This window comes from Leptosomus discolor, chromosome 10 (assembly GCF_034619465.1).
Source record: "Leptosomus discolor isolate bLepDis1 chromosome 10, bLepDis1.hap2, whole genome shotgun sequence".
In the NCBI taxonomy this organism is placed as follows: Eukaryota; Metazoa; Chordata; class Aves; order Leptosomiformes; family Leptosomidae; genus Leptosomus; species Leptosomus discolor.
The window spans coordinates 14,752,117-14,892,092 of record NC_141400.1 but is presented as its reverse complement, the minus strand read 5'-3'; the positions used below and the strand labels follow the sequence as shown (position 1 = coordinate 14,892,092).

At 48.0% G+C, this 139,976-nt stretch overlaps 4 protein-coding genes across 8 annotated transcripts; 1 reads left to right on the top strand and 3 right to left on the bottom strand.

Annotated features, from left to right (window-relative positions):
- Window positions 1–24,970: 24,970 nt before the first annotated feature.
- On the bottom strand, window positions 24,971–28,174 carry SPARC (secreted protein acidic and cysteine rich). Of its 2 annotated transcripts, none has more exons than XM_009948103.2 (9): window positions 28,118–28,174; window positions 27,838–27,900; window positions 27,587–27,668; window positions 27,047–27,168; window positions 26,679–26,799; window positions 26,380–26,513; window positions 26,059–26,207; window positions 25,202–25,350; window positions 24,971–24,999 (listed from the first exon to the last, which is right to left on the bottom strand). In XM_009948103.2, exons 1-9 carry the CDS (start codon window positions 28,172–28,174, stop codon window positions 24,971–24,973), a joined length of 906 nt encoding a protein of 301 aa, XP_009946405.1. The 2 variants fall into 2 exon arrangements, with proteins under 2 accessions (XP_009946405.1, XP_009946406.1); XM_009948104.2 differs by having other exon boundaries at window positions 27,587–27,671; window positions 27,850–27,900.
- A 22,716-nt stretch (window positions 28,175–50,890) lies between these two features.
- Window positions 50,891–55,726, bottom strand: ATOX1 (antioxidant 1 copper chaperone). Of its 2 annotated transcripts, none has more exons than XM_086471039.1 (4): window positions 55,693–55,726; window positions 54,398–54,473; window positions 52,878–53,035; window positions 50,891–51,107 (listed from the first exon to the last, which is right to left on the bottom strand). In XM_086471039.1, the coding sequence occupies exons 1-3, from the start codon at window positions 55,696–55,698 to the stop codon at window positions 52,902–52,904; spliced, it is 216 nt and encodes a 71-aa protein (XP_086327165.1). In that variant the 5' UTR covers window positions 55,699–55,726; the 3' UTR covers window positions 50,891–51,107; window positions 52,878–52,901. The 2 variants fall into 2 exon arrangements, with proteins under 2 accessions (XP_086327165.1, XP_086327166.1); XM_086471040.1 differs by having other exon boundaries at window positions 52,891–53,035.
- A 3,317-nt stretch (window positions 55,727–59,043) lies between these two features.
- On the top strand, window positions 59,044–81,729 carry G3BP1 (G3BP stress granule assembly factor 1). Of its 2 annotated transcripts, none has more exons than XM_086470763.1 (12): window positions 59,044–59,123; window positions 72,108–72,221; window positions 73,453–73,534; window positions 73,998–74,171; window positions 74,982–75,072; window positions 75,576–75,669; window positions 76,050–76,254; window positions 77,062–77,163; window positions 77,796–77,907; window positions 78,325–78,450; window positions 78,559–78,668; window positions 80,693–81,729. In XM_086470763.1, the coding sequence occupies exons 2-12, from the start codon at window positions 72,127–72,129 to the stop codon at window positions 80,897–80,899; spliced, it is 1,398 nt and encodes a 465-aa protein (XP_086326889.1). In that variant the 5' UTR covers window positions 59,044–59,123; window positions 72,108–72,126; the 3' UTR covers window positions 80,900–81,729. The 2 variants fall into 2 exon arrangements, with proteins under 2 accessions (XP_086326889.1, XP_086326888.1); XM_086470762.1 differs by having other exon boundaries at window positions 78,538–78,668.
- Window positions 81,730–100,526: 18,797 nt separating this feature from the next.
- On the bottom strand, window positions 100,527–139,558 carry GLRA1 (glycine receptor alpha 1). 2 transcript variants are annotated; one of them, XM_009960005.2, is made up of 9 exons: window positions 139,503–139,558; window positions 123,716–123,846; window positions 119,630–119,697; window positions 110,801–111,024; window positions 107,731–107,813; window positions 106,947–107,084; window positions 106,216–106,430; window positions 105,406–105,552; window positions 100,527–100,841 (listed from the first exon to the last, which is right to left on the bottom strand). In XM_009960005.2, exons 1-9 carry the CDS (start codon window positions 139,556–139,558, stop codon window positions 100,527–100,529), a joined length of 1,377 nt encoding a protein of 458 aa, XP_009958307.2. The 2 variants fall into 2 exon arrangements, with proteins under 2 accessions (XP_009958307.2, XP_009958308.2); XM_009960006.2 differs by having other exon boundaries at window positions 100,527–100,817.
- Window positions 139,559–139,976: the final 418 nt, after the last annotated feature.

Below are 139,976 nucleotides of genomic sequence, written 5' to 3'. Positions count from 1 at the left end.
GTTTGCTTTGACTGAACTGGACAATCAAACAAGGGTCATCAGCTTTATCGACTGTTATATTTGGCCATGATCACTGCAGGGTTTGGAACTTATGCAGCACTCTTTCTGCCTTGGTATGGAGAAAGGTAGGGTCTCAGGCATGTTGTAAAGGGCAGTAGCCACCAGCAGACACATTATAAGCAGCTCAGATCTCCTTAAATTTGTACTACTGAACAAATCCACTGCTTAAACTCCCACTGATTTCTTACAGGGTATCAAAGGAGAAGAGACAAACTTCTCTCCCAACAGTGAAGCTACTTTTCTGGGGGGTATTATTACCTTCCTTCTGGGTTTACAAAACCATGTTCCTACAGGCAAAAAGCTGGTGGACTGCTCTGCAGAAACAGGGAAAGAGCCTCATTTCCAAGGCTTGTCCTGCTCTGGGATAAGGCAACAAACAACTGAGGGAGAAAATCAAAATGGCTGACTGCTATCCAGATGTGAGGAAGGGCTTGCCCACATCTGGCAGGGAGTGTTTCACAATGAGAACAGCTTTCTTCAGCTCTCGGCACACAGCTGGGGGTGGCTGTTGCGCCCACAAACAGGATGGTCCAGTTCCCCTAGAGCCAGAAGATCTGTTTGGCCAGTTCCATGAGTCAGAGAACATTTACCAAGACCTTTTTGTGTCAGGAAATGCATCTTGATGAAAACAGGAAGAGGTTTTTTTGGGGACAGTCCATTTGGTATTCACCATTGACCCACTTGTGTGCTTTCAAGCAAGCCACATTTGCCAACTGCCCGTGGAGATGGAGGTAAGACTTTGCCCATCTTTGAAACACTTTGCCCAGGCACTCAGAGAAATGTCCAATATTTTTCCCCCTGGACTTGTGTTGCTGGTTTTTATCAGTCCCAGGCTCCTTCCTGTCATTCTGGGGCAGGGGGATAAGGATGTCCGTAGGTCTGACAGGCTTCTTCGTAAAACACTTGTGATGAGAGCAGGAGGGGCAGGGCACCTCTAGGTGTTGACCTGGGCCCACAGCATCTCCCAGATGTCCATCATACCCCAGTACCTGCATCCTCCAAGGGAGGCAGGGGGATCTGTTAACCTTCTTTTCATTGGTGGGGAAACTGAGGCACAGAGATATTCAGCTATACTTAAAAATATTTTAAGCCAAACAGGGATTAGGGGGAGCAGAGGAATGGTGAAGGGGCCTGAGGACCAGGAGGTTCGCTGGGGCCAGAAGATATAGGCTACCAAAGGGCTGTCTTGGGAAGGTGAGCCTGCCCAACCTCCTTTGCAGGGCCAAAACCTCTGTTTTGCCAGGGTTGGCGAAGGTGCTTACTTTATCACCGCATCCATCAGATCCTTCGCCAGTGAGTTGGGCACGAGGAATGAACACAGCCGCTTGAGATGGGGGCTGGTTACATTACTGGATAGCAAGTACAGTGTCTCTTCAGCATCCAATCTAAACACAGCTTTCCTGGTTTGCCTTGAGTCTGTGAAAGGTCTGTGCAGTGAGGCCATGCATGGGAAGTGGGTGAAGGCAGCAGGCACCTCTTCTTTGCCTGTAACAGCGAGCAACACGGCCCTGAGAGGGCTGCAAAGCAGCACCGTGGTGCCAGGGCTTTGCTCATGATGCTGACTCTGCCCCGAAGTTGTGGTGCCCTCTGAATTCCCCCAGAAATGAAGTTTCTCCATTTTCTGCTATGACAGGTCTTTCCACCGTTAATGTTGGTTGGGGCTTTTGCTCTGAAGCAGCTTTGAGTCCCCACCCTTCCCTCCTCCCCCTGTCTCATGCAGTTCGGGCATAGCGAGCAAGTAAGGGTCGACCTTCATTAGAATAAATATGAGAGGCAGCCTGCCAGAAAGATAAACAGAAAAAGGGCTGGGTGAGAGGTGTGGAGAATCCTTAAAACTGAAGGGCTTTGCATTAATTATCATATTAAGTGTTTGAACAGCAAAAATACCCATCTCCATTTTCATGAGCATTCACTTTTAAAAAAAAAACCAAAAATCCTGCTTAATTGCTCCACTTAATTCATTAAAGGATTATAGCAAAGACTAAAGGAAAAAAAATGAAGAATGATGGGTGGTTCTGGCATCCTGCTCCAAACCATCCGCGAGTGTTTTGGAGGCAGCATAGGGCACAAACGTGACTCCTCCGCCTGGCGCTCCTGCTCTGTTCCCAGCAGAGCGGGGTGAACCCTGGTGCCCAGGAGCTTGAGCAACCTCGACCACTGGGACCGATGGGTATCAGGAGCGCAGCCCCAGGCACTCTTCCTTGCTCAGCAAATGCAAATCCTCTCCAGCACTTTGACAGCACTGAGTCCTTTGCAGGAGGCTTTGCTGAGACCTCAAGACACTCTCCAACCTCTTTACTTGGCTACCTATTTGACAGATGCTTCTGACCTGTTGACAGCACCCAGCACCAAGCTGCCCCATAAACCAGGGTGGGGTTGGTTTATAGCAGACCTGAAATGCTGCGGCAGTAGGCAATGTTGATTTTTGCAAAATGTCCTCTGTAGTCATTTGCATGGAGCTTTAAAAGTAAACCTGGGGGGCTGGTTTATCTCTCAGGCCCATTTTGATTTGAGTTCCCAAAGTTTAGAGGTCAGGTCGATCTATGCTAAGCTGATGTGGGTCTGCCTGCATCACCTCTGGGCAGGGATCGTGCTGGCAGAGGAAGAGTTAGGAGAAATGGTGCTGGTGGCTGATGCAGGTGGGGAGTTTGCTGCCTGATAAAGGGGAGGGGAGAGGCTGGCAGGAGGATAAGGTTAAGGGCAGGAGAGGAGATTGCCCATCATTCCTCTGAGAGTGCTTTGGTGTGACCAGATCTAGACTGGAGTAGTGTCTTTGTAGCAGAAGAAGGTAAGTCCACCTCGGTGGGACTAGCTGCCCTGAGGAGTGAAGGAAAGTGCTGTCATGGGCAAGAGGCATGGGGGATCTCACAGGGCAGAGAAACAGGAACAGAGCTCTGCAACTGGAGCATGCGTGTGAACCCAGCTTTAAGCTGTTACCTTGTCCTGGGGAAGGCTGGTGGCTCAACAGCCCTGAGGGTCTGTGTTTGGGAGTGAGGCATTTGGGATGCTGTTGTAGGGCTCCTGAAACCAGATCACACCCCACTGGGCAGTTTATTTGCCGAAAAAAGGTGGGGGCTGGCTTGGCAGAGGGAAGTGAGCCTGTGCCCGAGGAGGCCAGAACAGTGTGTCAGTCCTCAGTGTGGGCTTCCCGTGCTTTCCAGAGTACATTGCCTTCCCAAATTAAGCTCCTGCAGGGCCTGAGGTCACCATTTCAACACAGCCTCTTCCCAGCTGCCAGCATGCCCTGAGCCAAGATGGGCTGAGGAGGGGGAGTGAGGTAGTGCAACCTGTTCCCTCCAGCGATGACTGCATGCACTTCACTCCTGAGCAATAGCGGGGGGCTACTCAGAAGCCAGGGTTTGGCCTGAAAGAGGAACAGATCCCTTATTGATCCGGGGTGCCCCCAAATCACTGAGCAACACCTGGAGCAGCTGGCTGGGCTCAGGGAAGGCTGAGCACCTAGGCAGGGCTCAGCCCCTCTGCAGAGCATCCCGGGTTCAGCTGACCAGCCCAGCTTCCACTTCCCTTCTTCCCTTGATTGTCCCTCTCTGATCTTATCGCTGACCACAGGTGGTAGCAGGCGCCTCGCAAAAAAGCCAGGTTGGAGCTACAGGCTTGTGTGTGAGTGAGGGGGAAACGGCAAATCATCCTCGAAACAATGTCCCTTTTCAGAGCCTTGGCTACTGGCAGAAATAATCGGTCCTCCCAGGACAGTTCAGCCTGGCAGCAGCGCTGCCTAATCCTGCACAAGTCGGGGCAAATCTGTGGATTGCTCAGCTGTGGGGTGACACGAGATGCTTCTGCAGCCCATTGGGGATCTCCTGCAGCTTGTTGCAGCTCTGGAGGAGGCTGGGAGGAAAGGGCAGGTGATCTGTTTGCATGGACATGCACATCTGTACAGGCAGGCACATCTCTATGGGCAGGCAGGAGCGCTTGGGAGGGGTGGCTCGTGCTTTGCTCTTAGGACGGCCCCCGTGGGGAATGCTGAGGGTTGATCTAGGATGGGGATTAGGATGCAATAAGGAAGGAATCAACCTCAATGGTCATCCATTGCTGGGTGGGAAGAGGGCTGACTATTTGTTCGTGGGTCAGACTTGGTTCCCCAGAGCTGGAATCAAGGCAGCGACCCCAACCCTGGTGTGCTGCAGTGGCTGGTTCCAAGCAGCCCCATGCCCTGGATATAGCTATTGCCTGCAGAACTGCTGCCCTCATCTGCGGGTGAAAAATAAGCGCTGTTCAAAGATTCTCAGGGTCTGAATAACCCTGTTTCCTCCAAGCTGAGGAAGAGACAGTGTGTTCGTGCTGTCTAGAGCTGTTTGCAATAGTGCTGCTCAGATTACAGGTGTTTGTGTGTGTGCGTGCAGATATTTTATTTCAGGAGTTGTCAGTAGTGCATGTTCATTGGGGACTTCTTTTTGCAAGTGAATCTTGTGCTGTTTTAGATGTAATATTCGTTGCTTGAAATGCCCTCCTGGTGTTTTTCCCCTACCAACTTTTATCTGTCTCCGCCATCATAAATATCTTCTCATTTTCCCTTTCACATGGGTCCTGGAATGAACACTGTGGGCTGTCTTGTACCCTTGACTGGGGAATTCAGATTTTATTTGCAACATGCCAGGGAATTTTATTTTCCAGTAACAACTTGTGCTGTAATTGTGAACTTCCTCTGACAGCAGAGATCTACCTCCCCACTTCCCTGGTGAACACTCGCTTTGGGAATGGAGGCTAGAGCAGTGCTGGTGTTTTTCAGTGGGGTTTCTACAGTCCCCTTGAAATTCCCGAAGTTTTAGCAAAGCTGCTGCAGGAGGACAGAGACTTGGACACCTTTTGCTGCACATCTGAAGGGGGAGATGCAGGAAGGGCCATTACAGCTGGCCAGCCCTGCAGGGAGGATGGAGGGAAGGAGAGTCCCCTCTTACCTCCTCTACCTTCTGCCTTCCCTTCCCAGCTCCTGTTTTCTGCTTCCTTTGCCCCCTCTTGGCAAGATCTGCCCCACAGTCTGGCCCTGGGTCACCTCCTCCTAATTGGGGACCAAAGCCAAGCTCACACATACGATGCTGGCAGGGAGGGCAGCACTGTGTTGTTGCCTGCCCTGCACACTGCCTGCCCGACTTGTGCCTGCCAGTGTTGCCTGACGGCTCCAGTTAGGATGGGAGAGGAGAGTTTACTTACCCTGCTCCTGACAGACCCCAGGGTGGTGAAAGCTGAGTTTTAAAGGCAGCGAGATAGGGCTGGGGAGGGGATCAAAGGCACCCTGCCTGCCTACAGAAGCAATTGGAGATGCAAAGCACAGGGCTGCGCTCTCCGAGGCGATGCTCAGCCCTGCACACTGGGCACACCTCGCCCTCCCAGCTCTGCTCAAGATTCCCCCAACCGCAGTGCTGGCTCCAGACCTGCTCCCTGTGGGGAGAAAGCTCTGGGCTATGCTGAGGACAGACCTCCCTTTGCCACCAGCCCCTGCTCCTGCATCAGGGCCTGCAGAGAGGTGGCATTGGCCCTTGGCATCAGGGGGCTCTTTGGCCCTTCCTGGGGGGACGCAGCACCCTGGTGTGCTGCTTCCAGGGGCAGAGCTGCAGAAATTGCATTACCATTAAAATGCAGCTTGCGCTGCCTGGCAAGCGTGGAGCAGCCTCTGTTCCCACGGACTCATTTACCTGCTTGGAAGTGGAAAGTGTTCGGTACCTGGCGGGCTCTGCTGAGCTAATTAATTTATTTAATAATGATGCTTAGCTGCTCTCCAGGCCTAGCTGCTTTGCATCCCAAAGGGTGATGATTTTTAAGAAATTCCCAGTGGAGTTGCGCCTGGCTTATTTATATCAATAGATACTAATTTTTTTGTTGTTGTTGTCCTCCATTTTGCACAGCATCTTGCACAATAGGGCTCTGGCTCCCTACCCCTGCTCTGACATGGCGTTGTCATACACATGAGCACTCCCTCCAGTCTGGGGACACTCCTGCTCAATGGCTCCATGAATGCTGTGGGCTTTGCCCTCTGGAGTGTAAGTCCTAGGGCCCCATGAACCAGAGGAGCTGCAGCTTGAGCTAACAATCTAGCCTGATTAACCTGAAATCTTCCGGGACTGCCATCACTAGGGGGAGACAGGGGAGCCCCTGCTGCTAGCCTGGGTGTGAATGATTTGTGGGCACCCTGTTTCCCTTCCTCTGCAGTCCCTGGGAAGAAATCCAGCTGGCTTGGAGGAATGTGGGAGCCAGCTTTCCATCATGACTGTTGTCATCTCAGCATTGATGCTCCCAGACGACACTTTCTCCCTTGGCTTCAGCTGGCTGGAAGTAGTGACCAGGCTATGCCCCAGACTAGGGACATGCTTTTCCTAGAAGGGATTGGGAGAACCTTATTACCTTACCGGGAGCCTCTGCCCATTTTTCCTGCTGCCCTTGGCAAAGCTGTTGGGACGGTTGACTTCAGGGAGCTTGTGTCTTGTTGCAACACAAAATGGAAATGCTGATCAGCACTGCCTTGCCTTCAGGGACAAGCAAGAAAACATGGGTGTGGGAAAAAGTCTGTTACCCTGTAGGGCAGGTGCAGGGCATGCAACTGAAATTACCCAGTGCCCATGGGGGCATCCGGGCAATGGGGACATTGGCTTGCTGCTGGGGCATTGGTGCAGGTCTTGCCCTTGCTACCCCAGGGACCGGAGAGGGGAGGAAGAACTTGCCATGGGTTGGTTTGCCCAGAGCCCGGCCAGTGCTGCTGTCTGGCATGGGTGCATCTCTGCCAGAGCCTGTCTCTGCAGCAGGGTTGATCAAGATGCAACCTGACGTCATCCAGCCCAAATCTTAGGTGACCTTCCTGTTCATCTGGAGACTTCTGTGAGTAGACCTTGTCCTGAAAGAGAAGGAAAAGCTTCCAACACTGTGGCTGGATGGGGATCTTTTCCACTTGAGGTCAGCCAGGGCTAGGATGCACCAGCCTCATCAGCATAACAAGGTGCCTGTCAGTCCCAGGGTGGGCTCGCTTGCCTGATGCCATTCCCCATGCTTTCTCACCACTCTGCACAAGTTTGCTCTCCTCTTTGGCCTGAGACAGACCTGGGTGCTTCCGTGACTTGCATCCCCAATTTGTGACCCGGCGGGTTGGTCTCCTCCTCGCGTTCCCAATTCCTACCCCAAATTGCATTTTTCTCTGCCGGTGAGTCACACGTTGTACTGTTGCAATACTCACCTTGCTGCGACCTCTGTGGGAGCCATGTCCCTACATGCAGGAGCTCATTCGGGGTGCAGTGATTCAACTCGGATCAGAGACTTGCACCTCTTCCCTGTGCCCAGCTGTGTGTATCCAAGAAAGCATTTCTGCCTGGTGGAGAATGAATCACCCAGGAGTGGCTTACCCAGCCCTCCCCTGGGAGGGGAGGAGAAGGGGAATGTGGCTGGGAATTCACTGGCAGGGAAACCTTCCTCCTGCACTTGAGACCAGGGCCACTTTGCAATGCAACGCTTGGGTTTTGGGTTGCAGAGGAAGAGTCGTCAAGTGGAAATGTAGCAGTTGGTTGCTCTTGTACAGGCTTGCAGGCCACCCTGGTGCCTGTCCTCCTGGAGTAGGGAGCAGCTGGTGCCTGCCCCAGTCCGACTGCATGGGCTGCAGCTTGTCTCCAGCCTGGTGGCTTGTTCTTTGCTGATGCTTCAGGCGAGCTGGGACATGGCCACCGCAGAGAGGACGTCCGCTTTGTCATGCATTATGCTGATGCTGGGTTGATCTCTCTGCAGGTTCCCACAGCCGACCTCTGGAGCTAGAAGCTGGGGATTTTCCAAGCAGTGGAGCTGGTACGAGGCTATCCTGCCTGTTCAGGTGCCATCTCCAACAGGCAGTGGGTGGCATTTTGAGTGGAGGGAGTGAGCTGTCATTGTGTTCTTTCTGCTGTATTATTTCATTTGCTGTGGTCTGCATTTGCTGTACACTAGCCCAGAGCAGCTAAGGGCATCTAATTTAAGAACTACTACAATAAATATAAGTTGTGGCAATGACATCAGTTTTAAAAGAAAGCCACTTGATGAGTCCTTCTCTCTGACCTGTCTGGTTTGGTGCACTCTGTAGCATGGCAAGGGGCCTGGAAAACATGTCTCATGAGGAGCAGCTGAGGGAGCTGGAGTTGTTTAGCCTAGTGAAGAGGAGGCTGAGAGAAGACCTTATTGCTCTCTACAGCTACTCAAAAGGAAGTTGTAGTGAGACTGGTATCGATCGCTTCTCCCAAGCAACTAATGACAGGACAAGAGGTAACAAGCTGCGCCAGGGGAGATTTAGATGAGATATTAGGAAAAATTTCTTTACTGAAAGAGCAGTTACACATTGGAATAGGCTGCTCAGGGAGGTGGTGGAGTCACAACCCCCGGAGGTGTTCAAAAGATGTATAGATATGGTGCTTAGGGACATGGTTTAGTGGTGGGCTTGGTAAAGTTAGGATAATGGTTGGACCTGATGATCTTAAAGGTCTTTTCCAACCAAATTGATTCTATGATTCTATGGCGAGCATTACTTACTTGGAGTAAAATCATTTTTGCACTACCAGGTCCTGGTAGAAGGGAGCTGAGGTTAAGGCTGCTTTAGGCTCCCCAAAAGGCTGATGGATGAGTCCAGTGAGCATCTGTTTAGATGGGATTCAAAAAAAAACATGCCCCTATCAGGTCAGAGCAGCCTTCTGGCCAGTCACTGAACAGCCTCCTGCCCTGGGAAGCCATGGGTGCAGCCTGGGAGCACTCAGAGAACAGGCAGATGCCGGGGACTGCAGTCAGCCCATCTGTGTGTTGCCCCACGTGGACTGTGCTCTGAGGTGCCTCCCAGGCTCTGTGCTTGGCTGAGGGTCTGATTTGAGTTTTCCACTGGCAATATTGGCCAGGAACGTTGGGCCTCACTGCTGGCTGCATTCAGTCTGCCCGAGGAGTGATCTGGATGACAGCAAAGCTGCGTCTGATGTGGAAACAGGTCCCTAAAGGACAGAGTTGATGTGCTCTCCTCTCCGTCCCCACCCTGTGTCACATCAGATTCATCTCGTTGTCTTAATTTTCAAGATGCATTGTGGCAGCGTTCCTCACTTGATACCAAGCAACAGGCTGTTGCCTCCTGGGCTTGGGAAGAAGTCTCCCAGTCTCCTCCCAGGTGGTGTCACCATCCTTCAGGCGGCTTCTTTGTACTCTCACTGCTGGCAGACGTATGCACGTGCGTGCAGCTGGTGCTGAGGCATCCCAGGACAAGGGCTGTGAGGTGCTGTGGTAATACACATGGTCAATAACTGCAGGGGATGAATCTCAGATACGCATCTCTGGGGCAAGGGATCCACAGCTCATGTATTTCTGGCTCAGGAATCAAGTGTCCCAATAAAATCACAGCCCCTGAAACTTAAATGATAAATCTGACACTGGTAGGTGTGGGTAGGGAATTTCCTGCAAACTGCTGACTATAAACATGGCCATTTACGTTATTCTGAGAGGATCTTGTTCATAATTTATTAGACCTGTGTGGGACAGGCCCATAGAAGACACATGGAATAAATCAGGTGAAACCCTGAAATGCCCTTGAGCAGCGAGGGTGATGGGAGCACAGCAGCTGGCAGGTAGGTTTTCCACGCGCACACTGCAGGGCTGGCCAGGATGGGGTCTGTGATCTGCTGATGGGACTGGGATTAAGATAGGATGCGAGGGAGCGAGTTGCAAGGAGCTTGGTCCTTCCTGGGACCCAAAACGGCTGGTCTGTGGCAGAGTGCAGCTATGTGCCCCGTGCTGCTGATGGAGGATGGGGGGAGGGAAGGAGGCATGTTGCTACAGTTCTGCTGTTACCACATCCAAAATTATCGTTCATATAAACAAGGCGAGCAAGCAAACCTCAGGACAAACCAGGACTCGTCTGGGGGAAGCGGGAAAAAGCAGCAGCCACCAGGCAAGAGGGGGACTGCTCCTTCAGGCTCCTGTTCCTGGCACTGCAATTTAACCCATCTCGCCTGACTGTGTTCTGAGTCTGCTGGAGACTCTTGCAATGATCACATGGTGTGTCTGAATTTCCCCTGGTGCAGCTTGGAAGGGGAAGATGTGGATGTAAGGGAGCCAGGGGTATCTGGGGAGCAGCTCCATTGTGCTGATGTAGGAACTTCTCCTTAGTCCCAGGCAATTATCTGGCAGCAATTATCTCCTGTGGGTGCCACCCAGAGAGAAGCTCTCACTGGGTTTTATTTCCCGGACATCTAACAACTTGCCTGAAGAAAGCTCTGCTGTAAAGCCTGCATCACCCTGCTCTGCATTAGTACGAGGGTTTGTGCCTGGCTGGCTTGCACACGGATGGGTGCCAGCACATGGGCTCTGCAGAGGGCACTGAAGCAGAAAAGGGACCGTCTGCCTGGGCTTCAGAGCAACCTGGGCTGAGGTTTAAAGCCTAGGCCGGGATGTTGGCATAAATTATCTTCTTATTCAGCACCCCATCCTCCTCCAGACTGTGGTGGGCCTTTTCTGTCCATGGTTGTATAGGGAGGGTCTAGCTCCATGGAGCCCAGTGCTGCGCTAAATAATGGACGTTTCGTACCGTCATTGCCCCAGTTGGGCTGAAGGTGGAGATTTGGCACTGAGATTTAGCAGAGGTCATCAGGTATTAGGTGGCTTTTAACAGGGAATTAACCTAAGGGCTTACACATCAGGGCTCTGGAGGGGGTGACTGTGCTTCAGGTGGCTGAGCTGAACACTGGGGTCATTCTGCCTTCTGAGGGGCTTTCCCTGGTACCTGAAAAGCATCTCCTTTCAGTTGAATTTTCTTGCTGTTAGTTTCTTTTAATGAAAAAGAAGTAATTCTGGAGACATGCTGACATGGAAAGGAGGGCAAAATCTGGTGTTTGCTCTCATGGTAAATGAGGTACCCTGCTAGGGTCACGTGCCTCCTCAGAGCATGAGGTTATTCATCAACACCAGTGTCTGAACTTGTCCTTGATTTGGTAAGGAAGTAAATGACATCTTTATTGGACATGTATCTGTGTGTGCTGTGGGCAAACAGCTTGAATATCCTGGGTATCAAATCAGAGGGGTAAAGTCCTTAAAATGAGGAATTCCAAGCACCAGGAGAGTAGGAATTGAGAAATAACCAGTTCCTTGACTGACCATAGGCAAATGCAGCCATCTGGTTAGCTTCAGCACAAGCTTTGCAGCCATGTAGGCTGGCAGATGGATGGTTGAGATCTTGTAATACATATTGTCCAACAGTGACATGGTTTAGCCTATGTGTACATAGGATGTCTGTGAGTAGCCTAAATATGATTGTTGGGCAATAGTTTGCTGTTATACAAATCACACAGATGTTGCACAACCAGGGAAGGATAAATCTTCAGGTGCCCCAGTGCCTTGGTTGTGGCTCTGCTCAGCTGAGAGTCCCACCTGAGCAAAGCTGTGGGAGCACCACGCAGGGCACACAATGCTCCTTAATGTCATGTCTTGTTCTGGGCACAGGGGACAGATCCTGCACACTATCTCTTTTGCACTGTTGTTGCTAAGTGTTACACTGCTGCTGGAGGTGCCTGTCCCTCTGTCCATCAGCCACCCCTTGTCCCTTCATTTAGTGTCGGTCAGAGCTGGGCAAGGGCAGAGGAGCTGTGGCTGTTACACATAGACACCATCAGCAGACATAGGACTGCTCTTGGATAAGCTTGGGGCCAAGTTTTTCATCCAGTTTTAAGTCTGGAGAACTTCACGCTTACAGCCCCAGGGTGCAGGAACCCAGACTGGCTGCAGCTGGGAACACACCCCATCTTGTCGATGCACTTTGGCTCTGCTGCTCACTGCTGCTGGGTAGTCTGGCAGTGTGAGGTTCAGATGTGGATCAGCACTGTCTGATCTTTAAACAGGCCCCAGATTGCTATTATTGTTCTTTTAATACTTCATAAGCTGGTTACAGAGGAAATTCTACTTCAGACACTACCGTGAGCTCCCTGCCAGTCCTTAGCACAGCTCATCATAGTACGAGTTTCAGCAACATGCAGGACTCTCAAATGAATAGAAAATTACGGGGCACAACTTCATTAGGCACTTGGAAAGGATTTCCCTCTGCAGAAGCAGAACCCTGTGTGAATAGGAGAAATTATAAAGGGATTGGAGTGAATGCACCTCTGCAACAGAAAGGGCAGCAGAGTGGTATGTGAAAGTGCAGTGGAGTTGGACTCTGTGTCTGTGGGCACCTGTGCAAGCTCCCTGGGCTGGGGTACAGACAAATCCAGAGGAACCCAGAGCTGGAAGAGGGACAACCAAGCACCCTGGCTGTGTAAAGTTTCCTCTGTGCTCTTGGGAGCCTGTCCCAGGGCAGATCAGCCTTTGCAGCTCCTGGGACTGAGAAAAACTGGGACCCGTGAGGCATCGCTGACTGTGACTAAACCCTCAGGTGAGAGGAAGAGTCATCAGCCCACCACTTGTTTTGATGGAAGCCCTGAGGGGCCTGATTCAGCATTACTTTAAACCACTAAGTCCAAGGGTCTTAAGGTGGACAGAAACTACCTGCGGGGCTGTGCTCCCCTCCAGGTGTGTAGATGCGGTTTAGGGGTAAATCAGGTGCTTGGTGACGGTGCTGGGCAGGCACTGTGGATCTGGTTGTGAAACCTGGGAAGCAGGACAGGCCCTAGTTCCCAAAAACATGTGCATTGAGCCAAAGCTTGCAGTGCTACTGGAGACCAGGGCAGGCCAGGAGGCTTTCTGCAGCAGCCAGCACGCCTGCTGGCCAGGCTCAGCTCTGAAGCCCTGGCCAAATGTGGTCCAGCATATCCAGCATAATGTGCGTGCAAGGACATGAGCCCCACAGCACACAGGGGGGACATTTGCTTCTCAGCTGCAGGATTTGAAATTCTTCTGTTCTTTGTTTTCTGGCAGAACAGGGGAATACGAGATCCTCACGAGCTCTGGTATCTCTGATTTATCTTCTTGCTCTAAATGCCTGAAATCATTAAGGACAGGGAAAAGAAAGCCTCTTATCTGACTGCCAGCAGTGCTGAAAGGGCCTTCTATATTACCTTGTGGTTTATAATTCCCAAGTGTTCCTGTCCAAAATTACCAGAAGACAGAATGGCTGTAGGGAACATGGAAACAACAACAGCATGGACACAGCTTGCCCTTGCTTATACAGGAATGGACCAGCATTCACAAGGCAATTAGAGCATGGGTTTTCAGCGGGCACGTGAGCACCAGATGGACAACTACCCTGTAAACTCTTCACATGGATGTACCTGGCCAAAGTCTTTTTCTCCTGTGGATCTATGCATGCATGGGCTGTGTAAATAGAGTGTAAAGGCAAAGTGGCAGCAGGTGGTAGCATCACTCAGAACAGTTGACCTTTCTGATTGTGCTTTCATTCTTAGGGAGACATGTGGACCTGTGTGAGGCTCAGGAGACAGTACACTGAAGGTGGGGGAAAGTATGTTCTCTGCCAGGTCCTTTGATGAGAGCCAATTCTGAAGGCAGAGTTAATTCCAAGGGAAAGAACATAGATGTTTAGGTGGTTTCACGATCAAGGGATTGCCTTCAAAGCTGCTTGGGCATCTTGTACTAACCTAGGGTAGGTGGTGTAAATAAAACAAGTGACCTGGAAAATACATCAGGCCTCACACCTCTGCTTTTTCTTCTGCTAGGCAGCCGGCATGCAGAGGCTCAGGCATCTGCTGTCGGTTGGCAGGGGAACAGTACTGATGCAAGCATATGACACCAATGACAGAGAAAACAACACCAAAGTTATGCATGTACAGAAATGAGTGGTTCTAGGTACATAGAATAAACACATTAGCACACACATATGTCAAAACACCTTTGTAAGGTGCTAAAGCAGAAGTTTATGCAGAATGTGTTTATGTGGAAATACATCTTGAGTTAGTAAACATCAGTTTATGCTCTTCTACATGTATGTGCACAGATGCCTTTCATGGCATAGTATGAACATGACTAAGGGGGAGTACTCCTGCTGATCGAGATGAGAAAAGATATGGAAGCAGATAAAAGAGGGAGATTATACATTCTTGTAAAGCCTTCAAAGGTTAATTAATGCACTGGTATACAAATATGTGTGGGGTCGGGGGGGGGAAGAGGTATACCCAAATACATCAACAGGGAATTATACCCATGGAGAGATGAGCAGTCCCCCTCTCTTTTTCGATGTACGTTTAATACCTTTGTGATGATAATTAAAGCCCCGCTTGAGTGTTATGTCTTGCGATTTACTGCAGTCTTATAAATCTTTCAGCAATTTGAATTCTGCAGGGAACAAAAGTATTGCAAAGGTTTGGAACAGAAACAAAGAGAAGGAGCTGCACCGCATTTGGCAGAGGGTACAGTGGGCTCTCCGGAAAAAGCAGCTGATAGGCAGGGGGAGTAGGAGGTCCCACAGGGCTTTCCAGCCCAGGAGACAAAAAGCCATTGCCTGTGGACCCCAATTCCTCCCACTGAAGGGAGGCACCCATCTCAAGTACCTCGCCCCTCCAGCTGGCTCTTACAGTCATGGACGGGGATCTTGGGCAGGCTGATCTCTCTCTGGGGAGACCTTTTCCGGTGGCTCCACGCCTTCTTGGAGAGCTTGAAGACGGGAGGGATGAACGTGGGCTGGGAAAGCCACCTGTGAGGTAGGCAGTGTTGTCGGAAGCTGTGGGTGGAGGTGGGCAGAGAGTGCAGCTGAGAGCAGACAGAAGCGGGGTGGAGGTGTTTTTTGGGGTGGAACTGGAAAGAGAAATAGAGCTGGTGAGGGATATGCCTCTGAGTGACAGAAATGCAGCAAAAATAATTAGATGAGATGTGTGAAATAGATGGCTGTGTCAAGAGGCACTGGGATGGACAATTAAAACAGTGAATGTGGGACAGAGTCTGGAAGGAAGAGCCAGAGGTCTGGAGAATGGATGGAGACACGGAACAGAGGGGAAAAAAGAGGTCACAGGGATTCAGAGAGCAAAGATGAGATCTCTCTAGGAGGATGAACAAGTGCAAGAAGTAGGTGGGCCAGGGGCAGGAATGCTCCACTCCACCACAGAACATCCCTGCTGCAGACAGTGCACCTGGGTGGCTGATGGGGGAGGGACCTTGAGGAGAGATCTGTTCCCAACCAGTCTGAGCCTCTGACCTGCTGGTGGTGAGAGCGTTGCAATGGGTGTCTGTGGACCTGCACAAACCACATCTCTTCCCTACCCTCTCCGTGACCCTGCCAGGGTGCTCTCACTCCTTGCTTCCAGGAGGTCAGCAGGCTGAATCAGCAAGCAAAAGGTTGAGGGCTCAGTCTAAAGTAGAGTTGTGGCTGCAGCGTGACGGAGGCTGAGTGACCATTGTAAGACCTGGATAGCTGCCAAGCAGAACTTAAATCTCCTTTTTGGAAAACACAGCCAGGAGGCAGACAGGCATGGGCTTGGAGCGGGATGGGACGGGTGTGAGAAGTTAAGGCAGCACATGGTGAACCGAGAAGATCAGTCATTGCATTGCTGGCCTCCTCCCAACATCGTGACATCTTGAGGACAGCTGGCTTCACGAGAGACATGGTACCCCAACATGGTGCCATTGATATGCTACCGCCTGAGCAGGCAACGGGGAAGTCTTATTGATAGTCCCACAGCTAAGGAAAGAAGGGGTGACTGGGACAATACCTGGGGTGCAGAACAGCACCCAGCTCTGTGGATGATGGCCAGGCTGCCCTGCCACCATGAGGGCAGTGAAATGTGGAAAGGACAACACAGGCATGGGACTGTTGCAGAGATACATGATCTGCCTCTGGCCCAGCAGTATCTAACACAACACACATAACAGTCCAGCCTTCGTCAGTCAGACTGCTTGCTCAAGTGCTGTCCTCTTTGGGGTTTGTTTTGCTACTTCAACATTAGTTTTTTTTAGAACTAGTTTTCTTCTATTCTTTGGCCAGCTTGCCCGATGTCCAGTTGGAGTTTGGTGGTACAGTGACTCTGATAGTCACAGTGGTGACAGCAGTCCTGACTACTCCTGCCAAGAAATCAAAGCTCAAGAATGTGGAGGAGGTGTTGGTGGGACTGAGGCATGGAGAGGCACCATAGATCATCTGCAGGGAGCTTGGGGTTGTCTGTGCAGTCGACAGCGAACACCATGACTTGCCCGGTGAAGATGGTGATTTCTGGCTTCCTTTCTAGGATGAGATCATTCACTGGATTCCCACCAAGAAATCAGCACTCCCTCCCACAAATGGTTCAACCCTGCTGAGGGCATCTGTGCTGATTATCGTTCTGGATGAGTCTCCAAGAATGCTGAGGGGCTGATTCTTCAGAGAATTGAAGGCTGGCCACTGATGAGTGGATGAGAAAGTAAATAAAAAGATGAAGAACTTGGCCAATCAATGCCTCCCCATGCTGGAATTGCTCTTGTCTTCACCAGAGTCGGGAGAAATGGGAGGCACTGGAAATGAGCAACATGAGCAAAACTGGAAATGAGTAAAAGCCAGTGGGAGGTTTTGAATTGTTTGGTATTTTTGTTTTGTTTTTTCTTTTTTGCAAACAGTCACCTGTGTGATCATCACTTCACCACTTCCAAAGCAGCACATGGCTTAATTCTGAGTTCTGCAAGAAAGAAAATTTTTTGTTGCCAGGCTACTTCTGATCCCCTAAATAATCTACAAGAAATCCACCTATCTTTTCTGAGGTACATCAAGATCCAACTAGAAGTGCTTGGATAAGAGCTCCGAACCCTGCAACTAGTCCCATTCTTGGGGTGCCTGCATATAAATAGGCTCAGATGTGCTGCTGAGACCTTTCGGTTTGTGCTCATATTTTTCACTCTTGCTTCTCTGCAAGTCTCTAGGGAGAGGCAGGGAGAGATGATAGGCAGGTTCCTGGTAAGAGAAAGCCCTAAGAGATCAGTGCTTGCTCCTTCCCGGCACCTGTGGCTGAGGGAGGAAGGAGAGACTGATGGGGCCAGGAGAACAAAGGCTGATATTAGCCTGTGGGTGAGCAATGGGCTTGCCAAAGAGGTGGGGAGCAGAGCCTCCTGTTTAGCTCTGGGGGAAGGCTGACTTCACTCTAGAGAGTTGGGGGTAGATCTGGGGTGGCTACTGGCTGTGGCACGTCTCTGGTGATTTAGATCTGGAGGTATGGGGGAGGTTGCTCTGGCTCCTGGAAACTCCAGCAGAGAGAAGCAGAAAATCCCTTCCAGCACTTCCTGGGAAGCCTTGTGGGCTCTGGAGAAGACAGGCTTGGAAATGGGCAGGAGAGGTGGGTGTCCAACCCCACAGAGCCTGGGGCACTCGGAGAAGCTCTCCAGCCCTGCGCAGAGAGCAGTCCGGGGGCAGCTGCCTCCATGCAGCCGGCTCAGTGGGATAGAAGGGAGACAGGGAGGGGGTGTGCAGGAATGGGCATGGGTTTTGGTTGGCAGCAGGGTTTGAACAGATGACTCCCACACAGAGGCACCCACAGGGTTGTGGCTCAGCTTAACAAGCCCAGCTCCTGTTCTCTGTGGGGCTGGTGGGGAGGTGCCCGTGGGGCTGGCATGGAGCCGGGAAGAGTCACAACCGCCTGGACTCAGCTTCACTCTGGTGTAACTGTAACTGGGGTGGAAGGGGCTGTGCAAGAATGAGCTGAGCCCAGGGAGAGACAAGAGAGGGAGCAGAAGAAGGAAGGAAAAGAGGAAACTTGTCAGATAACCCAAGAAACCCTGTTTCTCTGTGTGTGGTGTGTGTGTGCACACATGTGTGTTAAGCACAGATCTGCCATGCAGTCTCCATTCTGTCTGCATGGAAGAGGAAGATCTTTGTTCTCCCACCTGGAAGGAAAGAGGAGACATTTACATAGAAGCAACTGCAGGGGTGCCAAAGTGAGTTCGTTCCCTCTTTTTGCAGAACTGTTGGCAGCCTCATGGAAGGAACCTTTCGCAGCAGGGGTCTTGTCTCATCCCTGCCTCATTCCCTCTGCCTGCCAGAGGGATCCCCAGCAGATCCCTTGCCGGTTCCTCCCTCGATCCGCTCACAAGCCTCCCCAGACGGGGCTGGATCGGGAAGCCAGGCCTCTCCCAGCTTTGGCAGCCCAAGGTTGGCTGTTCCCCAGCAATTCAACCATTCCTGCTCTCCTGAACGGAACGTGCCCCGACACCTTTGCCTTGAACCGAATTGCATTCAAGAGCTTGGGTTTGCCCACACATGTTAGAGGTACGGCTGGAGGCGAAAAGCAGGGGAAGCCAGCCACAGCTCCAGCATGGATGGAAAATGGGAGCAATCAACAGAGCCCAGAGCTCAGCACTTGCTCCCAGTGGTGACTGCGGAAGAGGGGCTGGCTGCTGGCACAGCTGGAGCAGCAATGCATACCCCAGCTTCCCATCACATCTCCTTTCCAGAAGAGTTCCTCCTCATCTAACATTTGGCTTTTCAAGCCAGAATTGAGCATCCTTGTGGAGATGAACTCTCCAGAGGAGGAGGGCTTGATCTGCCAGGGGTTCACTACCACGGCACTGCAGCTGCATGATGGTGATGGGGGTCTGGAGGCAGGGGTGGAGGCAGTGGGAGAAGGGACGGGCACAGCGACGTGGGAGTGCCAGGCTGAGCCCAGCAGCGCTGGGGGCTGCGGAGGCTGCCTGGCACTCGCTGGGGTGCTCCTCCCCATAGGGCTTGCCCGTGTGGGCAGCAGCACGGGCAGGGGTTTGCAGGTGTGAGCTGTATGTGGAGCATTTTCACCCTTGCCAGTTTTTAGGTAGAAGCAGCCAAGAAGAGGAGTATGGTCTTCTCCTCCCCTTCTGTTTTACCCTTTGCATATGGAGGGGGAATATTACCTTCATGCTCCTTCCAGTCTGTCAAGCATGCCAGGATCTCCAGGGGAAGTGAGGTTCCATGGCTGGGGTTGAAGTTTTCCAGTAGTGGCTTGAGAACATCTGTATGTGCAGGCCCTGTGTTATGGTTAACATGCAAAGGATATGGGCATCTGTCTCTGAGGAGGAGCGAACCAGAGCCCTCCAGATTTCCCCTCTGATTATTACAGCGTGTTTCTTCCTGCCACAGGTAGTTCATCAGATGCCAGCTGCCAGGCTAAGGAGAAGGATGCAAACAAGACATGTTAAGTAAAATACTCCAGCATCCAACCTGGATGAGCAAGCTGTAAAGGAAAAGGAAATTACTCCTGTGGAGCAGGATAAAGGCTCACCAACAGACTGCATGTGGGCAGTGCTCAGAATAGGGAACAGCTCTTTGAAGAGCATGAAAATCTGCACCAGAGCTAAAACCTGGAGCTGGCTCCTAAGTGATGGGGGAATCATCTGATGGTAGATAATGTAAGGATTTCATTAGGGACACCATGACCAAGAGGAAAGAACAGGAATCCTGCAGGATATATCCTGCTGCTCAAGCCCAAGCAGACAGAGCATAATTGCAGATGTGGTTAGTGCAGCAGAGCAGCAGGACTGGGTCAGACCAAAGGTCTGCCTTGATCCACCTCTGCACCCAACAGCAGATGCTTCAGGAAAAAGGGAGCATAGCAAACATGTGGTGATATTTGCCCCAGATATTAACCCAGCTTCCAGCCAGTGCCCAGCTCAGGCACTCCTGAGCCAAAGCAGCTCTTCTGGGGACATTAGTGTTAGGGAGAAAGAGCTTTCAGTTTCCAGGAGACCCCTCATTTCATAGGAGGGAAAGGCACCGTGAGGCTGGGTCACACTGGATGCTCGTTTTAGGAGTTCTGTGTTGTTTTTACACTCTTCTCTTTATTGTGAGGGTGGTGAGGCACTGGAGAGGTTGTGGCTGCCCCCTCCCTGGCAGTGTTCAAGGCCAGGCTGGGTGGGGCTTGAGGCAACCTGGTCTAGTGGAAGTTGTCCCTGTAGCTGAACATTAAGGTCCTTCAAACCCAAGCCATTCTGTGACCATTCTATGACTGCTCCTGCTTATGATATGTCCTACAAGTGGACGGTACAGCCCCAACCACCCAGGATTGTCCCTCTGGGCATGGCTGCGGTGCTGCGGCTGCCCTGGGCAGGCTGCGGATGGCTGCTGTCATGCTGCGGTCAGGCTTGGCTTTGCGCATGGGGAATTTTGGCCCTGTAGCTGACGGCAGCAAAGTCTCCAAAACCGAGGCAGTAAAGGTGATCAGCGAGGTGTTTGGACAAGAAGTAACAAGAGACTTCTATAGTCTCTCGGGTCCAACTGAAGCAGTGATCAAAAGGACTATAAAATTAAGAAGAACGTAGGGAATGCACATAAAAATGTGTCCTGGGGCAAGTCGTTTCCCAGGAATCGCAGAATCAGGGTTTCTGTGATTCTTAGGAGCATGATACCGAGGCTGACAAAAAAGTGGGCTTAATTGGGAAATGACCATGGTTTATGCGGTAGGCTATGAAGTAGAAAGTAATGTAACTTCTCCATGGCCAATACAGAAAGTGGATACTCCCTGACACAAATAATTACTCACCATGCAATTACCTTGGCACCAAAGCATCTGAAAGGCAGACCTAGCCCAGCTCCTCTTAGACTTCAGCGTCACTGTGCAGCGAAGTACTTTCCTGTATGTGTGTCCTCGCTCTGTCTGTCTCAATGCTACCTGGAGGAATGTGATGTCTTTGCGGTTTCATGCCCCATCAAATCTAGTTAAAACTAGCCAGTAGCTTCAAAAATTAGAGGGGATGGTACTGAGACAGGCAGGCCGATCAGCAAAACAGAAAGCCTGGGTTCATACAAGCCATGTGTCCTTTAGACTAAAAAGTGGTCTGTGCTCCAGAAAGGCTGGGGGGAGCTCAGGCAACCTTAGGATGGGATGGGATGGGACGGGATGGGATGGGATGGGATGGGATGGGATGGGATGGGATGGGATGGGATGGGATGGGATGAAATGGCCAAGCGTGGCGGGGCCATAACCCCAAAAGGCACCAGGGCTCCATTTTGCAAGGCCACATCTCGCTGCTGCTGAGATGCTCCACTGCGAAGGGCGAAGCCCTGGGCTGGGAGATGCGTCCGCGGGAGCGGGTCCCTCCTCCCGCCCTGTGCCCGGCCGGCCCCGGCAGCCCCTGCCTCAGCATGGGAGCTACAAACCCCCCCTCTTTGGCCGGGGACACCCGTCCCGCTCCCGCGGCGCCGCGCTCCGTCCCTTGCCCTGCCGCTCCCCCCGCCGGCCGCTCCGCGCCGCTGCCGCCGCGCCGGGGGATGGAGACCGGCCCGGGATGGAGGAGGAGGAGGAGGAGGAGAGGAGGAGGAGGAGAGGAGGGAGGAGGAGGTGGTGCCTCCCACAGCCTGAGGAGGGGGCAGAGGGGTGTCTTTTAGCAGGGAATTAACCTAAGGGAGATTCAGCCTCTGAAAGGTTTTGCCCTGGCTTTGCTTTCTGACTGGAGGTACGGCTTGTTTTTACTGAATTTGTCCGTCCTTGAAGTAGACTGGTTTAAGCCAAAAGAAGGCTCTGCAGTGGGTATGGGAAGTTCAGGAGCTGCTCGACAAGCCAGGGCAGGGCAGCGGTGTGGAGGTGGTCCTCGCACCATCTCCACCAAGTACTGGGGGGACCCACCCTGGACCAGACCCAGTAGGTCATGATGAGTTTCCCTCATCAGCAGCAAATCTGGGTGTGCTTGAACTGCTGTGAGAGATACCTAACTGCTGAGAACAGTAACTCTACCAGCCCCACCACCATGGGCCAACTGAATATGGGTCAAAGCCCCAGTTATATGGCTTAATCTTCCTTTGCAGAACGGATTTTAGCTAATGAGGCTTGAGTCTGTATGCAATACCAGCCTTCACACATGTTGTAGGATGGGTTTAACCCCGTGGGTTTCCAGTGGCACTGTTAGCTAGAGCAGAAGCATCTCCGGGTGCAGTTATGCCTTGCAAACAGTGAGCCTCGGAGTCCAGGCTTCTCCAGGCATTTGACCGGACTAGTCACGGTGATCCTGGCTTGCCACCTTTTTGCATCACCTGCATTTTGAATCTTTAAGCCACAAACCTTAATGCTCAGTGAGCTGCTCTGTGGTGCTGCTCTGAGTAACTACAGCAAAATTAACCACCTCTGCGTGCAGACGCACTATGGCACTTGGGTCAGATTGTGCTTGGATCAGGCTGGTTTTGGATCCAGATCTCTCCGTTATTTCTCTATTTTCTTTTTTTTTTTTGAAGTTTGCAAACTGTGTCCTCAGTCAGCACTAACCACAGGGAGAAATTCCACTTGGAAAGTACAGGCGAGTTTCTTTACTGCTGTGCAGTCGCTGGAAGGCTCAGTTTCAGCTGTAACAGGGAAAGGGCTGTTCTGCTCCACTCTTGCTGACCGTCTAGCTCTGAAAGCTTGAAAAGGCCAACTTATTCCTCAAGTCCTGATGTAACCCCATGTATGGCATTTGCCCCAAGGCAGAGAAATTCCAGCAACTTGATACTTAAGGCTGTGACCTTTGAAGGGTTAAGGGAGGCCCAGCTGCAACATCCTGAGCTCTCTTTGATGCTCAGTCAAAGCCAGGACAGCTGAACTTGTAATAGTGCCGAGTTGGGTCCTTTGGGCTCTGTCAGACTGCCAGAACGTGCGTATCGTCCCCTGGGATGGAACATGGCCATTCCTGCCTTCCTGACTTCCTGAGCCATGATAATCGTCTCTCCTGGTGGAGCCTGCTGACTTCCCTGAGCTTGCTGTGATTCAGAGTCGATTCCTGCACGAGAGGGGAAGGCAGAGGAGAGGAGGGTTGGAAAGCCCTCCCTTGCACTGGAGAGAAGGTACCTGTGTCTGTCCAGCGATGCCAGCAGGGAGGGCTGGAGCTGGAAGGAAAGTGGCTGCGTCCTGGGGGAGGAGTGCAAGCGGGAGTTTCTGGCTGAGAAGGAGCAACTGGAAAGCAGGTTTGCACAGGGCGACCTCCTCCTGTCCTCCCTCCTGCCCAAGTCCTCTCTCGACAGCTTTCCTGGCCCGAAGGTGGTTCAGCAGCTGAGGACTGCTGCAGCCAGCTGGATCTTGCAGGTGGGGGGTTATGGGCAGCGATGCTCCTTGCTGTGCCAGGCCTGCCAAATAACAGTGGCAGCCTCCGAGGTGGGAAGGCATCTGCTGTGTCTCCACCGAGAACCCCCGCTCTGGCTAATGGCTCCAGGAAGCAGCGTGGCCGAGTGAAATGAGTCCTGGGTTCAAGGCAGGGGTGAAAAACCTTTGCCGGGCCCCTCTGGGCACCAGCTTTCCTGCTGGCTTCGACCAGCTTGGCAAAGTGACCGTCCCCGATGGGACCAGCCCAGGGCTCTGCAGCTGGGAGTGACCCTGTGTGGGATCTGACCCTACAGCTCTGCCCAGGGCACAGCACATCCAGCAAGGAGCTGTTAACAGGGGGACATCACAGCTTAACCAGGGCTCTTGCAACACGGATATTTTTAGCCCATGCAAATGGTGGTGTTTATTTTTCTACTGTTGTGCCTTTTCACCTTTCCCAGGGATTTTATTGCTCGTGAAAACAAGGGCCATGTGAGAGTCTGTGCTGGCTGCTGCAGTGACCCAGTCTGCCTCCACCGCTCCAGCTCCAGCTGCCCACACATTACCTTTCCAATGTCCCCCAACAAGCCCATTTACAGTGAGGTGATGGGCTGTGACTGGTAGAAGCAGCTCAGCTTACCTTGGCCCAGATCTTTCCCTGGGGCTGGGGTGCCTGTGCGACACCCTGAATGCATGCATGGGGCCAGTGATGCGTGTGTGATCCCCCTCATCGGGATGGGATGAAACAGAGGAACATTGCAAGCTCGTTTATTGTCAGTGTTTCAAATCAGTAATTTTTATTACAGAGACTCATCAGGTTGCTCACACTGTGGCAGGAATTTAATAATATAAGGCACAGGGAACATTCAGAGGTAAAAAAAGAATTCTCAGCCTGTGAGACTTAACCATCCATTTGCTCCTGCCATGACCCTCTCTGTAAAGCAACATCCAAATACCTTCTCCTTTCCCTCCCGCCCATTCCTTAAACTCCAAAATCCACAACAGGATAAAAATATTACAGCCTTTCCTTCGAGTGTGTGGCAAGCACTCCTCTTTCTGAGCAGAAATGTCCCTTCTGAGCCTGATACAGCTTCCCTGGGAGAGCAGGGCTGGAATTTAAGCATGACCAAGGCAGAGGTGGGAAGTGCTCAAGGGCGCTGTGATTTGGGGAGAGCCAAGAGCTTTATCTCAGCCACAGCAGAACCGCAACAGCAAGGTCAGCCACGCGCACCCCGGGGGAACAGGCGGCAGCACCCAGTCTCCCTTTGCAGCACAGAAAACACAACAGCAGTATGGTCATTGAGTAATGGTAAAGCACGTAGCACTTTCAAACCTTTATTTTTCGAGGGGATTTTACAGGATGGGATGCATTTCATTTTATTTGTTTTAATTTTTGTGCGCTTTCCTATTTGTTCATTTGATTAGGCCTTTTTGTTGGGGTTTTTTTTTTTTTTTTTGTGTCCCATGATTGTTAAATTCAAGCCCTGGGAATGAAAAAAAAGGAAAACGAAATCCTGCCACTCCATGTCTTTCTCACCCCTCTCCATTCCCCTCTACCACAAGCTGGGTGCCTGCACTGTCACCCACAGCTGCTCTGCTCAAAAAGCCCAATACTCCTACATCCTCTGGCTCTGCCTTCCCTTGCTGGCAGTCTGTAACTGGGGGCCGTGGATCAGCTGAGAGGCCTTTATGTCTACGCTGACGTGTCCAAGAACATGCTATTAGTAAGAAGTTAAGAGAAGTCGATCAGAGAGCGGATACCGAGACAGAGTGGCTATTTAGGACAGGAACAGGGTCGGTCAATGGTAAAGATAAGTCAGAGAGAGAAAGGGCTGATAAGAGCATGTGGAAACAGCCAAGTGAGTAATCTAGTGGTAATAGATTAGGCTATGAACGAGGACTGTTATTTCTCTTAGCACCGTTACTACATATGTTTAGATCTATATTAGCACCTTGTTCCCAGGGAAAAACAAAACAAAACAAAACAAAAGCAGTTTAAAAACCAAAGGAAGTGGGAAGGTTAAAACAAGACAAAGTTGGCAGCAGAGAAGGAAGCTGGGGGTTTAGATCACAAGATCCTTGTCTATGTCCTCTGTGGAAGGAAAAGAGAGAGACAAGGTTAGGAGGCGGATGCTGTCAGGGTCCCACTGCTCCTGCAATCCCTCCCCTCCCCGCTCTCCCCTGCTTTTCCCTCCCCAGGACTGGGGGAATGCGTTTCTTCATCCCAAGTGGGGGCTTTGGGGGTGCTTTTCGGTGTCCCCTCCGCCCCCATTCCTTCTCCACTCAGTACTTACGCTCCTTAATGCCGAAGCAGCTGGCCCACTCCTCCAGGGCGATGTACTTGTCGTTGTCCAGGTCGCAAGCCTCGAAGAAGCGGGTGGTGCAGTGCTCCATGGGGATGAGTGGGGCGCGGAGGGGGGCCAGCTCGGTGTGGGACAGGTACCTGCCGAGGTGACCGTACGGTCAACGTGCTGCCCACCAGCACCAGCTGCCCTCCCACGGGAGGGGACATGCTCTGCCGGGTGTGGGGGCCAGCGCAAGGCAAGGTGCTGCCCCCAGCTCTCTGTCTGGTTTGACTGCTGTCCCAGTGGCCTCCCAGTATCTGCCACTGAGGGTGATGAATGTCAAGGACTGGTGTCTGCTTTTGCAATCGGCTGTGCTAGTCACAAAACAGCCAGCGGCTGGGGGTCCTCACCGGCTGCCCCCACCCCGTGGGTCTGTGTGTGTGGTTGCTCTCACGCCCGTCTCCTGCTCACAGCTAAGCCAGCAGCTGCTATTTCAGCTGTTGAAGTTATCCTGGGGCCTTTGGACTATGATATTTTAGGGAACTATCATGCGACAGTAAATCTGAGAAGACAGAAACTCCACACCCAAGGGAGATGGGAGCTGCTGGGGCTGGGGAGGGCCCTTCTTTCTGCAGAAGAGCTGTTTGCAGAAAGTAAAATTGCCTCTACCCCAGCCTGGTTTGCCCCAGGCCCTGCCAGATGTGTGCAGGGGTTGTGCCTCCACAGGGCTTTGCCTGTGCCTCTGCCACCAGCCACCCACTTGTGTCACATCTCCAGCCTTGACACCTTCTCCCACCAAATCACCCTGGTCGTTGGACGGGAAAGGGTCCTGGCAGGGACCCCTATCCTGCTCTGCTGACACTCACCCATCGATGGGGTGCTGGTCCAGCTGCCCGAACTGCCAGTGCACAGGGAAGATGTACATGTTGTAGTTCTTCTCAAAGTCACGGGCCAGTAGCTCCACAGTGTGGTCACCAGCCTCCAGGCGCTTCTCGTTCTCATGGATCTTCTTCACCTGTCGTAGGAGAGACCGGGGAGACTGTGTCAGTGGAGGATTGGGGTGCAAGGGGGGACTTCAGGAGGGGCTCTACATGGGGTGTCCACAGCCCATCTGTCTGATGGGCTCTGCGTGTGTGCTTGGCTCCATTGGCAAGGTGAGCTCCCAGGCCCCATCCCCAAACCCTCACCTTGAGCTTCTGCTTCTCGGTCAGCAGGTTATTGTCCTCATCACGCTCATACAGGGTGATCAGCACGTTCTTGAGCCAGTCCCGCATGCGCAGGGGGAACTCAGTCAACTCTGTGTCCAGGCAGGCGGGGATGACTGGAAGCCGTATACAGTGGTCAGTACAGTGTCTGGACACGCAGCCCCAGTACCCTCCCACCTCAGCCCTCATCCTGCCTGGGCTGTTGCTTTCGCTCAGCCCACGGGCAAGGGGGCTGTGCTCAGGTTTGGGGTCCTCTTGTCTAAGGGAATGGCAATACCTACATTTGCAAGGCCCAATGTAGTCCAGGTGCAGCTTGTGTCCCTTTTTCGTTCCCTCCAGGGTGCACTTGGTGGCAAAGAAATGGCAGGAGGAGTCATAGGTCTTGTTGTCGGTGCCACAGACCTGCACAGAATGGGGAGATGCTGTGTGAGAGGCAGCAAAGCCCAGCTGTGCTGGGGAGTCAGCAGGGAGAGCCTCCAAACGAGATGTTGAACTTGTTTCCTGGGGTGGACAATGGCTCCTTGGTCACCACCGGCTGGAGCCAGGTGGGGACCTGCCACCCTGACTCTGACTCTTCCCCACCATCTCTGGCTGTGTCCCCTATGGGGTCCCTCCCGGCTCTGGTCCATCAAGCAGCTTCTGCCCTCACCTTCTCGAAGACGCCAGTGGTGGCTGGGCAGCTGGAGGGATCCTGGCACACACACATGGGGGAGTTGTTGTCATCCACCTCACACACCTTGCCATGCTTGCAGTGGTGGTTCTGGCAGGGGTCTGGGAGAGGGCAGGGAGCAAAGTCAGAGCTTGCCCCCTCCTCACCTCCCATGAGTTGCCTGGAGCATCTCAGCACAGAGGGAAGACAGAGACTTCACCAGGGACAGCCCAGAGCATCTCCCCCTGCACTGAGAAGATGTAAGTGTTTCCAGAAACCCACACTGGCCCTTGGGCTAATCCTGTCCTCCTTTCTGTAGCCACACAACACAATGGCTTTTCTCTTGTTACAGAGAATCCAGTGCTAGAAAGAGGCCATTTACCTCTTTCTTTTGCTTTTAAGTGTGCATCTAGGTTGGCATCGTCCTTGTGCTACAGCCCTTCCCGAAGAAGTCCTCACTGTTTGAGGTAGTTAAAGCTCCCCCACCCAGGGAAGGGATGATGTCTGTGCCTGCTGGAGGTCAGGGGAAGAACGACTTACTCTCTGCGACAATCTCCTCTACATCCTCTGTGGGTTCCTCGAACTCTCCCACCTCCACCTGGACGGGATTAGCCCCCACGGGCTCCTGCAAAAGAGGTCAGTGTTTCTGGTGGGGGTGCACAAACAGCTCAGCCCCAACTCCCAGTGGGCAGAGCAGCACCCCCCCACCTCATTGCCCCTGCCCCCCTGTGCTTTGGAGATGATCTTCCCAGAGCCATGGTTGCTGCAAGGGATGGGTGTTGAGGAGGAGCAGAGTCACTTACCTCTGTGGTGGGATCTTCGATGACCTCCGTCTCATCGGGCAGAGCCTCCTGCTGCGGGCAAAAAAGACCATGAGCTGGGATCCGTGGGGAGGATAGTCCTGAGGGGGGATGACTCACCGGGACAGGTGGTAGGGCCACCTTTGGGTTTCCTCTCCCCCCACTGCCCCCCATCTCTCAGGGTTTTATTCATTATAAAAGAAAAGCCCCATCAGATACATCAGTTGGACAACCCCGACAGCAGAAAGGCTCCATTGTCTCCTGTACTTACCGGAGCTGCCAGGGCTTTGCCTGCCAGGCAGAGCAGGAAAAAAATCCAGGCCCTCATCTTTCAGTGAACCCTGAATAAAGGAGAGGAAAAGGAGGGATGAGGAAGGATGAGGCAGCTATGTGCTGCTCGGCTGGAGCTGAGCTCACGGCTGGCAGTCAGACACTTCGAAAAGGGCGTTCTCTTCGTTTCCTGCCATGTCTGTTCAATATTATAGACCCACACGCTGGCTTTTCTAGCCAAAACCTTAAGCCAAATCATGTTTCCAAGACAAATTCTTTTGATTTTGAAAAATGAGACGATGGAGGTTTAGATTTCTGTTGCTTTCCTGGATGCCTTCAGAAAAATTGCAGTCAAAATGGCAGTTCCCCTTCCTTTAACAGGAATTTTTTTGGACGAAAAGAAGATTTTTTCATGTTAAAAGCCCCTGATATGAGCCCCAGGTACAAGCAATGAAACTCTCTACCATTTTATTTGTCAATCAGAGGAAAAATGAAAGTGGAGGAAGGAAAGAGATAACAGAGAGATGGTGAGACAGGGCACCTGAGAATTAAATCCTTTAGAAAACCCCTTCCCACATGGACACAGACATCTCTAGGGGTATCAGGGAGCAGTCCCCCATCCCCAGCACTCCCAGATGTTGGGGTCTCTACTACACTTTCCTGCTCAGACCTCAGGGTCCCCAAACTGGGTTTGAGAGATCCAAGGTGCTTTGGGGTTGTGTCCTGCTGGGTGATGAGCTCCAGGAGGATGAGCCCTTTCCACCCTCCTGATCTGGGTTGTTGCAGGGACTCTGTAGGACGATTAAGGCAGGCAGCCCAGCTAATACCGGCCACGATGCAAGCCAGAAGGAGAGTGCAGCTGGTGAAATCACCCTGTCCTTGTCCCCCCCAGTTCCTGTTTGGCAGGATTGAGCCCGTCTGTGTGAGGGCAGAGAGGAGCTCAGCTGGTCGCTTAATATGCCAGTGGCATCCCACTGCTGACAGCGAGGGCTGCCTGCTCCCTTCTGCCTGCCAGGAGAGCGAAACACCCCCAGTTTGTCTCCTGCCAGCGAGGGGACTTGTCCCCCTGCCAAGACTTCCGCTGCCTCCCTTCCGCTTGCCCTCCTCCGCTCCACCTGCGTGGCCGGGGCATTGCAGCCCACTGGGCGGGCGGATGGCTTTGCTGGGACAGAAGGTGTTGAAGAAGGTGTCGTCTCTTCTCTCCCAGCGAGCATGGATGGATATCTGATTTGCCAGTGCATCCCTTCCCTTCCTCCTTGTGCACAGCAGCTGCCAGGGCACCAGCCAGGCTGGACCTGGACTGTGCCTCCTAATTTAACAAGGTTTGGCCACGCAGAGGCTGAAATCTTCCTTCCAATCTCAGCACCTCACCCAGCCCCGGTGGGGTGCACCTGCAAAATAGGTGTCAGGGCATGGAAGGCAGCTTCCAGGGATGTTGGAGGTCTGGGAGGGTTGGGGACAGCTGCCACGGTGGGATGGAGAACCTGTGGGAGAGGGGCTGCGGGTGGGGGTGGATGAGCCTGTTTGCTCTGGCAAGACTGCAACTGAGCAGCTCCCTCCCCTCCTGCTCAGTACATGCCGTCCCTTCCCCTCGCCTTTATTTGCTCTGGAGGCTGCTGAGAGCTCTCCCGGCATTTGCCAGGAGAGATCACTGGTTCTTCATTTCTGGAGGGGCAGTTTGGGGGAGGGGGGAGGTGGAAAAGTACCAGTGAATCTGGTCATCTCCTCCCTTGCTGCCATCCCTTGGCTTGTAAAGGCTCCTCCTGGGCTTCTCCCAAGGGGCTTGTTTGCTTTGGAAGATGCTCAGAGGTTCAGTGATGCTCCTTAGGCAGAAACACAGCAGTGTCCAGCCTGGAGGAGAGGGCAGTGCATGTACATGTGGAAGATGGCATTAAGAAGAACCCAAACCCAGACCAAGGCCATCTCAGATAATTTCCCCAAGCCCCTAAAAAATCCCTGAATTTCAAAGTCTGGGCATGCAGTAAGCTTGGGTCAGGGAATTACATGCTTGCTAGGAGCCAGCAGACAGTCAGAGCTGCCAGTGTTGTATTTGGAAGAAGAAGGAGTATGAAAGAGTCTGAGCAAACAAGCTCTGCAGAGCTGTTTCGCACCAGAGATGGGAAAAGTTTGTTTGAAAAACATCTTCCTGGAGGCAGAGCCTGTCCACGGAGGACATTGTAGCGTCTGTTTTGCAAAGGCATGGTCTTTCCTGAGTGCCTGGTGGCCAAAAGTCCTGAAATAACGTCTCGGGAGTCCTGCGGATAGAGCTGCTCTGGCAGAAGGGCCTGGCCCATGGTGCAAGTCTCCCTCCTTGCGGACCTACCATGGCCCTGCTGTCCATGAGGATCCTCTTTGGAGCTGGCAGCTGGGCCATATCGTGAGCTCAGCACCCATCCCCCAGCTAGAGGGGCTTGGGGGGATCCCTGTGAGGGGCCCTGCCCTGGGAATGCCTGGCACTGCTCTGCAAGAGCCCAATGGAGGGCAGAGAACAGCGTGAGGGGCAGAGCAACGGGGTGCAGCAGGGGGTCATTTTGGGCAGGGAAAACAGGACTGAGAAACAGATTTTAGCCTGCGCTTTGTAAGATGCTGGAAACCAGCACATCGTAGGCACACACAGGGCTGCTGAATATAATATAAGAGAAGCCTCCAAGGTCACCACCCCCTCCTTGGACCTGCCCTCCTGACTGCTACAGACAGCCTGGCACCCATGGGCTGCAGGACCTATGGCCCGCACTGCCTTTCTAACGCTTGACCCCACTTGCATCCTAAGTGGTGACTTCAGCTCCCAGTCACTGTCTAAACAGAGTTTTGTGGCTCCCATAAACCTCTCTCAATGGTTCAGCTTTCTAGCAGGCCCAGGCTATCCCTCAGTGCCAACTGCTTGTTGCATTTTGCAGACACAGCCCTAACAGGAGAGCCATGGTGTGTAGAGAGGTCTGAGACTGACTCTCAGCACCTCCATCAGTTCAAAGCAGGCTACTCTGGCAAACTCTTTACCACCCTCTTTCCAATCCTGTAGCACCATCAGAAGATTCTCCTACTGGGGAAAATATCCCACAGTGATGTACGGAGGAGAGACTGTGCCACTGGGTTCTGCTGGTCCCTCCTCCCACCCAGCCTGGGGGACTTTGTGGGCTCGGGCAGGACAAGGACCAAGTGGGTGCAGCCTCTGGAGGAGGCTCCATGGGTGATGGAGGGTGGCCCACGTGGTGCTGGCCCTGACCAGGGTTGCATAAGCCCTTCGGGATGCCACGTTAGCGTGGGGAGGAGCCTCTGCATGGCCACTTTGACAGCTCCTCCCTGAAGCCACTGGGATAACCCCAGCTGCCTCCACCGCTAACCCAGGCGAGGGGCCCGCTGCCACCTCCCATGGCCAGCAGTGGAGAGCAGGAACGTTGTGGGGCAAAAGCCCTCCCGTGTCTCAGCTCCCCACCTGCACCCCAGCCTGGCCACGTGGGAGGCAGCCAGCCCGAGCAGCAGGGTCTGCTGCACCCACCCTCCATTTGCCCCTTGCTCTTCCAAAGCTCTGCAGGGTCTGACATGCCCCAGTACCTCAGGCTGAAGGTAGGCAGGACCGGCCCAGGAAAAGCTTCTGCTTGCAAACCCCACCATGGGCCATAGTTTTCAAGGTGCAGATGGGTGACCAAGTGTGGCCACCACAGAGACACAACACCAGGGCTGCGACCCCGCTGTCTGGCCCTGACCTCTCTGTGTAAGCAAGACCCTCTGAGCTTTATTCAGCCAGCCACTCCTGGGCTAAAATTCAGTTTGAAGTCGGAGTTGTTTGCATGAGTCCCCATAAAGCTCCTTGCTGAACAGGTCCCTGCGTGTCCAGGCTGTGCTGCTGGGGGTGCTGGCTCGCCCAGACCTGCTGCAGCTGCACTGGGTCCTGGGGGAGCAGGGCAGGAGCAGAGGAACGGGCAGAAGCCAGCCTCGTTCTGCCACCTGCCCAGTCCCCTCACCGGCAGCATGCAGGGCCAGAAAGCCAAGCCAGGTTTAGATGGCAGTGAAATGCCCTTGAGCTCATGCACACACTTACACACTCCAAGTAAAGCACAGGAAAAAAATAATATCTACCATATCTGTCCATGCAGAGTCACTAAAGACACATCTACACCACAATGCTGTATTAACCTATTCCTCTTGCAGGGGGTTGAATAGCTCTGTTTGCACTTACAAATGCTCCAGACCACGGAGTGGTAGGGTCGGAAGGGACCTCTGGAGATCATTTAGTCCAACCCCCCTGCTAAAGATCTGACAGGGACTATTGATATAAGGGCAAGAACCCATGCGCCACTATCGTTGTGTGCTGGCTTGAAGCCGTCATAGTTTGTCTCCGTTAAAAATCACATCCATGGTGGGAAACAATTAAATTAGTACTAAGTAAAGTGCATGGATGAGACCAGGGCTGCAAGCAGCGGTTCACCGATGAGCCCTTTGCAGACCTCAGTCGGAAGGACAGGCGATACAGCATTTTGCTGTCCTGCCTGAGCTTTTTCTTTTGTGTGGACTGGACATGGGGCAGTGCCAAAAGCAGCCTGGCTGCTTCTGTGCCGGGTCCAAGTGGTCCCTCTGGCTCCCGGGGGGGGACAGCGAGCTGATCTCGCACAGCTCCACAAAGGAGGCAGAGAAAAAACTGTCCGCTAAATATTCTGCAAAAACCCAAACCGCCTTCAAAGCATTCCCCTGGACTCGCCCTGCCACAGCCGCTCCAGCGATAACAGCCCCGACATCCCTCCGACCCGAGGACCCAGAAAGGGTTTCCATGGGAGCCGACATTCCTCTGGGGCTGAGTCATGGAAGAGCAGAAGGCTGTGGAAGGAGGGGCTTGCAAAAAAGTTTGAAAAGTTTATTTCTCCTCTTCCCCCTCCCAGCACCGCCCGCATCCCTGCTTCTGCCTATGTGGCAGACAATAGCTTGGCTTTAGCTGCTGCGCAGAACGCAACAGCCTTTTATTTCCACTTAAAACTCGCCTGATCGACTCTAACAAACGGCTGCGGTTTACGTTTGACTTTTGGAGGGTTGCTGAGTTTTTGGGATGTTTCAGATTCGTGGTAACTGCGGGCTCGGAGTACTGGCGACCTTCCTGGTGCCCCTAACTTCCCTCCAACTTAAAACTGTTGCCTTTCGGTTGGGGTGGGAATTCAGCCCCCATCCTGTTAAGTTTCCTTTTCTTGGCTGGATGCAACACAGTGGAGTTTTCTTAGCGGAGGGACACAAAGAGCAGAGTTAATCTGCCACGCACGTCACCGGGACGGCGAGGACAGCAGCTGCCTTTAAAGGAAACAAACCCTCGGCTCTTCTGTGTGGACCTAAAGTTGTGCTTGACTGAGCCCAGGTTCTTAAAACTTAAAAAACCCCCAACCAACCAACCAAAAAAAAAAAAAAACCCAACCAAACCCTAAAGAGCTTTGTTCCTTCCCTTCTGCAACCTCTGTCTCTCTAGCAGTTGATCAGCTGGAGTTAAGCAAACCAGGGCAGCAGCACTTGAAGCGGTTTCAAAGTCTGCTTGGAACAAAAAGCCAAGTGTCTTTTTTTTTTTTTTTTTTTTTTTTTTTTTTTTTTTAGGAGAAATAAGAGCGGCTGTACTGAAAAAACAAAAATGCTGAAATGAAGTCGACAGCTCTTTTGTTCTTCCTCTAGATATTCTGGTGAGTAAAACATCACCTGCCAACGCGCCTCAGGCTGGGTGTGATCGGGACTGGTTTGTAACTAGATCTGATTTGCTCTGCAGGCTGGTTTGATGTGCCCAGAAACTGGTCTCACGCATCTCGCTAAGGAAATACCCCATAGCTGAAAACCCAGAGGGGAAAAAGGGAGGAGAGAGAAAGCTTAGGGCGGGTTAAACCTTTACACTCAGATGCCACCAAAGTGTTAAAGCAAGTGACATGGCAGTGAAATGCAGTAACAGGCTCAGCTGAGGAGCAGAGATGCTGCGAAGAGGAGAGAGTGAAGGAGCCAGGAGAGGTCTGTGAAAGCATCACTCGGGGTGAGGAGCGCCCACCTCCCCACGTCGAGTGATGCATCGCCGAGCACCGGGCGCACCCACGGGCTGGGGGAGCAGCTCCCGGGCGGGGACCCCCGCGAGTGGCGCTACCGGGACCCCCATGCCGGGAGAAACAGCACAGCAAAGGCAAACGCGAAGCTCTCGGGCCGTACCTCGCAGTCCTGGCAGCAGGGCTGAGGAAACTTCAGGCTCTTGGACGGGCTGGAGGAATCTGCAGGTTTTAGAAGGAGGCAGGAGGAAGGCAAAGGGTGGGCTGGGTTTCCCGCTGCCTCTCCTCCTCCTCCTCCTCCTCGCTATCTTTCCAAATCGGTCTCTTCCTCTCCCTCTCTCCCCAGTGGGCAGTCCCACCCGCCCGAAAGAAGGGCTGAGGCACAGCCTGGCTCCAAAGGATAGACCAGAGAAATCAAGCAGGGCTGGAGATCAAGGGAGGGTCTCTCGTAGGGACAGATCAGCCCCCGGCGCAGCCCTCCCAGCAGAGCGATTGTCACAGCAGCTGCCTGTACTGCTGCAATGAGTTTGTCAGTTCTCTGGCTCTCTCGGACTAGCAGCACGGGGGGAGCAGGGAGGATTCTCATCTCGCTGGTTTGTGTACCTCCCAGCACCTTGGCCTACTGCAATTAAAGTGTTAAATGCTGTCATTTCACAACGGGGTAGTTCAGTCCCTGAGCTGGTGTTTCCCACCCTCAGAGGGATGCAGAGGAAGGCAGGAGAGTCCTCACTCCTCCATCCTCTCTCCTAACACGGGGACTGCCTTGCAGGGAGCGGGGGGGGGGGGGGGGGGGAAAGAATGATCCAGAGAATGTGGAGAGTCTGAAATACGCTCCAAGTAGGCAGAGAAATGCTGAGCTGGTAGATGTGACCCTCGGCAGATCAGTCTCTCTGCTGTGGCTATCATCCAGCAGATCTGGTCTGATGGAGCAAAACCCACAGCCAAAATTGCCAGTCAGTTGAACCGGATGGTCTCTTCAGGCATCACTAAGTATTTTGACCTTATAGATCACAATTCAGCTGGAGCAGCTGCCCAGTGAGAGGCAGCCAGACAACAAAGTTGTTTGGAGCTTACTTTTCCCATCTGTTCCTCTCTAAGCTCAGGGTAAAAACCCAACTCCTCTCTCCCTGCATCTCACCATCACTGAGAGCATTTAAGGTTCATCTGCTCTCCTGGCAGAACCAGCCTTTATGCACCAGCATGGACATGGTGCTGCATTACAAAGTGAAACCAACAGCCAAAAAGAGAAACTCTCAAGTTGCTGGAATTTGGGCATCCCTGAACGGTGTCTCCATGACATACAGGGCTGTCCTGAGCATTGCAGATAGTCCAGCAGCTTGTGATCCATCTGTGGCACCAACCCTTACCCTATCCAGGGCGGTGCAAGGTTACTCTCCAGGGGCTGCTGGCTGATGTAGCCAGCAGGACTGAGGACAAGTCATCTGGGCACCAGCAGTCTGATTGTGGATGCTGGGTGAAGGACACACAAGACCGTGAGGAGATGCAACACCATGTTTTGTCTTGGCTGCCTGGGGTTTGGGTTTGTTCCTCATGATTACATGCTATCTTTGAGAGGGGCTGAGACACGGGCCTGGGTGCTTAACTCTTGCCACTGATGTTGCTGAGGATTGAGATGTCAACATGGGAACTGGCCTGTTCTGACCTGCTGGGCTGTGCTGGCTGCTTGCTCTGTAGGATGCCTTTACTTCATAGTTTGTGATTCTTTATCAGCTCAGTCCTTGTCCGGCCTCGCAGCACTTCTGCCACATGTGAAAGAAGCAGATGTAAGACTAAACATCCATATGGCCAGCAAGAAACAAAAAATAAACAAAACAGAAAGGGAAAGGGGAGGGGAAAGGGAAGGGAAGGGGCCAAGAGAAACCATCATCACTCCCCGCCAGAGTGTCGATCTCTGTGATCAGGCAGCTTGGGAGGCTGTTGGCAAAGAAGAAGAGAAGAAAGCCTTCTTCACCCACTTCTTTACTTGGCTACACACCGCTCAAAAGCCATCCCTGGGCATTGATATATGGACATTGATATCACTCTCAGAGACATCCATAAATACCCCACACAACTGTCTTGGGTCCGTGTGGAGGCCAGCTTTGTGATGGTGCCTAAGACCCCATGGGTCCTTCTAACACAGCAACCTGTGGCATCTGGAGCATCTTCTACTCCCACCACAAGTGCCCATAGTACCTACGTGCAGCTCAGTGCTGCTCGTAGGTCCAGTTTGGCTCCAGAAGTCACACGTCCCCTAAGCCCGAGTTTCACTTGCTTGATTCACACCCCAAAGAGTTGAATGCTCGTTGAATGCTCTCTGTGCTGGATTAGTCACGGCTCGCATTGAAATGATACAGCTGCTGGTACTTCTCTTAAGGGAAAAAAAAAAAAAAAAAAAAAAAAGAGACATCTGGAAAAAATTTTAGGGAGGAAAAAAAAATGAAGAGAAAAGAAACCACAACTTTTCTAACTGACAACGTGGCAATTGCTTATTGCTCTTTACTGTAGCCTGAAGCTAAGCCCTCTTCTAAGGGCTTAGACAAATGACAGTGCCAGGAAGATAATTATAACAGGGATTTCTTTATATACGTGGCGGCTTAAACCTTGGTGTCGAGCAAAAGCACAAAGCAGCCTGCTGCACTGATGCAGTCACATCTGGAAATGGCCCCTGAGCTCACGGTGGTGAGTCTCAAGTTGATGGGAGTGAGGGGTCCTCACAGTCCTCCATGCACATGGTGGGGACAGCCAGGTCCTGCATTTTGCAAGGCGCACGCTGCCAGGCCTGGATGTGCATCAGCAGTGGGACGGAAGGGGATCGGATGGAGAGGGAAACAAGAGCCTGGAGCAACTGGCTGACTCTTTAATCTCAGCAGCTTTAGGAAACTCCAGAAATGACTGAGAGCTTGCAAAGGAAGTCCTGAAAAGTCCTCTCCATGCTTATAAGTCTTAGGGGGGTTGTCAAAGATGAGATTTTGGTGTCAGGCTGCCAGGAAGAAAACTGGACCTCACACATACTTAGAAGATCATTTCATGCCATCTGGGGGACTGGATGGGCAGGAGATCGCCCAAGGGGCCTCATCAGCCCTGGAAGCCCTCACAGTGCTGCTGGCCTCGCAGGTCCATCTCAGGCTCTCTGACCATGTGCCAGCAGGGTGGTTCGGGCACAGCTGATGCACCTCAGGGCTCCTGGCACCAGCTCAAGTGACCGCACAAACTCTGATGGAAACAGCAAAGAGCACAAGACCCCTCGAGGCTTGAGCTCAGTTTACAGCAAAGCCAAGAGGTTTGCAGGGCTGAGGTTTGAACTCCAGCTAACCCTGGTTCAAAAATCCAAATTTCATCATCCCATTTTAAGCCAGGTCAGGCAGATCTGGGCTGGTACAGTTGAGAAAAGCCCAGTGCTCTCCAAGAGGGGAACAATTCCACTGCAAGAGAAGGAGAGAAACGTGAGTGAGCAGCTTGGTGGAAGCAATACAAGTGTGGATTAATAATCCTGCTGTTTTCTGCTCACCAATCTGTCAGTCTTTCCATCTCTCTGCTCTGGGATAGGTTCTCTAATGAGTTTTTCTGGAGAGGATGTTTCTGCATTAATTGCTGGTGGATGCTGCTGCAAAACAATGAACCCAAAGTGCATATAAATAAACAAGATGCCCTGGAACCACTGCAGGAATGTCATTTACTAAGTCTTCATTGCCGGGTGTGTGTCTGGAGGCCGAGCTCTTCGCAGGCACAGGGCAGTGTGGGGAAAGGCAATGGCCACTGGGGTGGGAACCCAGCACCCAGCTCAGGAAAAGGCGAGTGAGACGAGCCAGTGCAGAGCAGACAGGAATCTGCTTATCCCAGGAATGTCCCAGCTCTCCTGCAATCTGGGAGTGTGTCAGCAGGTCCTAGAGGAGAGTTTCTGTTTTTTTCCATTTCAGAAGCTGATCAGAGGCAGAAAGGCTGTGCTCCCTAGACTCACACTAAGCAGATGCATGGCCATTGGAAGCACCAACTGCACAGGGCAGGGTGAACCCAAACTGTCCTGGGAACTTGCCTGAGGGTCTTTGTCCCACATGGGGCAGGGACTTCTTCATGGTGGGATGCGATTGTCCTTCTGTACTTGGCAGTAGGACTGATGCCTGGTCCAGACAGGGCAGTCTGACACCCAGCCAAGGTCTCTTCCAATGCCTAGTCTGGGGCATTGCTCTGCAGATGGACTGGGGGTGAGCTGGCTCCATGGTGTCATGCAGGCAAACGGGGTGCTGGCTCTGTCAGAAGCAGACAGAGAAGGAGCAGTGGATGTCATTGCAGATTTTCAGCTGTAAACCAGAGGCCTGCTGGACAGGGGGTGGACATCCAGCTGTGCATGGCTCTGCCGTGAGTCACGACCTGGGAGCAGGCTGTGGAGCCAGGAGCCAGGACATGCTGTGGGATGCCTTGCTCTTTCCATGGTGTGTGTGGGCTCACACAGCTGTCCCCTGGGGTCTCTACTGGAAGGCACTTCCCATGCCCCACGGGAGGGATCTCTCCCCCACCTCTTTCAAACTACCCCTGCAATGACCATCACACTCGCTCGGAAATATGTGGGGCTGCTGGCTTGGGAGAAGCTTATCTGTCCTCCCTGAAATCAAACTGAACCTAAAGCAGCAGGGGAAAAAAAAAAATCCATCACCTTCCCCAGCCGTGGTGCAGGCAGGGAGCTGTACGCTACCCCTGCACTGCCCTGGATGCCTCTCGCTGGCATCAGGTCTGTGCATCGCAGCTGTGCCTGCCCCCAGCTGTACCCAGAGCGGGTGGTAGATCTAACCCCTCTGGCCATACCTCCCGCTGTGTCCCGGGGGCAGAGTCCCTGCAGCACTGCCTGGAGCCGTCACACTGGGCACCAGCAGGTGGGATAGGTCTTCAGCCACTTTGAAGCTCCCATGCATGGTCTGGGCACATCCAGCCTGGTCCCAGTCCAATGCCTCCAATATCCAAAGGACCTCATTGTCTTTCCTAAAAGGACTTCTCCCTTGCTGCGGGGGGCTGTTGTCTGTTAATCCTGAGCACAGGGACGTTGTGTGCCTGAATTACAGTCTGGTGTCTCAGCTCGACTTCACTTTTGCTCGAGACCTTGCATTGGAGACGTGCGTATGACTTGCAGAAGATTCAATGAAGCTTCCAAGGGAGCAGGGCAGCAAACACTGCTAACTCCAGGCAGTCCCACCTTGTTCCTGGTGTTTACCTAAGATGCACTTTTGAGTCCTCTTGGGCCTGACAGATGCGGCTTGGCAGCTTTTGAAGGCTATGAATAGAGCTGCTTAAGGAAATAAACAGGAATCCACTTTCAAACCCCTGGGACATGCGGGGAGAGGGAAGCTCCTGGGCTGCAGTGGCAGCTCTTTTGCATGGATAAACACAGCCTAAAAGTCTCTCCTAAAAGGCAGCCTTGATGGGAGTACCCAGGCGAAGTTGTGCAAGCTCCAGGACATCCAAATGCCATCTGGAAAGCAGTGGCAACAACCACAGTCAAGGAAAAGACCCGAAAGGCAAATGCCAGTGGTCACAAGGCTCTCTTGGGCCAGCTGCCTCTGTTTTTTTGGATCATGAGTCTGAGGTCCTCTTAGAAAAGCTTGATTCTCAGATACACCACAACGACTGATAATCAGACCCCTTGTAATTTAATCAGCTCCACAACCTTACACCTTGGGAATGAAAGCAGTGGTTTTCCTGGGACATGTCTGCTGGGAGTCCCTTGGTAATTTGCTGGGAGCCCATTTAGACGGCTCCACCACCGGGGGCACAGTGCAGTGGGCAGACCGGTGAGTGTCCAGTGGGGCTGAGTGGGGAAGGGGCATGGATCAGGATCACAGCTGAGGCAAAGCAGGCAGCAGGGCTTGATGTTGTCCCCAGCATAATTTGCTGGCCTCAGGAGCATGGTAGCTGAGTACATGGGCTTTAAATGATGTCTGCCTTTGCTCCAGGCTTGCGCCCTGCTGGAGGTGAAAAGGAGCAGGGAAAGATGGTCTGGGGAGGGCAAGGCACACTTGAGTGTGACAAGGAGGCTGGGCTTGTTAAATTAAAGTCTGGAAAATTTAGCAGTTTCCCATGGAGGCTGAAGAACAGGGCTTTATTGTCCTCCTACTACCCATGGTTGCTGGCAAAACCCTATCAAAATATCCCCCCCTCCTGAACAGCCCTGCCCCGCAGTCATTCAGTCTGTGTATGGCTCGGTGTTCCCAGCACCGTCCCCATCCCCTGCCAGCTGTGAAGCCGGGAAACTCAGCTTTGAGCCGTGCAGAGGGGTCCCAAGAGGCCATGTCCCCTCTAGCACCCCTCACGGGTGAGCTATTACAGCATCCCTGGATGGGAATCGGACCGTGCTGGAGCTGCGGCTGCACCCCAGCGCAGCGGGCAGGGCGCAGTGTGGGGGTGCCTGGAGTGCCTGGCATGCTCAGGCCACCCCTGGCTGAGCTTGCACGTATCCACCCTGAGAATCTGCATTTTTTCAATCTATTGCTCTGACACTTTCTGCTTGAGCTGAACTCGCTTCAGAACAAGCCCTGGCTTGAGATGTTCCAGATGAACGAGCCAGGCTGCCGGATGCAGGAGGGTCCAGAAACAGGGTGTCCCTTAAAGCAGACAAAATGGGATTGATTTTGACAACATTCATTTGGGAGGATCCTGTACAGAGGAAAAAACCAGTCATAGGTAGGCTCAGAAGCAAGAAAAGAAGATATAGGGGAGACAATAGGAAGTGTTTTTGACAGCAAGGTTTTGGAGTGGGTTGTCTTGGGAGACTGAGCCATCCTGGCCGTGAGGCAGCCATGCGAAGGGCTGTTGGGGCAGGGTAGGTCGGGCTGGTAGGGGTGGTGTTGACAACCGCTCGAGGATTTTAGCATCTGATGACTCTGTGATTTACAAACACAGCCGCTCCAGGCCAACACCAACAGCGAAAGCACTGACCTCCCTGCCATGTCTGCTTTCTGGCTCCCTACAGGTGGTCTCCAAGTGCACTTCTAAGCCCCTGTAAACTACCCTTCCCGGCCTGGATTTTACCCTGGGGAGTTCAGGTCCCTTAAAATCTTCCTGCCTTGAGCAATTCAGAACTTTATGGCCATGCATAAATATTCTGCTCCTTGCAAGGGCCAGTCAGTGGAGGACTCATTTGCTTCATCCATCTGGAGTTTGATAGGATTTCACCGATCAGAGGGTAAAAGAAACCCAAGAGAACACAACACCCTTAGCTGGATGAAAATACAGCTGCCATATGAGGGCATATGGAGAAAATACCTCATCTGTCATTGCTTCAGTGTGATGAATTCTGGGGATCTCAATTTAGCCCTGAAGCTTGTTTACTTCCCTTCAAAAACCACCATCCAGTTTGGCCGGGGTTTGGCAGGGGCCAGAGCTGTGGGCAGGAGCGGCACTGCGGGCAGGAATAGCTGGGCTGTGGGAAGGCTCGGGGCTGATGCTGCACCATGTCTGTGGGCTTGGGGCAAGGTGGGATGTGGTCAGCCCCAAAATAGCGAGGTCGTGCGGGGCCCTGAGCAAATGCTGTGACTTTCCATCCTATGCCTGGCCCAGAGCTGCATCCCTCCCTCGGGACCTTCTACTAAAATTAGCAGCGTTTCCCCATGCCGTGTGCCCTGCATCTGTTATCAGCAGCTGCTTAAGGAGATGGAGGGACCAGAACCAGTTTAAAAAAACCATCAAATTTGGAGAACTCCCTTTTAAGCCCCTCTTTTATGGGAAAAAAATGATGGAAAAAATTCTTCCCTGAAACGAGAGCGCTGGAGAGAGGCCCCTGGACTCTTTCCTGTGTGATGCCGAGACTGCTAACAAACATTAATTGTATCAGGTATTTTCAAGCAGTAACCAGAACATTACAGAGGTGAGACAGGAGCATTGGTGATGTTACCCCCCTACCCCTTAGTTCAGACTTGCCCAAAGATGCCCACCACATTGTCTCTCCTGCGCTAACATGCTGGCCCATGCTACCCTAGAGAGTGAGCTCACCCAGGATTTGTGTCCTGGTTTGGCTGGGTTAGAATCCCAGGCCAGCCATGCTAGGCAGGCTGTTAGCAGTTTTAAGTCAGCCAGGGCAGCTGACCTGAGTGAGCTACAGGTGCAGCCCCTGCTATAATGTCATGGGCAATATAAAGGGGGAAGGTTGGCTGAGGAAGAGGAGTTTTTGCTGGAGTTCTGGCTGGAGTCCTGCTTGGGTTCCTTCTGCTTTTGAGGACTTTAAGGGCTGGACATTCTAGGCTGAGTATAACTTTGTGTACTCTATATTTTTTTTGTTGTTCATTAAATTTGTCTTTGTTTCAGCCTTCAGATCTCATCTCCTTTTTCTGATCCCCTGTCTCAGCTTGGGAGGGGTCATTGGGTCATAGAATAACTGCTGGAGTTTAGCCTCAGATACAGGCTAAATGTAGATGACTTGTTACTGGGATTAATGGAGGGGATTGTTAATGACATTAGATCTCTAAAAAAACATCTGTTATTTGCTTGGGGCGGGGAGGAAGGTGAGAACTGGGAAACACCAGCTTCCTTGATGAGTGGGATATTGCAGGGAATTGTCTGGGAGTCTCTGGAGATACCCAGCTGCAAAACAGGAGGGAGACCAAGCTGTGCTTTAGGATTATCGAAGGTCACCTGGCTGGATCCAGGCAGCTTGCACCATACTTGTGTGGGGATGTTCAGCTATTTCCTTCTCCAATGCACACAGAGGCTGGTGCAGCTGTGGACAGCAAGGGTATCCCTGCAGTGGGTGAGGGAGCTGGCTCCTACAGTGCCCAAGGGCTCATTTTCTTCTCCTCTCCCTGGTTAACTCTGAAGAATCATAGAATAGTGAGTGGTGCTGAGGGAATCTGTGCCATTTCTGGGTGGAAAGGGAGGTGAAAAAGCTGGATGAGAAGGGACACCTTTCTCTGTACCCTTCTCAAATCCATGTTCAACCTTTTCCAGTGGAATCAAAGTGCATCCCTCCCTCTGACTTTTCTGGAGCTCTGTGTGGATGAAAGGAAGGGACTAACAGGGAGAGAGACTTCTCCTCCTGGCACCTTTTTTAGCACCTACTGATGCCTGCATCTGGAGCACAGTCCCAGGCTGATGTGTTGGGGAACAGACTCCAGCTGCTCGCCCCCAGCCTGGGAGCAAGCTCTGCTTTGCAAACCTGTGAGGGTCCATTTCAGTGTGGGACGGGGATACTTTCCCTCCCCACTCTCCCCTGTGCTGTGGAGCTGAGCTGCTGCCCAGACTGGGGCCAGAGAGGGAATGCCAGATGTGGGGAGCAATGCTTGGCTTTCATTTTCATGCACACACACACAAACACGTTTTCTTCTCTGGCAGCAACTGGCAGCTCCTCTGTTGGGTTTGTAAATCTGGAAACAACAGCTGGAGGTTTTCTGTGTTACCCCACTCTAGGGAAGAATTTTAAAACCATTCTGGGTTGGGTCCATTGTTATCCACAGCGGAGAGCAGCGCTGGTTTGTGCTCAGCTCCCTTTGCCTCAAAGTAGCTCTTGCAGCATCTATCCCAAGTGTAGCTTCTGCTGTTTGTTGGACCTTGGGGTGGCTGATGGGGAAGGCTTGCTGGCTTCTGGCTAATGCAGCCTCTCTGAGCTGCCTGGCATGCAGCTGAGCACCCACTGCTCCACTGGCATGCTGAGACTGTTTAAAGGAGTTGTGGACAGACTGGCTCTGTCAGGGAGAAGGGAAGCAAGTGGATGGCAGGAGAGGTTTGGAGATGCTTAGCTGAGATGACCAGTGGTGCACAGGGGCCTCACCTTTCTGGTTTTCCTCTGGACACACCAGGAATTGTAGTTCCAGCTGTTCCCAGCAGGTTCATGGTGGAGGTGGCCCTGGGTGGCCAGTGCTAGTGGCAAAGGATGGTGATCCTTACCTGGGGATATGTCTTAGTCTTCAGCACATGGACCCTTGGTGAGAAGCCAACAGCTCAGCACCTTTAAAGAGTCAGAGCTGGCCTTTTTTCTTCCTATGCTCTTCCTTCAACTGTACTTTGACATATTTTGACCTTGGGGCAGGGCAAGCTTGGAGGGCTGCTGCTGAAACTGGAAAGCTAAAAATCCCCCAGCAGTTGTAAAGCCAGCAGGGAGGACTCTGGATGTGCTACACTGCTGCTTTTTTGGCTTCTCCCTGGCAAAGGACATTAAGAAAGCAAATGGAGAGGAAACCGTGGAGAAATAAGAGCAGTACTGTGAGTTGAGGACGCTCTGGACTTGGTCCCATCCCTGTTGCCCTGGAAATTGGATTGTTCCCACTGAGCCGCCTGCTTCGCTGACTGCTTCTGGGAGGGCATAAGCATCTAGCACTGGTCAGAGGCAGGGGAAATGGGGAAGGAAAAAATAAAGGGAAATATAGCTGTAAAATACAGGTATCAGGGTTTTCCCCACCAGAGGGAGACCCTAAGCTCTTTGCCCCATGCCTTTGTGATGATGAAATGAAGAACTAATCCCCACCAGCTCAGCTGAGGCACAAAGGCAGGGCAAAAGCCAAAGGACCGTAGGCTCTCTCTGCAGCTCAGCTGCGCAGCACAAGCCTGCACAGTGCCTCATTTGCCGAGCCCAGGAGAGCTGGCCCCAGGGACACCAGGGCTGCTCCCTACAACGCTGTCCTGAGCAGGCAGCACCCCTGGCACCCCCTCACTGGGCCCTGCCTGCCCTCTAGACAGCCCCATGTCCCATGCAGACTTCTGATGCAATCGGTGGGATCATCCTGACAATAGCTGTGTGGGTTGTTCGTTTGTGGTTTTTTTTTTTTTAAAGCGGTGCACAACAGATTAAGCCAGAGGCCCCTATTGTGATTGCTGGGCATTGTGCACCATGCTGACACTGACTTCTGTGGGCCAAGCTCTGCCTACAGCCAAAGCAGGAGCTTTGGAGTGGAGGAATCTGGTTCATCTGAAATAGGGCAGGAGGGTACTTGGGCACAGTGGATTCTTGCTCCATTCAAGCGTCTCCTCTCCTTTCATTCATGAGGGAACGAGCTGTGTTTGTTCTTTTAACATTTTCTTGAAAATGGGTGAGCAGGTCTCGAATGGACTGACAGAGCTGGGAATTTCATACCAGCTGGGAACTGAGGGGAAGTCTGAAATGCTGCAGCATCTCCCCGTCTGGCTGTGCTCTGCCCCAGTGACAGCACAGCAACCCACTGGCCTGGACTGGTGAAGAGGAAACATGAACCCAGCTATGTAACACCCAGCAGTCTTTCAGGAGATGCTCAGGAACAGGCATGGTGAGCAGAAGGACAAATAGCAGGAAGGACCAGGCTGAAGACTCCTGCCTACACAGACCAGTTTCCCTTGTCCCTTCCAGGTGACCTGGGACAGGACCAGGTAGCAGAACAGTCACAGAGAAAATCTGCTCTCCCCAAAGCAGCCAGGGACCATCATGTCCTGTGTACCTCTCTGAGGGAGCTCCTAGCTCATGAGAGCTGCCTCCCTATCACTGCCCCAAAATGCCACTGCCTGCAGCAGCTGTGGGGCTGTGAACCTCAGCTCTCCAGAGTCCAATAAATTAAACCTTAGTCCAAAAGGGGCTTCGGCTGTCTTTTGCAAACAGAGGCAGCACAAAAGCTGCCTTTCTCCCTCTTGCTTGACTTTGTTTTCTCTCCCTCCCCATTTGCTTTTAGCCAAATGGTTGAATAGCTTCAGTATATACTGTGGGAGGCTAAAGCCAAAGGCTGGAGCACCAGGGAAGGATGCAGAACAGCAGTGCCCTGCGGCCCCTGCCTTCCGGAGGGGCTGGGAACTGTTTGCTACCCTCCCTCTGTAAGCCAACCTTGATCACCTTGCTGAACCCTTGGAGGAAGCAACTCCGAAAGAAAATATTTATGCTCTGTCTAGCACATGTGCACATTTCTTGCTCTTGAAGTCCTTAATTAAGCCTGGTTTTTGTTTGGTTTTGTCTTTTTTTTATTTATTTATGCTGCCACAGTCTTGGAGGGGGAGTCTGTCAGGTCCCTATGTGTTTTGCTGTTTTGGAAGTTGCAATGTGGAAAGCTGCCTGTGAGGGTCATACAGGGAATCTGTGTGTATTGCAGGGGATTGGGAACAGCAAGGGCCTTTGGTGTGCTCTGTGTGTCAGTGCAGCAAGCACCAGGACAGCTCAGTGCATCACCCATGACAGAGTGGCCTCAGCCCAGCTGTGGCCTCATGACAAGGAAGATTGGGCCTTTATAGATCTTATTGAGGAGATGCAGGACCAGCACACCTAGTTCAGAGAGATCATCAAGGTTTTTGCAGCCAGCTTGAGAGCTTATGTCCCTTCATGGGACATAAGCTGTTTCATCATGCTTGGCCTCCATCTGCAGAGACATATGACCACTTAGAGTGATGCTTGTGACTGCGGACACCCAGCCCAGTGCAATGGGGACCTCCAAGTCCAGCTGCACAGCTCTAGCTCAAAGGGCAGCTGGTCAGGGCAACGCTGCAGATGTTGACCCCAAAAGCACAGGGGTATGATCCTGCCTGCAAGTCAAACACCAGTCATAGTGGTCATCCAGCTTTGCTACTGCTATGCCTGGGCTGGGAGCAGGCAGGCAAGCAAAGGCGGAAGCCTAAGGCAGGTTGTTTCTTACAGCACACATTTAAAAGCAAAGTAAGACTAGAAAAATCCCTGTCTTTTGGAAATGAATCCCCTGTGTAACAGTCTTAACACCAAGACATGACATGCCTGTGGAGTTCCTGAGATTGTTGCAAACTGAACCCTTCTTTCCCACCCTGAAATTTCACAGCAATTTACTTCTCCAATCCATCAGGGATCACCGTTTGCAGGCACCGAGGGGGATTCCCCCATCCCTTGTCTGCTTTCTGCAGCCTGCGGTGCTATTTTGGAAATTCTCTCATTTACTGGGTGGTTCAACTGAATACAACTGCTCCTTTAGCTAAAATCATCCCCCGGCCTGTAATTAGAAAGCATCAAAAAGCCAGTGATGCTTAAGGCAGCCTCTTTCTTTTCTGGATAAAGGACTGGGCTTTGGAGGCTGTAGGCTTTTCCACTGAAATCAGGTTTTGGTTTAAAAAGTGGGGGAAGGTAAGATTGGGTGGAAAATGACACCCAGAAGGATAGCAGCACTACAAGAAAGGCAACACTGAAAACACAACAAGGTGGGTGAGAAAAGCAAATGCCTTCTGTTGGAAACACCATGGAGCAGGGGGGAAAGCAAACATAATTTTGAGGCAGGAGAAACAAAAGAACTTCTAAAATCCGCTCCTCTGGGTTTGCCGAGTTCTTACTGGTGCTGCAATTGGAGGCAGTTTGCAGACTCACAGTTTAGCTTGCACTGGGCTGAGAACCTTGTGAGGAAACCAGAAGTGAACTCCTGCTGCTGGGAGGAAATCTTCATGGATGGCAATGCACTGAATTGCACCTCCGCATCTGCTTGTCCTGCAGCTGGCAGGGCTGACATGTCCCTCTTCCAGCAGGTCACTGGGATGTCCTGCAGAGCCAGAGTGTCTGTGGTACAGGAAAGCTCCTCTTCCAAGTGGCACCCTTTCCTGTTTGCATTGCAAACTGAGCATTTCCGTGTCTGAAAACAGCCTCGCTGTCTGGCATATTGTTTCCTGTGGAAACTATGGTGACCCCATTATCTGTGCAGGCTTGTTGAGGTCCCTCTCCATGATGTGCAACCTGGGGGCCAATTTCAGCCAACCTGATGAATGGAGATTTTGAAGATCTTAAAGCTGGGCAGTGGTGGAGCAAAGAGACTGCTGAGGTACAGTCTTATCCTTTTAGACTCCAGGGAGGAATTCATTTTTCTCCCAAAGCTTTTCCTTAAGCCTCTCTGACAGCTGCCCTGCAGGTCTGCTGCTCTCTTCAGACTCAGCCATCCTTCCTTAACTTCCCTAGCCCAGCTGTAGTCAGCCCACACACCAAAAGCAAGGATAGTCACAGCATGTCATTACTCAGCTCTGGCTGCATGTTTGTGGAAGAGGTGCCTTTTGGGAAGCACCCTGTGCTCCTGCAGAGCCTCCTGCCCTCGCTGTCCTGGAGGCAGGACCAGCAGGTCATCTTCCCCAAACACCTTATCTTATCTGGAGGAAAGGAGTGGTCTGGTTGAAATGTCCTGTTCCCCTGATAAGCCTGCAAGGTTGATGGGGGAGCACATGTGATGATGTCCTGCTGGGCTTCTGGTGGAGAAAACAAGCAGCAGGTTTGGTGTCATCCTCCAGCTCTAACAAGTGTTGTCCTGGTTCTTTGGTATTTTCACTAAATGTGCCTGGACTGCTGGGGCTAGTGGCCATCACAGCGCTTCCCTCCTCTCAGACGGAGAAGAAACCCTAGCACCTCCCTTCCCTTCTCCACAGGGCCAGGAGAAAGGAGGAAGGATGCGATGGGAGGGTCTGAGCACTGGGGCCGCTGAAGGAGAGCTCAGGGGAGCCCTTAGTGCTGTCCCAACTGCTCACTCCTATCAGCATCCTCGGTGTATGGCACCAGAAAGAGGTGGCCTATGCAGACTTGTCACCCCTCTGCTCTGGAACAGCCAGTGAGGAGCAGGACATCAAATGCCATGAGGTATGAAAGCCCACAAACCCTGCACACACACGGTCTCCGTTGGAAAGCAAGTGACAGGGACACCTCAGGGAAGTGGCTGTGGGCAGCCCCTGCCATGCTGGGCACACAGGGCAATTATAGGGGCTGTAAATGACACTAATGAGCGGGTAGAGCACAGCAGCTCACTGTAACGATGCTTGCGGCGAGGGGCAGTTAGAGGCATTTCTTAAAGCCCAGGGCAGAGACCAGGAGGGGGAAAGTCCCCAGCCTGGACATCGCTGCTGGAGACCAGCTCCGAGCAGGCTTTGTGAAGGGTTGTTCCTCTCCCCTCTGCAGCCAGCGAAGGGTGACCACAGCTTGTCACTGCAGCTGATTTCCACCCAAAACTGCAATGTCATTTTTGCAGCAGACAAGAGCATAAAGCAGTGTCCAGCCCCTCCATCCATGCTGAATGGCGGAGGGGAAGCCTGGGAGACTGCAGCCCCGGAGATGGGTGCTGAAACTTCAGGTATCTGCATAGACCTCCTGGCTGGCTGCGAGGAGAAACCTTTCCTTGCCTGGCTCAGAGATAAGCAGGCTTTAACCAAAACAGACGGTTCAGCAGAGCAGGGAGAGGGGAGCAGAGCAGCCGTAGGGGTGTGGACAGCGTAAGCTGCAGCCCAGACATCAAGGACAAGCAGCCTGGTTTACAGCAAGGCAGACTGGGAGTTATCATCTGCGGGCACAACGCTGCCAGTCCCACCTGCCGGTCTGGCAGACAGCGAGTGCCAGAGGACTGTGGCTCTGAGGCCAGCCGTGCCACCAGGTGCCACCCAGCTCCTTGCCAAACCAACAGCACACGTCCTCACCCAGCCCACTGCCACCAGTGCTGAGCCACTGGGCAAACAGCTGCCAGGGGATGCACTGGCCACGCCTGGGAGGGAGCTGAAAGCAATAAATAATAACTAACATTGGCAAACACCAGCTCAGACCAGCAAGGGGGGCGTGCAGCTAGGGAAAGGGATTCACTCACCCAGGTCCCTGCATGGGCACAAAGCAGAAATAGGTTGTGGTTGTGGGCCTTGGCTCTGCAAACTTCCTGGTTTTAATTTTAATGCAAGAAAGTAATGCAGTGATGCTACGCCTTTATCCTTTAGCTTCTCTTAAATTAGAGTCATAAAAAGTGTCTGCAACACATTGCTTGAAGTGTCTCCAGGCCCTGCAAATGTATCTATAGCAATTAATTGTGCTTTAGATCGATGGTAAAGACAGACTTTGAAGTACTGAGCCACTCTAGGAAAGAATGAATTGCAACTATGTCAAAAGTAATCTCAATGTAGAAGTGTAAATATCTCTTAAATATAGAGTAACCTTTTCCTTCAAACTTTAGTTGGTTTTCCTTTCTGTAGAACATGTGACTGGTAGGCATGGGAGACATCCCCCAGGCGAAATGAGACAGCAGACTGGGACAGCACATGCAATCCTTTCACTAGGCTGAAAATCTGAATTAAATGGTTGGGAGCTGGGCAAAGCAACAGTACAGCCCTTAACAGCGGTCGCCGGGCTGAGACATAAGAGACCTTGGAGAGATTCCCACACCCTTCTCCATCCTCCATCCCTTCTGCATTTCTCATCAGCACAGGTGCTCTCCTGCTGTGTCTGTGGGTGCATGCAGCACCCAGGGATCCTGCCCAACATCAGGGCCCCATGGTGCTACTACCTATTTGGTTGAAATTTTGTAGGTGGGCAGGGAAGGGGGCAAGAGGAACACTTGCTAGAGGAAGGGACCGATCCAGGTGCCTTGAGCTGGGCTCAGGATCCAGAATGATTCCTCCTATTTATATGGTCACGCAGTGCCCTAAAAAGCACTGTACTACACCTAGGATGAGTCTGTGTTCCCTGCTCCCACTTGCAATTTAGTTGGCCTGTGAGCTCAGTTACGTTGCTGGGGTCCAGTGACTTCCACCTCGTGGCCCCACCTAGCTCAAAAGGACACTTGGCTGTCCTTGACTTAGAGGGGCTGCAAGAGTCCCTTCTTCCCAGCACTTGCATCCCAAATGGAAAGCTTGTCTGTTCTGTGGTGGAAGGACATCTGCCAAGACACAGACTCCCTGAATCTAAATGACGTTCAAGCTCAGTTCTCCTGAGACATGTTCGTCGGGCAGAGGTTGCAGTCAGCTTCTAAAGATAGGTGCGCTTTCCTGGGAGACCTGTCTGGCACGTAACGGGTAGCTTCCCATCACTAAGAGCCATCCCTTTTACAGAAAACCACTTAAAGCAGTACAGAGACACACAAGACACACAGACATGCACTGAAAGATAGAAGCAGCGCCTTGATTTACTGTGCGACTAGAAACAGTGTATAACCTCCTCCTCGGGAGTCCTCCACTTTTAAAGCCCAAGATGCAGCTGTCTCTTCCTGCCAGCCCTCTGCTTTCCGACATCTGGCAGGGGAGTAAAGGTCAAATGACAGGGCAAGTTGGGAGATATGCAAACAGTTAAGCCATCTTTTTTTGCTGAAGTCATGTTTTGAGTTCCTGCAAAATAAATAAATAAATAAATACATGAATGAATGGAAAAAAAGAGCAAGGCACAGAGGAGACAAGGTTATGCGAAGATGCCCTCTGCCGGTCACAAGCCAAAGGAAAGCCATCCACCTCAGCTCTATGCCAATGATTTGCAACTTCCCTCCCTCCTTCTACAGATGAACCCCTAAAATATTCCCTATGGAGGGAAATGTGCTGTAAAATTTAAATTGTGAGGGTTTTTTTTTTTTTTCCCATGACAGCTGAAGTGATCTAGCAGCAAACTACCAGCAAGGGCAGTCCAGCCATCCCTCTCCTTTGGTTTGGATCTTACGATCTTTGGGTAAGTCAGTCAAACGGCTTCAGTTCAAATCCAACAGGGAAACAAAAGCATCAAGAGAAATGTTCTGCCAGGTCGGCCAGCTGAACTGACTCCCCGGCTGCCCTGATGTAACAGAAAGTGATGAGAACACAGGGCCAGGGACATATCCACATTATTTGCAACTGGCTTTGCTGTAATGGTTGACTTTTCCAGGCATTTGAGCTGCAGCCCACAAGTCTCTGCAAGTTGAAAACAGCTCTTGCAGTCAATACTGTGAGCTGAAAAATATTTGAGGCATTAATCAATTCAGAGCATGTTTCCCTCTTATGTTTTAAATAGCAATGTTACTTGATTATAGCTATGATTTTAAACAAGTTCTAAGAAGTGTGGAGAACTTGCTCAAATTATACAAATTGCAGGTTTTAAATCCATTCTGTTAAGTCAGTCTATTAAAACAATGCAGGTCACACACACATCAGTAACAGCTCAACTCTTTCTTGTATCAGTTTAATTCCTGCTGGTGTAAATCCCTGATTTAATTTACCGCCTGGGAATTAAATCAACATGAACTGGTTTCAGCACATCTGTGCTGGCTATTTGTGGTGATCAAACTATATCATTTTAAAACAATGTCATTGGATTAGAAAGCTCTGCTGACAGAAACAAGGTCTTAAGAGATGCAATATAATAATCTTGGACACTAAAGAACAGTACATGCAGTGACTGGGCAGCCCTCTCCTCCCACTTCATTCTTTTCCACTGAAAATGAACCCTGTCTGCAAAAACATTTCACAGTCAGGAAGGAATTTTGTACATGTCCTCATAGTGCTGGGACTCTAGGAAAACTGACAGGCTGCGACCATCAGGTTGTCTTTGGGATAGATGTCCAGTTGGCCAGGGGCTGTGCAGTGGGAGCTACTCTGAAACCCAACATTTTATGTCCATGAAGGCAGCAGGGTGCTGCTCTTTTTCCATCCTCGAGTTTAGCGGAGGATGAACAGCGATATCAACAGAATCAGACATTGGAGGCCCTTGTGCTAACAACCAACCCCCCCCATCACGTACCCACAGGGGTCTCTGTGTGCCATTGCCCTCCCTGCTATTGTTGGGGGCCAGCACTCCCTCTGGTCAGCTGGTGAATGTCTTTAGGATTTGTTTTCATGCATGACATGCTCTGGCAAGCTCTAGGTTCACCTGGGGATGGCACAGAGGCTGTGCTCTACCTCTCCACTACAACCGTGGTTGGGATCACATAGGCTTTCCAGAGTAGCTAAGTAGTCCCATACAGAAATGGTGCTGGCTGTATGTGGTCCAGCTGCTTCTCCAATATGAGGGGTTTGCTGAAGCTGGACCTGCAGGTTTTTCCCACTTTGTGCTTCCCAGGAAGCAGCCTGTTTTACTGGGAGAGCTGGAAAAAGCTCAGCTCTCTCTCTCCAGCATTTCATACACCTGCTATATACCTAGCCTCCTCACACCAAGCAAGGCTACTGTGCGGACTTCTCCCCAAGGTAGGAAGCGTTCTTTCCAGTCTTCTTTAGGGTTTCCAATAGGGTGTCAACGTTGTGCTCTGAGTCGATGCACACCTTCTTGTTGGGTAGGTCAATATCAAACTGGACACCTATGAGGAAAGGAAAAAAATTTTGCACAGCTAGATGCAGCCAAATGGTATGAGCATGAGGAAAGCTCACCTTCACACACTTGTGCTCCCAAGGCCATCAGTCAAATGTACGTGTGCGTCCTGCCAGTAAACCCTGATACCACCACCAGCCAGCAAAACTAAACTGGTGTCCTGCCAACAATGGTACGAAGGAAGCCAGATCTCCTATAGACCTGCGTCAGGCACCACAGTTTCTCAACTACTTTAATCTGCTCACCCCTCCTTGGATCAACACAATCACTCATGGAACAACCAGAATGAGCTGAGTTTAAACCAACCACTATAATCTCCAACTAGCTCAGTCTGTGATGTGGTCTAGCATGGATAGGCACTAACAAGGGAGTTAGCGTAGGGGTTAGGACAGGGTCAGGACAGGTTTCCTCAGTGGTGGTACCAGCTAACAGCTGTAAGAAGGAGGAGGGAAAAGATGTTCTCCTATGTGGATTTCCCAGTGGCTAATAAGGGTGAGCCACTCAGCCCAGTGAAAGGAACTGGACATGAAGTCTCTATACAGCCACATATTTTCACAAAACTTGTAGGTATTTATCAGCTTTGAGAGCTCTGCCACATCATCCATCACATGAGTCTGATATTGGCCAGGATGTTGAAGAGCGATGGAGGTGCTGACAACGACACCCAGAGGAAATGGGATCACCACAGCCTCATATCGGGGTCTGGAAGAAGTTGCAAGGCCTTTGCCTTGGTGACTGAAAGCTGTTCTCACTTGATGAGGACCGGGGAGCAGGATGACAGGTCCTCACCGCTAGTAAGTGTGGGTCAGATCCTTCCCTCTGGGTAATCCCAGCACAAAGGAGGCATGGGTTATAATTTTCCAGGTGGTGTTAAAAACAGGCTGTGCAGGCAACCACCAAATGCTCTGCTCAGCAGCTCTTCACTGTGATGGCTCTGCACATGGACGCTGATGACACATCTAGGGAAGCACCACAGATACCCCAGGCCTCCTTGGGAACAACCCCTGGCAGGATATCACTTCCTTCTGGCAGCCTGGGCAGGGGTCTACCAGAGCGGTTCCCAGAGGGTTCAGGATGAGCCCTGGTGATTCAGAGCCACCTGCAGCCACAGCAGCTCCTCCCTCCCTTGACACTTCTCCGAAGGTCACACGAGTCCTGCGAACAATCAGCGACTCATCACTGACGAAGAAGCAGGCTCAGAGCATCAGAGCAGAGGTTTCTAACCAGCCACTTTCAGCTTTTACCCACAGCACTCCCCTTGCAGGATGGAAGATCCCAAGGCACTGCCATCCTGCCCCGGAGCTGGCGTTGCTCGGGTGAGCTGGCTGTCACACACCCAGCACTGACTCACCTCCCAGCCTGTGCAGGACACGGGTGACCGCATTGGAGCAGCCTTCACAGGTCATGTCCACAAAGAACTCGTGTTTCTGAAAAGAGGGAGATGAGGGGTCAGGGAGGGTGCAGGTAGCAACACACCACGAGCACTTGTCCTCCACCCGCCTTCCTCCTTGGGGAGGTGGGTTCAAATCCTCCCAAACCAAAAGGTCCACATATGTCACTAAGGGATCTTCAGCAAAACTGAGAGCTCTTGGTACTCCTCCCTATGGTGTCCTTGTGCTGTCCCTCACGGCATAATCCTGAGGAGCCTTTGGAGACTGACTGGCCCCTATTCAGAGCAGGACCACCTTCAGGGTCAGCACAGGTTGCCATCTCTGTGGGCCTCTGCTGGACTTACTCCACTTGTCCCGGGAAGCCCAGGAGAAGCAAGCCTCCTGCCTCCAGCTACCCACTGTCCTGACTTGGTCTGCAACGTTTTCGGTGCTTACCCATCCTATTCTTCTTGTGGGACCAAGGCCTCTGGTCCCCAACACAATAAATTCATAAAAATATCAACAAAACTTAAATTTAAGGAACGTTAGTGTCATATTCTCATCCCTTCACCCCAGTGTTATCTTCACTACTTGTGAGAGATACTGGCTCAACACAAACGTGCTTGCCTGTAACACTAATCATCACGTTCAACCTCTGGCACCAGACGGATCCTAATGTCCTTTTCTTGCACATGCTTTTTACTTTCCTTAAAAAAGAAAAGTAAACCTGTTTTTTTATTTGTTACCTGCACCCCATATTTCTTTCTATTCAAAATCACCCTTTGTCCCGCACCACCGAGAGGACCCTCACAGGCACACTTCCCCTGGGAAAGGAGTTCGGGAACGGCGGTTCCCATTAGGATTTTCCAGTGTCATTAGCATTTTCTTGATTTTTATTGTAGCAATGCCCATCGTGCTCTGGGGGGCCGGTGTGCGGGAAGGAGGAGGAATCGGGACGGGGCAGGAGGGGTCCCAACGCAGCCCCCCCGCCCGCCCCGGGCCAGTCCCGGTGGCTGCAGGAGCCCCGCCGGCTCCCCCTGGTACCGGGCAGCGCCCTCCCCGCCCCGCCCCCTCCGCTGGCGCTGGGCTCAGCCCCACCACGTCCCCGGGCCCCACGCAGGCCTCCTGGGCCCCACGCAGGCCCCTCTCGGCCCCCGGCCTGCCCCGAAGCCCGACTCAGCCGGGCCCGGGGCCCAGGCGCCGTGCGGGGCCGCCCGAGGGCCGCGATGGGCCGCCCGCACCCCCCACCCCCCCTCCCCGCGGGCCCAGCACCCACCGGCATGGCGGAGCGCGGCGGCGGCTCCCGGCTCCCGGCGCGGCGCGGAGGAAGGGGCGGGCCGCGCCGCGCCCGACTCCCCCGGGCCGAGGCCGGGCCCTGAGCGCCGGCCCCGCACAGCGCCCCCGGGGCCGCGGGGAGGCCGCCGGCCCCGCGCAGCGCCTGGCCCGGGCAGCCCCGCACCGTCCCCCCTCCCCCATCCCCGGGGGAGCCGGGGTTGCCCCCGCCCGTACACAAGGGCAGCGGCGGGGCAGGAGCCGCCCGGCCTCCCCGGGGAGGGAGGAACCCGGCCCCTCTCGGTAACCTCGCACGGGCAGAAGTGCTTTGGCCACCTTCATCTCTGGCCCCGTAGCTCCGCCGAAAACGGGTTTTCAGGAGGTTTTGCAAAGTCACCCGTTTGCAGAGGAGCCGGTGTCAGCTGCAGAGGCGGGAGGCAGCTGCACAAAGGCCTCAGCACACCGGGAGTTCGGGGCCGGTGGCTTCTGTTTGCGCCGACATGGGCTGGCTGAGGCCGTGGGGTGCAGGCGTTCGGACAGTGGCCTGTTCTTCACACAGACCAAATTGCTTTTAGTGGCCTTTTTTGGGACAGCAATTTACTTCTTAGGAGTATTTGTTGCTGAAACACAGCCCCGCTTCTCACGGTTATGTTTCTCTCCCCGTTTTTCTGATACTAAAATGCTGCCACTCCTCATGAGGAAATGCACCGGGGCTGTGGCTGGACTGATGCTGTCCAGGTTAGGAGGAAGCCCAAGGTGGGAGTAAGGCTGAGGCCATCGGAAGGCATGAGACGCCAGAAAGGATTAAGGAGAAAGCGGTGGAGAAAGTTTGTAATGGGTGCGGATCCCTAACAGCTGCCGGCACCCTTCCTGGTGCTCTGACCCTTCCCGGTGCTCTGACCCTTCTCTTCCTGTGCTCTGCAGGCCTAAGGATCAGCGCAGAGACAAAGTGGCTGCCGGAGGAAGGTGGGAAGCGTCATGGTCATAAAGATGGGGCTGGACGCGTGAGGGTTGGCTGGGCTCCTTCAGAAAGCTTGTTCCTCTCTACCTTTTGAGGTTTTGAGGTTTACTGGCTTAGGAGAGCTCTGGTAGACAGGATTATTGCATGAGGGAGGTTTGTGGCGGGTCTGTACCTCAGAGTAGGTTGAGAGAGAGCATGCTGGTCCCTGAAGATGTTTGTGTGTCTGCTTTGGGGTGGTTTGTGTTGTTGGGTTTTTCCCCTGGCTGTTTGGCCTGTAGAAGGAGAATGGGCCTCTTAAAAACTCGAGTCGAGGTGGAGGAGGCTGTGGTGGGGGTTGGGAGCAGTTCGGGTGCTTTGGCAGGCTGTGGGTGACCAGGAAAGGAGACAGTGCAGTATGTTCGGGCTGAGAAGAGCTGGCAGAGCTGCGGGGGGGGGGCAATACTTCCTCACCACGTGCTGGGCTTCCGGATCTTCCCGTTAAGAAGCCTCACCTGTGGCAGGAAAACTCACCAGGGTGTTTCTCGTTATTTCCTACCATGCCAACCGGAGCTGCGCCCTGGGATGTCGGCTGGCCTTGGCTAACCCTTCCCCTCGCACTGAGTTGCTACTGAACAGGCTGAGCCCTTGCCAGGAAGCCTGAGTTGGAAATGATGCGAATGCCTTTCCTAGCGAGCTTGCGTTGCACGGGGGGAGTGAAGGCATTTGTTTTAATGTGCATAGGACCCTGCTGTACTGACGGTTTTATAAAAGAGGAGTTACCTGCCCCCCTGTTGCTCTGGGGAGAGATGCCTGGGGTCCCCCTGGCAGAGTTTATTTTGGACGGCTGTTGTGCTGGGTCACTGGTCTCATGCTAAACTTTGCAAAAGTCTGCGCTGCTGATTTATGAACTGGCAGATTGCAATGTGGCTTAGCCTATAAATAGACGGGGTGTGTGTGGGGGAAGGATATTAATGCTGAGCATGGCCCCATGCCAGTCCACTGACTGTATCTCTAGCTGCAAGGCATGACAGGGAGGGCTTTAGGCAGTGTTTAGGGATGCAGTGATGAGGAGGAAATCACTTTTATATGGTGAAATATATCTCTGGCTGCTTCATGTCACAGATACTTTTTGGGATGGGATGTGACACAAGCAAATGCAAAGTTATGGCCTTCTGGGAGCTGTCTGCTTCTTTTCCCTCCTGCTCTTCTCGGGCTCCCTGGATGAGCATCTGCTGGTGAGGAAGGATCTGTGAACTTCGAGGCCTTTCTCCTCCTCTGGAGGACTGCTTGGGCCTTGCAAGGTGGGTTAGAAAATTGCCCTGCTTGGCTTTGTCTTTCCTCTGGGGCAGACGATCCATCTGTCTGCTTTGCTCTGAAGTTGTGAAGGAAAAGCAGCTGCATGAGTCTCCCGGCTCTGCCTGAGGTCCCCCAGGGACGGGCGGGGGAAGCCAGCCTGTGTTTCTCTACCCTGGAGATGGTGCCCACCGCCTTGCGCGAGCGGCTGGGCCTGTTGCTGGTGCAGGTGGCCTCGGCTGCAGCCCCGCACTGGAGCCCTTTACCATGAAAAACTCCTTTTATCCACCCCCACCGGTGTTTTCTTTCAGGTGGGTGGGTCATTTCTGCAGGGAGCTTGGCTGCCCCGGCTTCAGGGGCAGCCTGTGGGGCAGACGAGGCCATGGCAGGCCGGAGGAGGTGCCGCCATGAAGGGGGGAGCCCACGGCCTGTTCACTCTTACGGGTCTGCGGCCCTCCCCCGCGGGAGCCCCTGTGCCTGGGGAGGCAGCAGCAGGGCCTCGGCGCACAGCACCACAGACCCCACCACATGGCCTGCCGCCCATCCCCGCCGCCATGTTGGGCGCCCTCCCCTTCCCTCCAGCAGGAGGTGGTGCTGGGCGTGGAACACCGCCCCTCGTGGCGCGTTGCCTGGCCCTTTAAGAACTCCGGAGGTGACCTGTCCGTCAGGGCCCGCCGTGCTCTCCCATTGGCCGCCGCGCTCTGTGCCGCACAGAGGGGGCCGCCCTGATCTATAACGGGGTTTACCAGCACCTTCTCAAGGGCGCTGCTGTGCGGCTCAACCATACTACGGCGTCAGGCCTGTCCCGCCTTTCGCGCCTGGTAGCGCGGGTACCGTCGTCCTATTGGCTACAGAGGAAATCGATCAGGTTTCGTCCCATCCCAACGAAGGGAGCGCCACAGCGCATTGGTTCTCGTAGGTGTCGGTCACTCTTACTGCCCCCGAGAGCCAGGCCGTATGGTTGGTAGGCTGAGCTGTCTCTCAGCTATCCGCCCGCCTCTTTTCCCGCTGTCGGCCAACTAGCATCCGAGTGAAGACGACCGCCGTTCTCTGATTGGCTGATCCACCTCCAGTCGGGGTAGGCTGCGCGCCGGATATATCTAGCCGGCGGCAGAGCACGCCGTTGCGTGAGGTGCTTCTCGTCCGCCGGGCAGGCCTGTGGTGAAGCGACGCCTCCCGCTCCCGTCCCGCTCCGCCCGCAGGTGAGGGGGAGGGCCCGTGGCCGCGGGGGGAGCGGGCGGGAGCCGCCGGCAGGGTCACGTCCCCCAGGGGACGGCCGCGGGCTGCGCGCACCGGGCCTGGCCTGAGGAGCGCCCCCCCCCCCCCCCCCCCCCTTCCCCCCCGGTAGGCCGCGGACCGTTGGAGGAGGGGGGGCTGCCGGTGCCCCCTCGCATTCCCGGCGCCGAGGCAACTCCCGCTGCCCCGGTCCCGCGCGCGAGGCCTGCCCGGTCCCGGCGGCGCTTTGTGGCGAGCGCCCTCCCGTCCGACCCCGCGGTCGGGGTTTCTCAGCCCTCGGGGGGGATCTGGAGCGAGGCCCTCGGGCGGGAGGAACCGCGTGGGCCCGCGGCGCCCTCGGAGAGTGCCAAGGCGGGAGCGGGGTACAATGGTGCGCTGCTTGGCGAGCGGTTACTTGGAAGGGAGCGTTATTGGGGGGGGTGGTGGGGTGGTGTTCGGCTTTTCACGGGCCTTTATTGTGCGAGTGGAGATGCGGAGCTGCGAGCTTTGTTCTCGGCTTTACAGGCTCTGGTGTCTTTTCATCCGATGTTTTTGGTTGGGTTTTGTGTTTTTTTGGTTTTGGGTTGGGTTTTTTTTATTTATTTTATTTTTTATTTAAGGGGGGTGGGGGTTAGGTATGAGGCGGCCCAAAGCCTGGCGTGCAGCTGAGATGGCCCCTTCCAATAGTCAGTTGTAGCTGTAGATAGAGGGAGTGATACTGGGTGCCTACCTAGTGAGGCCATCCGTACCGGTGTATCGGATCGTCGGTGTCTCCCTTGCTCGAACTTTATAGCTGGAGTCATAATTCGAGCAGAAAGAGCGTGTGTCTTACCCTGACTTACCACATGACCTTGCCTGTATCCGAGATTAAGCCAAGATTTAAATGCGAAGTAGTGCTTGTATGGAGACTTTCCAGCCTCTTGTGAGGCCCTAGGTGTACTTATTGGAGGAATACCAGAAAAGAGGCTTCCATACACATTTCAGGTACCTTTTAGCCTTGATCTGGACGATCTAATGCTTTATTAATTCTCAACGGGGTTACCTGGTGACCTTTTATGTTAAGGTTGCATGCATATAATAAGGAATCTTTACAAAGAAAAAGACAGGGTTTTTTTTCCACAATTGGCTGAAAGCAGCATTTGCAGCTAGCCGCCATGTTTCCAGTGTGTGCTATTTTTGTCTAGCCTGTGCTCTCACAGCCAGGAGTGACAGCTTTAGGAAATGTGGACACCGCTATCAAGCCCTGAAAGTTGATGCTTCCAGGTGCCATAAATCAAATCCATGTGTGGGGTGTGTGTTGGATTGGTTTTAGCCAACAAGACTTTTTAGATTGTTGTCATGAAGAGAAGGGAGTGCAGAAGCTGACAGACAAAAAACTGAATTTCAAACCTTTTCTGAAATCTTCCCTTTGAACAAGTCTTCACTTTTCTTATTCCCTCTTTCTAAAGAAGAAGCCTAAAGATTTTGCTAAATAGATTGTTCTGTGTTTCAGTCAGTATATAGTTGTGGAGTTGTGAATCTACCTTAAAAAAAAAAGGAAATCTTAATGCATGGAATATATAGCTGAATCGAAGGCTGCCTCTAAGTATTTACATTCTTAAGGTCTTATATCCTAATAGTCACAGAGCATCTTTTTGATGCTCTACCAACTTTTTAGATAGCATCACATGTTCCAGGGACTAGTTTGCCTGAAAGGCAGTGTTAAAACACTCTAGGAAGTGGAATTGTACAAAGTCTGTTACAAAAAGAATCAAATCACCATTGGAACCATTGCAAATGTGTATCTTATTTAAATTTAAATCTTCTTTTAAAGTTGTGGGGTTTTTTTTTAGAGAATCTTGTGTACATCAGATGCTGACTAGTGGTCTTCAGTTCTTGTGTGAATTAAGCAGTTACTTTTTTTACTAAGTTGTATTCTTTTAAGTGTGAACTCTGCAAGTTCGAGGCTGGAAAACATAATTGAAGTTAAGGTAGAAGACCTGGTGGACAAGATTTCCTTTGTTTTTGTGGGTCAAGTGTAAACATCAGGATCTTCTGGAGGGATTCTTTGTATTTGCAGTCTAAAAATCAACAAAAACATACAAGAAGACTTATTTGTAAGACTGCTGCTCCACTGTTCGTTGTGGTGGTGGCGCAACAGCATCAAAAGAGTTCAACAGGACTGATGATACTCTTAAGTTTGAACATCTTAATTTTAAACATGGACTCTTTATGCACCTGATGAAACAGCAGTCTCTTTCTTGGTTCAGAAAGCTAGTGTTTTCTTTTTTGCCTTGCAAATTGTGAGATGAACATGTACAGGGGAACACTTTTGAATGGATGTAAAATAAAGCAAAGATGATGTTACTTTAATTACGTATTGATATTACTGTTCATGACAGTAGTACCTGTTGAGAGAGCTCTCATAAGCTTAGCATAAATGGCCTGTTTGAGTTAGAGAAAAATTGAATTGATTATTTAATTTTTAATATCAGAACCTGGTCCTTTTCATCTGACTATGTAATGTGATGAAGAATCAAAGAGGAAATCAAAGTGGAGCAGTGCTCTAGCAGGGTGGTGCTAGTGGTTATGCTGGTAGTAGTCTGCTGTGCTTGAAACAACCGGGAGGTGCTAGTTTTGTCTAGAAGACTGGATACTTTTTTTACAGGTGCCTATATAAAATCTCCAGAGTTGAAGTAGTTGTTAGGTTTTTGCTGAAACTGCTAATAGACTTGATAATCTTCAGCTACCTCATTGGGTAATTTAAAAAATAAAAATTAAAAAGTCTGATCTTCAGCTACTCTAAAAGAATCTCTGAAGCTTTGCAGGCAGTGAATATTATACTGGTCCGAGGTCCTAGTTTTGTTGTATTAAGTCTGGACTTCTTCCAGAAGGACGTAGCTGGTGGAGTTCTGCTTTCAGAGCTGGAAGGTTATGAGCTGTCTGTTATGTACAAATAATCTGAGCCTGATTCCTTGCTGAGGCAGATGTGAAGTACTGCATTCTAAAATGCTGGTGGTCATCTTCCATTTTGTTCTGCGTTGCCCTGTACTGTTGTCTTGTTTCACTTATGACTGCTGTTAGGCTGACTTTCTGTTTTGTTTTGAAGTGTCTAGCTGTGTAAGAATGCTGTCATGGTTCAGCCTTAAGTGCTAGGGTCCAGTTGGTGTATGAATGTTAAGAGTCTTCTGTGGCTAAAATGGGTAGAGGTGAAGGAGTTGACTCTTAAAGGCATCTGTTGCTTAGCATGCAGAAAATAGTTTGTTAAAACTTAATCTTGGTGATTTTAATCCAGGTGGGAGCGAGCTTGACTTCCACTGTGATGCCTGTGTAGCTAGGTGTTCTATCTGCCTCTTCTGACTGCTTATGAGTAATTTTTGCTTTTTACTTTAAGAAGCTGCAGTGGAGCCAAATGGAAAAATTGCAGACCTAAGAGAAGATGACTGGACCTGCTGCCAACTTCATAGAGTTGTTGGAGCAGCTCTTGGATGTCAAAACAAAGCCTGTTCTAATGGCAAAATCACAATGTCTTAAGTAGCTACTTTATCGTGAAGCAGTCTAGAGAGCAGTACAGGCATAAAGCTGACTGTTACTTTTCATTAAAAGAATGAGTAAACAAACCATTCAGACTAGCACTATCCTACTACCCTTTAGGATGAAATTTGTGTGGTTAAAATGTAATTTTACAGAAAAACGTTACTTCTAATTGTACGGTAAATGAGGTTGGAATCAATCCAGTTAGAAATGAGACAGTCTAAGGTCTCTGGTGTTAGGAGGAAGCCTGTTTAAGAGAATCTGATTTGGGATTATTAAAAAAAAAAAGAAGGAATATTTCTGTGACTTCTTAAGGCTTTGAGTTTTGAGAGAACTCTGATTTTCAAGAGGAAGTTCATTTTGGACTTCTGTCAAATCACAGGGACCAGGTTTTTTTCTGTAATACTAAATGCAACGTAGCTGTCTTTGTGCCTATGTGAAGTGTTACTAGTTAGGCTCAGGGCAGATTGTCTTAGCTTAATGTTACAGCAGGTCCCTCTACAGCAGCCTTGCTTAACTTTTTTTCAGTGGTAAGATCTCCAGCTATGATTATTTCCTCTGTCACACTGAAGCAGGATATAAGCAGCTCCCAGAACTGTTGTAGTATAAAAAGGAAAGGGGATGAGGCATGTTCTGTTCATTTTGGAGCTGTTTACCTAACATACCTGGTTACAGCTTCTCAGCAATTGAGAACTGTACTTCTGGAAATGCACAGAGGAACTCAAAGGAATTAGTGCATGTACAGACTGTTGTGACTGTCTTGGGGGCAGCTGGTACCGGAGGATGATCAAATTGTTTATTTGTGCTTTGAAAAATAAAAAAAATTTATTTACCACAGACTGACCTGTGTGGCAAGACCTATTGCAGGTGAAATTGTCATGAAAAATCCCCAAACAGTGATTGAACTTTTAAGTTGTACTTCTGAGACCGTGTGCAAGTCTGTTTTTAATTGCAGAGCCCTGCCACAGGAGGAATTTAGCGAAGCAGCTATCAGTCCAGGGCTCTCTTCTCGCTGTCTGGGCATCTAGAAGTACCAGAGATGAAGTGGTCTAATTTGGTGCTTTGGTGTTTTGTTTTTAGGCAATACAGCTTAAGTAAGAGGAACTTAAATTTGTGTGTTTAGTGCTAGAGCTTCTAGCTTGCCTACTCTGTATCACTTTTGTGTAATGAGTAGGGAACTGCTGGTGAGTTGTTGAGAGATGCAAAGCCGTATTGAGACATCTGAGAACAGAAGACAAAAATTTCACTTTCCCTGTCATGAATCTATAGTGTATATTATCGAAACAAAAGTGAGTAGTAAGCTGCATGTGAAACTTGGTGTGCTGATCTGTGTGTAATGTAAGAACAAACTTGGATATGTATCTGAGTATTTTTCTCCTGTGACACAGTACAGCAGAACTTTCCAAAAAGTAATGCTAAATACCTTAGCTGGAGTTCGAAGGGGAACTCCAGATACTTGGCTACTGACAGGTGACCCTTGCTGGGTCGTGGGCATAGGGCAGCTGTTACAAGCATTAACTTACAATAAAGCCTACTTCTTGCTGCTAATTCTGAGCAAGGGCTCAAATGCTTATATGGCTTCTGCAGAAATACTGTCCTCCTCCTTGAATCGCTGTTTTTTTTGTTGCTGAGTAGAAGCGATGAGTATATGATAAAAAGTAGAAAACTGGAAGTCAGTTGAGGCAGCTTTAAACAGGAAGAAAAAAATAAAAACTAAACCCACACCAAAATAGGCCCAGCACTTGGGGAAGGCAAAGAGTTTTGAGGGGAGAATCCAAGAAAAACTTGGTGAGAAACTTGTGATGTCACTTACCTTCAATACCAAATTTTTAGGATTTTTCTAGGTTAGATTCTTTTTTTTCCCCCATTATAAACAGGTCCTAGTTTGCTGTTTAGACCTTTATGTTCCGAACTGTGGGAATAGTATCTAGTATCTTTTTTCCTCCCCAGATGAACGTTCCTTACTGAACAAGTATCAATGCTGGTCTCTACTACCTTAACTTATGCTTTAGGTAGTCATCTTTGTATTTTGTTTCTCTGCTTTTGAGCTTAATGCTGTAGAAATATTTTCCTGAAACGGTCACTGTTCTTTTAGATTCTGAATAATAGCAATAGAAATCTTGGGTTTGTCTCTCTTGCTTGGCAGAGCTGAACAATACAAGAAGTGCTGAATTTTGTCTACAAACTGGCAGGATTCATCATATCCATCAACTTGTGGATTGCACTTAGGTTTGTTAGCAAAAACACAGGCATGTGTTCTGGAGTGACAGCTCTTCTGCAGCAATTCATGGTTTGTTTATTTGTATTCTTGTAGTGTTTAAAGGGCTGTGCGTTGCTGCTGAGTAAGGCTTCCCATCTGCCACTGGCAAGCAGAGAGGCTTTTCATTACTAGCATGGGCAGTGTTGAATGTATTTCTGAATTATTTTTTAATCTTGTAATGAAAATGGTTTTTCTTGTGCTTAAATTTTGATTGATTGCTTGGCTACTTTGATTAGAAAATAGTTAATCTTCTAATTTGATTTTTTTCCTTATCCCTCTGTTGGTGTTATGTCTAGCTTTTCTATAAAGTGCCTCATCAGTATAACTCAAAGAGCTTCCGAAAGGGGTTCAGGCATTGCTCTGCATTTCTTTAGCATCAGGATAATTAAGCACAGAGAAAGCGGTTTGCCCAAGGATGCAGCATTCTGATTGATCTATGATTAATTTTTTAGGATCCAGCTCCTTGTAACACCTCAAGTACCTGTGAACTTGGGCACTGCCTGTCCTTGTAGGTTGTGTGGTTGTCATACAGTAGGTGCTAGTTGCTGTAGTGAATGGAGAAATGGCTGTGTTAACTTTGGGGGTCCAGATCCACATTTTATTAGGTGTTGGTTTTGAAGATTCTTAATAAAAGCTCTTCTGTCTGCATGATATGTCTAGCACTTCACACTGATCTCATCTTGGTCGGGGAGTGCCTTCTTCTGGAGGTTCCTAGTGAATACATCTAACTTGTGGACTGTCTTAATGTTTCCAGGAGATATGAGTTGAATGCTGGTAACCTCACAACTTGTTCCAATTTGATCTTTGAATATTTCGTTATCCATTGAATAAGGTATCCCATCAGTTAGCTTTGAGGGTGTGGCTTCCAAGTGTGTTTCCTCCTGTGAAATAATACTACCTTTAAGATAGTTTCTTTCAGACAGAATACTTTCTTTCTGTCTGAATCTGTCAAAATACACACACACAAAAAACCCCCAAAACCAACAAACAAACAAAAAAAACAACCAAAAAACCGAAACAGTTGAACTGATTGCAGGCAGGCAACTTGTAATGGCTTCTGTATAAAATACAGGCTGTATTGCTGTGACACTGTCTACTTCTGCATCCAGTGGAAGGCAAGTAATGAGACCCATTTTTTTAAAGGAGATTAGTGTTTTGAGACTTCAGTTGCCCACTTATTTGAGGTGCTTTTTCAGCACTTTGTAATTTGGGCTTGGGGCTGACAACTGGTGGTTTTGGGTTTTTTTTTGTGGGTTGTTTTGTTTTGTTCCCCTCAGACACTTAAGGCTGTATTAAAATAAGAAGGGTATCTCACATCTCAGTGTATCTGGTATCTTGCAGTGTTAAGTACACTTTTCCTTGAAAAGACAAACATTACTCTTCCTACTTGAGAGCAAGCTGGTGTAAGGATATAAATCCCCAGTTGAGATGGGCGCTGGAGTTTGCCTAGTGATGCGAGTTTCACTTGCTTGTGTTTCGTTGTTCAGTCTGTAATGTCTGTATCGTAGTTCATACAGGTACCAGCTTCTCTTTTTTTTTTTTGCTTAGTCAGCAGCACTAGCAGATGCCAGTCATGTAAAATGTATGGAGAGTTGGAATTAATTGGAATTGCTTTGCTTTTGTTGTTTAACTGTATTGTGCCTGTTGAAGGCATATTAGGTTTCTTCATGATTTTATTTGTACTGGCTATTTTTTCTTGTCCAAAGCAGCAGTAGTAACTGCTGGTTACTCCATATAGATAAATGGTTGGTGGCTTTGAACCTGCTCACCTGTTGCGAAGTAACTTAGAAAAATCTCAAATGACACTTAATTATGCAATCCTATTAACTGTTGACCAGACCTTTAATGTCTAGCAAAATTGCTGTTTGCCGGCTTTGTAGTGTGATGTGCTTAAATACAGACACCTCTCTTCCGTGTGAGCCTCTTTGGGTGTTTCTTAAATTTTCAAAGAGCCTTTTTATGTTAAGGAATTAATTGATACGAAAATGAGAGAGTAGAGTTGCATGAAAAGTTTGACGTTCTGGTTGGAGGGGAAAAATACTGTCATCTGGGTAACACATCAATTGTACTGTCAGAATTGCTTTTGTATAGTTAGAAGTAGAGTTGTAGAAATGAAGGGTCTCCATTGCGTTTCATAGAAGCTGATTAGGTTGTTTGAAACAGTGTAACAGCTCTGTGAGAATGGCTTAGTTAAACCTTTAATTAAAAGGATGGGGGGAGGGGGCAACTTGACTGGTTTGGTTCTCTGTGAACTACCAATTTGTAGAAAAAGGCAGGGATGTAGTATCAAATGAGTCACCTTACAGCACACAAACAGCCTAAAGAGAAAGGGTGCACTGCTATAGCATTATTCCCTGTATATGCTGTGTAATATTCCAATCAAACAGAACTATAGTGCATCGTACTACCTCTGGGGTTTTTGAGACTGTCTCTTGTATTGAAATTCAAGTAAAAACCATGGAAATGAAGATGTCAGAGAACAAAGGTGTAAGTGTAATGTTAAAAACCAACTGTGACCTGTTTAGAATATGCTTCAACGTAAAGTTTAACTTGTCTTTCTATTACATGACATTTTTGTTGACAGAAGATGCCACATGTTTTAGGAAGTGAAGTTTAGGATTTTCTGACTTCCATGTCTTATTTCAATGGAGTCTGGTCCTCTGGCTTGTTACATCAGGCTCAGTGGGTTCTGCAGTCACTGGTTGCTCTGAGAACCTGAACATTATACATTAGAGAGATTTTTGTTGTGTAGGAAGTCTGCTAGAAACAAGACTCAAGCTAAACTCTTTGTCTGATTTAAAAATAAAAAAATTTTGAGTTGAGACAGTAATGGTTGGTTTGCTTTCACTGTGTAGCAGTTTGGTGAGAAAATACTAACCAATGCTAGCTGTTCGGTGTTCTTTGAGTCTATTATTTTTCTGAATACTAATATGCTAATAGGTTTTGTGGACCTAAATCTGAATTTGCTAATACAGAATTTACATAAACGGCTCTGATTTACATAACCGTACTTTAGAAATTCAGTGCCTAGCATTGATTTTCTGCCAAGTAGGAGCATTGTAACAGATGGCGGAATTTTCCACCATCCAGGTGATAACCACTGTAATGGAGGCGTTTGTCCTCCCCTAAGTCTTCTGGCTTAAGGAAAGGGCTCAGTTATGTTGCAGAATTGTTCTAGTGTATTAGTTATAATTTGAATTGTCCAATCCGTTTTACATACCTGTAGTAATATGAATGTGTGTTTGAGTGAATCTTATGTTTTCTGATTTGCAGCTTTTCCTGTCAATTTTCACCCTTTCATCATTATCTCAATAGACACAAAAATGTGTGGATAAGTGCTACCAGGAGTAATGTAGTGACAGTTCAAGCATTTGGTACTATTGTGCTCTGTGAGCAGAAATGCAGTATAAAATATTTGCAGTTATCCTTAGGTCAAGGAATAGTGGAGTAATAAATTGCTCATGAGTAGTGGACAGCAAATAATCTCTGGAGATGCTTGGCTTCTGTCATTCAGGTTGTGCTGGCTGGAGAACAAGAACAGATGGCAACTGGCAGTGCAGGAGCAGGTGCAGCAGGAGTAAAAACAGATTGTTGTCCTCTGATTAGATCATGTAAAGGTTCTTCCCATTTCTTCTCAGATCTGCCTAATGAGAACTGGGCACTCAGCTATTCCTCTTTCCATGTTAAGAGTTAGTTCTGATAGATTTTTTTCATCCGTAGGGGTAGGGAAGTCCTTTGGTGTTGGTGGTTTTTTTTTTTTTAAGCCTGTGAATATGACAGACTTAATCAGCACAAGCCACTTCATTTTCAGTGTCTCCAATACAGCATTGGGAGAGCTCAGAGCAGCATTGAAGGTGATGTGCTAGTGGCTTAATACAGGTGAGGACTCTTCACTGAAGGAGAGAAACCTGAACGAGCTTTTGGTGAAAGAGCTGTTGAGATTTGAGTGCTACAGGTAACAGTTTACTGTTACATGAGGATGTCAGGCTTCGTACATCTGCGTTCTAGGAGCAAGAGAAAATAATTTCCAAAGAGCCTGATTCAGCACTTAACAGAATTGAGAAGAAAACTTGCCTATTGACATCTCTAGGAATAAGCTTGAATTCTAGGGGAAACTAGTCTTTACAAAGAAATTAAATGCGCTCTCTGCACCTTCCCCACCCTGCCCCTCCAAAACTCCGAGTGTGAACAAGCAACCTGTGTATGCTCTTTGGAGCAGAACTCTTGTCATACTTTGAACAGTGATCTTGGGGGTTATGGTAGGACTGGCTTTCTAACTGTAAATGCACGGCACAGAGGCAAGTTTTTTAACTGTTGTGGAACAATTAAGTCTTGCGTTGCCTCGTCTGCCTGCCATTTCTACTCCCACTTGCTTTAGGGTCATCCTGCCCCTTGCAATGATAGTTTCACCAGTGCTTGGCAGGAATTGGCAGTGGTACCCACAATTCAGCCTTATTTTATCTGTGGTGTTCTTTCTTACTGTCTGGTAATATTTTGTGGGGATCTAATTTAACATGCGCTAGAAGGCAAACAAGTTCATATCTTTGAGGTGTTTGTCACTTCAGACTGTGATTGGTAATGCGTTACAACTGGAAGTCTTCTTCAATACCACAGATACTGGGAACTTCCTAAACAAAGGTGTTCTGCAGAATCTGAGCACTTCTTGCGGGGCAGACCAGCTCTTGAAAATATCTTCCAACAACTGAAAGCTGCTGAAATTATCAAAAAGCCTTTTTCAGTTCTAGGTCGTGTTTGGTCCTATCCTTTCTCCATGTTACCGTGTCAGTAATGCTTCCTTGTGTGGTGGCGATGCGCACACTTCCTATTTGAAGAGCAGGCACTCGTGTATGCATCCTCTGGAGCCTGTCAGATCTTTCTCCCCTCTGTTTAAACTTACAAAAAGTGCATTTAAAAAATAGAATGGGTGGACTTTGGATTTATTTTTAAACTTCCATAGTGAAAAAGGAGTGTGGTGTTGTGTTAAAGGTGGAGCGAAACACATCAATGTATGCAAAACTGCAGCAATTTTGGTTGCCATGTTAATAGCATTCTAGTTATTTCTTCTGTTTTGGACCTTAAACTGCATCCCTCCCAGGGTAGGAATTTGTGTCCTGTATCTCTGACTAAGCTGGATGCAGTGCGTGCTGATCATTGCTGGGAGTTTGAGTTTAATCACATCCTCAATACATTATCTGTATGTTCTGCCAGTATGGTTAAACGTCGCCTTGTGTCTTTTGATTACAGTATGTTGGGTGTTAGACCATAGTTTGGTATATAAGGAGCTTGCCAGGTTGGTTTGGACTTAGTTTTTTCCAAAATATCAGCTTCCGTGTTGTCTTGTTTTGTATGTTCTTCTCTTTGGGGTTTGAGCTTCTGCTTTACTTTCCTGGTACATCCAGCAATATGGTTGTAACTTCCTTTGCAGGCCTATACGTGGTGTGCATTTGAAACTGTCACTGTAATAACACTAACCTGGTAGGTCATGTCTGTCTTTTGAAGCTACAGACTGTTGTCAGAGCTTAGCATTTAAAGGACTACTCTGAAATTCAGCAAATGTAATGAAAGTGTCAAACACTATCCTTGGATGAACTGGATCAAGACTTCAGTACAAGTATATGGGAGAGACAGTGATTTTCTTCCCCCCCTTGCTTTGTTCAGATGATAGTTATGGGAACCTCGGTTTACCCAGAGTACAGGATGCTGTTATATATAGTGACAAGAGAAAGCTTGTCCTAACATCATTGCCTCGGCATGAACTTCGCAGGCTCCATCTGGATTAGTCTGTGCTAGAGGACTACTTAGTTGGACTTCCTTTTTTTTTTGTTTTAGTTGATGCTGCCACTTCTTGGAGCCACTTATAGTTGTGCAGTCTTAAATAAAAGCAGATAAAGCAATTCAGGAGTCATCGTTTACTTTTAGAGGGCTCAAGTTAGACTACTCAAGTTAGTAGTCTGTTGGTTTTCATTTGTGTGACACACCTGAAGTATGTGCATACTGAGTTTGTGTGCTGTGTGTTTGGGAAGGTGTTGTGTAGAGGAAGGGATTGGGGTCAGTAATGGGATGAAAGTTCTTTCAGCTGCTATGTGTGGTCTTCTGATGCCCTTTTGGTTAACATCTGCTTGACTCCCTGCAGATAGCACTCTCACTAGCTCTTTCCTGTTAGCACTGCAGGGCCTGAATAGTTGCAGGGGAATTAGCTGTCTTATTATATATATATATTTATATAGTCTGTGATGCATGAACAGCAAAACTATCCAATGAGCAGCTGTACTGCTATCTATTGGTATAACTAGAGTATGAAGCAGAGAATCTACTTTTGTTTCTGCATTAGGTATCGGTGTTTTTCCCTATCAATTTGAACCTATTTTACAAGAGTTTGAACAGTGTGTATGAATGTTTGAAAGAAAGGAAGCGCAGGAACGTGCTTTGGTTTTGACTGACCTGGACTGAAGATAGACATGTTATGTAAGCTACATGCAAAGACTTTCTTTTTGAAACTTCTGGATCCGTGGAAATTAGGTAGAAGGTACCTAGGTTGATTTGTCTCTGGGCTGAGGTATGGGTGGTGCTATTCATTTGACTGGTCTTCTGTATTTAAGTGAGAGGTGACTTGCTGCCTTTGGTGTAAGCAAGGGAAGAGCAGCATGCATTGGTTCATAGCATAGTCATTTTAATATAATCCGATATTCCTCTGCAGCGCTTGTCGCTCGCAAGGAGCACTGTGCTGCTGATAAAAATAGATTGGACTTGCTCTGACCTTTTAAAAACGCCCCTAATACACTAGCACAGGCTTTGCCTTGGAACATCTGACTTTTAATTCTGATGAAGTCAAGTGAGGTAAGTAGAACTTGGATTGACTGTAAACGACTTAGCCACTTAGCAAATCCTCTTGAAGGACCATACTTGCTTGCCACCTGCTTTTTACTGAGGGTATGTGGGATGATTAAATGCTGGCACGTTAGGAAATAACCTCCCTCGCCCATGCAGCCTCTCCCACCACTGGTTTGGTACCCAGTGTTCCTCTCCTCAGCACCAAAGACTGATGACTCTGAAAACACATTGGTTAAACTGCTTACTGCAGTAAAACAGCTAATGGGTTTTGGTGCACGCTTTCCACCGTGATTATGTGGCTTATGCTATCAGTGTGTGAACAGCAAAGTGAAATGCTCATTATTTATGGAGCTTTTGATTTTTCCAGTTTTCAGTTGACCAAAGAAATGGTGATGGAGAAGCCAAGTCCCCTGCTGGTCGGGCGGGAATTTGTGAGGCAGTACTATACTCTGCTGAACCAAGCACCTGACTATTTGCACAGGTAAAGCTTCACTTCACTTTATGATCTATTTTTCTGTGTGAATTTCTTAAGCTTATTCACTGATTTTTAACATACAGATTATTATGATGTCTTGGCTTGCTGAATTTGGCCATTTAATCTTACTTATTCAAGACAGACTCTGGATATAGTTTGCTTTCAGTTTTGATCAACTGGGTTAAAATCTGGATAATAGATTACAGGAATTCTTTAAATATCTGTTATTGTTGATAATGAAATGCTGCTAGACATGTAGTCTAAGCAAAAAAGAAGAAAAAATGTAAATCAAAAGTGTGGTTACTACTTCTAGTTGTAATCAATATAGATGTTATTTAGTTAAGCATTTTTGTAGTTTTGTCTTGATACAATGCTCCCTGACTAGGGGAAAAGCATTGAAAATGGTGTATGCTTCTATATTGGTGTGTCTCAGTAGTCAATGCAGTAGCTCTTTCTTAAAGGAAAATCAGAGAAATTATGAATGTGCAGCAAACTACAATCTGTTATCTGAACAAATTGGTTCTGTTTGACAGGTATCCTACACTGCTAGAACTAACCTCGTTCTTGAAGATACTTTTGTTTTGCTGCGCTTTGAGTAGCTAGACAAACAATTTCTGAAACCTTCCTTCTTCCAGTCTCAGGAATGTTTATTCAGAGTATTTTTCCACTTAGGTGGACCCCATTTGGGTTAGGGAAATGTTTACAACGTGTCATGGAATTCAGTTGTAGTCTTTTACCTGCTGGCAGAATGCAGCCCCGTGATGCTTCTGACATTTTAGCTTGTAATCCCTCAGTTATAAAATGGAAGATTTACCTGCAGTACTTTCAAAAGTACCATTGCTCCTTGCTCAAGCTTTAAACTAGAACTTGAGGGGAAGCCTTCAACATCCTGGGTGCTCAGTGTACCATGTTGCTTTAGGGACCTTGTACAGAAGGGGGAGAATGGGTTTGGATCATCTAGCTCCTGTGAGGCTTTGGTTTTTCTGTTAGTGTTCAGATATGTCAGATACCCAAGTACTACAGCTTACACAGGAGAACTTTGCATTTTCCCCTTTGATCAAAACCTCCAGTCCCCAGATCGCTAACAGGATTATGGAATTGTGTGGCTGTATTCAAGTAATTCAGATGGCAAACTTGCTTGAGGGTGTATTATTATATTATTCATAGTGCACTCTAATGTAGAGGCTCAATGTTCTTGCATAAGAAAGCTTAGTGTTAAAATATTTCTTTCCAACAGGTTTTATGGAAAGAACTCTTCCTATGTCCATGGTGGCTTGGATTCTAATGGAAAACCAGCTGACGCAGTCTATGGGCAATCTGTAAGTACTTAAAAAAAACTCGTTACTGTTCTTTCCTTCTTTTTTGTCACCTTTGTAGTTGAGAAAAAACACATATCCAGCTGTGATTCGTACCCCTTCGTCCAAGTGCTTTCTGTAAAAAAAAAAAACCCACACCAAAAAACCACAAAAAACACACCCCAAAAAACCAAAACCAAAAAACACCCAATCAAACAAAAAAACAAACCCAAAAAAACTAAAACAAAAAACCAACCAAACAAAAAAACCACCAAACCCCCCTAGTTAGGCAAAATATGTTTCCTTTATTAAAGTTCATAATGTAAAATTGCTTGCCAAGGCAGCTTAAAGAGCATACTGCCAAGCTTTCCCTTTAGAGTTAGGGACTATATTCTGAAGCAGTGTTTTATGTTTTTGCTTTCTTTGAAAGCTGCTAACTTGGCAGAAATGGCTTCTGCAGTGTAACCTCTATAATGTTCTTTCGTAGGACATCCACAAGAAGGTGCTGTCATTAAACTTCAAGGACTGCCACACGAAGATCCGTCATGTGGATGCCCATGCCACTCTCAATGATGGTGTTGTAGTCCAGGTGATGGGAGAGCTTTCCAATAACATGCAGCCTGTGCGCAGATTCATGCAAACATTTGTGCTTGCACCTGAGGTATGCTGTATTGAGTGCTAGTGTCGTTACAGGGCTTCCGATACCGTGTCAGGATTAAGAAGGCCTGTCTGGTTCAGTGTTGGAATCTGAAGGGATAGACTAGGAAGGTAGTTTGCCACAAAATTCGGCAGTAATATTCTGCAAATTCCTTAGGAAATAGCACTGCTTCTGTATGGTCATATGTTAAATTGGATATCATAATTACAGTTGTAAATATCCTAACTTTTGGCTACTAGGTATGTGTAATGCATATTTTTTTCTTAAGCATTTTAAAGTTGTTTTAGCTTTGATTTGCCCTCCTAGCAGCTGGTCCTCTTACTGAAAAGAACTAGTAGAAAGAGGAAAATGCTTCCTATTGTTTGAAGTTGTGGGTTCCAGACTTGTTATATAAAGAACTGACTTAGCACTTGAGGTGGCTTTCTAAATAGAGGCCTTTATTGAACAAAACAGTTCACGTAATTGAAAATGATAGTGAAAATGGGAGTATTGCAAGATCACTTTATTTTTCAGTTTGACTTGGAGCTAAGACTTCAGACCCCAGGAAGTTCTTGTTCCCACTTTTTCAGTGTCGCGAGTGATTGCAATTAAAAGCACTGACACGATTTTTCCCTGTTGTTCTGTGCACTGCTAGTATGATGTGTCTTCCCCCCCTGCCCCGCCCTGAATAACACACACTTTGAAGGAGACATTTTTGGATTAATCTTGTGTGGGAAGGATGATGTTAAGCTGTTCTTGTTTTCTCCTTATTTCAGTTTTTACACTACTGCAATTGATGTAATTGAGTTGGTCCTCCCTTTGATGTGTTTCTAGGGTTCTGTTGCAAACAAGTTCTATGTCCACAATGATATCTTCCGCTACCAAGATGAGGTTTTTGGTGACTCTGACACCGAGCCTCCAGAGGGTAAGTAGCAGGAATTTTTGGATGGTCTAGTGGTATTTGTTTCTGGGTCTACATCAACATTCCATTCTCAAACTAGAGTAAATCTTCTTGCTGGAGAAGGCAGATGGGCATTAAGGTTCATATTCTTCTAGATTTTTTCCCTTGCCTGTGATTTCCTTGCATTCCAGCAAGGAGTTGTGATATGCAGATGACTGTTATTTTCCTGGCATATTCTAGTTCTATTAAAAGAACTGTAAGACTTATTTTAGCAGTCGCAGGAGATTCGTAGGCTGTAAATCTGCTTCTCCGAAGTATTTGGAACATGTTGTTTGACCTTGGTCAAAACTGAGTAACCAAAGTGACAGTGGAAGTATAAGGATGTGTCTGTTCCGTGTCGCATCTTGATAGTGCTTCCCATGTGCTTTTCAGCAGAGACTTCACCTGTGTGTTGTGGAAGATGCCTTGTGTTTGAACCAAGTGCTAAAGGTGTGTGATGTGTCTTTTCCTTTTCTAATGTCATTTAGAATCAGAGGAAGAAGGGGAGGAACCTGAGGAAAGACAGCAGACACCTGAGGCTGTTCCTGATGATACCGGTGCTTATTACGAGCAGACTGTCAGGTAATAACGTCTTATTACACGAAGTCAGATGTTGTGTAATACAGACTGCCTGTAGAATGGGTCAAATGGATTTTTTGCTACTCATGACTTTCCTCTCTTGACAGTCAAAAGATTTCTGTTTGTTGGGCAGCTGAAACCAAAGTGCTGTTAGGCTGAACGCAGAGACTGGATTTTCAGTAGATGTAATGGTTTTGCTGCTCTGTAGTGTAACCATGTGAAACTTGGACCATGGCCTTCTTTAGACAGATTAGCCTTGTTCTTACTCTCAAATGCAGTGTGCCTGACTTCTGTATTGGATAAGTAGCATTCCTTACCACCCAGTAATGGAATCAAATACCATACCACCTATTTTTCTTGCTTTTTGTGGTGATGTATAATAGCAATGACATTGAGGAACACCTGGAAGAGACAACTGCAGAGGCAGAGCCTGAGCCAGAGCCAGAACCTGAACAGGAACCTGAACCAGAGGTGCAGGAAGAAAAATCTGAGCCGGTATTAGAGGAGTCGGCTCCAGAAGAGACTGTGGAAAAGAGCCCTTCTCCAGCTCCTGCTGATCCAGCTCCTGCAGTGCAAGAGGACTCCAGGGTAATGATAGTGGATGGGTCTCTTCTGTGATGTGGTTTCACCAGTATGTTTGACTCTCTCCTGTTGTTTCACAGAGCATGATCCTCTCTGGCAAGAGTAAAAATGTCTGGATTTAGAAGTGTTCAAATGATCTGTAATTCAACACACAGCCCTCTGCCCCTACTACCACCCCAACCCTGATGCCCAAATGACTTTTCTCATTCCCTTGGGTTCCTATACAATAACAGGTAGTTGAAATTCTAGCTAGTAACTAGTGGGTTAAAATACCAGGAGCTAAGGTAAGGCATTATATATTTGGTAGGTATGGGGACTGTGGCGGCAGTGAGAGGCTCACATGCTTTGTTCATAAACAGACCTTCTGAAATTGTGCCCAGACTGCAGCCAACATGCTGAATGAGGAAAATGGGTGAAATGTGACTATTTTTACCTGGGGATTTTTGTCACTCTTCAGTGTTAAGGCAGGTGAAAGTGGATAAGTAGGTACTCAGAAAACCAATACTTTGGTTAACCTTTGTGTCATACTTGGTCTTAGGCCGCTGCTGTGTCCTATGTCAACTTCACATAGAATTTAGAAATAAGGTGGAAGTGTGACTCTGTTGTCATTAAACTACATCTTTTGAATTTAAACAATTTGAAAGAAGTTGTGGGGAAATTACTAGTGACTGTATCCCGAATTTCAAGGACAGGTTAAAATTTGTTACTGTTATCCTGTGTCTGTTAGCTGTGCTATCAGGAATGTATTTCAGAAGGATAAAAGCACTGGAGTTCAGTTACAATCTTCTGTTTTTTTCTTTTATTTTTTTTAAGACGTTTTCCTGGGCATCAGTAACCAGTAAGAACCTGCCTCCCAGTGGAGCTGTTCCAGTGTCAGGAATACCACCTCATGTTGTGAAAGTACCTGTCTCACAGGTAGGAATCCAGCACCTAGAGAAGTTTAAGTGCTAAACTGGCTGATGGTGAACTGAGGTGGGGAAGAATATAGTGAAATCTACTGCTTGGGATCTCTGAAAATTCAGATCATAAAGACTTTAAAATCCAATATTTCCTGATATACTTCATAAAAATGTTTTTCCTTGGCTTTTGGATTGGAAAGGAATTGTTTCTCATGGCGGAAAACCAGGAGATGTTCCTACAAGTGCTGCATGTACCTGCCATCTAAAATTATTGCACCCTCTTAACAAGAGGCAACTTTTCTTTTTCAACTGCCTGCTCATGAATGAGGTTTTGTCATGATTGAGTTCATGTAATACAGTCTATCTGTGCAGCTGCCACCGCACTTTGGGCAGACACACTTTGTATGTAACTGAGAACGAGGTACCTGACTTTGAAATTCTGACTTGGTCAAGCGACGTTGGCTTTTAACATATAAGCCAGCATGAGCTAACATGCATTTTAGTCACAGGTGGAAAGAACTATGATTTTCCCCCCTCCCCTGTATTTTCAGTTTATCTTATCAACAAATTGATAGTGAGCTGTTTAAAAACTGAACCCTACTGTTACATCTGATTCTTTCCTGTTAACTCCTTTTTGAATTTACACAGCCCCGCCCTGAGGCAAAGCCTGAATCTCAGACCCCCCCTCAGAGACCTCAGAGGGATCAGCGAGTGAGGGAGCAGCGGACAAGCATCCCGCCACAGAGGGGTCCTAGACCAAGTAAGAGAAGCTATAAAGAACAAACTGTTTTCTGCTATTTGATGGTTTGAAGCAAGCAATATGATTAAAGCTTTTAAAATCTCATTTGTTTTGTTAGTAAGCGAATGACGTCTACTTTCATGAATATCGTTATTTTGAATGATCTTTGAAGGTCTGGCACGCTTTAGAGCTGAATATCACTAGCGTTCTGTTGAAGTATCTAGGCATCTACTGAAGAGTTTAGTTTCAGTCAGGTAATAAAAAGCGAACAGTTACAAACTTGCTAGTGTGGAATGCTTACCTTTTATTAGATATGACTGGATAAATAGAATGTGAATTCTGATTCTTTTATAAGGGGCTGATTTTGACTGTGGCTTGGTGTTTTTGTTTATTTGTTACGGGGACTTGTCTTGAACAAGTTTTACTTTTCTATTCAAGTTCGTGAGGGTGAACAAGGCGATGTGGAAACTAGACGGATTGTGAGATACCCAGACAGTCATCAGCTGTTTGTTGGGAACCTTCCCCATGATGTGGATAAAACTGAACTTAAAGACTTTTTCCAAAGTAAGTTAGTTGCTTTGCTGAGCTCTCAGGGTTTGGGGGTTGCAGCCACCAGCGTGGTCAACAGAGCATTCTAATGTATGACCCAAGAACTTGGCTTTTCTCTTGCAGGCTATGGCAATGTTGTTGAACTCCGCATCAACAGTGGTGGAAAGCTCCCCAATTTTGGGTTTGTGGTGTTTGATGATCCTGAACCAGTTCAGAAGATCCTTAGCAGCAGGGTAAATAAACTCCTAGACAGTGGGTTTTGGCCTGTTAATAACAGGCAATGTTGTTCAGATTATTCTAATAAGAAAAGATTCTACTTGGTCCTTTTAGCCTTTCTTGTGCATCTTAAAGTAGGTGTGATGTCTTTCCCTCCTATTACCCAGACTTGTGCAGCACTTGTACAGACTAAGTCTTGTCATTGAAGTAGCTTATAGCAACTTAAGTGAGCATGAATTTATTCATTATAGAGCCTTTTTCCAATGGGAAGATGCTGAGCTCTATGCAGGAAGCAGGTAAATAGCTTTCAGGAAGGCAAGGTAGAGAGAGTCTAACCCTATGGACAAGTAGAATCTTCCTTGTCATCTTGTTTGTCAAAGAGGTTGAACGGGAGAAGCTATACTAGTGTGCAGGCTGAAAAGAATTTCTGTGAACAAAAGCAGGAGGTACCTGCTCAGCTTGTCAGCAGTGATTGCTGATGCAAAATGCACCCCATGACTGTATGGTGTGGTGGTAGCAGCAAATCTGGATGCACTGTAGCAGCTGTGCAGTTGCTTGCTTACAACCTAGCTTTTCACCAGACAGGGGCATCCTTTCATCTTTCCTTTCTTGCTGTACAGCAGTATTGCCAGTATATTTCTGTTCTGAAAGGTAACTTGGGTGCAGATTTTTAAGCCTTCACATTTGGTCCGAGTTTGGGATATTTGATGTGGCTAGACACCTTTAGTTGTGGGACACCAGCAGCATTTGTGGCAGTGCTTGATGAGGTAGTGCGTACGAAGCCCAGCAGCCTTAGAACTCTTGCAGGGAGCTGGTGATTCAAGATTGGGATGGTGATGTCTCTATGCTTCCTTAAAGACTTTCCTACTATGGTGGGCTGAGCAGTTCCAATGTGGTCTAGGGTAAAGTCTAAACCAGGTGATTTGAAAGCAGTGCCGAAGGTAGGTTGGGTAAATCTGGTTGACTTCGGCCTGAATTGGTGTGGGAACACGTAGTACAGTGACAGGTCCTTGAGTCATTTCTTAGCTGCAAGCAACATGTGAACACCTTCAGCAGTGACTTAAACTTGCATGTTTGAGTTTTTGCTGAAACTAACTAGAATTGTTCACTCATGAGCTTTCTTGCAGTGGGAAAGAGCTGAGTGCCGGACTTCACGTCTAGAAATAAGATTTCTTTTTTTTTATACAGACTTAAGTCCTATAAAAGCAGTTTAACAAACCTCCTACCCTGCTTTGAACAGCACTGAATTCTGTTTGTAGTATCCACTGTGTGAGTTGTTTTGCAAATGGGCCCCGTGCTTGGAGCAATGTGCTTCATCCTTAGATCTGTTATACTTCTATAATCAGTTCATCTGAAGTGAATGGCTAGTCCTTCCATTTGATGAGGAAACCTTGTGCCTGTGCCAGTGATGAATTGTATTTTTCATGTTCTTGTTTGTTATGCAGCTGCAGGAATAATTTGAAACAAGCGAGTCTGTATTCCTGTAGCCTGTGGATTCTTGCAGATTTCAACTTTGTCTGCAATGAGGTTTGTAGGATGTTGCGGTCCTGCTCCTCTGTTCTTGCTTCAGTGAGGTTTCCCAATCAAGCAAGCACTTGTCACTGAAATTTTAAAAAATTGAGCTTGACCTAAGCAAAAGACTTCACTGGCCTGTGTAGCAAGGTGGCAGAGAGGATCTGACCTTCTTCATGCTGTAAGAAAAATCATCTGAGACTCTGCATGGTGGCAGACTGAATTGCCACATATTAAGGAAAGGAGGTTACTGTTAATAGTTCAGTTCCTTTTCTAAAAGGTGTCAGAATGCTCACTGTTAAGCCTGAGATTGCTTTTCAGGTGTCACTCTTTCACATCTGTCTCTTTTCTCCAGTAAAGCCATAAGACTGGGTGCATACTTTATTGCCATTTTCTAGTAACCAGTCATAAAACACTTCAATTTTCATTCATGGAGAGGAGAATGAGACAGGGTTACAGAAATCTCCTTGACATTGAAGAGTTCCTGGTGAGTCTCTTAACGAAAGTATCTTTTCTGCTTTTATTGCAGCCCATCATGTTCAGGGGAGAGGTGCGCCTGAACGTGGAGGAGAAGAAAACACGAGCTGCCAGGGAGGGTGACCGCAGAGATAACAGACCACGTGGACCTGGAGGCACTCGTGGGGGGCTGGGAGGTGGGATTCGAGGGCCTCCACGTGGAGGAATGTCCCAGAAGCCAGGATTTGGAGCTGGAAGGGGGATCGGGCAACGCCAGTGAATGCATCGCGGATGTTGACATGGTGGCGCAAACCCTTTTTCCTGCAGATTTGTGAATTTCAGCCTTGGGTATCTTGGAATGTGGCCCTAGCCTGTTATAGACTGCTACGTTTGATACTATTTTGGCCCCTTTTTGTTTGTGTTATGGTTTTGTGATTTTTTTTTTCTAGTCCTTGTCCCAGATTCCAGCTTTGTGGAACAACGTTTTAGGAAAAGTGGATTTTAAAAAGAACTGATTTTTCTTGTTCACCTCAAACTTACGGACTGGATTTTTTTGGTACCAGTGGTTTTTCCTAAAGGAATGTCTCTTTCTTTTTTTTTCTTTTTTCTCCTCCCTTTCTACTGAATTTGGGTGCATTTCAGTCAGTGGAATAATTTTCACGTGCATGCGTTCAAGAGCCTGTAGGAAAACGTAGTACTTGGCAAGTATTTCAAGGGCAGAAAAACAAAACTATTGATTTATTCGTTGAGGGTCATACGAACATCCTCTGGTCCGGAGACATTGCCACTTGAAAAATTGACATTCACCTTTCTCTTTGTGGCGCTGTAAAAGTGGAATAATGGGTATCCATAGGATCTTTTTTCTTTTGATACATGATCACGAAAAGGAATTCGAGCTACTGTTTGACCACTTTAAAATTTTGAATTGTGGGATAGGTTTTAAATGTCTAGAACTTGACTCTTAAAACACTTTTCCTGAACTTGTGAAATTTTTTATTGAAATAGGGAGTTTTTTTCATGTTTAGTTTGTATTTGTATAAAAAAAGCAAAATTGTTGTGCCTTCTATTTATCTCTCATTCCAGTCTTGGCAAATTGTTTAAAAAAAAAAAATAAAAAATGTCTAGATTTGCTTTATCAAGTCAAGAGTATGTTGGAGTTTTTCCAAGGGGAAGAAGTTCTTCCTTCAGTCACAAGGTTTACTAGGTAGAGGTGGCTGTAGCTGAAGTTATTTTCATACCTTCTGTTCAGCCATTGGGCTACATTTAAGTAAATGAAAACAAGAATTTATTAACTTTGATTTGAAGCTGGGCAGGCCCCGTTTTGCAAAAGTACAGCTGAAGCAGAAATACCTCTGTCACATCCTTTACAGGTCAAATTACTATATGCAATAGACTTATTTTTGTAGTTTAGGCATTAATTTAATCCCCTGGTTTTGCCAGATGTGAAGTGAGTGGATGGCATTTTTGTCAGAAGTACAGGAGGTGCCTGTCCATCCTGGTGTTAAGGAACATGTTGAATGCTCTGCACTACCTCTGAGAGAAGATGGAACTGAAAATAAAATGGGTAATTTCAGTCAAAAAGGTCTCATAAGATTGTACTGTACAAAGCAGTAGTATTTCTGTAATGTGTGGTGTTAAACATCTGGATGAAAACTTCGATTTTGAGTCTACACCAGACCTTCAGAGCTCTTGGTAATACAAAAGAGCTGCTTAGTAAGTTTGCTTGTCTGCATTGGGGTTCACTACTTCCATATTTTCTTGATTTATTAATATAATCGCTGTGCATATGCAATGCATATCTCTCTTGACCTTCGCTTGCTTTAAAGCTGGAGCAAAGCTGCCCATGACCAAAGGGCAGATAGATACTACCTGTTCCAGAACAGTAATTTTTTGCCTTTTACTTGCCAAACTTAGTGGTTGTACTGAAAGTCAGAGGAGTTTTGGTTTCTATCTGTCTTCATCTTCAGAAAGGTTACTTGCTGGTGGGCCTGTTTGTCCCTTCCCTCCCTATGAATGTTTCTCAGATTGGCTTGCTTACAATCTGTTCCTGAAAACTGAAATATCTTAGTGCATTGGAGGAGAGCGCTGTGTGATAGCAATAGCTGCAGTGTGCTCTCACGGCCAGGATACTGGAAATACATACTGCTTCCTCTGGTGGTGGTAACTGGTATTTTTTATTTAAAAAGCATTTTTCATATGGGGGTGACTGTGAGGTGAAGGTATGCAATGGAGGTCTTTCACTGAACTCAGTGTTGTGTTTGATGCAATTTTTTTCCTTCTCATTTGGGTTTCTGCTGTTCTTGGTATTAAATCCTAGGCTGCAGTAACAGGTTGTACTTCAGACTTACCAAAGTGCTATTAATGGAAGCTTTTATAGCTCTTAACCAAACCTGCAAAAGCACCTGTAAGCCTGAAACACCATTTGTGTAGTGGGAGTTAGACAGTTCTGGCTCATTGTCAACTGGTTTGAGAAGAAGCTGAGGAATGTCAGTGAAGAATTTAAAAGCCTATGAGCTGAAGTGTATGCTTGTTTTCATATGAATAATATGCTCAGTATGTTGACCCAGAAAGTGATGTTCTTGTCCAAGATGACAGGCAAAATAAAATATTTACATAAAATTTTCTTGGAATATCTTGTGAAGAAATACTTTTCAAAAACAAGTTATGTTGATAGCATCTTGAACAAAACATAGGCTCTTAGTATTTGCATTTTGGTTGTTCTGTGACTAATAACAAAGTATACTGAAAAGACCTGCTGTAAAATGTTGTCACGTTGGCTTTTTTGTTTAAACTTTCTAGTTGCCTCAAGCCTTTCTGATTTCTGCATAGCTGTGCTGTTAAAACGTCAACATCTGTTGTCCAAGGTCTTCAGTGCTTTGCATGTGTTAATGGTGAAGATGACTATGAAGGAGTCATGATTCGACTTGCCTCAGCTGGCTGCAGTGGGCTAGAATAGCTACAAAAGGCTAACCTTTAATAACCAAGGTAGTCTAATTCTTTCTAGAAAGTGCTACAGGGAAGTCTCAAATGAGTAAGACTGTGTGTCTCCCTGCTAGCACCTCCACTTTGATCAAGACAGTGAGGTGTTTGCTGAAGCCTTCTTGATGTCCCAGGGCTCTTCAGGGAGTAGGAAGTGAAGAAAAGTTGGTCAGACCTGTCACAGGCTGCTTTTGCACCCACAGAAGCCACATGAACAGTGTCAGGAACAACCTTAAGGATCCTTGTACCTTGATGATCTGCCCTTCTGAAGGGACGGGGTGTTTCATGTGTGACTAGTGTGATCTGGCCTCTTCTGGCTTGTCTTAATAGTGTAAGACAAGTAGAAATAAGGCTATTTCACTTAAAGTAGTGAGTGTTTTGTAGCACCAGAACTGGAAGTCATGCTTTGCTGCCTTTTCTTTGGTTAAGGGCATTGCACAATTAACTAGGCTTAGTTAACCCCTTTTCTTGTGCAGGGAGAAGCTCCTTCTGGAGTACTCGAAGTACCAGCACGCTTGCACGGGGCCATTCTGTAAAACTGAACTGCAGTTTTTGGGTGTTGAGGACTGCAGGTGTTCTGCAGTTGAGGATTCAGGCAAAGAGCACTTGCTTGCTCTGCAGGGCCTTCTTTACAGGTGGGTCTGTAGCTGGTGGTTCCAGAGCTGCTACTGAAGCTGGAGTGTTCCTGGGCTTACGCCAGCCACATACAGGCAAGTTGTGGAGGCAGTGAGTGTGCCGTTGGAAGTGGGGCTTTGGCCGTTGGAAGTGGGGCTTTGGCCGTTGGAAGTGGGGCTTTGGCCGTTGGAAGTGGGGCTTTGGCCGTTGGAAGTGGGGCTTTGGCCGTTGGAAGTGGGGCTTTGGCCGTTGGAAGTGGGGCTTTGGCCGTTGGAAGTGGGGCTTTGGCCGTTGGAAGTGGGGCTTTGGCCGTTGGAAGTGGGGCTTTGGCCGTTGGAAGTGGGGCTTTGGCCGTTGGAAGTGGGGCTTTGGCCGTTGGAAGTGGGGCTTTGGCCGTTGGAAGTGGGGCTTTGGCCGTTGGAAGTGGGGCTTTGGCCGTTGGAAGTGGGGCTTTGGCCGTTGGAAGTGGGGCTTTGGCCGTTGGAAGTGGGGCTTTGGCCGTTGGAAGTGGGGCTTTGGCCGTTGGAAGTGGGGCTTTGGCCGTTGGAAGTGGGGCTTTGGCCGTTGGAAGTGGGGCTTTGGCCGTTGGAAGTGGGGCTTTGGCCGTTGGAAGTGGGGCTTTGGCCGTTGGAAGTGGGGCTTTGGCCGTTGGAAGTGGGGCTTTGGCCGTTGGAAGTGGGGCTTTGGCCGTTGGAAGTGGGGCTTTGGCCGTTGGAAGTGGGGCTTTGGCCGTTGGAAGTGGGGCTTTGGCCGTTGGAAGTGGGGCTTTGGCCGTTGGAAGTGGGGCTTTGGCCGTTGGAAGTGGGGCTTTGGCCGTTGGAAGTGGGGCTTTGGCCGTTGGAAGTGGGGCTTTGGCCGTTGGAAGTGGGGCTTTGGCCGTTGGAAGTGGGGCTTTGGCCGTTGGAAGTGGGGCTTTGGCCGTTGGAAGTGGGGCTTTGGCCGTTGGAAGTGGGGCTTTGGCCGTTGGAAGTGGGGCTTTGGCCGTTGGAAGTGGGGCTTTGGCCGTTGGAAGTGGGGCTTTGGCCGTTGGAAGTGGGGCTTTGGCCGTTGGAAGTGGGGCTTTGGCCGTTGGAAGTGGGGCTTTGGCCGTTGGAAGTGGGGCTTTGGCCGTTGGAAGTGGGGCTTTGGCCGTTGGAAGTGGGGCTTTGGCCGTTGGAAGTGGGGCTTTGGCCGTTGGAAGTGGGGCTTTGGCCGTTGGAAGTGGGGCTTTGGCCGTTGGAAGTGGGGCTTTGGCCGTTGGAAGTGGGGCTTTGGCCGTTGGAAGTGGGGCTTTGGCCGTTGGAAGTGGGGCTTTGGCCGTTGGAAGTGGGGCTTTGGCCGTTGGAAGTGGGGCTTTGGCCGTTGGAAGTGGGGCTTTGGCCGTTGGAAGTGGGGCTTTGGCCGTTGGAAGTGGGGCTTTGGCCGTTGGAAGTGGGGCTTTGGCCGTTGGAAGTGGGGCTTTGGCCGTTGGAAGTGGGGCTTTGGCCGTTGGAAGTGGGGCTTTGGCCGTTGGAAGTGGGGCTTTGGCCGTTGGAAGTGGGGCTTTGGCCGTTGGAAGTGGGGCTTTGGCCGTTGGAAGTGGGGCTTTGGCCGTTGGAAGTGGGGCTTTGGCCGTTGGAAGTGGGGCTTTGGCCGTTGGAAGTGGGGCTTTGGCCGTTGGAAGTGGGGCTTTGGCCGTTGGAAGTGGGGCTTTGGCCGTTGGAAGTGGGGCTTTGGCCGTTGGAAGTGGGGCTTTGGCCGTTGGAAGTGGGGCTTTGGCCGTTGGAAGTGGGGCTTTGGCCGTTGGAAGTGGGGCTTTGGCCGTTGGAAGTGGGGCTTTGGCCGTTGGAAGTGGGGCTTTGGCCGTTGGAAGTGGGGCTTTGGCCGTTGGAAGTGGGGCTTTGGCCGTTGGAAGTGGGGCTTTGGCCGTTGGAAGTGGGGCTTTGGCCGTTGGAAGTGGGGCTTTGGCCGTTGGAAGTGGGGCTTTGGCCGTTGGAAGTGGGGCTTTGGCCGTTGGAAGTGGGGCTTTGGCCGTTGGAAGTGGGGCTTTGGCCGTTGGAAGTGGGGCTTTGGCCGTTGGAAGTGGGGCTTTGGCCGTTGGAAGTGGGGCTTTGGCCGTTGGAAGTGGGGCTTTGGCCGTTGGAAGTGGGGCTTTGGCCGTTGGAAGTGGGGCTTTGGCCGTTGGAAGTGGGGCTTTGGCCGTTGGAAGTGGGGCTTTGGCCGTTGGAAGTGGGGCTTTGGCCGTTGGAAGTGGGGCTTTGGCCGTTGGAAGTGGGGCTTTGGCCGTTGGAAGTGGGGCTTTGGCCGTTGGAAGTGGGGCTTTGGCCGTTGGAAGTGGGGCTTTGGCCGTTGGAAGTGGGGCTTTGGCCGTTGGAAGTGGGGCTTTGGCCGTTGGAAGTGGGGCTTTGGCCGTTGGAAGTGGGGCTTTGGCCGTTGGAAGTGGGGCTTTGGCCGTTGGAAGTGGGGCTTTGGCCGTTGGAAGTGGGGCTTTGGCCGTTGGAAGTGGGGCTTTGGCCGTTGGAAGTGGGGCTTTGGCCGTTGGAAGTGGGGCTTTGGCCGTTGGAAGTGGGGCTTTGGCCGTTGGAAGTGGGGCTTTGGCCGTTGGAAGTGGGGCTTTGGCCGTTGGAAGTGGGGCTTTGGCCGTTGGAAGTGGGGCTTTGGCCGTTGGAAGTGGGGCTTTGGCCGTTGGAAGTGGGGCTTTGGCCGTTGGAAGTGGGGCTTTGGCCGTTGGAAGTGGGGCTTTGGCCGTTGGAAGTGGGGCTTTGGCCGTTGGAAGTGGGGCTTTGGCCGTTGGAAGTGGGGCTTTGGCCGTTGGAAGTGGGGCTTTGGCCGTTGGAAGTGGGGCTTTGGCCGTTGGAAGTGGGGCTTTGGCCGTTGGAAGTGGGGCTTTGGCCGTTGGAAGTGGGGCTTTGGCCGTTGGAAGTGGGGCTTTGGCCGTTGGAAGTGGGGCTTTGGCCGTTGGAAGTGGGGCTTTGGCCGTTGGAAGTGGGGCTTTGGCCGTTGGAAGTGGGGCTTTGGCCGTTGGAAGTGGGGCTTTGGCCGTTGGAAGTGGGGCTTTGGCCGTTGGAAGTGGGGCTTTGGCCGTTGGAAGTGGGGCTTTGGCCGTTGGAAGTGGGGCTTTGGCCGTTGGAAGTGGGGCTTTGGCCGTTGGAAGTGGGGCTTTGGCCGTTGGAAGTGGGGCTTTGGCCGTTGGAAGTGGGGCTTTGGCCGTTGGAAGTGGGGCTTTGGCCGGAGCGTTTACTGCTGGAGTATGAAACCGAGCCTGTGTGGGAACAGCAAGCTCTGACTTGAACCTGAATGAGAAACGTTCTTCAGCAGTGCCACACAGGAGGGATGCCCTTTAGAGCTGGGAGTCTGCTTTCCTTGGTGAAAAGCGTGGTTCTGGGTGCAGGCATGAAGATTTGAAGTTGATCTCTGCACCTGTTCGTGCTGCACCTGAGGGATGTGTTTTTGAACAAAATGTGTCTTTTAATTGTTTCTGTTTTCTTTACATGCTGCTGCCTGGGGTTAAAAGCACATGGCACACGAGCAGTTTCCCGAAGTTGTGCATGCTTTAGCAGGAAGTCATTATCTTGGTGATTACTTCATTTCCCAGCAGTACCAGTCTTACTCTGGCTGGGAACTTGAAAAACCGCTCTCTTAAGATCTTGATAATTTTGTTTGCATGTTGTGTGGAAGATGGGGCAAGGGGGCTTGTTTAATAGCTTATCTCGATATGAGACATGAAACAATTGAGTAAAGGGCTTTCAAATGCCATCGTTCCTTAAAGACAGCAGATTTTAGAGTAATGGTGTGTTCTCAGAATAGATTTGGAGGGCAGGATGTTACCCTTCTATTTTCTGTCACAAAATGCCCCTTGCCAAGCCACAAGTGGGATCTGCTGTTCCACTGATGATATTTCAAACTTGACAAAGCACCTGACTGTGGAAGAAAAAATACTTTATCGTGTCTGTCTTTGAAATTTAGCATGAGTGGCAGTCCTTTAATGTTCTGAAATGTCATTTTGAGTGTCTGCACCAAGGTCAGTTCATCTCCCAAAGAATTTTAAGGCTATGTATAAATAATACCATGTCCTAGCTTGCAAAATGGGAAATAGCTTTTTTTTTCCTTTATATAGACCCTAGGCCCAAACAGCTGAGCTCCTTGCCGGAACCTGTTTCAGCTTGCATGAGAATTTGAGGTGTAGTTTGGCTCTGTTGAAAGTACTGCTGTTTGTTTGTGTCTGATTTTACAATCCACAACATTAAGACAACACAAACAGAACTTTCTGTTTGGGTACCTGTCACTGCTCTCTGAAAGACCAGGGCAACTTAAGAGGTGTTTATATATAGAGACTAGAGATGCAATATGTCCCTCTCATGGAAAACTTGCTTCTGCTGCCTGGGCTTGATCTTGAATCCTGGGAAAGACAGGCTAAGAGTCTGAAACAATGCTGAGGCTGATATTGCTGCTGTTGTAGGAATTCCTTGTTGGGGTGGAGCTCAGGAGGTCACAGATGGGAGAGATTATTCTTCAGAATAAAAGGCTTAACAGTAAAACTGGTCTTTTGCCTTATTGTCATGAAAAGTTACATTAGCACAAATGCACCAGCAGTGTGGGCTGCAGCATGCAACCTCTGGCACAAAAAAATCCATGGAGAGAATTTCAGAAAAATCTTTTTATTTTTTTCATTGGAATCAGCATGAATGTATGATTCAAATATATTTTATATACATAGAACAGCAGAAACTTTACATTCCATCTTTGAACTGCTGAAATAGAACTTCTGTTTTAAAATTTTTTTACAAGCCAGAAAAATAATCTGCTGCTGTTTCTGTGTGGTCATGCAAGTTGTATAAGTTACAAGTTTATTTCATTATGATGTAAAAATGCTGCTTTTAAGGAAACAGTTGCTTTGCACTCTGACCAATGTAGCAAAACATCCTTAAATGGAGTGTAAGGCCATACCAATTTTGAGTGTATATATATGCATATGTAATAAATTCATAGGGAAAAGACAGGTCCCTTTTTAAGGTGGATGGGGAGAAGATGTGCAAGCACTTCATTATTGAGCTAGCTTATTCTTTTTGAAGAATTTTGCATCCTAAGTTTTAAGCATGGGTATGCTTTATATTCTGTATTTCTCTAGTCCCTTCTCTGTTCTTGAGGGGAGAGTAGCATGACAATTAATAAGCATTGACTTTCGGTTATTTTTTTCAGACTTGTGTTCACAAACCAGTAGAGGTACTCAGAGCACTCGAGTTGCCCACTTTTCCTTCTTACCTTAATGCCAGTGACTAATTCTTACTCTGTGAATACTTTTCTGATTATCTCCTGTGAAATGCAGATATTTTAGCACCCACCTTGCAAGGAAGAAAACTAAACCAGCTGAATATGAACTATTTCAATGCCTGTCTTAAATTTATTTGAAGTTAAAGGGAGATGAGTTTTGTCCTCTTAACAGTAGCTGCCTCTTTTTCCTATGCTTAAGAGTTGATTAAACTGGGACAGTTTTAATGCCACTGTTTCCTTCTGAGGTCTCAGTAAGATTGAAGAATGAAAAGAAAATGCTCTGGCCTTGTTGCCAGTCCTTTCCTGATATGAACAAGCTGAGAAGGTATCTGTATCCTGATTATTTTTAACAAGCACACACAAAAAAATGGCAGAAGTAGTTCAAACCTGGATTTAGTATTTACAAAAGAGCATTGATAATTGGGCTGTGATGGATGAGCGTGTCCAGAGGGTGTAATCCTCAGTGGTCTGTCCTGCCCCTTTGCCAGAGAGTCTGTCCCACAGCTGAGGTCTTGGTCTGTGTTGGCAAACCCCATGGCTCTTAGCCTGAGCTCTGCTGGCGAGCGGAGGGTGACTGGTATTGCCCTCTCTGGAGGGGACAGTGACTGCTGGCAGAGGGATGGGGCAGCTGGTAACATCTTCCACTGTGGCTGCTGAACCCAGCCCAGCTCATTTGTCAGAGCCCTTGGCTGTCCCTGCCGTAAACAGCATCAAGGCTCTGTTGTGTTTTGGAACAAATGAGCTTTAATAACTGGAGCTTTGGAAACAAAGATTTTCTTCATACAAATGACTTACAGATGGGAGAGATACAGAAAATAGGACAAAACAATGCCACCACTTAATAGGATTTTTTTCAAAATTTTTTTGGGGCATGTTCTTCCTAGGTACCAGATTTCTGGTGGCTTGACCAGTGAGGTGGAAACTGTGACAGTGTTTATCATGGACACAAGGAAAACACTCTCTTTAGGTGCTGAACTGTTCCCACTTCTGTTTGTTTTGTGTGTTTTCGATTAGAAAGTATTCCTGCTCTGTGTGTCTGTCTCCCCTCCAAAGTAAAACCAAAATGTGCACTGGTTGTCCTGAAGAGAAGTTCTTTTATTTTTCTTCTAAAGATAAATTAATTTACAAAACAATGAATATGGGTGTGCGTTTATAGTTGGAAGGGAGAAATTCCTGGGTCCTCCCCTCCTTTTTATATCACTTAAGTTTTTCATGACTCCTCATCTCAGTTTTAATATAAGCATGATATGCTGTACACTGTGGTGGAATGCGAGTAGACAACACAATCTATAAAACGTCACTGTCCACAGCGATGTTGTGCCTGCTTGTGGCTGTTGTTTGATATCAGGTGGGTGGTTACAGACAGCTGCTTGGGACAGGCTTGTGCATCTTCAGGATTCAAAGGCTGCTTCCAGAATGGTGTTCACTGATGCTGCAGGGGTGGTAAACTGCGATGAAATGCGCTGTGACCTTTGCATGTCGGGCCATTTTCAGGTGAAGTCCTTAGTGTGTTGCTTCATCTTTACACCTCTCTTTAGATCTCTTAATTCACTGAAGTTTTACTGTATCTCACACGCATGTGTGAATGGCTTTTAGCACAGTTGCCTTCTATTTCAAGTTCTTTTGGAACAGGCATCTCTTCCCTGCAGCTCTAAGTCCATGAAAGAAGAGGTGAGCTCTGGTCGTGATTAGTGCTGTCAGTATGTCCTGGCCAGACTCGGGAACCACACAAACTTATCTTTTTGCGTATGAATTCCATTTCACGGTAGGCTTAAGATGCTCCAGGCAGTGCATTTTTCAGGCTAATGAATTCCACATGCATGTGGTGAGTTAAGTCACTTGGCCTTTGTGCCTTAATGTCTGTGTCTGCCACCTCGTACGCCTCTGGTTGGCCTCTGCCTCCTGATCAGGGAGTGCGGCGCTGATTGTACAGCGAGATGTTCTGGCATTGCAGTGAGCAGCAAGATGGAGCTCAAAGGCAGAGTTCAAGCACAACAGATCACTCTTCCCAACGAGGGGAAGGTGGATTACATACCTGTCTCTCAAATTCTCACGTAACATCACTGTTTGGACCTTAATGTTTGTTTACCAAAAATTCCTATTTGGATACTCCCAAAGCTGACAGATCCCCAAATTAACCTGCTGTCTTGACCTGATTTGAGGAGGGTTGTATCAATCATGGTTTTGAAATGCATGTGTCTTTCAACTGCCCTGACAAGTTTAGTGACCCTGCACAGTGCTGGAGGACTGTGAAGGGGGCATCAACCTGGGGGTGGAGGTGCTGTTTTTTACACTTCTCCACTTTGTGTACGTTAACTTAGGGATTTGTCAGCTTGGTCTGTGCTGCTTCTGAGCTTATTTTCCATGGTTTCTTCTGATCTAACCCTGGAATTGGAAGAATGCAAGTGTTTTGGACAGAAGCATAAGCAGATTTGGGCAGAGGGGGACAGGAAGGAAACAGTGCAAGTTCAGTGTAGGCAAAGGCAGAGCAGAGTGTTTCAAAGTCTTTGTTCGGTTGTTCCCCCAGCCTAGGCAAGCATAAGGTGAAGAAACTTGTGCTCCCTTCTGCTGAGATTTTGTTGGGTCAGCCTCCAGCTGAGCATTTCTTGTAGAGCTGAGCTCTACTGCTGTGACCATAATAGCACTGGCCACGGTTACTTGAAATGGTAAGGAGAGGATATAACAATAGCCTAATTCATTAGTGGTGGGTTGGTTTGTTTGTGGGGATTTTATTTTAATTTTCCTGACTAAAAAGTGGAATTGTTGGGAAATGGAAGCATGCATCTGATCAAGGACTTGCTGTGATTGTTCATTATATTCCTGCCTGTGAAGGATGTACTGGTGTCCCTCACCCTAGTGTGCAGTTGTTCAGCAAGATGCATTGCCAGCACACTTCTTATGTTAGAGAGGGCACCCCTTCTCCATTTCCTTTGTTTATTTGCTGGTTTCTTGAGCTTTGTTTTTAGAGGCGACACTACCCATGCTGTACTGTACCTTTTCCTCCATGGGACAAGTCAAGCCTCATGAATTCGCTTTCCAACCCCTCAAAGAACAAGCAGCAGTATTTAAAGCCTCAACTACCAGGAGGACCCCATGGACTGGGGTTGCAGTTGTGGCTGCACTTACTACAGTGAGGAGTGAGTACTACTAATGTGCCTTACACAAGTCTTGATCTGCTCTTCCTTTCTCATCTCTGGTCCCTGCCCTTGCTCTACTCTTGGGTGGGGAGCTGAACTTCTAAGACTCCTAGCACTGCAGCCTCGGAGGAGCAGAGCTGGCTGAGAAGCTGTGGTCACAACATAGTTGTGTCCATCTGTGGCACATCGCAAGCTCCAGAGCTGGCCCTGCTCCTCAGGGGCTTGTGTCTTGGTTCTTTAGCCTATCACAAGAAACTGTGATGAGGATACTTTAAAAACAAACAAACTGTAAGTGCAAATCCAGGAGAGGTGGCTAAGGCACCGCCCTTGGCACAATCTGTTCAATATTGCATAGTTTTAGTTCAATAAAAGGTCAGTGTTTGAGGATTAGGTGTCAAACAAGAAACACTGAAGCCCAAGCCCCAATTCTGCTGCTGTTGGAAGTCATGGCCTGTTGCTATCCGCAGGGCTGGGGCAGGGGCAGTGCTGATTTAAGCAACACTAGTATCGGGCCTCCACTATAATTGTGACTGTGAGGGTGTCTTCACTGCAAGGTTGCTTCAGGCTTGAACCCGGAGCTGTAATTTAGTGCCCAAATTCTGTGGGAACTCAACCCAGGCCAGCCAGCTTGATTCATGTTTTTGATGGACACGTAACCCAGCAGTGCCCCAGTATTGCCAAGTGCCTAAACAAAGCAGACGTGTCCTCCTACAGACCCCCTGGGGAAGGTGATTGCAGCTTGCTACAGTGCTAACAGTCCTGGGACCAGCTTCCCAAAAGCCATAGCAACAAAAGCTGCTTGTGAGCTCTGTGCCCCTCAGACCTGGCAGCTCCAGGGCAGCTCTACCTGTCCCTGCTTGTGCCAAGCTTGACTCACCTGCCATAGCAATGACACGCTTGCAGCTCTAAGGCAGAGCATGTAGTTAATGATGATACCTCTTACCCCAGCCAGCCTCAGCCAAGTTCCCTGGGTAGGTGAAGAGGGTGTCCTTGTTTGGCTTAAACTACTTAGACAATTCAACTGGCAAATCTATAAATAAAAGCTAATTTCAAGCCAGGGTGATGACTTATTTATGGTGGTATCATCCTATATTGAGGAAAAGATGGGTGATTTTATACAGGAAGCGCCACCATACTTGAACCTCAGACTAGGAACAGGTAGTAGGGTCTTGTATCCTCTCTCTTTGCTGAGAGCTACCTCTGGGAAGCAACTGAGGTTCTTCTCCCTTGTGCTTTTTGGGGCTGGCTTCTTACTGTTGGCAGTAGTGGCAGCAGTGGCAGCACTAAGCTCAGCCTGCAAGCCCCAGCAGTGGTGCTTTGAGTGCCAATGGGATTGTTAAGCCAACATGAAGCCACCCCTGCCTTCCCCCAAAGTGGCAACATCCCCTTGTGCTGGATCTGTTGCCAGTGCATGGACTCTCCCTGTGCGTGGCCTGCATCAAACCATGGCTAACCCATCCCCAGCACTGCTGGGAGCCGGCCCTGTGTCAGGATGGGCTTCAGCACTCTGTCTGTAATAGCCCCAGGAGCTGGAATATCACAAATGTAAGACTCCCTTACAATTTCTACTTGAAGAGTGTCAGTGAAGTGCCTGAGGGCTGCAGCTTAGGTTTGCTAGGCCTGATGGTTGTGATTACTTAATGCAATCTCTTAATTCTGGCTGCCAGCTTTGACTCTTGTATCGTACCTGTTAGCACTGTCTGCCTTGAGTGCCAGGAGGAGACAGTGGTGTGGCATGCAAACAAACCTCTCCTATTGCTTTTCCTTTTCCTTACCCTTCTCTTCCAGTCTATGTTGTGATCCTCATTTGACAATTTAACCAGTAATTTCCTCTGCTAGATGCTGAAATCGTCCCTCTCTGACTGCCATGTGGTTTGTGTCCTTTACCATGTTATAGTACCAGGAGCTTTGGTCCATTGCTGGCAGCTTGATGCTGGGACAACATGATAGGGTGAATGAGGGTAGAGATGAAGCAGGAAAGCTGCAGCCCCTACAAACGAAAAGGTCAGTCGCCTTCTGCAAGGGAGATCACAGGTTGGGATTCCTCACCTGGCTCAGCCTGTGCTTCCCATTACCAAGCTAACTCCAGTCTCTCTGGTCCAGGCTGTGTACTTCAGTGTTCCCTCATCTGAGGGTATTACCCAAGGGCTGCTCATCCCAGTGCTTCTCAGAGGAGGGTGACTCAGTGCAGGCACCAGCGTCTCCCCATCAGCTGCAGGCAGAGCCTGGAGTAGCTTTGAGCAGATGCGCTGTGCAAAACATGCAACAGCTCTGTACGTGTTGCCAGGTTCACAACAGCTTATTTCTTCTGGGGCCCTCTGCTACACACCACAGTAGACAGAGACTGGGAATATAAGAACCTGGTTTCCAATAAATAGCTGCTATATAGCTGGATCACTGAAAAACATGGAGCCCTACAGGGACAGTAGCCAAAAAGTCTACCTCCTCTCTGACTTATGCCACTTTGCTTTCACACAGAGCACAACAAAGACCTCGTTGACCACCCTCACGTTCCCCAGGAGTCCTCTTCATGCATGCTTTACTATGAGAGTGCTTCCCTGGTACCTGTTTCCCTGCCTGCTCAGGAGGAATTATTTTATTTATGTATTTTGCCGTGTTTCCCAAGACACCTATCTGGGCTGGGCCCTTCAAAGATTGCAGAGCTGAGGAACTGAGAGCCCTGTAGAAATAAAAGTTCAGGTGGTGAAAGAGGGGGGATGATCACAGAAAAATGCACTATACTTGAATGAAGTAAGTGACGTGTGCAGATTCATTTGAGCAAGAGATGTGTAACTGCCCTTAAGAAGTAATTGTTCAGGAGGAAGAGATGAGGGGATGGGAAGACTTAAAGGACCTGAAGTAATTTTGAAGATGCTAAAATTAATGAATATTAGCTTCTGCTTTGGTGCTCATCCTAGCACCCTGAAGAACAATAAGTATCTCAATTTTTTACTTAAATAGTATACTGTCTCCGTACAGATGATGGAAATCTATTAACGCGGGAGCAGCACAAGATACCCCTTCCATCTCCCTTGAGAAGACAGGAGAGTGTTAGGTGCTTTCTAGTAGGGAAGGGATCAGATCCTTCTTTCACTGAACTGAGCTCTGCGGGAGGGATGCTCCAGCAGGGCAGAACCTGCTGCTTGCAGTTACCCAGACAGGGGATGCACAGTGCCCAGCTGGCAGGCAGTGATGCCAGACCTGCAGCTGCCCTGGTAGGATTGGGTTTTGAGGGAGAAGGGGTCTGTACTGAGTTATCCACTGCTGCCAGGAGCAAGGTTTTGGAGTAAGGAGCGGGGTATTGAAAGAGATTGTCTGTCTTTGGCACAGGGATAAGAACTATGTTTTATTAAGGAATGGGAGTACAGTACAAAAATATGATTGTATAAAATCTGTGAAAAATATGGCACCATTTAAATAGCCTGTTCTCCTTTCATGTGATCCTTTCTTTTTTAAAAAATATATATTGTAAATACTTCTAATCTTTTTTTCCACCAGCATTAGGAAAGGCCTAAGCAAGGTCTTCAAGTTACAGTCAAGATAAAGGACAATTTGAATTGTCTTGGATTTGGCTTAAAATTAAAGATTTTCAGAAGGAAAAAAAAAAACTTTCCTGGAAAGTCTGGGGAAAACAAAAAAAGTCTGTTCATGGGACATGAAAATATTCAGCATTTGAAATTGTTCAATGCTTTTAGGAACAAAGTCCCTCAGCCCTGACCAGCAAAGGCTTGTAGGTCAGGAGGAATGAGGGCACTACCCTGTGCATGAAGCGAATGACCCTGCCCATGTGTTTAAAGGCAAGCTCGTGCTTTGCCAGGGCCAAGGCTAAGCCTTGCAGCTTACTGGTCTGTCCTGGACCCTCTTCGGCACCTGTCTCAGATTTCCATGGTACTGGGGTCCCAAATATTTGGAAAGTCATTTCAATTAGGAATTAAAGTGGGAAAACCCCAATCTACCTGACCAAAAAATAGTAAGTTTATCCTACCTTTTTTTCTTTTCCACAGTTATATTTATATGTAAGGAAAAATAATTCCTGCTCATGGAGTGATACGTTTCCAGCAACTTCTGGAAATAATATTGTTTGAGATAAAGCTCTGTTTTTCCAAAGAGCCCAAGTGCATTAGGACCCTGTTTTCTCTCTTTACTGCCAGACTTACTGCTGTTTATTTTATTCAAAGGTTTTACTTCTGAGTCTTGTTCTTAAGAGCTAACAATTGCCGAGTTAAATTCCATCAATATGCCTGGAAGCTACCTTGCAATATCAAATCCTGTACATTCTTACTAATAAATATAATTGCTGGCACTATTAAAGCAGCTTACTTGGAAGATGAGATAGGTTATCAAAGCAAGTTCTGTTGCAATACAGAGACTAAGCACAGCCAGTACAGATGGAGAAAAATGTTTGATTTTGAAAACTGCACAGACTTGCCAGGGGCTCCTAGGACAGTCTAAGGTCTTATCTATGTGAGGAAACTGTCTGGCAGGACCTCTGTGGGACAGCTATCTCGGCACCGTCAGACCTTTGCCAAGACCCCAGCACGTTTCACATTGGGATGCGAGTGCTGCTTGCTGTCACTGTGCAGGCAGCCCTGGGGATGCAAAATGGCTCAACTGGAAACTGGCTGCTTAACAAAGAGAAAATAATGCTGCTTATGGTGAGCATCCAATGTGCCTAGTGGTTGGCAGAGTCAAACTGGATGCAAAGGCGGGCTGGTAAGCGTGTAATTCTTATTTCAGTCCCTAAGCTCCACTAGCAGCTGAAGCTCTTCCGTATAAGCAGGAAACGCAAGCATCTTCCTGATGATTTCTAGTCCCTAATTTGCCTTTTTCTGGCCCCACTCGGTGCCAAGAAGTGACACTAGAGCTCTAGTGAAGTAGTAGACGCTCTGTGAGCATCTCCAAGCAGTAGGTCTAGGATGATCATAGGATTCCTCTTCAGTCTCAAGGCAGCAGAACAAAGTGAGGTGGGAATGTATCCCTTCTCCTTGCTCTGGTCTTGTCCTTGGGATGTAAGATCAAAACTCACTTGGGTGGGAGGATGGTGCATGGGATTTGTTAACAACCTACAGGCATCTCCTTAGAGCAGCTCCAGTTAGGAAGGAAACCTGCAGCTAGCTGTGCCCTGGTGGGCCAGCCCAGGTAGCCTGGGGAGACTGAGAAGGCGTGTGAACCCTGACCAAATTGCCCTGCTCTGAAGTGGAAGGCCTGGGCATCAAGGCAGGACCTTTTTTTGCCCAAATGACGGCGATCTGTGTGTGTTCCCCTGTGTGAGCAAGGAGCTGTGGTGCATAGGCTGCCAAGCCTCTGCCCTGCCGCTGGGCAGGGAGGGGAATTCCCTGGATTTGCTCTTTCATCTCAGACAAGGACGCGCCGTTTAAAGCAATTGCACAACCCGCAGTTGGCACAACCTGCCGTCGTGCATGCAGGGAGAGTTCAATAATTCAGCAAGCAAAAGCAGAGCCAGCAGCAGACTTGGGCTCCAGCCAAGGCTCGGAAAGTTGTCCTAGCATCGCATAACGCCGCTGCTCGACAGCTTGAGATCTCCCTGCTTGGGAAAGCACTGTCTGCCAGGGGAAGGAGAAATTTTCAGCCCACTGGTTTTCTGCTGCTCCACGAGAGGGAAAGGGGCTGATGTTCTCATTCACACTGGTGTCGTGTGGCCTTTCACTGTCTCAGCAGTGCAAAGGGCCTTGGGAAGCTGGCGGCCTTTGCCAAAACATTAGGAAATGTTGCCGTTTGCCCTAGTCCACACAGTGACCACCATACTTTTTCTTTTTTTTTTTTTTTATCCCTTTTTCCCCTTGTTTTTCTTATCCTTGGTTTCTTTCATACTTTTTCTTTTTTTTTTTCTTCTTCTTTTTTTTTTTTTTTTTTTTTGTCTTTAAATAAAGTGTATTTAGTGCTGGTGAAAGGTGCTGAACTGACAGCCTCTGAGGTGGCTGTCCCTCTACCCAGCCCAGGAGAGCCCTGGTGTTTTTTCTGGACTTTATTCTCTTGGCACCAACCCTATGCTAGGAGAGCTTGCAGCTCCCCATGCTCCCCAGCCCTCTCCCATAGCTGCCTCTTGCTGCGCTGGTTGGGACACCCGTGGCTGAGCAGAGACTCCCACCTCCCATCCCAGGCTTGGGTGCTGCTGACCTGGGCCACACTGGACCTGGCAGTGCCAGAGGGTACTTTGCTGTGAGCTGTTTCAGCTGCTGTGGAGGATGCAGCTTCTGCAAGCAGCAGTCTGTTCCCAGAACAAGCATCAGATCTGCAGCCCAGGTCAGCTGTGGTCCAGTCCTGAGCAGGAGACGGGAGAGAGGAAGGAGAATGGCAGCAACCATTGGGTGCCACTTGTCTCCCTGCCTTCATTTAGTGCCTAATCCAGACCTGACCCCAAGTGCTTCAGTGCAGACTGATTGTCTCTTCCTTCAGGCTTTCTTCTACCCGCCTCGCTAAAGTGCAAACAAACACAACTGAATCTCCCTGGGTGCTGCAGCCCAGCCTGTGCCCAGGGTCCCCGAGAGGCGAGCGGGGCATCAAGCCCTTAACTTGCCCTTACCATCCCCCAGCCAGGCTTTCAAATAACACCCTAGAGGCAATTGGCGCGTCCCCCCCCCCGCCCTGAACACCAATGCCAATCTGTGCTACCACTTGGGCAAAGGGAAACCCCTTTGCTCACCCATTCCCCCCTCCCTCCACCCATTCCCCATCCCCACCAAACTGTGCCAGCCTCCCCCACAACTCTGCTAGGCAGCAGAGGGGGGCAAAGCAGCCTGCTCTATCTTCCCATCTGCGTTAAAGCTAAATGCAGCACCAAAATAGATACAAAAATAGAGTTTTGGGTCCATCGGCCCAGCTTCACTATTAATATTACTATGCTATGAAATGTCTGAAAATAAGAGCTGCTCTCTCTGTACACACCTTCCCCCCCCCCCCCCCTTACTGACAGTGTCACCATTCGCCTGGTCCTGTTGCGACAAGGCATGAATATGCCTGTTTTCTCTGTATTTTAAATATAATTTCTGCTTTAACTCAGCCAATGCTTCCCTCCCCCCATTGTAAACAAACATGTCAGAAAGAGGTTTGGGGAAAAAAAAAAGAAAAAAGAGCTGTTTTGAAAATCTTTCATCATTTCTAGTGTTCTGAATAGTGTTTCTGATGCCTGGGATGTGAATCCTGCCAGATTATTTAAAAGGACAGAAGGTACCTGTGATTTCTGATGAAGGCCCTGATGTCCTTCTTGAGTTTCCCATTGGATGCTTTCTGATGGGGATGAGAGAGATAATAATTTGCTTTCCTCTATCCAAAAGTCACAAACTGTTTGATCGGCAAACCCATGACTAAAAAAAGTAAATATATAAAATAAACAACAACCCACAGCCTCTTTCTTAAGTTCCCCTGTCTATCCAGTTTTCAAAGTGCAAAATCTAGAGAAGCATTAAATGATTTTCTTGGGTTCTATTTTCCCCTTTTTTAAGAGCTTTTTTTCCCCAAGTGCTTGACTGGTATGGCCTTTCTATAGCAAAAGTCAGATAAAGCGTAATTGCAGTTGTTGCTGCACATGGAATTATGAATCATTCCAGTGACTTGAGAATCTAAGCTGTTAGTAGGCTAAAAAAATGATATTTTTTTTGTTTATCTTTTTTTCCGTTGTTTTCTTTTTGCATTATAATTAAGCATGAATATATATTAATATATTACACTGCTTGGATTGCAGCTGGAGCAATCCAAACCTTCCTATGCTGTAAAACTAACCCCCACCCTGCACTCCCCAGATCAAGAGCTTTTTTTCTCCTCCCTGTGCCGGTTATCCTCAGTTCACATAATTAAAAGTCCCTCCCAGCCCCCCTCCCCCATTTTTTTTTTAGTAGATATTGCCACATTCTTAAATTCATGCATTGCTGCATTGCTATTGCACATATATAAAGGATTGCTCGCTCCCTCCCAGCTGCTCCCCTTCCCTCACTGGTTGTGCACATCCTCTCTGCGGACGATCTTGTAGATGATCCAGTAGAAAATGTTGAAGATGAGGAATGCCATGGGGAAGCCGATGCGTGAGATCTTGTCGATCTTTTTGGCTCGCTGAATGAAGAGCTTTCGCATCTCCTCGGGGGAGCGGGACGGCGGGGGAACCGGGTTGGCTGTGTTGTTGTTGTTGGCACCCTTGACCGAGATGCCATCCTTGGCTTGTAGGCAAGCTGGTCCCATCCCGTAGGCAGTGAAGTTGAACCTGCCTTCACCAGCCTCATCCTCCTGAAACAGATTCAGCATGGGACTCTACTTAAAATGAGATATAGACAGTGCACCCTCGCTATAAGGCTCTCCACTGACAGCTTCCTGCTTTGCAAGGGAAAGACACCTCCGTCATGCCCCGACCTCAGCACCCTTGGACAAACCCTCTGCTCTTGGGAGATCAGCCTTATAGAGGGGTGCCAGCGGTGTGAAGAACAGATGCAAATCAGGGGATCCAGGCACCCCACGGAGAACAGGACTGGCTTCCACCCCACTCGGGTCTCTGGCACACTTGGAGGGTTTACGGTACTGCTTTCATTTTTCCAATTGCATCCCCTGTTTTGCTTCTGCCTCTCCCCGCCCCCTCCCCGCTCCTGTCAGCACCTTCTTTGCTTTGCCTGTGCTGTATCAGCTTGCCCAGAAGGAGTGGGCTCCATGTAACTCATGCAGGCGAAGCCGCAGCGCGAGACTTCCTACAGAGTTACATGGATGCGCAAGCGCCGAGACCTGTCCAGGAAAAGACCTCTGCAGGCAGTGTGCGACCAGCCCTCCATCCACCTGCCCGTGGGACCCCCCGAGCCCCACAGCCCCTCCCCACAAGCCGTCTTCCAGATAAGGACCAGAAATGTCCTTCTGCGCATCAACGGTAAGACATGGCTGCTTGTGCTAATTCCAGTTATGGAGAAAGAAAAAATAATTCATTTTCCAATCTAAAGGCAAAGGCTATTGCTGTTTTTTGGTGGAGGCCTTGCAGGCTTCTCAGAATGATTTAGCACTATTTTGTCAAACACAGGGATGTAATCACAGGAAAAAACAAGTTTGGCCACGATAATACAACCAGTGAGTTGCAGAGGCAGGGTCAGAAACCCAAGTCTCTTGACTACAGGTCACCAAGGCTAATTGGTAGACCAAAGGTACTAATTAACTGTCACAGAGGGTGATCCATGCTGTGTTCCCTGACATGACCTACCAGCCCCCTCCCTCGTAACCCGCCTGCCCGACGTGCCCAGCTGCCCCTTCCTCTCTCCTTTGCAGAGTGTCTTTTCTGGATGGCTCCAGCATCGAGCAGGTAGCTGCGTGGGATGGAGGCACTGTGCTGGGGATCTGGGGTGGAGGAACAGAAGGGAGAGCATGCTGGCATATCTGAGCAAAGCAAAACAACCCAAATAAAACCAAACCTTCTTTGTTTTGGTTATTTCTTGGAGGGGGGAGAGTGGCAAGCTGGTGAGTTGTGTGACCTATCAGCAGGCTTGTTTAGTTCATAGTTGGTGGCTGACACAAATTTGCAGGCCCTTGGATAATTCCTCCGTGCTCTGGTTGTGTCCCCTTGGTATATCTTTGGTCCCTGGTGTCTGAGACTTGACAATCCTTATATGCCTCTGACTCCCAACAATGCCTCTGTGAGGGGGCAGTGCACTGGTTGGGGAAACAGAGGCACCAAAAATTAGGACCCAGCTGCTCTCGGGGCTGGATGAGTTCAGGTGCTGAACATCTAGTAAGAGATGCTTTGTGAGCTGGGAGTCAAGGTTCACAGAAACTCTTCTCTTGGTTCTCTTGGAGAGGTTTTTTTCGGTTAAAAGGCTGATTTTCTGACAGTAGGCAGTGTAGGCGTTCTACTTTCAGGTGGCCAGAACCTGCACTGTGGATGAGGCACTGACAGTGAGGGTGGGTGGGGACCTGGAGGGCTACAGGCAGCAGAGGCCACTTCTGGACCTTCCCCCTGCCTGGTGGTCTGGTAGATGCCTCCAGCCGTGCTGCTGGCTCTTGCTAGTGCCTGCTGGTGGGTGGCACAGGACAACACTGGAGTCCCAGGCTGTGCTGGGGGCGGCAACCAGGGGGGCAGCCGGCACTGGCATCCCTTGGATTTGGGGCATCAAGGAGAGTTTTGCAAAGGTCCCTCTCATCCCTCACTTTCCCCCCTTCCCTTAATTGGACTCCTTTGTGCAGCTAATGATGTGTGGATGGGCTGCAGAAGTCTAGCTTCCTGAGATGCTCAGGGCTTACAGACCTTCTCATCACGTCTGTGTTATGGGGGTTCAGGTCAAACTGCCTCTAATCTTCTCTGGTTGCACAAACAGACGTGCACTGACACATGTCTGGTTTGGCCTAAATCACCTAATTCCCTGATTTATTGAATATCTTTCTTTTCTCATTGCTGAGGGGCCACTGGCTGCTTTCTGTGGCTGATTTGTTTTGAGTGAGTGCCGAACCCAGGACAGAGCAGTTAATGGTGCCTTTTTCAAGGTGCCGTATCAAAGGAGAAGGGCAAAGCCATCACCAGCCATGCTGGACTGGCCTCCTTGGGCTGGGTCTCCAAATACACTCCAAGTGGGTCTGATGATGGTGCCATATTAACCAGACTGGTCCATACCTTGAAGGGACAGCAAGTCTCTCTAGCTGTCGTGGTCCCTACATCTCCCCACGCCAGGACTTGTCTGCCTCAGTAAGCACAGACAGAGTGATGCGTTTGGAGAGAGCTGTCTAGCTGATCTTTCTAATCTAGTTCTCCTCCTTCTTCCAGAGGGAAGGAGGTAAGAGGTCACTCAGAAATGGAAAGGGCCAACTGAAACCTGGCAACAGATATTTATTGATTTGATTTTTATTTTTCAGAGAAGAAAGACTTAATGATGAGAATCAGCTAGCACCTTGCTTCTAACTCTGAGGAAAGTAAGAAAGAGATTTGCCTGGATTCACTTGTTTTAACGCCAGACTGTGGCATATTGTCTGGTGCATTGAGGTGTGAAGGATGGCTAGTAGGTTTTGATTTGAGCAGACCTGATAAAGGAGGGGATGGGCTTGTTCTCTTCCCAGCTGCCTCCACCAGCACAGACAACTGTGATATCTCACTTGGTTTTGGCCTGGCATGTCATACCTAAACCAAGAAGAGCTACCCAGACAAGTCAGGACATAGGGACAGAGCAATTAGGTTCTTTGGCAGCTGCACTAATCCATTTGCATATTTGCAGTCAGCTCCTAGTTTTCTGATGAGGCTGCAAACCTTGTTCATTTCGCTTTTGCAAGTGTTTCTGTTTATGCTTTGTTCCAATTAAATTGCTGTGAGATTGGGCAAGGATTGTAATAGCAGCCTTGTGTTCAGTCGAACATCTCTGGCAAATTTCTTTTAAACTCATCTGAATATTAGTGGCTTTTTTGTCCTATTGTTTTATCAACAGACGGATCTGCATACAGCAGCATAGAGCCTGAGACAGGATGCCTGAATGCAGATGAAGAAATAAAAGCACTGTGAGGCACCCGTGTTGGGTGGTTTTAGCTTTGGCTCCATTAAGCAGGCTGCATCTTCTGAACCAAAACTGCCTCCACTGATTTTGAGGTGGCAGGGTCTTGCTCTGGCCAGACAAAATCAACGGGTGCTGATGGTCTCATCCATTAATTCTTTTCCCTTGCATTAGTCCAACACTTTTCATCCCTGGTCCTGACTGGGCTGGGGACAAGCGAACAATTATCTCCTGTTTTGCAGATAGGACAACTGAAGCAGAGAGAGGCAAATCTACAAAGAGACGGGGATTCCTGCTCCTTTGCCCCCGCTGCCACCTGGAACAGTGGCAGTTCTCCAGGCTGTGAACTGCTGTAGGATAGGTTAGACCCTGGGAAAAACTTTTAATGGCTGGGAGAGTGAAGTAATGGAATGCAGGGTCTCTGGATGGGGTGGATCATGAAGGGCTCTTTAAAATAGGATGTAGATAAATACCTATGAGGAATATTTTAGGCAGACCTTGGTGGTCTCCTAAGGGCTCTCTTGAGATTCCCATCAGCAAAATTTTCTAGGTTGTTTTTTTTTTCCTTAGCAAATTTAATGGGTTCTTGAATGCTATCTTGAGGGCAGCCTCCCGGGCCTGGTGCTGAAAATTTGGTACCACCTACCTGATTCTACTAGTTAATTAAGGATTATTGTTAAGTGCTTTTATCCTGTGATCACAGCCACCTTTATGTTTCTTTCTAATGCATCCTGTGAAGTGAAATCTTTGCCGTGGTACCTCAGCCTAAAAGCTAGTAGAGTCCAGGCTGCAGGATGTATGTGTCTATGTGATACATGCATGCTCGAATTGGCACCAGTCATGGCGAGTAAGCACGGAGCGAGGCTAAGGCTGAGGAAAATGCTCTTTCCTTCTGAAAGGAATTTACAGTCAGTCTGAGAAGCAGATGCTTTTGAACATGGAGATGATAGAGACAAAAGAGGTGTCACTTACCTCCGGGCTAATGTAGGCTGTCTTGTTGGGGGCTGCTGTTCTCTGACAGACATCCCTCACACCTCCCTGCCTGCCTCCCCCCAGCCCTCACTGTGTCTTCTGGAGAGGAGAACTCAGACCAGAGCATTGCTGCGTGAAAATTGTTCTGTTGTGAACAACCCTTTTGGCTTAGACCACTTGGCTAGCTAACAAAACCCAGCTTGCTAGACTCCTGGAGTCAGGAGACTGTTAGAAGAGACACACTTCATTGAGATAGCCCTGCTTTTTGATGTGTGACCCTCCTTAACATCTGACCATGTACTGAGGACTTCTCTGGGAGCTAGTGGCTTGGCTCAGTTGACCATGTAGTGATGTTCTGCTGGGACAGATTCCAGCTGTGTCCTTCATGCTTTATGTATTACCTTATGGTGTCTTCTCTTCCTTCTGAACCTGAGCAGCTCTTTGTGCTGCCGAGACACGAAGTTGACGGCAGCGTACTCTAGAAGTGCGGAGAACACAAACAGCAAGCACACGGCCATCCAGATGTCTATGGCCTTCACATAGGACACCTAGGAGTCAGAGAGAATGAGATTGCTTCATCATTCAAATGTCTTTTTGCTTGCTATTTTACATGTGACTCCCAAGGTCTTTGGAAGGAGTTGATGAAGCCATGATGCTGATATCTGTGCTTGGCTACCAATATCTAGCTCATTTAACAGGAATGTGCTATCAGGCCACTGAAACTGCTCCTGGGCACTTAAGTAGCAATGGTTCTACAGTTTTTAATTTATCTAGGTCTTGATTGTGACAGTTTATAAGTGAGGAAAATAGTAATCCAATCTGATCATACCAGAAGCGCTTCATAACAGGGGAATTCAGTACTATTATAAAAGTATGATGGTCAAGTGATTAAAAAGCTAGAATGCAGAGTGCATATCCATGTGTAGTTGTTGCAGGGGTTTGTAAGGTACGGAGGTCCTGGCTACTGGGATCGGTGGTGGAACTTGACTTGAGTGCTGAATCTCAGGGGAAATTTTATTGCTAGTCATAGCAACTTTGATAAAATCTTTACAGGAGGGGACTGGAGTTTTTTCTGCTTGCCCTGAAACTGGAATAGTGCTATGGCAGAAGAACCTGTCTTGTGTTGAGCCATAGGATCTGTGTGGTGACTTACGTGCTGTCCCCAGAAAGTGAGCATTTTGCCCCTCTGTGAAGATAAGTGTGTTCTGTACCTTGGGCAGTGATGCTCGGGAACCAGAGCTCTGCGTGGTCATAGTGAGCACTGTGGTGATCCCCAGGCCAACACGAGCAGGTGCAGCATCCATATTGATCCAGAAGGAGATCCAGGACAGAATGACAATAAGGAGGCTGGGGATGTACATCTGGATCAAGTAATAGCCCATCTGCCGCTCCAGGTGGAAACGAGCTTCTATACAGGTGAACTTGCCTGAGAATGATGGGAGATACATGGAAGATTACCGACAAGGCACAGTGAGCCTCTGTTTTCAGCTATTGTCTGGGGACTTTCCTTGCATTGACTAGAATCAGAGTGTTGTTAGAGGAGGAAAATAACAGCTGTTTCCCAGTTCTGAAATATGAATGTACAACAAGAAAGCTCTTGGCAGTATGTCCTTTGTCACTTAAATTTCACCTGCTCCCTTGCATCAGAGATAAAAGAAGATGTCGGGAAGGAAGGTCCAGGCCAAACACCCTTGAACTGATGCGGGTGTTACTGGGGACAAGAAGGTTCCACACATTTGTGTCTATTAGCTTTTTATTTGCTATCTATGTGTACATTTACTGGTAACATATCTATGTGTACTTATATGTATGTTATCCCTGGCTGTGTGGGACAAGGCTTGTATCACCAGAGTGCCATCAGACATAGCAAGAGACTCTGGCAAATGCACAGTCCTAAATTCCTCTCTAATGAACCCAGCAGCTAAGGGTAAACAGCACTGACCTGTGTTGTAGTGCTTTGTGCAGTATCTCAAGTCTTTTTCTTCTTTGAGGATAAACTGGGGCAATGTCAGCCCATCAGCCACTTGCACGGCTCCTTTTTCTTGCCACTCAAATATGAGATCGTTCATCGTGTAGCCAACTGTTGAGAGGAGAGGAGAAATACCATGTGAAACGTATTAAATACTGATCTGGAAAGGGACTGCTCGGAGGCAGGGACTTATCCCGGCCTTCCTTGGCAATACTGTAATGGATTGGATTTGGGTTGAGGCAGAAATGCTTATGCAGAAGGTAAAAGCTGGGGTAATGGCCTGCACTGGAGCTGTGATGGTGTGCAATGAATTGTCTGCAGTAAATCACGTTTTTTTCTTGAATTTGGCCTGTTGAGCTGTTTGCTATTTTTTCAAACTTGACCTCTTTCTCTGAATGAAGTTGTTCATCATCTTTCCCTCCTCTGGGACAAGCAACATGTACAAGGGGCAGATGTTCATCCAGAGAGAAAAAATCCCATTTTCATTTGAAAACACTTTCACCTTTCTGCTCCAAAGTGAAAGGCCAATGTAGATACAAGCAAGCTAGGGCTCCTCTCGTGGGATCTTTTAAGGTTTGGCTTCTCTAGGAAATGTCACATGTGCTGAATGAATGGAAAGCCCTGAGCAAGATGCTCTTGAGCAAGCCTCCAGTGAAGGCTGAACTGGGAATGGATTGCAGCTGGGGAGGGAGGTGGCAGGAGAGAGAGGGAAAACACGTTGTCTCCTCTCCAAAACGGAGGTGTACACCGGACTCACAGCTTTCTAACTGCATGATGCACGTCTGTACATCCATGGGGAAGTTCTTCAGGTCCATGGGGCAGGCCAGAGTCAGCGTGATCCTGAGGAGAGAAGACAGTGCAGAGGAATGCCAAACAGCTTGTGGTGCTGATGAGGGTGTGAATCCTCTCAGACATCCGATGTTGCGAACAGCCTGGTACTTTGCCTGAGACACGCTAGTGTGCTGGGGGGAATAACTGATCATTCACTTCTTCCCTGTCTGTTTTTTCACACATAGTGTTGGAAAGCATCAGAAATATGGAGCATTTGGGTCTGTGATATAATTCCCAGCAGAGTCACCTGCTGCAGATGGCATTTTGTTGCAATGTTGTTTTGGACTGCGTGGAACAAAGAGTTCCTGCTCCAGACACTTTTGCTGCCTCGGTCTTAATTTCTTGCCTCAGGTTCACAACAGTTTGGATTAACAGCAAGTCCAAACCCATTGTCTGGACCCCACAGATGCATTTCTAGAGATTGGGATTGTTTGGAAATCTTTGAACAGAACATTTCTATGCCAGACACAGAAGAAGTTTGGTCAAGATCACATATTGCTGTGGGAGAAGAGATTTTGGTGGGGTTTTCTTCAGGGAAAATGCGCTACGGTAAGTCAATATGAACCTCTGCCTTCCTGAATTCCTGCTGTGCCTCTTGAGACCTCTACTTTTGTCTCTCAGGATCCATTTTCCACTAAGTGCAGGCTGCATTTTCTGTGGTATATTGCTATGCTGCCCTATACCATGGTCTATCCTCAAAATGTTCGTTTGGTTCAAGAGTTTTTGGTTTTCACAGGAAAATGTACTTAAAGAGAAACCTCTGTTTTCATTTGGAGATGAGGGAGATAGATTGGAAATGTCTTTTTTTTTTTTTTAAAAAAAAAAAGAACAAGAGCTATTTTCTAGTTTTAGCCCTGACAACAGTGATCAGCTCAGCCACATTGCTCCATGTACCCTGCTGAGTCATTGCTCTGTTTTGCAGAGCAACCCCAGGGCTGGTGTGACCCAGTATTCCCCCTCTGCGCTCCTGCAAACCCACCTGGAACAGGACTCTGTGCCCACTGCCAAGTTGCTGGTGGCAGTTTTACTACCTGCCTGTTTTGAGAAATTAAGAAATGTGAGGTTTCCACGTTCAGCCAACATGCATTGTGATTCTCTTACTGTTTTGGCTGTCAGGGAGCTGATCTTTGGGCTGGAACCACCTTGATGTTTGATGGAGGCTGTCTACACTGCAGCATTAAGCTGTTTATTTTCCATTTTACAGCTCCATGCTGCTTTTTCTTCCCCATGGCTCCCTGAGAGTTGCAGTGTGAGATGGGGTGTGGGCACCTTAGGCAAATTTACATTATACATGAGGTGAAAAAGTCTTCCAGATAGAGGTAAACTTTCCCTCTTTAAGCTCATGAAGTTTGATATTTCTGGTTTAAAATAAAGAATGGATGGGGTTGAAAGTGAAGTGAAGGTGGGGGATTGGACTGATTTCTGTGGGAAGTTCGGTATGATTAGTTCAGCTTCACTGGTGGATTCTTGGATCTAGCAATAAAGGGATAAATGGGAAGAGTTATGCTGAGACAAAGCCACGGGGCTCTACTTAGCAGTTTCCCTAATTTTTTGCCAGGACATACTGCAGCTTTCAAAACACAGTTTTCAAGGGCTTCTACCAGTTTTCACATAGTACAGCTGGTTTTAGGCTTGTGCTAGTATAAGGTCTCCAGTAATTTTACATTAGAAATGTTAAGCAATCTGCTAGGGAGGAGCAGAAGTCCTCGTACTGAGAAAGGTAGAGATGAAGTAGATTCCTTCCCAGACAAACCCTCTGTCTTAATTTGCTTTGGCTAGCACCTTCCTCGTTATTACTTTTCTACCTGTTGTAGAAGCAGCTGCAAGTGGTGACCATGTGGCTGAAGTACCAACACCCTTCTGCTCCAACATAGATTCAACTACTGGTGCAAGGAGGCATTTCCCAGCTTCTCTTTTTCGTTCAAGTTTTTTCTCTCCCTTCTCCAAATAAAACTGTTTCTGAAAATAACTGTCCTAAGCATAGCTTTGTCTTAGCAGGTCTTGAAGACCGAGCTGCCTGAGGGTACCAATGTACCCCCAGCTATGCAGTGATCTCTGCTGTTCCAGAGGCAGCACAGTTTATGGTGTGCGATTTCCATGCCTTTCAAAAGCACCATCTTTCTCCATGATCCTGACTTCTGGAGGGAGGCATGAGGCACAGGAAAATTTGTCTCTATCTCAAGCTCTTCATTGGTATGTGATAGAGTACTGCCAAGCTGCCCAGTCCTTTTGGGTGGGCAACTTATTTAACCATGAAGAAAAATAATGGTGTTTCTCATGCTTTCTTTTAAAGGGAAGCTACTAATGCAAAATTAGGACTTCAAGCTCAGACAGCTGGTGGCACTTTCTCAGAAGGATTCCACACTTTCACCAACCTCCTCTTCTTGGAGTGGCTGGGGAAAGACCTCTTCACTTGCAGCACATTACTGTGCTCCCAAAGGATGTGCTTAGACATGGAAACAGGGAACTGTATACCTCACTGCTCTTAAGCACAGGTTAATACTGGATGTAAAGGTCCATGTGAGGGAGCTGCTTACTGACCTTTTACTTTCCTTTAGCTTGTGTAGCTGTATTTAACTCAAAAAAATTTGAAACAATATTGGTCAGGGAAATAAGGATGTGTTTCACTTTTCAGTGATTTTTGTGTGAAGGAATCTGCCCCAGAAGGAGGATGAAACACTGGCATAGGCTGCCTGCAGAGGTCATGGGATCTCCATCCGTGGGGTATTTGAAATTGGCCAGACAGAGCTGCAGCTGACCTGATCTGTTGTTATCAATTGTCAGGATGAGGTTGCATGGGAGACCTCCAGAGGTCCTTTCCCACCACATTGCTGTGATACTGCTAATTGTATGATCTCCTACTTAAAAAACCCCTCAACTTCTTTTATCCAATGGCATGCTCAAAATCTTCACTTTCTTATTTTAGGCTTGAACAGTGGGAGTTTAGCTCCACCCTCCTCTACCTTGGAGGAGCTATTCCCCTTGAGTCACCTCACCTGATGCTGTAGAGGACATTGCCATTTCTGGAGATTCTCAGAAGCTTGTTGTCTGTGGTAATCTCATGGAAGTGGGCCCCTTTCTCATTAGCAAAGAACAAGTCAGGCTTCCAGATGGAGTCCAACATAGAGGGGTCCAGGTCCAGTGAGTCATCAGGGTATTCATTGTACGCCAGCCGTGGGTCATTCCATTGCTGTCGCAGGAAGATGTTCACCCTGTAATCCTGCACGGTGTAAGCAGGGAGCAGAGAAATGCAGTTAGTGCTCAAAGCAAGTTGAAATACTGAGAACTGGGGAGCACGTACTAAAATAATTCTCAAAACCAAAACATGTCTATCTAGGCCTAGGTTCCCAAGCTACGGCAAGCGTTTTTGGCATTATTTCTCAGGGAGCTGCTGTTAATTTTCAGCTTTGTAGCTTACAGCTATTTCGTAGCATGAGCAGCTGCCTGCCCTTGCATCCCTCTGTCACAGCGATTGTCAGCTGTGTGTGAAGTGTCAAGACCTCTAGTCTGAACCCTGGGGCTGGAGAAGCGATGTTCAGTTGTGGAGGCTGTAAGGGCTGGTGTCAGGAAAAAGACTGTTGCAGGGGATTAAGGGGGAAACGAGACCGAAGCCAACTCCCTTTCAGTGTTGAACCATCCTACATTGTGACTGTCTATGGTTGTGACTTGTGAAAAGAAAAGGCGCAGTGAGACAGGCAGTCCATTGAAGGGGTCCTCTGTGTCCGCTAATATAAGGGTAACTCAGATGAACTGATGGGAGCTGCTGCCCTTGAAGAGAGTATGTGAATGTGGGAGGGATGTGCATGAGGTCTGCTCTCCTAATCCTAAATTAGTGTTCTGGGTTCCCCTCTTTAATGTCAAAATGCCATAAATGCTACAGACTTTATAGGATGGCCATTTTCTGTAATTGAAGCTAGTCCCTCAGCACTACACAAAATGATACCTGCCTCGTAACAGTGTGTCTTACAGCTCCCCTGAGTTCCCCAGGCCAAAGCTGGCTGCTGAGGTCGAGCTCATACACCCTCCTAGACAATTAAAGGCAGTTTCTGTTCTCCCTGTCTGACCAATAGCTTCCCAGGGTGATCTGCGTGCCCCTTTTCTGCTGACTTTCACATAAGAAAGTGAGCCAACAGATCGACATGAGGAGAGGATGTGTCAGCTGTCAGGAGAGGGATAAAATTTCCAAGTCCATAAATTAATTGACATTTTCTAATTATAGAGGCAGACTGCGTCTGAAGACCAGCATATAACAAACCAATTTCCCTGCCCTGGCCCAAACTAATAGTTGCTATCATGATTAAGGGTTTCTTTGGTGCCTTTCTAATACTAATGTACTTTGAAGACTTTTATTAAGAGACAGTTAATGGAGGGTGTCTGACATGCTTGCTGGTATCTGATACCTGCTGCAGGCACTAGGACCTTTCTTTCAGTGAGACTGTTTGGCACCTCTGAGGGGATCTCCCTGGCTTTGCCATCAAGTCTGTTCTTTCCATCTGGAGAATACAAAGCTCTAAAATTGAAGGGTGCGTGTGGGGGAGAGTCTTTCTGATGTTGCTGCCTCAAGTGCTCACTTGACTATGAACCTACAGCCTTTTATCCAGGAGGGTATGACTCTTGTGTAGTCCAGTCAGACTGGAGGGTTGGGACAGGATTTTGTCTTGGGTGCCCTGTGTTTTGGATGGGGCAGTTCATAGCTAAGCCCATGGTCTAGAATCTGTTTCAGGCCACTTAGCGCCATCTGCATCCTCGGAGCACAGAAGCTGCTAATGACATTAATGATTGTGACAACAGCAAATGGACCAAGGGCTTGATGCTAAAAGGAGCAGACCTCCGAACATGAAAAAGGGTTGCAACACTCTCTCCTTCTGCTGATATTCTGAATGTCACCTTCATAAGTCCAAGTGCATCCCTCTGACTTAATTATTCATCTCTGTCGACCCTGCATAATGTGTCTTGAGAAAACGTGAATAGCTGTGGACAGCTAGGAACCAGGGTCTTAGCACAGGACCAGCCAATCACGCAAACCTGGAAAAGGAAAGCAACCTTGAACCTCCGCTTCCCATGGCACGCAACAGCTCCCCGAGCACCTCGTATACTTTCAGTTTTCACTGTGTAAAGATCTGCAGCCGTTGCAGTCAGGGGAAATCAATGTCACTGACCTAATAGGTAGAAAGCAAAAGGTTGTTTTGCTTATTCAGCTACAAATAAGCTGGATGCTAGCAGGTCAGCTCCAGTTCGGGGTTTGTGTCATGTACAACACAAATTAAACTCGTGTTTGGAAGAAACTTCAGTGGTAGCTGCCCAGAAGTGTTCTCAGCCTGATGGAGTGTTGGAAGGGGGGGAAAATGGAGCCAATCTCTTTACAACAGTCTGTGTTGCTGCAGATAAGCTTTGTTGCTGGAGTAAATTCACTGCTTCAGCTCTAAAACTTGCCAAAAAGAAAGGAAAGGGTGAGAAGAGAGGTGTAGAGTGGCTTGCACTGCCATCACAGCAGACATAAGAAGCCAATAGATAGAATGACTGCCATCGTCTTTGTCACCATGATGAGGCATCTTAATCAAATGTTTGTGGGCCAAATGAGAATTAACTTCTCGCAGCAGCTGGCTGTGAGAAGGTCCCTCCTAACTCATCTCCAGACACCTAGTGTCCTGTACTCATGTCCTACATGGGCATAGTCCAGGGACATGTTGTGGAAGTGTGGTGTGAGAGGCTGCACTGCTTCTGTCCAGGGGATGTTCAGCAGTGTGGTGAGTAACTCTGGTGCAAGTTACTCTTTGTCCTCTTCCTTTGGAGACAAGTGTTTGCACTGGATATTTTTTGGGGAGTTGGAATATAGACGCCTGAGCATTTATGTTGTGACATGAAAAAGGCAAGGGCAAAGAAATATAATACACGCACTGGATGCAATTCTCTGGCTCTGCCATTTTATGGCATTAATATATTACCTGTATGTGTGTGTGTGTGTTTATAAAGATCTTCCTTCTCAGTGGGTTCATTCCACAGTCCTAGCCTGGCCACTGAGAATGGTTGTTCCCTCCCAGATGCCTTTTCCCTTATGACAGAACTCTGTGTTGCACTGTAGTATTGAAGGTGCTGATCAGACTTTTGGCTTTCTTGTGTCCAGGCTTATCTGAACACAAATGTAAAAACAAGCACTGTGACTGCAAACTGGATGCGAAACTGCCTGAGGAGCCAGCAGAAGGCATGGAGAACAGATGGGGTATGTTCGTGGCTGTGACATAGCCTAAGATAAGGGTTGCGGTATTCTGTACCAGTTAAAGGCTTCTGTGTGTAGAAAGCTTCATGCCTAGGCATTACAGTCAAGCTGAGAGGTGATGAGCCAAACAACATTTGTTCTTTGGTTCCCTGGAGATATACAGTATTTCTCCTGGATGCTGTTGTGTGAGATCTTAATTAGCATCACCAAGAAGTCCACAGTTGTTCCTAAATGATGGACAGAAAGGACCAATTTCTGATGTGAGCTTTCAAGAAAAAAAAAAAAAAGTTTTTATTGGGGCTGCAAACTCAGCAAAAAAAATCTCTTTCTCCATATCCTTCTTATCACTTGAGCTCCTCATTTGTGTGCCAATCACATCCAGGCATTGATTATCTGCTCCTCTGGCTGGCTTGGGAGTAGAGAGCAGCAACTCTGTGTTGTGAAGGCATTCAGGAGCTTTGCAATTTGGCACAAAGGCGTTTTACTCCCAAGGGGCAAATGACACAGAGCAGGAAGAAAATAACTGAAGTGATCAAAGTAGTTCAATTTGATAATGCTGAAATGAAATTCTGCTTAGTGACCTCGCAAGGAGCCAAGGAAATGGAATATCATTTGAGACTTTTCCTTCCCAAGATACCACAGTCTTGGCATCTGACGATGAGTGAGCTGATGAATGCAGTGGCAGGCTGGGGGTAGTGCTGTGAAGAAAGGATGGAGCCTGTCGGGAAACTCAATAGGTTTCAGCCCCTGACTCAGGGGTTCTGTCAGAGCAGTCTCTGCACTGAACAGTTTTGGTGAGAGACTTCACTTTGATGAATTTCCATTTTGCTGATGGAAAAAACCAGGGTAGAGAGTGATCTCCTTCAGGAGGGGATTCTGTTATCCCACCTGGACAGCAGAGGACAAGGGGCTTTGTTAGCATTGAGTTTGTTCTCTAAAAGGGGAACCAACAAACATTTTTAAGGCTGCTTGCCCTGTAAAGGAGCGCTACAACTGACTGATGGCAAAAAACCCCAAACAAACACACCAGGAGCAGATGTTGGAAGAGTTAATATGGGACCTTGTTACCTTGCCACAGATGTAGCCAAGTAGCCAATTTGAAGCCTGGTGTGAAAACCACAGTTGGGCCAAGGGGAGGAGGTGCTGCTGAGGAGGAAGGCTGTTGCTTAAGTGAAGGTAGGCAGGCATATGGTGAGGGAGTGGGAGCAGTATCTTGGTGTTTAATAGGTATGGGGGTTTTGTGCTGGAACCCAAAGCAGAAAGACTTTTCTGTGTCCCTCTACAAAAAGAGGGGAAAATATATCACTCTGGGCTAAGGATGGAGCTGCTGGGGGGTGGACTGTAGCCAGCATCGTGAATTTCAAGTTTAGGAATGTAGTAGTGATGTCTTGTTCTTCAGCTTGGGTTTTTTTGTGTGTCATTGTGTTATTTGAGTTGTGTAGTCCCATTCCTTGGCTGTTTTTTTTTTCCCCCTCACTTCCATTTGCTGTTCAGTGCAAAGACAAACTCCAACCACATCGCTAGCCAAAACACTGCAGGTCTAATGTTGGAACTGCAGCAGACAGTGAGATGTTGTGAAAACCTTTTCATTTTGTGTTATGTGACTTGCTATGTGCTTATCATCTCTGTGGGACTGATGGTTGGTTTTAAGAATGAATGACTGCAAAAATTGAGCTCAAAACCTAGCCTTTGCTACAGGCTTTGTGCGTTGATACATCTTTTGCTGACCTCGAGGTGAGTGGGTCCTGTATTAAATATGTGACCCATGCACTTAATCACTCATATTTGTTATCTTCCGCACTGCGGCTTGTGAGGCTGGAGTGAATTGCTTAGCCTGTTTGGCAGGATGGCTTGTTATCCCCCTGGAAATATCATATACAGATGTCTCTGAACAAGTATGTAACTTTGGCCAGTTGCAGCCTCCAGCTTCTCCTGTCCTTAGGAGATGCTGGGAGACCAATTGCAGCTGCCTGGAAGGTCATATTTTGTTTTCTTTTTCCAGATACGATGGCATGAAAGCAGCAAAAATAAATTTACATATATACGCTGTCTAGGCGAGCCTGTGCTGGCTGTTTTGTGGTTTTCTTTTACACTCTCGTTTGCTGTATGTGGGTCCTCTTTGGTGCATGAGACTGGGAGGGGTCATCTTAAACAGAGTCCAGCTCCTAGCAACTCTACGTGATGATATAAAAATATACTCCTCCTTCTCCATATGCCTTCACTGTATACAAAATGCTCTCAACTGCCTAATCCAGGGAGAGAGCCATAAAATTGCAGCTTCCATTGGAAGAGAGATCAAGGGCATTGCTTGATTCTAAGTTTGCTGTTATAGCAGGAAACTTGTTAGATGAAATGCTCAGATAATCGTACCAGTTGTCTCAGGCTACAATGAAAAGTCAAAGCTGGTTCAGTTTATTCCCTTAAAACCAAGACTCTGTTCCCTAGGTGCATTTTGAATGAAGAATTTGTAACTTTGCTATAGGTTTCCTACTCTGGTATGGCCGGGGGGGGGGGAAGGTATTTATGCTTTTGAGGAGCAAAAAGAGATTTAACAGCTTGTGGTTGGGGGTTGTTTGGTGGTTTTAATAAAAATAAGCAGATGGAGTGGTTGTATCTTGCATTTGTTCTCCAGAATCCCTTGCTGTTGGATGCACTATTGCAATAATGCTTTGGGACAAGAGGAGGCTGTCTGCTCTTGTCTGGCTGTTGTAGTTGGGGGTATCTTCCTGCTTGAAGCACTTGTTGGATTCACAGGGAAGTGTTCCCCGTTGCAAGTTCCCTGATTCTTAGAGCTGACTGCAAGTGAGGTTGATGGGTATAAGCTACGAGATGCAATCTGACATAAACTTCCAATCAATTATGTGCATCACTGGATGCTTTTATGTTGGGTCTCCAGATCTGCAGGATGCTTAAAGGAGTTTACTTCCCTTGCTAGAAGTTAGCTCTGCTTTTGGGAATTCAGTTTGGATGACACTGTGGGGGGCGGGGTTTGATTGGTTTTGTGTTTTAATTCTCTCAATCTTTGCAGCAGTTTTCACGTCTCCGTTTTTTGCCTTGTTCATTTTGAACCTTTGTGGGGCAGATATCAGGCTTCTGCCCACTCTGGGAAGTCTGTGTCTTCTCTTGCCCCCAACTTGTTATCCTCCCTTCTGAGGTTTGTAGACCCAAGTGGCTGTATCAAATGCCTGGTTTGTTCTGTTTTCCTGTATTTTCTCCTCTTCCTCTACCTTCTGTGATACCTCAAACCGTAAGTGAGCATTCACCTCCAGTCTCTCTACTCCTCTGCATGGTGACTTCAAGATTTATGCTGATTCAAGATGCAGACTGTGTAAACTTAAATGGCAGCAGTGGTATTTTCTGTAGGACCTCAGCCCCACTACAGAGATATTTTAAAGACTTTTCTAATTGCACATGTTCTATCCATAAAAACCTGCAATGCTTCTCCTGCACGTAGGAGTGCAATAGTAATCAAATATAAGATGCTGTAGTACTCAGAACCTAAACTTGGCCAGGCTTAGAATGCCTAATGATTAAGGATTCAACCATAATGTTGTTCTTTCTCTTTTGGCCAGTAGAGCAGCTGGGGAAGTGTTACCATCATCAGTCCCAAGGGTCAATGACAGAGCACTGCATTCTTTATGGCAAAACATTGAATTGCCTCTCTGGCACCCCAGCTTTCTACCCTCCTGTTTGATCACTTGTTTGAAGTCAAAGTAGTCAGGTCTGTCTCAAAATCCTTTCATGACGGGACCCTCTACCCTTCCCAGAGACTGTTGTGGAGAGCCAACACTGCCTGTCTGACCTGCTGCATCCTTGAACAGCAAGAGAGATTGGCTTCTCTGTGGAGTAAATCCTGAGTTAGCAAATCCCAAAGACTGCTATAACTTGCTGGGCTCTCATTTTTAGATGCTTCAATACCTGTGGTGCTTGTGTTGTCGGCAGCGTTTACAAGCAGAATCACTGTCCCTGAAGAAGCGCGTTATGTTAGGTTGTGTGCAGTGCTGCGTCAGCCTGACATCTGGACTAGCTTGTCAGAGCTGGCTTGGGTATTTCTAGACAAAGCAATGTGCCTAGAGGGTGTTCTTGGGTTCCCATGGGAATTTTTTTCTATGGAAGACAGACTATGAAATGCATGGCAGCTGGAGAGGATAGCAAGTCCCTGCAGCATGTCTTGGAGGTGAACTGCATCCCTCTGTCTAGTGCTAGTCTATGCTAATGTTATGGAGCATCCTGCTTACAGGGATCCTGTGGCCTCTTTGTATGACTGCTCCAATGCATCTGGCAATGTAGGACAGATATATTGAAAAACATGTCATTGTAATGTGCTCTGTATATTGCACAGGGATCCCTTGTGGGCCTGCCCCTGTCCCTTGCACTCTGGATTGCCTCTGCTAGGTTGTGTAGGATCAGGGTATTTATTGCCTGTAATGCACCTAAGGGGGTATCCAATAAAATAGTACATCAGGAACAGATGTGTATTTTGGTTCTTGTTCTTTCTCTTTTGCCTTGTATACAAATTAATCCATTCATATACTTCTTGCCTATGAACTCTGATAAATTCTGCAATCCAACTATGAAATGTGTTTCTTTGTGCTCGGACAGAGTAACAGCTTTTTTTCATACTACTGGATCTGAATCACCCCCAACATTTCCAGAAGAACAGTGTAGTGTCCAAAGAGACTTATAGCCCCAGGTATATAGCTGTTGATCTCCTCTGACAGTGGCATGCATGACAAGTAACTTGTTCAAGTCAAGGGGAATGATCTATATGTAAAGCCTATAACATCCTGCCTCAATGCACAAAACACCTGAATCTGGAGTCTTGCATTCTTCATTCAACTTCTTTCTAGAAAAAGATTTACCGAAGAGTAATTAAACACCATATTTTGGATTATCTTTAATTAGCACAGAGGTAAGGTACTGTACCTCCAGAATTTTCCTTTGCTATTCAATGATTATGTCACAACTAATCTTTGATAGTTTTCAGATGGAGCAATTATCTCCTGTTCTAGTAATCCTCTGCTCCCAGTGTCTTGCCAATTAGATACAGCCTTTAGCTGTGTTCACTAATTTTGTCTGAAGTGAGCCTTAACTTGCAAATATTGGCTTTGATTTTTTTGTTAAAAATAATTGTCTAACAGAAATATATCTCCAAGAAAATAACCATCTAGTGATTTTCTTAATCTTTGGGAACCTGAAATCTAGTGCAGACTGAGTTTGAGTTCAGATGATTTCCATTCACTTAAATCCAGAAGTTTGAATTGACACTCTATTTGCACTTAAACACGAAGTATCTTCAACTGTCTCTGAGTTTGGAGCCTTAGGCAAGTCTTCAGAAAAGACTTTGTTTCCTTTTCTGGCTGTTGTGCTTTGTCTGTACAGTGTTGGTTGGTTGTTGTTTTTTTTGTAGAGATGCAGGCAGAGACTGTGCGATCTTCAGCTACACGAGGTGTGAGTCTTGTGTGTTGACCACCAATTTACTCAAACCTTAGGTAAACTTGGGAACATGGATACAATACTTTCCTCTGGTCATACGAAAGAGGAGGGTGATGCTGCATTTTCTGGGAGTGCAATGAGGCTGAGCAGCTGTGCTGTGATTTTTACTTACCATAGTCGTTTCTGCAATTGAACCAAAGCTGTTGATGAAAATGTTGCAGCTGACGTTCACTGGTGGGCCTGCATGACAAATACAGATTGGAACAGCAGTTCACTGTGTGCTTATAAGACAAAATATTTCCACTCTAGTGTTAAAACCTATTGTGGGAACAGGGTGACTGAGCGGTGAGTATGGGAGTAAGGTCTGGATGACCCAGCTTAGTCTAGTTTTGGTTCTGATGGCAGTTTGACATTAGACAATGCTCTTGCTTCACCTCTGTTCCCCTGTTTGGGGGAGTATGTATCTCTTCTGTGAACTGTTTTGATGGAAAGGAATAGATCACAGCCAGGCAGGACAGCTTTCTAGTTATCTTGACATTGCTGTATGGGTAGCAAGCTCACCTTGAACATTCTGGCAATTTATCCCAGAAAAGAGCTGAGAGGCTATTGACAGGATCTCTTGTTTATAGCTTTAGACTTTAAAAATAGTCATTTAAAGCATCTAAATGTTTCTGAACTAGGAATATATGCTCCCTACAGAGCCAGTGCAGCAGTGTGTTCTGTAGGGATCAGACTGGTTAAAGGAGTGAGTAGCCAATGTGATAATATCGGTGTCTGCTAAGGCTCACAGCTGGATAGGAGACTTCAGGTCTCTGCCAGCTGAAATTCTCTGGCTGTCCTGTTTCGGAAGAGGGTACTCTTCAGACTTTGGGCCATGACTCTCCTGGGCTTTATCTGCTTTTAGACAGAAGCTTTGCTCATGTTAGAAAAGTTAAGGGGCCACCCAAGGAGAGGAGTGAGGATTAAGGGGTGAGAAGTTTGTGGTTAGAGGGCATGGGGGTCAGTCAGTTCATGTGGTACTGGTGCCCAAAAGTGTCAGTATGACTGGAAGTGGATCACAATATTGCCTGGCAAATTTGAGGTGCAAATGTTGCATTTGCACATGGGAGGGAGGTGCCAAGAGCTGCAGCGCAGCACAATGCAAAAAGCTGGAGAACCGGTAGGGAACAGAGGCATATCTGGTGCCTGGCAAACCAGTGGCTTGCTCATGTAAAATGTATATTTTGTTGACCCTTAACAAGGGGAGGGGAGAAGCAAAAGGGGCCTCCCAAAGGACCTGCTACTGGTGCTGCCCAGTGTGTGGTGGGGAAAGGCAGCCCAGGCAGAGAGCAGGGGACACTGCCCCAGGAATCAAGGTTCCCCTTTAACACTGGGGGCATTAATGTCTTATCATCCCTGTGACAGATGTTTCTGGGAAGACCAGACCTGTGGAATTGGGGAGTGTGGATTTTTAGATTATTCCCCCGTCTTTTATGGAGACAAGGATGGTGTCTGCATTTCAAACACTTCCTGATGGCTCAGCCTTGCTGGGGGAGTGACGTTTGCCCATTAAGGCCACATCTGCAGTCTGACAGTTGCTGCAAGATGAAACACTGGGGGGGAGGAGGAATGGCTTTAACAAGAGGCTTGTGCCTCGAATCAGCGCAAACTTCCTCCTGTGTGGAAATTAATGGAATTTCCTGATTACTAAGTAACATTTGGAGCTTGGTTTGCTCCTCTTCATTTCCCGTTCCTCCTCTCCCATGGCCTTTTCTGAAACTTTGTGCCTGTCCTCTGCAGGAGTAGGATTGCAGCTATATAATGGTAATATTTTCTACAGCTGGGGTTGTCATGGTATGAGTCCCAGGCAACATGAGCAGCCTTTGGTCTAACCAGCTCCCAGACAGCCATTTGCCAGCTCTTATGCTGTTGAATCTGTGTATTTCTTCCTCCAGACTGTTAAACACAGGCATGGACTAAAATACCAGCTACGAAATGGTGTCTTTTTCTTTATTTCCCCAACCCCTCTTATTCAAAAGGCTTGTGAATTTTATCCAGCAGCTGAAAACATACAGTTGATGAGGCTTTAGCGCTTGTTTTATCCCTTCTGTAGTGCTCCTGTTGAGCTCAGGAGTAATAGCTTTCTTTTCTGGATGCCTCTCATGAACCATATAGAAGGTCCATGTGCATGTGACTTCCCCTTCCAAAGGGCACAGCATAAGAAAAATACTGAGCTGACCTCCTGGATGACTGCATGTGTGCATGACTCACATGGAAGATTTTGGCCCTCCTCTTCCTGATCCTGTACTGCTGTGAAGCTGAGTGTGGAATGAGCTTGGCCCAGTGCACATCAAGACTCTCTCCTTGGGGCAGCCCAACTCTTGTTGGGGAACTATGCTCTTCCCACTACATCCAAGAGGAACCACAAACACTCTGCAGGGTTTGGGGTGCTTTGTAGAGCCTCACACAAGCTAAAACTTCCCTGTCTACCACTGAAACCTGCCACATCTCCAGTGGGATGCAGCTGTGAAGGAATTTAGTTTTTTAGCAGCAGGGTTAAGGGTACAAACTGGGTGAGAGGTCCCTTGTCCCACAGCTGCAGGGTTCAGATCTGTCCCTGCCTGAGTTAATGACTTCATCCTCCAACTTAAACCAAAGCCCTTCTTTGGTTCTTCCTTGTTCTAAGAATGTGAATCCACAGCTAAATCCAGACTTTACAGCATTTATGGAAAATCTGCAATCTTCTTTTTGTTAATCTTCCCCTCCCCAAAAATCAATCTGATACGGATCTTTGGTATTATTTTCATTTAGATCTAAGCCATTAAAATGCCCTTATGAGTTACTGCAGTTAATTTAAATGACATGCTTTGAGAGCTACAACCCCGAGCTCTGTAAAACACCTCCTATGCCTCCCATATAAATTGGAGTCTGATTTATGTGTGGGAGGCTAAGCCAGCAAAACTACCCTGTGGGGAAGGTGTAGTTCATTGAAATAAAACTGAAATTAAATTATCTCAAATAAAAATGCAATACAGCTGCCTTCAGCAGGAAGATAATGTATACATTTCATTAAATATTAAAGTTTAATTTCTTCTCTGTGTGTGCATAATTTAGTGGTAGAAAGTTTTACAGGGTGGTTTTTTAACTCTTTGTGATTTGGATGACAACGGCAGTGTTCTCTGTTGCCTAGTTGATTACGAAGACATAAGCTTTCCACCTATATTTGGGTTTAAAAGCCCAGTATAGAGCTTATTGTTTGAAGCTGGGTGCCAGGTGCTGTCACCATGATTAATGGGTCCTGGGAGTCCTATTTTAACATTGCCAGTGACTCTTGGGGGGTGGGGTGGAATTGGTAGTAGGGATGAAAAGAAGAGAATGAAATGAGTATTGAAGAGGGCTGGACAGTGGCTGAGTGAGGGCAGGTCCCACTTTATCTCTGGTGTGATTCAAAGGCAAATAGCTCTGGGAAAGTGAGCTCAGTTAAAAAGAAACAAACAAACAAACAAAAGAATCATAGAATCACAGGATGGTTTGAGTTGGAAGGGGCCTTAGAAATCACATAGTTTCAACCCCCCTCTCACAGGCAGGGACACCTTCCACTAGACAGGTGGAAAAACCCACCCCCAAACCCCACCTTGTTGGAAGAGGTGTTTCAAGGAGCAAAGAAAGAGGTTCTGTCACCTCTCCCAGGGCCTGTTTCCATGCTGCTTGGCTGCCAGTGAGTACAAGGTGAATTGGGGAAATCAGGTGTGAAACGCGGCTGTTGCGATGGAGCTGTGTTGGGCACTGGCTTAAGAGCCCTTTTACTGTGAGGGACAGCGATGGGTCAGAGCTGCCCCTGGCATCCTGCTGAATTCCCCTGGGGCTTGAAGTCTCCTCTTGGCTTCAGCGGGTGTAACGGGGAGCATCGCCCACTATTAAAAGGCGCTGTGGGCCGTGACTTAAGGGGAAAGGAAAGTTGAGGGTTTTTTTTCCTGATCTGCAAGATGTTCAGCTCCCTGCCAGTTACTGCTTGGTTTGGCAGGATCCCTGATCCCTATATTGAATTTTTTCCTGCATGTAAAGTTGTTACAAGGTTATTCCCGTTCTGAGTGGATGTCGGGTACCTTTCCAGACGTCTGTAAGGGATTCATGTGCCAAATCTCTCATTATCATACATGTTCTATATTAACATAAAGATTGTTGATATTCCCTATACAGTTAGGAAGGCATTCATAAGGATTGCATGCGATTTTCAGTCCCAAAAGGAAACAGAGCCACAAAGCAGGGTTTTGCATACCTTTAAAATTTGGCCTGATCCTGGCATCGTATCCTGAAGTTCTCCCCATCAACTTGTCCAAGAAATCAGAAGGAGACATGGGTTTGGGTGCAGATCGTGCTGCTGCTTCAGCTTCTTTGGAGGCTGCCAGGCTGTGTCAGTAGAAAGAAAGAGGTTTTAGGGTACATCCCATACTGGGGAGGGTTTGGGGTCTAGAAACAGAGCAGTTGGCATCTCAGTCCTGCTGTGAGGCAGGATGGGTACCCATGTGAATTCCTAACGAGGCTGGTCTCTGCTAATTTGTTTGCTCAGCCCAAATATCTCTGAAGACAGAATCCTAGCTGCCACCAAAGTAGGAGAGAGATGATGAGTGGAGAAAATCCTTTTGTGGGTTTAGGTATAGCTCCTTGGCATGCCACTAAATTACAAATGTGAACTCTGGCACTGAGCTCCACAGGTAAAATATACTCTGAGATTAGCCTTGGGCAGCAATTACTGCTTAATTACATGGCAAATAGCAAGGAGTATAGTTGGTACTCTGACAGTCCAATTTTCCAAAAGGCAGGTAGGATCACAGCAATCTGAAATTCAAGGCTTAAATGAGTATCATGTGATTATATAGCTCCTGCAGAGCTTTTGGGACTGTAGGGGATAGATGTATTTTTCCTTCCCACTTGCTGGTCAGTCCAGCATTTGCTATTGGTACCTGCAGTGCAGGGGTTTGAGTTCAATACAGCAACATGGTCTCTGGACTGGGAAGCAGCTGGAGTGTGATCCTGAAATGATACTCATGTTGGGTTGAGGATAACAAGAAACGAAATATTTTTGGGACCTGCATGGTCTCTGGGGCAGAAAGAGTGAAATTACCAATTTATCTGTAGAAGATGAAAATCTAAGGCTGGCAACGTGCCTTCTGACCCTATTGGAGTCCACGAGATCTGCAGGGTGATGATCTGGGCTTAGGAAGTCTCTGTTGTGCCCATCTATGCAGGAACAAATGACCCCTGGTACTAGGTGCTCATTCTCAACTTTGCAGGACGGTTTGATTCCCAAGACAGGAATAGGCTCTATTCGGGTCCTTCCCTATGGTTATATGGCTTCTACTTGAACACAGAACTGTTCCCAGGCTGGAAGTGTGGTGTAAAATTGCCTAGATTAGCAAAAAATCCCACCCAAACCCCTCAGGTGACCTGCAATGTGCTTAAGGCAAGAGCTGTCTCTGCCTGTGGGTTCAGCATCTGCCTGATGCTCGTTAAAGCCTACAGGCAGCATTGCAATGCGAATGTACAATAAGCCAAAGAAAGCTGCTCAGGAGGGAGCGAGGCTCATTGCTTCACCCTTTGCAAAACTCCTGAATTTTTTAAAGTACAAAGGCTGTGTGGGAACTGTGAGAAGCCACTGGGGCGGAGCACCTGAGAAGCCTAAGCATGTTTAAAACAAGCACAAGATATCAAGGGACTTATGTCCTCACAAATGACACCGTGGAGTCCTCTTACAGCATGAGGACCTCACCTTGGGAAGTTTTACATTTCTTGTCTCAAGAGACCCTGCAGTAGTCAAACGTGCTGTCTTTCAGAGGAGTAGCGCTAAGTACTGACGCAAGATCTGTCAGGAATAGTCTAGGGACGGTTACTGTGCATGGCATTGATATACCCCTGCCCTCAAAGACGTGTTCATACAATGCAAGTTTGAGCTGAGACCCCAAAGACACAAATGTTATCTAGGCGATGCCTTGAGAAGAGCATTTTGAACCACCAAGTTCCCTGGGATTTTAAAAATGGGTGGGATTCAAAGGGGCTTGGGCACGACAATTTCAAAATTGAGTCTGTAGTAACCTGTATTGCGTTCACTGTCTTCTCTACTGTTAGCAGTGATGGCTTGCCAAGCCTCGGGTTCCAGTCCTGCAGACTCACAACTGCAGTCTGGCTTCTTCTGCAAGTTGCAACTGTATTAGGGTTCTCTGATTACTAGATTTTTAACTGTGAAAAACTGTTTAATTTCTGCAATAAAGAGGGGAGATAAATTCCAGATCACTTGCAGTGAGAGTCTAAAACTAGGATCTCGTTCACCCTTTATATATTCACAATCCACTCCTACACTGGACTTTATCTGAGCTGGCTGATGCACACTCATGCTTGGAGGTGATGTGACAGGGTCTGGGTCTAGCTTTTAGTATAGCCACATGCCATTTCTTGTCGTGTACCCACCTCTGCTCTAAGAAACTATGTAGAGCCAAACCTGCATGTTTCAGGGGTGAATGGGTGATGGGTTTTAATTAATTTATTATAATTTTTTGAAGGAAAAAATCAGGGTGCAATTGATTTGAAAACTCAAAAAAAAGAAAGCTGGGAGTGGGAGGACAATCAATACTGGGCTCCACTACTGTGTTGCAATAGAGTGTCTGCATGGCAATGAGTAGAGAGAAAAGATTTCAATTAAGCAGCAAATGACTTGGTAACTAAAGACTCCTGCCACTTCAGCAGCAAGATGCCAGATAGTGCAATACACTGATTTCTTCTCATTAACTGTAGACTGGAGGAAGTATATGGAAGTGGAAAAGTAGGGGACGGGGGGGAAGACGCAATACAAATCTAATAAGCTTTAAGTACAAAAAGATAATTAGAAACTGCAATTTCCCTGGTATTTGTTTTAAAAAAATTAGATGAAAAAGCACAGAAGTCTGTGTTCAGCTTTCCTGTAAATTCAGTGTGAAAGCCCGTGCTGAATATCTTCACTGCACTTCCAATGAGCGAGTCTGCTGGTATTTCTTGGATGCCATTTTCTGGTTCTTTCTGCAACAAAGTTGCAAATGAATTAATTTCATGGGCTCGGTGCCTACATGGAAGTACATATTTAGATAAAAGAATCCCACAAGCATCTGGGAGAGAACTACCCTCTCCCAGCCCCACTGCTTTCTGCAGCTTCGTGCCCATCCCTATGAGCAGTTTCTGTGAGCACCTTTGGGGATGTGCTGAAACTCAAAAGTGGTTTTATGCCTCTTGGTGTGTGTTTTAGAAGCTCTGGCTGCTGTGTGATATTACCCAGGTGATCTAGGAATGAAGTTTCTTCTGGTTTCTCTTTGGTTACTAAATGTTTTGCTAAAACAAGCTGGTAACAACTCCTCCCCTAGATTTAACAAGAAAAGGCAAGAAAGCAGGGGATGAGGGAATAGCAAAGCCTTTCCAGCAGCAGGCAGGTGTGTCTGCTCTCTAGCTCAGAAGTAACAGTAGAAAACACCACTGGGAGCTACAGAGAGGCTGGCCCACCCCACCATGCTTTTTAGGGATGGATTGCATCTGGCACAACCCTGAAATTTTCACTCTGATTGTGACAATTGAGCTTTGCTATAGCAGTTTAGCTCAGCACCCAAAAAAAGCTATCAGCTTCTGCTCTCTTCCAGGTCTGACTTGACCAGTTCTGTGTGTACTGCCTTGAGAGCTTTCTGGGATTTTCTCCGTCTCTTGATTCTTACACAAGTACCCTCAAAAGTCCCGTAGGACTGTTCATCTCCTGGCCCAGCAGAGACAAGAGAGGGAAATTGCCAAGTGGTTTGAAAATTATTGACGATAGAGAATTGGAAATTTAGGGTGGGTTGTTGTGTTGTTCAGAGAGAAAAATTATTTCCAAATAAGCAAAAGGAGGCAAGTCATATAACAAGAACACCGAGGATGTGGTTTGCATTGGTGCAAGAGTGTTCTCTGAGCTGAGAGTATCTTGGTGCATTTTAATAGCAGCCAGACAGTGGCTTATCTTATTTACGCTGGTGTAATCCCTAGTGGATCTGGCTGAGAAGTGCCATCAGGCAATCATCACAGCAACAACAATGGAAAGGATCTTTTCAAAGGGTCGATGAACTAGCATAATCTTTTGTGATATTGCTGCTGGCATGTAAGCAGACACCACCAAGCCCCTGGGAGGTCCAGCCCCCTAGCAGGCACGTGAAGGTGAAAGCTGGTGGAGATGAACAGCCCAGCTGCTCAGGATTGCGTTCCTTAAAATGGAGCAGTCAGGCTTTGCAGGACACCCATTACTGGTTTCTCCCAGCCTATACAGGCACTGTTTGCCCTGTCTGCATTATTTTGTTGCAGCTAAACAGATGATATAGTCTTATAAAAAGTTATTTGGCTTAGAAAGTGGCTCTTCTGCAGTCTGGATGTCTCAATTTGCTTGGTTCCAAGCTCCTCAGTTGGCTTTTTCTTTTTCCTCCCCCCATTTGTATGACCCTTGTGTAACATTTTCGTGCTTTTTTTTTTTGTTGTTGTTGGCTGTGCCCACGGTTGTCCATCTAATTAAGTCCAATATCACAAACTGCCCTGTTCTGGTTGAATGCTGATATTGAGAAATATCCTTTTTTTTTTTTTTTTTTTTTTTTTTTTTTTTTTTTTTCCCCTTTGCAAAGAGGAGACATGAAGGAATTTAATTAGCACAGGGCCTCTATTCCCCTGTCAAATAATTTAATTGTTAATCATTAATTCTGAGGGTAAAAAAATATTTTCTGGCAGCAGAAACACAAACTGTTGCAAAACAAGTGTTTGCAGAGGAAATATCTCTCTGCAAAGTGTGGAAGGCTCAGGTCCCCCTGAAGGTAAACTGGTGCAACATCAGCGGCTCAAGAGAACAGCACTAGATTTATTCCTCTGCTTGGGCTCTCTGCAGGATGGGGAAATAGAAAATACCTGATCTCTTACCCTGGTTCAGTGCTGCTCAGCAAAGGTTGCTGAAATGTTTGGTTTATTTGTTTTTGAAACACAATGCTAAGCCAGAAAACTTGGCAAGGTCGTGTGGGGAGTAGTGTCCAGGTGAGCTGGCTCACACACTTGTCCTTCAAATGTGATGTTTTCTCAAGTAGGTGTCCCAGAGGAGAGGAATATCCATCAGGTATTTGAGGCAGGCTGAGGTGAGCAGTATAACTGTTTCCCCCACAACCGTCAAAGCCAGGCTAGAGCAGTGTGGGGTCCTCGGGACACAGGAGAATTCATCAGCCTAGTTTTATTGACTCCAGCAGGCTCCAAGAGGTGTAGTCACAAAGAAAGCATCAGACCGTTGGGCACAGAAAGGCATCGTGTTGTCCATGATTAACTCCACCCCTACCCCTGCTCTTCCCAAACCATCTCCCTGGTCCCTGAGATGGTGCATCTTGGGCACAGAAGCCCCTGAGCAGAGCCTGGAGCTCAGCACAGCCCAGCCTGTATTCAGCCTCTGCTGATGCTGGGGCTGCCTGTCTCCAGCTTGTCCTCAACAGATGGGATATTTTCCTGGTGAAAAGGAAAAGGGGCAGCCCTAAACTCTGTACCCAGACTGTTATTTCTGACTCCACATCAACATGTTATCTGGAAGGAAATGCTGCCAGGCACTGGCCTGGGAAGGCTTGGCAGAGACTGCAAGGAGACTTTTTTTTTAAAATGATTAGATTTACTAACAAAATGAATAGCACGATCAATATTGATATGCAATTCAATTAAAAAGGCTGAAACACATTGTCTGCATGTTTTTCCCTGCCACGTTGTCTGAATTCCTGGCCTACAGCTGTAGAAGTGGACAGGATAAAAGATGACTGGAGGTGTGTGCGGAGAAAAGAGAGCCCCAATGCTATATTTTTGGCCCGGTATGGTGCAGAGTAGAAGGAGCTCTGGGTGTTACAGATGTGCTGGTTGCACAGTACTGGTTGCAATCCATGCGGTCATGCTCAACTGCTGGTAACTACAGTCCCTGCAGTATGGATGTGGGGGGTGCTGCAGGGGTGAATTTGCAAAGCTAATTCTTGGAGGTGGGGAGGAAATTTGGACTTGTTTTTTTCTTAATTCAGCTGAAAGCTTATGCAACAGAGGCATGGAGCAGACCTGGATGTTGGGACAGGATAGGAAAACAGTTATGTACAGTAAGACTGGTGAAATACGGAATTCTAGAGCCTGTGAGAAGGAGATTTCACTCTGAGAAAGAAATGGGCAATAAGCTATTATTTATCCTTATTCACGGCAGGAGGAAGGGGACAGGAAAGAAAAAGTAGGCTTGTTAAATGTTGCCGTCTGTGTCCTGGATGGTTGTGCTCTGTTGCTGTGGGCTGTTTAAACCAATTCTAGGTTTTGCACCAGAAGTAACTGCATTGCAGTAGTTGCAGGTTGTAATCGGTTAAAGTTTTAACCCAAAGGATCCCAAAGCACTCTCAAAGGTCCTGCACAACACCTTACCCGAGGTCCCTGTGGCTGTGCAGGAGGAGAGGAGTGGGTAGGCATTTTTCCATGGGCCTCAGGAAATTAACCCTCTGTGATCATTCCCATCCAAGGAAAGCTGCAACAGCTTTACTGGAGTGAGAAAAATCTTTTCTTCAGACTGCAGCATTCTCAGTGTTCCACTGCTGTGTTCCCGCAGCCCGTGGCTCCTACGCCATATGACAAAACACCCTGTCCAGGACTATAAAACATCCCAATTACACTGATTAACTCTATGGAAAGACACCAGCGATTGGAACAATTGCTGATGCTGCCTGGACAGAGCAATAACGAAATAATAAATGACGAGACAGTAGGCTGGGGAGGGGTGAGAAATCTGCATGTTGTGTAGAGTTGAGATGGGAAGAGCGCAGGGAAACAAACAAATTGCACGGGAACGGTGCTCAGTTGCATGCAAGACCCCTTACAAGGACTATTGTTCAAAGTCTCATATGTTGCATGGTCGTTCTTGCTTATCGTACATTAAAAAAAAAAACAAAAAGTGTGTTTAATTCAGTTTTGAGCCACAGGCATTCTCTCTAGTGACATTGTCAACTAATCCATCTTCCAGAAGTGTCTATAGCTCTTGGAGCACCAGTACAGACTTTCTGGAGATGTATATGTTCCTAAGCCACTGAGACAGGTTTGAAAACATAACTCAAACAACAGAGAAGCACAAGTCAATGTTCAGGTTTTAATCACTTGTGAAATAAATCTGGCAAACAGCATTGACTCTTGCTTGTCCGCATACTGAAGGGTTTAAAAAAAAAACAAACCACCAACAAAAAAGTGATAATGGCACTTTTTTATTGAAAAAAACAAAGGAAAAAAAAATCCCTGCAAAGACAAAAGCATGTGTCTAGCTTCACACACACTGAATATTCCCTTTAAAGTCAGGGGGGGCTAGTCAGATATTTAAAGTTAGTGCATAAACAGCCTTCCTGCACGCAGTAAATAAAGGGGGAAAATGTGTTTACAAGACAAGGCTTCGTATTCTAGGTAACAATATTCTCTTTACTGATGTGCTCTTGATTTAGCGTTTGGATGGAGAGCTGCAGTGGGAACCTCTATTGACGTCAGAAGGTTTTTAGATCACAGACCAGACAAGTGTCAGAGAATTACGAGAAATCGCGGATGCTCTTCTATCTATAGCTCTGCAGTCGCACTATCAGTCGTGTTTGCATCAGTTCAAATAGATTGCTACGGCAGCTTCTTCAAAATTAGTTTTAGTTTAAGGATTTATGCTGCTCGTTAAGACTGGATAAGAATATTACAACTGCTTTTTTCTTTTTTGATAACTCGGAGGTGGTATAAACAGAATTCTTTTAAAAGAGATATAACATGCAGTGCAGAGTGGTGGTGGGTTTTAGCTTCTGAAACTTTTTGTTACAGATCCTTTGAAAAGGCCTCCTGAGCTAATGTGCATAACCTACCTACAGAATTGTGGGTCTCGTAGTAAAACTGGGGTGCTCTGGTATCTATATTTTGTATTTTGTAAAATGAGTTGCATGATAAAAGAGCTCATTTTGATATTTTTGGATAGAATTAGCTGTTGTCATTGCAATGCAAATACCCTGCTGGAGATGAATGTTCCCTCTGTGCTGTCTGTGATTCCTGGTGTAATTTATCAGTTTATTTATGAACTAAAATGAAATGTGACTTCTGGAACGAATGGCGAAGCTCTGGGTCCCCTGCCTAGGAGGGCTCTTCTCCTCTCCACCCCAACTGCCCTGTGACTTTGGTTTCTTCAGCTCCCTGACAAAAAACCCCACCCCATCTCTTCAACCCTGGCAGTGCTGGTGCAGGAGGGCAGGTTGTGTTTGATGAGGTTTGTACTCTGTCAGCCATGCTGCTGGGAGATGATTTCTAAGCCCATGACTCTGTGTCAGGGTGTGATGGATGGGGCTGGAAGCTGGAGGATGCTTGTGATTCTTAGGCACATGGGGTGGCAGGAGAGCTGGGGTGTGCACATTTTGGTTCGTAAATCAGATCTTGGGAGCTCTGGTGCAGGAAAAAGGTTTCTGTGTGTGTGGATATTGCCCTGCTCAGCGGTGCTTCCAGAGGGTGAAAGCACTGAGAGTGAACAAAGAGACAGGACTGTAAAGGTACCTGATGAAAAGTCACTTTTTTTTTTTGTCCGCAGCCTGTTTTTGCAGTTCTTACAAGATAAGAAAAGGCTGCCTTACCCAGGAATTCAGAGCATCTGGCTTCCCTACTTGCAACGGTGGTAATACATGTGGTGCACAGATCCTGCTGGAGTGGGGCGCTTGGCCCCTCTTGCACGGGCGCTATTGACACCAACAAGGATGTCTGGAGCTAAGAATTTTTTTAAGGGTGCTAATAACAGCTGGCTCTTATATGCTTTCAGGTTTTATACCTCCTCCATAAGAGAGGGGAGGAGAGGCTGTGCTTGGGGCTTTGCGCAAAGCATCTTTTTGCTTTCATCATCTAAAATAAAAGAACAAAAAATCCAAATTAAATTGGGTAAAGGTGAAAAGTCATGAATTTTTTTGGATTTTCTGCATGATTCCTGGCTCAGCTGCATTTTGCTGCTGAACCAGACCCGCGTGGCAGTGGTCCGATCCACCATGGAGCCCGTGTCTGTGGCTATTTATTGATTCGTGTGTTCGCTCCAGCCCTGCTGGGGCCGGGTGACAGGATCTGCGCGCTGGGCGAGCGGTCACAGGGGCGGCATTGCTCGCAGGGCGGGCTTGCGGGGGGAGCTGCCGCTGGCAGCTTTCATCTGAAGGCAGCATATGCAGTGATGGATTGCACTGCAAGCCCTGCTGTTCCACGCGTGCGACACTCCTGGTCTTGGCAACCTCTCGGTAGTGCTTTTCTCTCCTCGCCCACCCCACAGTGAGTTCCCTGGCTGTCTGCTAAGGCATTTGAGGTTTTTGTCTTTTTTTCCTAACGGGCTGTGAGCCACAGTGGAAGAGCGTGAAATCAAAAGGAAAGCAGGTGCAAAAGTGTGTTCTTTCCCCCCGCCCCAATCCAAATTTAATGGGGTTTGGCAAATTAAGATTTCTCCTGCTTTCCTTAGCTGGCACTTGGGTCCAGCAGAGATGTATTTACAGGATACCAACTGTGTCTATGTACCAGCCAGATGCGGTGCAGTCCCCAAATCAGCAGCTTACCATGGTGCATTACAGGGATGAAATAATTGTCTGCATAATGGGGAGTGCTCAGTGCGTGTCAATGACGGGAGCACCTGTCTCTCTCAATTTCTGTTCTCTGCAGGCCCTGTCTGTGCTTTCGCCTTACCAAGGGGACAAAAGCTGTATTTCTGGGTTGTGGGTTGTTGTTTTTTTTTTTTAATTTCTGTGCATCAGTCTCTTGAAGTACCAGGAGAGACTTAGGAGCAGGTCGGAGGTGTGCATCTGATCTATAGCACCAGCGGGATCCAGGCGCGCACACCTCCAGGACCAGGTCAGCTAGAGCATATCAGCAGTTTCCCAAGAGGCTGAGGGGACGACATCATTTTGCACCAACCGATCATCTTGGTGAAGAAATATTGATGCAAACCACCTCCCCTCGAGGGAAATGGTTTCTGTTGCCTGGCTTTGTAAACACAAATGTAAATTGTTTGGATACTTTGGGGGAAGGGTGAGAGAAACGAAAAAGCTGATTTTTTTTTTCTTTTTTTTTTTAAAAAAAAAAAATTTTTTTTGCCTCTTTAAGGGGATCCAACCTGCTGAATCAGCACTACTTTATTATGCTGAGCGCAATGCAAAAGTTGCTCTTTTCTGGGCTGTGCAAGTAGGTCTAGAAGTCAGCAGCCAGACAGCCTGGTGTCTGGTCGTGGCTGCTAACAGTCCTCCCAGTGCCTTGCAGGAGACATTCCTGCTTCTCTCCCTCCTTCCTTTTTTGCTTCATTTATCCCGAATTGTTTTCTTTTTTCCAAACTGAAATTATCAAAAGCTTTTGGAATGACCTTTTTTTTTTTTTTTTTAAATCAAAAAATTGAATCAAACCATGATGGGGAGGGTATGCTGGAATCACACGTTTAGCATCTTTTAGAATGTGATGAGCCGTTTTTCTTGAAAGGTGTGAGGCGCACAAGTGTAACCATACTTCATAAGAATAGAAATAGTTGTGCTCTTGCTGACAGATAAAGGTCAATACAAAGTATGCAAGGTAACAATAGCAAAAGGGTAATTTGCTGGAAATAGTGAAATGCTGATTTAATGTGCCACAGCTGATACAGGCAAATAAAACAGAGAGAAGTCAAAATACATTATGAGCCAATCTGTTGTCTTAATACTAGTCACTTTGGGATTCTTGGAAAATCTCCAGGTTATAGAAAAGGAGCAAGTGGAACTCGGTGAATAGATTTAGATGACTTGACATATTTAAATGTTATGGCTTTGGTTTGGATGTTGTGATTTTAAAGCAGGATATGTTTTTTTTTAAAACCCTTGTCTTTCATCAGTACCTAAATAGCAGTTATATGTTAGGTGGTCTGATATCTTGTTCTCAATACTGAAATTTGGAAAGCCCTTTTAACCTGCATCCTAGGATGAAATGAGAACAGGCTTCTCTGCTGGTATTCTATCACAGATGAATGATCACTGGTTGGTGCTGGGATAATAAAGTAATTTAATTTTGGACATTGATTAACATCTTAATTCAGCTATTGGGATCCTTTTCTATTCAGATCAGCTCATAAGGATTTGGTAAGATGAATTTCGTAAGTAAATAAGGACAGTGTTTGCCCAAGAGCAGGGGAACTGCAGTGTGCTGTTGCTTACAAGTGCTTCCTTTTCTGACTTGAATCACTTGGTTAGCAGCAGAATGAACTCAGCCTTTAGTCTGTGCTATTAAATCGGAGACATTTAAAACTGAGTCAGAGGGCCCTTTGCTGCTGACTTGCTTGACACATAAAGGTCTCCAACACCTCTTTCTTGGGAGAAAAGGAATAAGGAGGGGACCAAATTCCCATGCCTAAATCCTTATTCTTGAAGGAAGTCTCTGCAGACAGTTCATACCATGTAAGGCTCTTGCACAGACGTGCAGGATCCTGCCTTACCCTCCACATATTGATCTTTTACCAGAAGTACCTCCCTTCAGGTATTTGAACAGTAAATATGAGTTCTGCCAGTGGGACTTGCTGCAGCATGGGGTGATGTTCAGTGGGAGTCAAAGCAGACAGCCAGTCTATATTACCCGAAATCTGCACAGCACCAGTGCCTCAGAGATGGAGGGTATTTTATTAACACGTGCAAGAAATGGCAACACTTTTTGTACTGTTTTTATTAGGCAAGGTGATTATCTATGGTTTTCCTGCTCCTTGCACCCAACATGAGGTGGGGGGGGGAATGGTTTTTGCCTAGACATTTATGGAGCCCCTTTTTTTTTTTGTCCTGGTCTATCCAAAGAGCATGTCTAGAGTTGTTTAACAAGGCTGTTTAGAGAGGAAGGTTAAGATTAGACTGCATTAGAGAGTGTTTTGCTTACTTTATGTCGATTTGTCTCAATAGCTTAAAGTTCAAGTGAATTGTTACAGATGGATGGGAGTGTATATCACAGACCCTGCAGAAGGCAGGGTCCCAAACATTTTGTGCTTCTACTGGGTTGACACCAAATTAATCTTTCTTTGTGGAATGATTTACAAGTGTTTCTAGGTAGAATTGTCTACCTCATCACATTTTCAAACCTTGAATACATAACCCTTTTGTAGGTCTAATAGGGCTGTTACAGGTTGCAGACCAAAGAAGCTAAGAAGTGTCCTCAGAGCCATCTAATCCAAGCATTTGCTAAATCGTTTTTATTTCGTGCAGGAGCTGACAGACTCAGCAGAGGCACAACAGGTCAGAAGGCACAACTTCTAGAGTTTTTATTTAGTGTGAGGAAAACGCTCTTTAACTACTGAGAAATCTGCTGTGTTGCTTAGCTTGTGGCTCTGGAAGTCTCTGGTTAGTGCTTCATTCACAGATACCTCTGTAATGCCATCTAGCACTGCAGAGCTATAGCAGAAGGTCAGGAGATAACATGCACATTACTCTCCTTTTCCTTCCCCTGCCTTTTCTTTTGTTGTATTTTCAAGAGGCTGAAAGCAGCAGCTGTCCAATCACCTCCTTTACGTGGCAAGCCTGTTTTAGGAAAAGCTGTCTTTCTTTCCACAAAGTTAAGAGGCATCATATTCACAATGGCATCTTCTTATTGTTTGAAAAACTGGAATTGAAGAGCGCTGTTACTGACAGGAGGGAATATAAAAATGCGTTAGAGCAATCCAATAGGGTCTGAGGCTGGCAGCAACTTTTGGTCTGTGAATCGCTTGAAGCAGTAGCCTTGAATCACTCCTACTAGCTGACAGATTGCTGTTCAGAAGGGACCAGCTTTGATCTTAATTCAGTGAAGGTCATGCTGCTGATTCCTGATATACAAAAGTGCAATTAGGACAAGAATCAGGCACAAACAATTTCAAATTCTCACAGGGCAGTGTCAGGTTGGGTAAGGTGCCAGTTCTAGGCTCTCTGTCTCCTAACTTGTACAACGTGTCCAGTTCCTACCCCCAGGCTTATGCAGTGGTGTTTCTGGACCGCTACAGCTGTTAAAATGTGATGGTACAACAGAAAGGCCAGGCAAGAACGTCACAGGGTAGGGGTGGCTTTTTGTTCTGCGTGAAGGAATTCACAACTGAACGAGGATACGAACACACAGTATTAGACTTGGGGAGAATGTTAGTGTATGCCTCCACAGATATAAGCAGGACATCTGGAAGCTCCTGTGTAAATAATGTCCAATCTATTTTTCTTTTCAAGAAACAGCATTTTGCCTTACGTAGATATGAGGAAAGGTTGGTCAAGCAGCCTGTCTGTCAGAAGACTCCATCTCCCACCCCAACCTAGTTTCCATCCCTGCCTCTGTCCAGGTCCTAAGTAAATGTCTTAGTCACAGCTAAGTGACTGCAGTCTGAGAAGGCAGGTAGCAAATGGGTAATGCTCTTCTGGTCCTGCTCTGGCAGAGGGGTTGGACTAGATGATCTTTCGAGGTCCCTTCCAACCCCTAACATGCTGTGATTCCATAAAGAAAGGCATATCAGAATAAGCTGCTTATTGTGAATTCCTTCTAAAACACCCCAGCTGTAACAGAAACAAATATCGTATTGGCAATACCGTAATGTTTGCATTCACACACCAGCTGTTCCTCTTTCCCATAGGGTCTTGTTTTTTAAAAGGCTGGTGAAGGACATTTTTGTTAAGCAACAGATCTAGTCTTATTTCCCATATTGGCTGTATCTAATTTTCCTTTGGGACTCTGCATTTTTCTTTGTTTTTCTGGTGTATGTGCTGACATATAATGGATTTTCTTTCCAGAATATTTTCGACAGGCTGACAATAAAGTGTGGTGCACCCCGTAGTTTAAAGCGATGCATACTTGTATTATGGATTATTGGATTATCAGCCTGTGAGTGTTTTAAACATTATGTATGACTGAGTGCAGGAGTAATTGGCACACTAAATTTATGAATGACTGTTAATGAATAAACTTCTCTTACTGAAACTGAAATAGCAAAGCTATTCCTGGACCAGAAAGGCTGGTAGATTTTTAGCCAGTAATAAATTGAACACATAACACAATGGGGGAGAAAAAAGAAAAACATTGCTTAGGGTCAGTTCTGAGCAGGAATTACTGATTATTTTTTTTCTTGTTTAGAGAATGATCATAGTATATAAAATAACTTGGTTTCAACATCTCCATGTAATTGAATTAAATAATTTTCAAATTCTCTTAAACAATAATTTCAGGAAAACTAGATTTCCAGAAATACCTTTTGTATGCAGTATGACATAATCATATATAGCACATATGTATGTATATGCATCTATATATAATTTATAACAGTATAAACATTTACATTAGAACCTGAAGGGACGGGTTTATCAAGGTTTTGAATGCCCAGGACTTGAACTGGTGTGCTGAGAATCTGTAAGTGCTCACATGTGTCTTGCGATGCGTAAGTGTGCAGCATAGAACAGGATCAGCAAGACAAGTATGTATCAATTTCACTTGTTCAGGCAGTTCAGAGGAGAGCTGGACAGATGCTTTAGTGCCAGGGCCATAAGAAATTCAAACCTGGAAATGCTCTTTTAAAAATATTTTTTCTTCTTGCCTTCCAGCTTATTTATAGATAGCATTCTAGAGCATTTATATGTTGTTCAGTCTTGGGAGTTTTTTTATCTCTGCTTCAACGTTGTTTAACTAGAGAGTTTATCGCACATACATGTGCTTCCTGCTAGTCCACCCCACTATATTGTACAGTGCTGCTATACACTTGTGACTACGTAAGATGAGAAAGGATGGCTCTGAAGTACTGGATGTTGTGCATTGCTTTTCAGACACTGATGGTTTCGATAACTTCTTTCTTGGTTTACCTAACAGATAAACATTAAATGCTTTGAGTTCACATTACATTTTTGCTGTCTTTGATTTTCTGTGGAATTACAGAGAAAGTGGGGATATCCCAGTTTTTATTCCTGGAAAGACTGTAGTGTTCAAAAGGAAAGAGACCACTAGCTGGAGAAGTCTGGCCAGTATCAGCAGGTCTGCTACTGTGAGTTATAATAAAATAATAAGTATTATACCAGTGACATATAAGTAAATAATGTCTGTTCTTTCACATTAAAGTGTAAGATGAGACTATGGTGAAATACAGAAATGCAGAAGTAAGAGCCATGCAACTGAAATGAAGTCTAAGACTTAATGAGCAAGTTTGGATTATGAAAGAAGGTTTTTTTTCAATTGCATGTATCTGGCATCTATCACTTCCTACAGCAGGCTGCATTATTCATGCAAATACAGATGAGCTTTTACCTTCCAATATTATCTTTTCTTTGTCAATTTAGTAAAAGCACTGCAAGGAGAGATGGACCAAGAAAAATTCTTAAAGACTAAAACTGTTCCTTTTCCTACCTTAGCCTTAATGAGAAACTGAACACACCTAAAACAGAGTCAAAATACTGCTAGGAGATAATGGATATAATTGCAAAAAAGCTCCCCACGTGCCCTTTGGCTTTCAGTTGGATTCTGCAAGGGAAGGATGTTAAAAACAATATGAAAGAAAAAAAGTTGGGAAGGAAAGTGGTTATTTCTTTGCTTTCAGCGACTTTCGACACAGCAAGCTGAGGATACAGGGTGAGCCCTCCTGGAAAAGGAGTCCCACGATTTCTCAAGAGGACATGGCTAAGCAGTTAAAGCATCCCACGGAACTCACCTTAACCTGCAATCTGAGGATGGGGAGGGGGCGAGGTGGGAATATTCACCCGGGCAAATTCAAGTGCAGCATTCCCAGCCGCCGCTAGTTGTCACTTTGCAACCAGCCGGGGTCGGTGTTTTCAGCACTGCGGTTAGCGAGATTGCGGTGCTAATTAAACGGAGTAACTCCCAAAGCCGCGGAAAGTCCCGAGCCCGGGGCTGTGCGATAGCCGGTCTCAGGGAACCGAGAGGAGGCGAAAAGGCAGCTCTAGAAAGGCGGAAGGCCGCTGTCCTAAGGCTGAGGCTGTACCTAGGGGCTGTGCCGAGCTTGGGGTGGGCACGACAGTCCAGCCCGGCAGCGCCTGCTGCGCGCACGCTCCTCCCGTAAAGCCGAGCCTTACCTGAAGAAAACGATCATCTCCCACACGTAGACTCCGAGCGCGTTGACGTTGCACATTTTTCCAGCTCTCGCTGTTTTCTTTCTTTTTTTTTTTTTTCTTTTTTTTTTTTTTTTTTTGTACTCCGTGAGGGGTGGGCCGGGGGGGCTGGCCAATAAAGTAACCCGGCACTTGGGGAGAATCGGTCGGGGAAGGGAACCACCCCTCCCGAGGCAGGCTGGGCAGCGGGAAGGCCGGGAGGGCTCCGGTCAGCACCCCGGACAGCGGCGGGGCGCGGCGCTCCGGTCAGCACCCCGGACAGCGGCGGGGCGCGGCGCTCCGGTCAGCACCCCGGACAGCGGCGGGGCGCGGCGCTCCGCGGGCGCCTGCGGAGCGGCCGGCGGCTCCGCTCCGGCGCTGCCTTGGCTCGTCCCTCCGCTCCGCCCGTGCCCCCGCCACCGCCACTGCAGTGGTGCTCGGGGCCGGAGGAGCAGCCTT

Excerpts from the sequence above, each read along its gene's own strand:
- SPARC (XM_009948103.2), bottom strand. The coding sequence starts at position 28,174 with ATGAGGGCCTGGATTTTTTTCCTGCTCTGCCTGGCAGGCAAAGCCCTG. Across the intron at positions 26,800-27,046 it reads CCACTGGCGTCTTCGAGAAG|GTCTGTGGCACCGACAACAA; the intron begins GTGAGGGCAGAA and ends CATTCTGTGCAG. Across the intron at positions 26,514-26,678 it reads CTACATTGGGCCTTGCAAAT|TCATCCCCGCCTGCCTGGAC; the intron begins GTAGGTATTGCC and ends TACGGCTTCCAG.
- ATOX1 (XM_086471039.1), bottom strand. Across the intron at positions 53,036-54,397 it reads TGTCCTGCACAGGCTGGGAG|GTGTCCAGTTTGATATTGAC; the intron begins GTGAGTCAGTGC and ends CTTTCCTCATAG.
- G3BP1 (XM_086470762.1), top strand. The coding sequence starts at position 72,127 with ATGGTGATGGAGAAGCCAAGTCCCCTGCTGGTCGGGCGGGAATTTGTG. Across the intron at positions 73,535-73,997 it reads ACGCAGTCTATGGGCAATCT|GACATCCACAAGAAGGTGCT; the intron begins GTAAGTACTTAA and ends GTTCTTTCGTAG. Across the intron at positions 77,164-77,795 it reads TGAAAGTACCTGTCTCACAG|CCCCGCCCTGAGGCAAAGCC; the intron begins GTAGGAATCCAG and ends GAATTTACACAG.
- GLRA1 (XM_009960005.2), bottom strand. The coding sequence starts at position 139,558 with ATGTGCAACGTCAACGCGCTCGGAGTCTACGTGTGGGAGATGATCGTT. Across the intron at positions 107,085-107,730 it reads CATCATGCAGTTAGAAAGCT|TTGGCTACACGATGAACGAT; the intron begins GTGAGTCCGGTG and ends TCCTCTCAACAG. Across the intron at positions 100,842-105,405 it reads GGAAGAGAAGACACCATAAG|AGTCCCATGCTGAATCTGTT; the intron begins GTAATACATAAA and ends CATTTTAAGTAG.